The sequence below is a fragment of the Ascaphus truei genome, chromosome 7 (assembly GCF_040206685.1).
Source record: "Ascaphus truei isolate aAscTru1 chromosome 7, aAscTru1.hap1, whole genome shotgun sequence".
NCBI lineage: Eukaryota > Metazoa > Chordata > Amphibia > Anura > Ascaphidae > Ascaphus > Ascaphus truei.
In genome coordinates, this window is record NC_134489.1 from 81,652,823 (window position 1) to 81,797,001 (window position 144,179).

A 144,179-nucleotide genomic window follows, 5' to 3' on the forward strand; every position below is an offset into this window, starting at 1 on the left:
CTACATCATTACTTTAGCGGCTAACCGCTAAGGCAATGAAAGGGTTAAACACCAGTGCCATGCTTATTGTGGGTAGCAAGGGTGGGTGAAGGTGGTATTTGGCCCTTGGTGGTTGTTTAGGCCCTGCGGGGGGCTTGCGGGTGGACTTAGCGGTATTAACCGCTAAGGCAATGAAGGAGTTAACCCCCACCGCTACCCACCTGGTAGGCCTAAAGACCCATCCTTGGGGCTAATACCCCCTTCATCCACCACCGCTACCCACAATACAAAAAAATGCACACAAAAGCCCTACTAGCCACCTCCTAGGCCACCAAAAACCATTACAATATTTAATAAACAATTACCCAACCCACCCACCACCTGTGCCCACACATAAAACCATTATTTATATTTTTAGACACAGAATTAATATCACAGGCTGGCGGGGTCCCCGGGTGGTCCCCGGGTGGTCCCCACGGGTGTCTGCAGGCCCCACAGTGCACCCTGTGGGGGTTCACACAGGTGTTTTGGGGACCTCGGGTGGTCCCTGCTATGATTTGTGGGCCTCCAGGTGGTCTCCGCAGGTGTCCGTGGTCCCCGCGGGTGTCTGGTGGTCCCTGGGTCACCCCCACGGGTGTCTGGGGGCCCTCAGGTGGTCCCCATGGACACCACAGGGGTCCCTGGGTACTCCCTGCAGGTGTCTGTGGGTCCTCAGTTGGTCCTCATGGGTCCTCGGCTGGTCCCCGCTGGCCTGCGGTACCATTCTTGTATTTAAAAAAAAATATGGCTTACATTTCAATAAATACACCTCCCCCCACCAAACACATACAGTACAGTGTTGTGCAAAATAACTATTATTTGCACATTACTAAACACAAAATTAGCCAGGCAGCATAAATTAAGTAACTAAAAACCATTCTACTTACCCCTACCAACATGAACGGCATCATTGTCAGCATACTACAGGGCCATGTCCTCCGATGCCAGCAACAATACATAAAAAATATCTAATGGCCCCTAACCCCCTAGCGGTTAATAACAGCTATAGTTATTAAGGGGTTAATCCACCCTCCCCTACAATCCATCCGGGAGGCCTAACCACACACCCCGGATCCACTATACCCACCCTGTATCAATTGAGTGTCAAAGTAGTACATCATACCCATATAATATGGGCATGATAAGCTACTATAGCAGTCAATTGTCACCATAATACAAAAGCATGAATGTCAAAAATACACAATAATCAAACATACAACAAGCACCTAAACACCCAGAAACAAAAATTAAAAGCACTAGCCAACCAAGCAATTAAATAAATGAAACCACTAACCAATCAATTAAATAAATAAAACCACTAACAAAACAATTTAATAAATAAAACCACTAACAAATCAATTAAATAAATCACACCACTGGGCCCAAAATAAATGTAATAGCTAAAAGCACTAATCAACACAAAAAATAATTAATACAACCACTAGACAACACCAATTTAAACCATTAGCCAATAAAATACATAATGTAATAAAAACGCAAAATAATCTGGAAACAAAAATTCAAGCCATCACAATTCAAAACAATTTAATCTAAACAATAAAAATAAATAGAAAATATAACAGTCAAAGGAAAAAATGCATTTGCCAAAAAATGCATTGGCTATTACTGTATTCATCTGTACCCTAAACAGACACAGATCAATACATTAGCAGTCATTGGGCAATGAAAAATATAAAAAAATAAAAGTACATACATTCAATATTTATCTTACCTTAATTTTTTTTAAAGCGTTAGCCCTCCGAATCTTGGGGAATCAGGAATCTTTCGTCCGGTTATGTCACGAAACACAATCTAACGCCATCACCCGTGAAGATCGGGAACAGCTAACCAAAATCTTCTTTCTTTAATCTTCTATCATCTTCTTGTTTCTTTCATTTCTTTTTCTTCTTTCTTCATCTGTTAATCCAATACACCCCATGTTAAATCCACGATCTTGACCCGACGGCTTCTTGAGCTCAAATGAGCTGCCATGGCCTTAAATAAGGCTTTTAATATCACATTTGGGCGGCAAATGGCTCCCACGCCATCTGATTGGCTGTGAAAACCATGTGCTTTTTTTTTGTTGGGTGACATGTAAAGGGAATTAAGCCAGCCAATCAGAATGGCTGTGCTTCCTTTCCCTTTAACATTACGTCACTAAATCTAAAATGGCTGCCCTCACGTAGTACTTTAGCCAATCAGATTGTGAGAACTATATCTCCAATCTTATTGGTTGTAGTCGACCATATGACTCCCTTTGGATCACGTCTCATCCCTTCCCAAGAATTACTCTATCACGTGGTCTACTATAACCAATCACATTGGGGACATAGTTCTCACAATCTGATTGGCTGAAGTACCATGTGAGGGCAGCCATTTTAAATTTAGTGACGTCATACATATTAAAGGGAAAGGAAGCACAACCATTCTGATTGACTGATTCAGTCCCTTTACATGACATCACCCAATTAAAAAAAAAAAAAAAGCACATGGTTTTCACAGCCAATCAGATGGCATGGGAACCATTTGCCGCCCAAATGTGACATCACAGGCCATATTTAAGGCCATGACGGCTTATTTAAGGTCAAGAAGCCGTCGGGTTAAGATCGTGGATTTAGCATGGGTGTATTGAATTAACAGATGAAGTAAGAAGATAACGAAATGAAAGAAATAATCACAGATGAAGAAACAAGAAGATGATGGAAGATTAAAGAGAAGATTTTGGTTACCTGTTCCTGATTTTCTTCATTGGATTGTGTTTCGTGACATCATCGGACGAGAGATTCCTGAATCCCCGAGATTCTAAATCCCCAACGCTTCTAAAGCTAAGATAAATATTGAATGTATGTACTTTTATTTTTACAGTTTTTTTGATTGGATTTTTATTTGTTTGTTTTTCATTGCCCATTGACTACTAATGTATTAATCTGCGTCTGTTTATGGTACAGATGAATACAATGGGAGCTAATGCATTTTTTGGCAAATGCATTTCTTCTTTTGACTGTTATATTTTCTATTTATTTTTATTGTTTAGATTAAATTGTTTTGAATTGGGATTTTTTTTTTCAGATTGCTTTGTATTTTTATTTAATGACTAGCTGATATAACCGGCGTTGCCAGTGAGTTAAACTTCCTGCTCCCTCCTCTCCCCCTATTTCTGTGCTCCTCCTCTTTCTCCATTCCCCCCCCAGAGGGAGGGTGGGACAGTGGACAGGAGGGGGGGGCAGTGGACAGGAGGGGGGGAACAGTGGACAGGAGGGGGGGGTGGGGACAGTGGACAGGAGGGGGGGTGGGGACAGTGGAAAGGAGGGGGGGTGAGGACAGTGGACAGGAGGGGGGGCAGTGTACAGGAGGGGGGGACACAGTGTCACACACACACAGTGTCACACACACACACACACACAGTCACACACAGAGTGTCACACACTTACAAACAGTGAGACACACACACAAACAGTGAGACACACACACACACACACAAACAGTGAGACACACACACACACAGAGGTCTCAGTCCCGTGCGGCGCTCAGCGTTGGCTCTCAGGCGCAGGCCCCGCCGCAGCGCTCAGCGGCGGCTTTCTCGGCGCAGACCCTGCCCTCCCGCAGTCCCGTGCGGCGCTCAGCGGCGGCTTTCTCGGGCGCAGGCCCCACCCCCCTGCAGTCCCGTGCGGAGCTCAGCGATGGCTTTCTTGGGCGCAGGCCCTGCCCCCCGCGCGGCACTCAGCGGCGGCTTTCTCGGGCGCTGTACCCCCCACCCTCCTCCGCCGCCATCCGCAACGTACACCGGCAAAGGCAGAAGGAGCCGAGAGTGCGGCGGGAACAGCGGCCATGTAGCGGGAGCAGAGCCGGGCAGAGGAACCAGAGGCGGGCTCGAGCTGCTCCATTCTGGCCGACCCTCACCGAGAAGCGGCCGTGTGAAGGAGGAGGCCGCAGGGGGTGAGTGGGACAGACGGGAGCGGCAGAGCCTGGTGGTGCGGGTGATGGGGGGAGCCGGTGGGGAGGTGAGCTGGGGGGTTAGGGTGGGGAGGTGAGCTGGGTGAAGAGGACAGTGGCCGGGTGCTTGTGCGTGTGTGTGTGTGTGTGTGTGGCAGTTGGGTGAGGAGGAGAAGAGAGTGGCAGTTGGGTGACATCAGAGCCATAGAGCCACGCAGGCCAATGAGAGGTGTGCGGGGCGGGGCAGGGATACGGAGCAATCTGATTGGCCACATCTACAACCCCACAACTTTCAGATTTATATATTAAGATGTATTTTGTTGGCTAATGGTTTAAATTGTTGTTGTCTAGTGGTTGTATTAATTCATTGTTGTGTTGGTTAGTGCTTTTAGCTATTACATTTATTTTGGGGCTAGTGGTGTGATTTATTTAATTGATTTGTTTGTGGTTTTATTTAATTGATTGGTTGGCTAGTGCTTTTAATTTTTGTTTCTGGGTGTTTAGGTGCTTGTTGTATATGTTTGATTATTGTGTATTTTTGACAATCATGCTTTTGTATTATGGTGACAATTGACTGCTATAGTAGTTTATCATGCCCATATTATATGGGTATGATGTACTACTATTCCACTCAATGGGTACAGGGTGGGTATAGCGGCTCCGGGGTGGGTGGTTAGGCCTCTTGGGTGGGTAGTGGGGGAGGGTGGATTAACCCCTTAATTACTATAGCTGTTATTAACCGCTAAGGTCATTTTAGGGGTTAGGCGCCATTAGATATTTTTTATGTATTGTTGCTGGCATCAGAGGACATGGCCCTGCATTATGCTGACGAGGACACCCTTCATGTTGGCAGGTGTAAGTAGAATGGTTTTTATTTACTTTATTTATGCTGCCTGGCTAATATTGTGTTTAATAATGGGCAAATAATCTATTATCCATATCTGGATAATAGTGTTATTTTGCACATTACTGTACTGTATGTGTTTGGTGGGGGGAGGCGTATTTATTGAAATGTAGTCCATGATTTATTTTTTTTAAATACAGGAATGGTAACGGAGGCCAGCGGGGACTCACGGGGACCACCCGAGGACCCACGCACACCTGCAGGGAGGAACCAGGGACCCGTGGGGCCCCCAGACACCCGTGGGAACCATCCGAGGGACCCCAGACACCCGTGGGCATGCCCCGGGGACCTCAAGACACCCACAGGGACCACCGGGAGGTCCCCAGACATCCATGGGGACCACCCAAGGGCCCCCAGACACCCATGGGAAACCCCAGGGTGAATTGTGGGGCCTGCGGTCACCCGTGGTGACCCCCACCGGCCTGTGGTATTAATCCTGTGTCTAAAAATATAAATAATGGTTTTATATGGTGGCACAGGGGGTGGGTTGTGTATTGTTTATTAAATATTGTAATGGTTTTTGGTGGCCTAGGAGGTGGCTAGTAAGGCTGTTGTGTGTATTTGTTTGTATTGTGGGTAGCAGTGGTGGGTGAAGGGGGTATTAGCCCCAAGGATGGGTGTTTAGGCCTACTGGGTTGGTAGCGGTTAACCCCTTCATTACCTTAGCGGTATTAACCGCTAAGGTAATGATGGGGTTAAGTACATTCGCAAGCCCCACGCAAGGCCTAAACACTCACCAAGCACCAAATGCCACCTTCACCGACTCCCGCTACCCACAATAAACATGGCACTGGTGTTTAACCCCTTCATTGCCTTAGCGGATATCTGGTAAGGTAATGAAGCTGCTTTAATGTAATTTTTATTAATAGTGTGCAGGAGAAGGGGGTCTCCTGAGCTGAACTGCTTTGATTTCAGTCTCGGGGACACCCCTGCTTCCCGAGTTAGTCCCTGGTATTTAAATCCCCTGGCTACGTCACGCAGACGCTTTAAAAATGGCAGCGATACCAGCACTCAATGCCCCATACCAGGGCCTGTAACTCGGGAAGCAGGGGGTCCCTGAGCTGAACCACTTTGATTTCTTCCTAAGGGACCCCTGCTTCCCGAGTTACAGCCCCTGGTATGGGGCATCGGGTGCCGGTACCGCCGCCATTTTTAAAGCGTCCGCGTGAAGTAACCGGGGGGATTTAAATACCAGGGACTGTATCTCGGGAAGCAAGGGGTCCCCGAGGCTGAAATCAAAGCGGTTCAGCTCAGGAGACGCCCTGCTCCCGCACTCTATAAAATAAAAATTACATTAAAGCAGCTTCATTAACTTAGCGGATATCCGCTAAGTTAACGAATTGAAAAAAAAAATTGGGTTTTAATACAAGTGTAGATGAGCAGGGGGTCTCCGGAGCAGAACCGCATTGATTTCAGGTCTGGGTATCCCCTGCTTCCTGAGATACAGGCCCTGTTATGGGGTGCCGGTATCTGATATGCATTTAAATGTCCCACGACCATGGAAATCAAATGCATAGGAGATACCAGCACCCCATAACGGAGCCTGTATCTCGGGAAGCAGGGATTCCAAAGTTTTAAAAAAAATCCAAAAATGTGAGGGGAGGGGAAATTTTTTTTTTTCTAATTGAGAATATTACAAAATTAAAAAAAAAATCATGATAAAATGGAAATTATCAAAAAAAACTCTGCTTATATTTTGGGCTCTGGAGGAAGCTAACACCACTTTGGGTAAGACAGCATTGTCAGGTTATTTTACACGAGGTAGTGCTAAATTAACCCACCGTTAGCCATATGCCGATTAGATATAAAGTACTTTGTTTTTGCATATAATAAGCTTAGTAGATTTGAGTTAAACTTAGGAAAAATAACGTTCGTTAATATTATTTACCCAGAATTAATGGTGCTTAGTGAATCTGGCCCAGAGAATCTAATTGTCGCCATCACCAATTTTTCTAGTTGGCCCTAATAAAATATTGTAAATCATAAAAATATACAACATGCTTGAAGCTGCAGTTCAAGCAAAATGCTACGTGTTTTTAAAAAAAAAATCAGTTCTGTACTATGAGAAAATACTTGTAGCATTTAAAAAATAAAATAAAAAACAATTTTAAAGACATTTTTAATGTATTCTAATGTAACAGGCATTTTTGTTCCTATAGCAACCATTTACAAAGTCACATCCCCTTCCCCTTCTGAAACAGCATCACCTTTTTGAGCCCTGCCCTCTAGCAGTGAACCAATTGAATCTAGTACCTGCCTGATCACATGATCTTCCTCACTGACATTGGCTGTCAGTGCAGTAGATTACCCAAGATGTCTTTAGTGAACCCCCAGCCGAATTTCATCAATCGATTACAGGAGAACGGATCGATCAGCAATTTAGCTAATCACTTGTCAGTGTATAGATTGTATTGATGCACATATTTAATGAAAACAATTTTTAAACGACAGCTTGAACTGCAGCTTTAAAATTTCTACTATTCTTGATCTAATCACCTATTTCGATGAGAAAACCAGCAACAGCAAAAAAAAAAATGAACAAAATTTACAGTATATGCTCATATCAGTTATTTCAACAAAATAACAATATTTATTTTTTGATCATTGCATTATATGCATCCAGCAGGGATAAGTTTGTTTGCATGTACAGTATACCATTAGGGCCCTTCTTAACACAATCTAACCAAGGCTGAATATAAAAAGGGCAAGGCTTACAATTCCTTGACCCTGTACTTTTCTACTTGTGGTTAAGATCATTTATTAGTAGGATATAGGTTAGAAAGTTCAGAAAAGCAACTTACATAATATAATGGCCCCTTACATATTCCGTATAACACCTGCTTTTCATTTTAATCACCGTTCACAGACATACTTCATTTTCATAAAGAATTGCTATTTTTTTTAATATGTATACTACAATATTGGGATATGGTTATTTTTTTTTTAACATATCGTGGTAGAATACAAAATTACATGCATTTTTTTTAACGCTTGTTCAATCTAATTATATGCACTAGCTTTATATAACAAAATGTAAATGATGTAGTGTGTTAAAACAAATGTTCTATATAAAACTACATTTTCAACTTGTGTACAGGACAGTCCTACATTTTTTAAATCTGTGATTGCATTCTATATACACCAACAATGTTGTAATGTGTATTAATATTCGTATATTTGTTTATTTGTCCAAAGTAAGCTCCTGTGTATTGTATTTACAGATTACCATTGCATCAGGTCAAATACTCATTTTTGACCATTCACATGTATTTGCTATGTTATCAAAGCCTGAAGAATGTAAAGCTGAAGGGAAGAGGAGGGCAGGTGTGTAAACACCAAAAGAAACCTAGAATAACACTAGTTGAATGAAAGAGCAATAGCACCAGATGCAAGCAACAGACTCCATGACACATGTTTTTTTGCATTCCTTCTGTGTTAGTGCCACTACTTTGAAATGAGGTTCTGAACAAGGCATGTGTGTAACAAGCATTGCTATATCACACAGTGGTTTGATTTTTTTTATTTTTTGTCAACATTCCAATTTGCTGCTACCTTGGCGTTTCTTGGCAGCCGTGTATATTCGCTGGTTGGTTTTAACAAGTGACATTCGCCTACCTGCATTCGAGTGTATGCAATACCACTAGCTGCTGCCAACACCACCCATTTGATTTGTGTGATATATATCCCTTCAAATCCACCTTCAAAAAATACATGGAGACACCTGCGCACAAAAAGGAGTAAACCTGAGATACCTGCCAAATACCCTATTTCAGGCCTGCACAACTCCAGTCCTCGAGGGCCTCAAACAGGCCAGGTTTTCAGGATATCCCTACTTCAGCCCTCGAGGACTGGAGTTGTGCAGGCCTGCAGTATTTCCTCGATTCTGAGATGCCATCGATTCTAAGACGCACCCTTGATTTAATTAAAAATGGGGGGGGGGGGGGGGAAACCCCACTATATTAAATGTGCAGAATTTGTTTTTAACTAGCAGACAATAGCATACATGTATCTAAACTAGAGAGGGAGCCACAGAATGGAGAGAGACACAGACAGAATGGGGGGAGACAGACACAGAATGGGGGGAGAGACAGTGACGGATGAGCGGAGAGAGAATGGTTGGATGGATGGGGAGTAGAGAATGGAGGGAAGGGGGAAAGGAGGGAGAGAATTGAGGGAAGGGATGAGGGGGGAAATGGAGGGACACACACAGAACACAGGGGGGGGGCGGGTCCTTCGCTCGTGGTGCCGCCGCCGCACCACTGTGAGTAGCAGAGGGGAAGGGGGGGGGGGGATTGGGCTCATTGTGCTGGCAGCCGCGAGTTGCAATGGGCTCGTGGTGCCTGCAGCCGCACTGCTGAAATCATCTATGTGTCGCAGGGGGGGCAGACCTTCAAACCAACAAGCAACCAACATCAACTGTGAGTCACAGGGGGAGGGCCCATGGTTCAAGCAGCCAGCCACCACGCCTTTTGGTAAAACACTGAAAGCTGCAGCTCCCTCTTTCTTCTGCAGCACCCCCTAGCAGGTTATTATTTTTTTTTTTAAACATCGATTCTAAGACACCTATTTCAGACATGTGAAAACGGGGAAAAAGGTGCGTCTTAGAATCAAGGAAATATGCTATATGCTAATAGGAGTAATTTAAACATACTTTGCATATCATGTTAGCATACATCTCAAGAGAAAAAGGGAGAATGGTGGAGCACTACAACAAATGTCCATAGAGAAATAAACAGGAGAGTGCGTTTCCCATGAAAAAAAATAATTATTTAATGGTCATGAGGACAAGAACAGGGCAAAAAAGCCCCACCAACGTTTCTGGCTATGATTTCTATGACATTTTGGTATTATCTTAGGGTGAATTATATGCTTATGATTCCCGGAGCCAATGTGTGTCAATTTCTCACTATGTGCTGAGATCACTATCCAGGATTTTACACCCAATACCTGTTGTCTTCAATCAAGTATTTATCCTGGGTGTCCTTCTACAAGCATTCTTTATTCAATATTATTTTCTGTTACCGGTCTTTAGCACTACGCATTTACATTCTAGCATACATCTCAGGTGTGCTCCTTTTTGGGTACAAGCATCTGGAACTTCTGGGCGTATTGAATGTGTAAACATTTGAAATAGAATATCTACATTTTTGGCGCACCATGAATAAAATGTTGGTTGAAAACAGTAAACCATTTACAACTCAAATTTTGAAACATCCACCCATCTCAACACAGGATGGATCTGTTAATACTGCGTTCTGAATTTTGTGCCTAAGATTTTGTGTGCTTTAAATTCATTTTGCATCTTGGTTTTTAGTTTAGACATAACTAAATGTTATATGTTTACCTGGGTTTTAAACTATTGGGATATGTATTAATATGTAGGTTTTGTATATGATTTCCAAGCACCTTTTACAATATTTTTGTAACTTAAAACAGGCACAGCAAAAAGGGAGTTCTATGTTGACTTTACAAATAACACCTTCTCCTGCATAGGTGCATACACACTGGACTGACATTTGAGATGACATTTCTCAACTATCTTTTAAGTGGTTGTGGAGTCTCTTAAATGTGCCTTTTAATATGCTGTGAAGCCGCTTGTGCATGCTGGTTTTTGCGATTAGCTTCAACTAAATGAATGGGGCGAAAATATTCTCCAGCACAGGAAAGTAGATTCACAGCATATTGCATAAAGATGACTCAGGTAAGAAGTTCTCTGCTGCAAACCAGGAATGCAATTGTGCTGTAGTCACATTTAAAGCCTGCTTTAAACATCGGACTGTGTTCTCCATTTGTTCACAAAGGGAACATTTTACATACATTTGCCTTCGACAAGCTGCCTTAAACTCCTTTGTGGCAACATGTTGCTTTCAATGCTTATTCAGTAGTACTATATCCCACAGTATGGGGGTTAGTATTTAAACTGCAATAGAATAACCCTATACTGTAACATAGATCAGCATGCAAAATTAGTTTATGTAACAGTGAAATGCTTTTAGTGTGTTTACACACAATTGCCACAGGCATGTTTGACCTTATAATCAGTACAAATAAAATATTGTCCCAACAGTAGCACAAATCTGTTATCAGATACAAAATTACAAAACTTTTTTTTTTTTAGACTCTTGCACGAAAATGATATATAGTCTTGTTCTAAACTTTCCAAAACAATTTAATATTTGTAGCATTATTATATGAACGAGGAAAGTTTATATACTGTAGTGTCATATTAAGCTATCGGGGTCATGTATAAAAATGTTTTTTGATTTTTATTTTTTTAAGTGTTTAAAAAAAAAAAACCACACAAACAAAAAAGTAATTAGCGGCATATATTGCTATGTCCTTATGTTCTTGAATTCGGTGCACAATTTCTTAGTATTTGTATAGTGTGCGTCATGCTCATACATATGAACGCACTAATTATTGTTTGTGTTAACCTGCATTTGTTTTTTATGCCAAGGAAAAATAAGTGACAATTTTGACATTTAAGGCGCACACAAGTTGGGCATTTGTAGTTTAATACAGCATATCATTTACGAGCGTCACAGACATTCGAACTCTACTTCCACTCCCTAGCGTCATTCTTTTGTGAAAAAGACGTTAACGCACAGCACAAACATTGGTTTTATACACTGGGGCAGAGATGCACTAACCTTTTTTTCCTGTGCGTCCGTTTTTAGACAAAATCACTTATACCAACATTTTATACATAGCCCTCACACATTTACTCAGGATAAGATACTCTAATGTGGCTAAGGTCATTTATTAGGAGACAAATTTATAAAATGATACATCATTCTAATGTATTATTAAAGAAAGGCATAGCATGGTATATAGCATGTCTGTATACAGTATAAACACGTGCTTCCGGTTTGATCTTAGGTGTTTTAGCATATACACACAGCCAAGTAGGCTTAAAAGACTTTGGCCAAAGAATTTAACTAAATGACCATTGCTTATGAGAAGATATACAGATAAGTATTTAACTACAGTATATATCAAGTTAGTTAGAACTAGGGCTTTTTGTCTTGTTTTAGTATATCCAGTTTTACCCTATGGAGAAAAAAAAAAAAAAAAACACATGTCCTGCATACAGTATTCTCATTCCATATGGTCTGACTTCCTACATGAAAATAACTTCACATCACATGGCATGATGTCAGCAACAGAAACCAGGGAGGTTTCCCCCCTCTGTGAAAAATGACCTGTGTGAAAAAGCAAACTAGAAAGAAATATCATTTGGTGTATATGGGACACAATTTTTATATTAAAAACTTACAGTAAAAGCAATACAAAAAAAAGGAATAAAAGATGTACTTTCAGCAGAGTAATTTTCAGAAATCACAGCTTTGTTTGTTAAGTAATAAATACTGTACAAATTTTGTATTAAGACTTCTTACTCACAAAATTAGAGCAATCTTAGCACGTTTTACCGAAGGGCCTCATTTACTATACTGCAGAAATGGTTTACCCATGCTGCTGTAACAATTTAATTTAATCAGCACAGTATAGTCCATAAGAATCGTAGTTGTAAATGATTAAGGAAAATGGTATAACCTATACATCACAGCAACAAGTTTCTTAAACTTAATTTCACATGAGCTGCTTATACAAGCTCATCATTTCTCTATACAGAATACTTAATGTATGACCCATGGAAAGCTGTACGAACACCAATTTAGTAATTATTCACAAATTGTCAGCTGTATTATAACTGCACTTAATGCCCCATCACTGCAAACTCTGCAGTTTTAATAATACTCTTCCAAAAATCATGATATACTGCATATTTCCTTATAATACAAACAGTAGTTCAATGTGGTTATTATGCCTTATATATTCCTAATAAAATGAGGCTTGTGTGCCAACATTGCACTACATTCTACCAGATGTTTGGTTCCTATATAATTTATTTATAAGACACCAACATATTCCTCAGCACAGTACAATGGGCTGTGAAACCAAGAACAGCTTATAATCAAAATAAGTGATTTTTCCCTGCTAAATTAGTACACGATTGGCTGAAAAAATATTGTACTATTAAGACAAAATATTTTTCAACTAAAACGGATGTAGACATTAAAGCAGCAGTCCCTGCTGATTGCCGTGTTTTTTTTCTTTTTTATGTTTGTACATACTTTAATAGAGCTTTTCTTGCCTTTAACATAGTTTTGTTATAATCTGATACTCTGTTCAGGAGGTAAACATTTGAAATATTAAGTGTACGGGAAGTTGAAATGAAGCTCTCCCCAGAGTCCAGTGCAGCCTAAAGGTTACCATGGTAACCCTTACAGATGAAAAAAAAAATTCATTACTTTTAAACAAATACATTTATTTTAAAATGTAAAATGCAGGGGAAAGATGCCAACGTTATAGGCTCTTGGGGGATGGCTGCTTTAAGGTTGTTTCAGGAGTTTAACGAACAGAAGAATCATGCAACATTTAATAATCAGACCCCCTGCTGGGGAAAAAAAAAAAAATAATTATATATATATATATATATATATATATATATATATATATATATATATATATATATATATATATATATATATATATATATATTCATAATTTTATGTAATAACTTAGAACAGCTCAGTGTTCCTAATCTTGCTTTCTATTGGTTACTGTTTTAACACATGAAAATGTTATACAAAAAAAAAAAACCTAATTTAGAATATGTTAAAGCTGCAGTTCAGTCAATATCCTGCATGTGTTTTTTTTTAATAAATCAGTTCTGTAGCAAGAAATAATACTGTTAGCATTTTCTGTTTTTAAAAAAACAACTTTGAAAGACCAATTTTCTTGTATTCTATTTTAACAACCATTTGCTAAGGCACTGCCCCTTCATGGCTTTTCACAAGCCCTGGCATACCCCTTTGTCAGCCCTGCCCTCCCTCTAGCACATGTCAGTGCAGGAGTGCTCATGAATATTCATGAGCTTCCACAGAGAGACTGAAGCAGAAGAAAAACAGATCCCTTCACTAATTATGTCACCAAATTTCGCCTATCAATACATGGAGAATGAATTGACTGGCAGCTATACAGTTCTTTAGGTAATTAGAGATTGCCCACATGAAACTATTGAAGTAAAAAAATAAAAAAAATAAAAAAAATGACTGAACTACAGCTTTAAGACTATCGAGATCTTTACTGAGAATAGCAAATCAAAGTTAATCTTAACTGCTTCGGCATATTAAGACATTAACGAGTGGACCACTCACCCAATTTTCTTTAACGGACCAATCGCCTAGTTTTAACATATTAAACACATCACAGCCATTGGTTCAATTAGACCTTTTTAACGCATTAAATGTCTTCTGTGAAGCTGCACCTGCGATTGTAGCAGTTTTTACATCAATATTGTTTTTCAAAGCAAAAAAAAAAAAAAAAACTATTGTAGGTTTTCAGTGTGTGTGATGAAAAAAAAGGCCATCAATTTGAAAAGCTAAATGCATGTTTGGATCAATTCAAGGTGCAATGTGCATGAGACCAAATGAAAATAATTGCAGGAATATAACCAACATGCTAAAACTACACTTGGTGCATAACCCTTAGAAGTACAAGTTTAAACATTCTAAAACTGTTCAGTCTACATGTCTTCCGTGTGTTTATTTGCAACAGGGGCTATAAAGGCTGACTTAATCCAAATCAATCCAACTCCCAATAAAAAGAAAGCTAGGTAGTAATATATAAGACAGTGATAAGGAAAGTAAAAAAAACACAAACCTAGTTTTAATCCATTAAAAATATCAGCCTTTCATTTGTTTTAGGGCCACACATTTGATGGCTACAAAATGGTACTATAATTTTACATTAATGAGTCCAGATTCCTAAATTGAAGGTAGATGCAATACCAACTGTATTCCTAATGCAACAAGTTCAACTCTGGTCTCACATACTTCCCACATGAACTTTGATAAATAGGTTGCAAAGTACAGTATTTGTATTCATGTTATGACAAACATATAGGCCGAGTTATTGAGTATCAATGATAATCAACTGTCCATTTGCCAACTTCTAATTGTCATGCTGCTCTATAATAATGCATGCATGCATCCTTATACATTAGAACAGTCAGATCTTGCAACACCATTATTTCCATATAAAAAAAATACAATAAAAAGACTTGGTGACAATCATGTTGCCAGATTCTATTCACAATGTTTTAGTAATGCATATAAGCTGATGGCTAAACATTCATGAGAAAAATGCTCTTTAAAGGTTTCTGAACTTTCTACGACATTGTCCATGTTGCCTTACAAATGGTGTTAAAAACAATATCAATAGAGTGTTCTGTCATGCTGAGTGGCAGAACCATTTGATATAGGTTATCTTCTCATAGAAGCCTAAATACTTTACCAATCTTTCAGCGACCATGCTGTCCTGAAACACAGCAAAGCTAGATGCATGGATTAAAGTACATTTTTCTCCAGCCTTTAGTGGGGAAACCTTCAAGCATAAAATGTAATCCCACGGATAATTGTTTTATGTAGCATATTTCATATTTACCTCGTTTGAATCTGCTTAGGCAGCTTTAAAAAGATCATGAACTTTAGACAGGGCAACATTTATTAGTCACATTCATGTGCGCTAAAATTGTTGCATTCCTTACCAAGAATTCTAAAATTTAATTTACCTTTTTAAAAATAGTGCCTGATCTGTGTTTTTTTTAATGCTGCACCTCCCCTCCTCCCCCCACCCCAATTGTCCCTTTCTACAGAAAGGAATTGGCAAAAATATTTGCTGAATGGTACAAATCTCAAACAAAATCCAAATTAAAAAAAAAAAAAAAACCTAACATGCATTTCAATGTTTCCAGGGGAAAAAAGTTTGCAAATACATAAACTTTGTAATGTAAGCATGATTAAAAAATATATCAGATTTAAGGAACTTGAATTTATTGTACTTATATTTTGTAAGGTAAACCAACCAACCGGACAAGATCCTGTTTGGGTACCTATAGCATGCACTTGATTTCCCAACTCTATCCTACTACTGTATGTAAATATTGTAAGTACTGTAGCTACTTTTAGTGAATGTACACACTACAAATATTTCAATGTTGGTAAAAGGATTTCTATACTGCCTGCAATAGAAGTTTTGGAATTTTACAAATATGAACTGTAAATATTAAGATTTATTAAACTGCACTGTAAAGAATTGCAAACCGATTTAGTAATTAGACAGAAATGTATATGCATCGATACAGTAATAAAAATGTAGTTTATAAAATATCAAATGTTTTGTATTTCATCACATTTCAGAATGCCTGTCAAAGTATAAACTGTGTACAAATAAACAAGTACATTAACATGTACACATGTGAATGTGTATTTGATCTCACAGGTTCCACAGGTTTGTGTAGTCTCCTACATACAGTATATTCACGGCATGATCCAAGGTTTATGAATATAGGGGCATGAAGACCCTAAAGCTTTAGCCGGGTTCATAAGGTAGTGGGGTCACAGCGATGCCAGGGTAAAAAAAGTGCTGAGCCAACACCCAATTTAAAACTAACCAGATGAACTTTTTTGATGTTTCAATGCGCAGCTGGAAGATTTCTGCAGACATAGCAAACACTATAGAGCTCTAAAATGGTTATTGTAGTGGTATGATTAGTATAATCAAAACTGGTGAACGTCTCTTTACTAGATAACGGGGCAGAGCTTGCAATGCATGTACTGTACAAGACGTTATAAAATATTGATGCTATTGCTTATCCTTTAACCAAATTACATGGAAATAGTATATAATATAACTAAATAAAGATGGTTTCAGCCTCAGCCAAATATATTTTGCACTGAGCCAAACCTCAAATTCACTTGCCACCTACCCTCTGGTGCCTTGAATATAATACAAACCATTAGCAGTGTCATGGATGGAGCAGGTGAACTACAGATTTTCAGTATCTAACAAAAACTTTAAATATCTTGCATCACTATTATTCCATAGACAGTCCAGAGGATCATGGATGTTATTACTCAAAGAAAAACTTTGCCACAATTAACCTTGCCACCCAGTCTTTGAACGTGGAAACATTGATGTCTTCAATAATTGTATTCATTTCTTTATTTGTTGTAGAAAGGAGTGATAACAATGGTTTAAATAATTTCAAGCTTACATTACAGTACTTTGCACAAATTCCCTTTAAAAAAATCTAGCAAGTCTACCACACAATCAAGCTAAATGAGCTGCAAAGTATAAAAATGCTAAAAATTGGGTACACAAAAAAAAAAAAAAAGCATGTAACAGAAACCAAAAAACATTATATTTTACTGTGAAAATGGAATAAAAAAAAGTTACGTCAAATATTTCTCAACAGCAGACAATACACAACGTCCTTGCATAACATTGCCATGAGTTATAATATGCCAATAGATTTATATCAGTACTTCAACAACCACAAATATAAACGACTCCCCAACCCAACTATTTCTGTGTATGCAAGTCATAAGCATAGAAATGTCCCATCTTCACCCATCAAGAAAGCTTACAGCTTTTTTTCTCTCTATTGAGCGGAGAAACTGTTTTTCTTCCCCCAAAATGCACTTACTTCCAAAAATATTTAAAATGCAAATGCAAAATAAAGAAGAAAAAAAAATCTGAAAAATTGTAGAATAAAACTTGAAAGGTCAATTTTTTAGTTCTCCACGGCAAAGGCCTTTTGTATAGTGACATACGCATCCAATTACATAAAATGAGCAATACATGTATGCAAGTTAAATTAGAAACAATATTCAACTTCTATTCCATATAGTCTTCCAGACTCATGAAATGAGTCTCCCACCACTGAGTCAACTGTAAAAAGCTGATTAGATAATGAAGGCGAAAGTTTGATTTCTACACACCTGATTACTAATACTCATCTATGTAGCTTCATTACTTGCCATTTTAGTTTCATTGTGAAAACACTGGTATGTGATTGGCAATGAAATAAGCCACGTGCTAAATTAGCAGTTAAATCAAGATTACTTAAATACAGGTAAAGGTTGAACACGAACTTTAGGTTATGCGGAGGAGAAATAGGGAAGGGAAAGATTGGACATTTACGCCAAATTAATTGCAATGGAGTTTGAGGACCGCTCCATTAGATCATATATTCTAAACGTGTATTTCACTCAAAAATTCCATTAGATTTTATTTTTACATATGCCAACAATGTATTGTGTATTTATGACAATATTAATATAAAATAGGTCAAATATAATGTTTTCTTAAAGAGCTGTTGAATGCAAAAACAATAATTGTTTGAGTAACCTGTGCAGTGAAGTAAGAGGATTTATACCATTGGATGCTTAAACAGAAACATGACATTCTACAATAGCTTCCATTTCACAGCCGGGTCACTTGGTTCCTTCCCAACAGAAGAATTCACATGTTGGATTTCAATGCCATTCTTCATTATTTGATTGGAGTCAGGGAATTCAAATTGCTATGGTGGACTGCAAAAACTAAAACAAAAAGCAGCATTGCATTAACATCTTAGAAACTAAATAGGTATAGGGATAGATAGATCTATATCCCCCAGTGGTCTTCATTATTTAACCACAAATCCAATAATTAAATGACACAAACCACTGACAGATACTTACATCATCATATACAAAGTTCACGAAGCCTTGATGCATGCTATCTCGCCGTCTAAAGACATCTATAAAGAGTTAAAGAAATTGAATATTAGTAATTAAACTAAAGCATTTGCTTAAAATCAAACGCTTTAAAAGACACAAAAAAAAAAACCACCCTTAAGTAGCCAGCCTTTCTTAAACGTTGGCATGTACCAATGCCATTCAGTAAAAGGGCTGGTACACTTGTGGTTCTTAAGAAGTTCATACTGGTTTTGCTCATGTCTAGACATGGATTATGATGGTGGCTGACAGCCTCAATCAGTATAGAAGAGCATTTCCTTCCTTTCATGCGCTTAACACTGGGGACCATGTCAAAGCACCAGTGAATGTAGAATGGTATTTAAACAGCGACATTGTACGCAGCACTTTGCAAAATTACAATACAAAAATGTAAATAAAGTACAAAATTGGGATAAGCGCTACAGGTAAATGGCAACATAATGCAAAGGAACATCCTGCCCCGACGAGTTGACAATTTCAGTATGCAAGTGGTCCGGGTGCCAGAATGCCCATTGCACTATGGTGTTCCAGACATTTCAGTGCTTAAGTTAAACATGAAGTCTCCACTAGGATCAAAGGAAACACACGGAAGTAATCAGTTTAGTAGGTTGAAACCAGGTGACTATACAATCAGACCACTATAAGAGTTTAATAGATTTGGAAGACTGAAAATGTTGCTTGGTTTTGACCTGGGGCTCTGAACGAAGGGTGGTGGGAGAGCCATGGTCTATTTAAAGAGAAGGTCTGTAAAAAGCATACATTAAACTGGTTTAAAATAATTGTCAGGATAAACTTTCATGAGGAATTAAAAATACTTACACTTGTCTAATTTATGTAAAGGCATTAATCACCTAGTTTTACTATTAAAGATATCACTGGCATTAGTTACATTTTGTTGTATGCGAGATTACATTTTAAAGCAGAATGAACCAAGTTAATTTTACAGGGTTCACCAAAAACCAAATCATAAGGAAGCGCCTCAAGCATGGGTACTGAAGTGGAAAGGAACAAATTCAAATCCTAGTAGACATACTGGTTGTGGATAAGTCTAGATTTGTTGCAGATTGTGATACTTTCTACAGACCAACATTGGGGTTCTTCATAATTATAGTGCACATACCATTAAAACCCTGTTTTTCCCTCAAGAGTTATGTCAGCACACCACACACCTCGCTGGCCAGTAGTTCCTACTGACCATGCTTTGTCAATTAAACAGAACAAACTTGTCTGATTTATGACTTGCGAGGAAAATTAAAATATTGTTCTTTTCCAATTATGTGCCAACTTTATTGTCAAGTTGGATTTTGTATCAGCTGGTTGGATTTAAAGCTGCAAACCAAGCAATATCCTACATTATTTTTTTAATTACATCAGTTCTGATATAGATATAGATATAGATATATATATATATATATATATATATATATAATGCTAAAAGTATTTTCTCAAAGTCTGTATGACATTTTTATCTTAATATATAAAATGAAAAGGTTAGTGCCATCTGCGGTGAATCTGATTGGCCAGAGGCTTAGGACCAATCAGATTGGTGGGTCTGACGTCATCCAACTGCCACCGTCTTTCCCCTCGGGGATACACACACACTCTCTCTCTCCTCCCTCCCCCCATCACACTCACTCTTTCCCCCCGCCCCCCAATCACACTCACTCACCTCCCTCCCCGGCGCTCCACTCACCTCCCTCCCCGGCGGGGGAACAGGCACTGGCCAGGCAGGCTGCAGCTGCCTCGCGGCGCCAAAGATGGCGGCGCCCGGAAGGACCCCCTTCCTCCCTCGCGGCGCCGAGTGCTAAGATGGCGGCGCCCGGAAGTAGAGGTAGGTGTCGCTCTCCCACTCCTCCCCCAACCCCCAGAGTACGCTCTCTACGGCTCAACATCCGAGGAGCAGGGCGGCAGGGAGTTAATACCTCCTTTGTGCCACCGGGAGTCGGCGGAGGCCACGAGGGGGGAGAGAACCAGTGGCAGCCCGAGGAGCGCGGCATGCTGGCAGGTAAGGAAATGCAGGGGGAGGAATCCACGCCTTTGACGCCCCCCCCCTGCCTCCGGGCAACGCCGGGTATATCAGCTAGTGTACAATATGATAATGTAACAAACATTTGGTTTCTATGGCAACCATTTACAAAGACATCTTTCTCTTCTGAAACAGGCTCTGGCAACACCTTTTTTGAGCCCTGCATGAATGATCTGCCCCCACAGAACATTGCATCTTTGGTCCTCTTCTGCTGCCCTGACAGCTATTTAGTCAATCCACGAGTCGAATCTTCGCCGATCGATCACAGGAGAACGGATCGATCGGCAACTTTGCCAATTACATATCAATGTGTAAATTGTATTGATGCAAATATTAAAGGGACAAATAAAATGGCAGCTTGGACTACTGCTTGAAGCCTAAAATAAAAATATATTTTAATATTTGGGGCGGTTGATGACCATGTAAAGTCAAACGAAAAGATTAGCAAGTAAAAAAAACTGATGAATGAAACATTGAAGAAAAAAAAACAAAAAAATTCAAAAAAATGAATACACCAATATTCCTAGAGTGTGATACCTGTATAACAAAGTTTGACCAATGTATTGTATTAGTTTATAGAAAATGGCTTGCTAAAGTTCAATATTTAGCTAAACCGTTTTGAACAAGGTCATTAATCTTCGCATCCTTTTAAAATACCCATGTTAAATTACAAACTTTCCTTCACAATTGCATCAGAAAACCAAACATGAGAACAAAGCACAATTATAGTCTGTCAAATATATCGACATTTTACAGTGAAATTGGATAGTGTTCTAAATAATAATAATAATATATATATATAAAGCATTAGCCAAACAGTAAATTAAATGATTTGTGTTTTTGCTTACATTCTATATTGGTGCATATCACCATATCCATTAACAAGGACATGTTAAGTTTGCATTAGAACTCAATTTGTTTTAAAATGATTTAAATGAAACAAAAATACCTGTCAATGCCCTTAGTTTCACACAGCATGCAACATAGTCATCAAAATAGATTCTTCCATTCTTGCTGTAACGTTTTAGAATAGTATTCAGTGTCTGAGGGTTCAACCTGTAACCTTCGAGAGGAAAATAAAAATGAGGTTGAGAGATCTATACATTTTTTTTTACAACCTTCTGTTCTAGAGCTAGCAATGTAAAGTAGTCAAATAAGATAATCAGAATCTATGAGAAGAGCCATAAAGGTTACACAGCATTTTAAAGCTTAGAATATAATTGTAAAAAAAATAAGCAATAATATATTCTTAATGAATGTGTTTGTAGAACATTACAACAATCATGCTTACCCATGGCCATAATGGCTTGGCCCATTTCAAGTGGCTCCACTGTTCCGCTTCTGTCCTGATCAAACGTACAAAAATTTTGTTTCCACGCATTCAGTGCACCAAACAGCTCTTTGAACTCATTGAATCCCATTTTGCCAGTATGGTCCATCTGGGTTTGTTTGGTTAAAGCAAGTTTGTATTAAGGGTTAAAGTAACCAACAGTAGATTCCTTTTAAGGAAGTGTAATTTTGCATTTAAATCTGCTGGTAAATGTAAAATTATTTAAAAAGCTTTAAAATCAGTGCCTTTTGAAAAAGGAAAGTTTAATTATAAATATAGGATTTGGCAATAAAGAATGTTTATTTGCAGTACATTACAGATGACATCCAAAGGAACCGTAAAAAATAATTTGCAACAATAAGGTTGTACATGTATGTATTTGTTGAATAAAATGCATTGCGATGCAAAAATGCCATAGGGCACGAGAGAGCGCCTCTGATGCTGTTAAATTATTTGCAGTTGATTTGACTCGGAAACTAGATATTGCTTTAAAAAAACAAACAAAAAAAAAAAAAAAACACTACTAGACACCTTCTTTCAAAAAAAAAAAAAAAAAAAAAAAGGGGGGCTATTTATTCAACTGAAGTAGTGCTGAACGGGGCACTATCAGAAGGAAAGTTTTAACTGAAGTTAATGGAAGTTTGTGTTAAATTCACACAGTGTATTTAACCCCATGTGTGTAATATATAAATATATTTAACCAACACCAGTGTAATGAAGTGGTGTTAGAACTGGAAATTATTGGCTTGTACACTAGCAGAAACTACTGTTATTAGAGGTCAAATGGTAATTCATCTACAAATATGATGGTATATGTATAGTATATTAGAGACTGAGTAATTGCCGTCTCCCTCTTTCAGTATGGTCTGACCTGTGTTTCTCTGTCCCTTTCACGCCTCTTGCTTTTTGTCTGTTACTGGCTGACCCTTCCCTCCAATTTTTTATGTTCCTTACCTCATCTTTCATCCGCGTCTCGCGTCTCGCGTCTCACTGCCCCCCTCCCACCCGTTTGGGTTTGTAACTTTTTACAACCTAGTCCCACTCCCATCAGCACCTTTCCCTCGTCAAAACAAGATGGCGGCAAGGGAGGGGAAAAAAAAAAAGTGAAATAGATCATTTGCAAGGTCACTCAGATAAAAAAAAAAAAAACTCATGTGCTCATAAGGAAGGAAATACTGCAACATATCCCTCAAGTCAGTCCAAAGCAGAAATGGTGTTTTGCCACCATCCCACGTCAGACACGAGCCAGAGATGCTCAGATTGACCCTCCTGCCCCCGACTTGCTTCCTAAAAAAAAGCCAAAATTTATATACACTGAGATAAAAGGTCTTCAATATTCTCTGAAAGGATACATCCAACATGGCTATCATAATCCGGCAGGTTTCCAAACTAAAAGCTAAAGTAAAAAGGGGGGAGAAAGAGAAAGGGTGCATAGTTATTTGTGTCATTACTACTTGATTCCAACATGAGCATTCAAACAGTTTAAAGACCTGAATAGAAATGTGATCTATAAAACTAGTGATTTTGGCAGAAAAACATACAGGCTCACATTTACTACACTGTGTGACACCTTCAGGGGCTGGAAGACACCTTCCAGCCTGTCAGTCAATGAGCCATAAGGGGCACTGCAGCACTGGAAGGGTCTTGAGGAATAGCACAGCTTTGTAAATATGACTCACAAAGGTTTCATCCCTAGATTGGCCATTGCAACTTTTGAGCTCCAGTTTACCAGCAAGTACATCATAAATCAGGGGAACCATAACCGGTCAAAATGTAGCGTCTCTGCACATTCAGTGTGGTAACATCCTCTGAAAGAGTTCCCTGGGCATAGTGATTCTGCCCTGCTACCTCCTCAATTGGGTATTTAAAGCTTAGTGGGCATTATGGAAGCATTATTGCCAATGTTAAATCATTTTTCTGCTTCTATGTTCTTTGCACGCGGCTGCAAGCTCCCAATCACAAAGTAATCCTTTGTATCTATTTTGAGAGCGTGGGATCGAAATAGTTGGGCATAAAGCATATTAAAATTCACACATTTAACACAGATACAGCACTGGAAAAGTCCAAGTGGAAATTCACATGCTGACAAAAACAGGAGCTGGAACGTTGACAACTTGTTACACTTACGAGTATAGGTCCCATGGATTCCAGACTGTGTTAAACATCTCTGTAGTTCTTCAGCATCTACTTCACCATCCTACCAAATAAAAAAGTGGATTTAATTTCAATTATAAATATAGGAGTTGGCAGTAATAAATAAAGGGGCTAATTCAATATACACCGATCATGCTGATCACACCATGATTGGCCAAAAACCTGCATTCCAGTCCATGGAGTGTTTGACAATAGCAGTACAATTGGTCTCCACGGATTATACTGAATTAAACACCTAAAAAGGAGAACATGATCATTTTGGAAGACCTGTTATTATGGTAGTGCTCAACCACTAATGAATAACTAACTCCCTTTGTCCTACTTTCTGGTTTAAAGCGTTTTATTTCAAAGAGCTGGAGTGGGACACAGAGTAAAAGTGTGTACTGAAACATTTTCTCTGAGAGCCTTAGAAAATTAAAAAAAAATCTTAAAAGAAAAATCAATTGCAAACTTAAGTTAATCTAGGTATGTTAGCCTATATTATACTTGGGCTCAATCCTCCCCTGACAGAGTACCACAGATTACTGGCACATCCAAAAATAAAATCTTTGTGACACTGCAATTGGAGTAGCGGACACATGCCACATGCACAGACACTCTCAACCCTCCCCCTGACAGTCATAACAGAGCAGATGTTAGCAGAGTTCTAAAACGCTCTGCGTGCTCCCACACCTTGCACTCAGTGTAACTCCACCTCCCACCCTCACCACATGCCAGACTATGTGTAACCACATATCCATCCCATCAACCTTCCTCTTCTCCCTTTCTCCTGTGCCCTTTGGAATGCTCACTCCCTTTCCAACATTTCCTCTGTGTGCACGACTTCTCACTCTGCTCCTCTTTGCTTTAAACAGACTTGGCTCACTCAGTCTGACTCTGCACTGGAAGCTGCCCTCTTATGGTGGCCTCTCTCTCACCCACTCCACAGCCTGATGGCAGGGTTTGGGTCGTGGGGTTTCTCCTCTGCCGTTACTGCACCCTTCCAATTCCTTCCTCTTTTGCCTCCTTTGAGGCTCACAATGTCCAGCTTTTTTCTCCTCTCCCCATTCATGTCGGTCAAATATCGCCCACCTACCTCCACTCAACAGCCCCCCCTCACTTTGAATCCTGGCTCTCCTTGGACTCCCCGGTTCTTCTCCTTGGGGACTTCAACTGCCATATTTATGCACCCTCTCTCTCCCTTGAGCTTCCCGCTTTCTCTCTAACCTCTTCTTCTGGCCTTCAACAGAAGACTGCAGCCAGCACCCACAAGGATGGCCACTATCTAGAACTGGTTCTTTAATTAATTAATAAAAAAATTATAATAAAAAATAAAAAAAAACGAACCACACCACTCAGATTTTCACCATTTCCCTCTTTCCTCTCACACTCCTCCCCAGCTCCATTTACCCCTTGTTTCTGCAGAGAGTTGCCCTCTATTAACCTACCAGTTTTTGATTTCATTTTGTGCTCCACCTACGCCTCTGAAAGCTCTGTTAAAGACCCTCACAACCTGGTCAGGAACTATAACTTTGCCATATCCCCGTCTCTTGATCTACATGCTCCGCTTTCTCTCTGCTATTCTCGCCATTCTAACCCAAGACCCTAGCTAAATTGCCACACATGCATGCCGCGTTCCTGCACTCGTTCCTTTGAACACCTCTGGAGGAAATCTCACACACAGACTTCCTTCACTACAAAATGTATGTTATAGTGTTTCAACTCTGCTCTCTTCCAGTCTAAACAAACATACACTAACCAACATGCACAAGTCTAAGGGCTGGGACCGGCGGCGCGGGCGGCCGCGTGAGCGTTCCCCACCAGCAGGGGAATCCTCCCGAGCAGGTCCCAGTCCCCCCTCGTTGCTGACTCACTACGCGCTGTGACGCGTCAGCCACCAGGGGATGCAAGAAAATTGTGATCCGGAGCGGTGACGCGTCACATGGTGCACTGATGAGCCAATCAGCAGCGGGGGCGGGAGCTGTCATCAGGCAGCTTCCTAAACAAGGTAGGTGTGTGTGTCGTTTGTGGCAGAAGGTGGAGGGAGCTGCTTACCTTACAGCAGCCCGCAGCAGCTCCCTCCTGCAGCCCGAGCCCGTGGAGGGAGGGAGGAGTAGCGGGTTCCTCCGCTCAAACCACGCGCTCTCCCACTCCTGCCCCCCTCCCTACAGACCGCATATCGCGGAATGTGTGTCAGCGCCCCGCCTGTCTGCAGTGCGGGCGCACTGACTGAGGGAGTGGGGCCTTAGCCTAATCCATGCCTACTCTTCTGTCTCCCTAATCAGACCATCCTCTGCAGCCTGTTTTTCCTTGAAATAGTCAGCAAAGTCATAAGGTGAGACAGGAAGAAAAAGGTGGAATCCATACGTCAGGACATCCCCTCTGTATCCTCCGCCCATCCTCCATCTCAACTCTCCTCCTACCTTCCGACTCTTTTCCCACTGTCACAGAAGATGCATCGTTGTTGATCTCACCTCTACCATTTGCACCCATTCCCCCCCCCGCCTTCAAAAACCTCTTGCTGCTACACTCACATTTTTAACCCCTCCCTACCTTTCCTTCCTTCAAAAATGCAAGTTCTACAATTATTCAAAAACAGGAAGCTTTACTCTACCTGTCTTTCTAACTATCGTCCTGTCTCCCTCCTGCCTTTTGCCTCTAAACTCCTTGAACGTCTTGTATTCTTTCGCTTGCTCCATTTTCTCACTACCTATTCTCTCCTAGACCCGCTACAATCGGGCTTCCGTACTGCTCACGCCACTGAAACAGCCCTCACAAAAAACTAATGATCTCCCATATTACTCCTCTCTGCAGAATTTGATACTATGGACCACCCTTTTCACATTCTTCTCTTTGTTCTTGGTATCCCTAACAAAGTTCTATCCTGGATATCCTTACTTTCCCATTGTACTTTGTTGTCCTCTGACCTCTTCTCTTTCCACACTCTCTAGGTGACCTAAGCCCATCTCTTGGGTTCAAATATCACCTCTATGCTGAGGACACAAATGTTCTTTTCAATCCCTGACCTTACACCTGCTGTTCAGACCAAAGTTTCTGAATGTGTCTCCGCTATATCATCCTGGATGGCCCTCCACCGACTTAAACATGCCCTACTACCTCCTTCTACATTGTGCTTCCAACAGTAATTATACACCCAGTAACACAAGCACACTGCCTAGGGGGTCACTAGTCTTCTCTCACATTCAAAAAGGTAGCTAAAAGCGGTCGTTTTTTCCTCTACAAATAGATATGCCCTTTCCTCTATTGCTAGACTGCTAAAACTCTGACACAGGCCCTCATTCTTTCCCGTCTGGACTACTGTAACATCCTGCTGTCCGTTCTTCCTGCCTCTCACTTGTCTCCCCTACAAATTTATCCTAAACGCTGCTGCCAGAATCACTACTATTTCCTAAATCTGCCTGTCTTCCCTGCTGAAATCCCTCTCCTGGTTCCCCATCAAATCCAATAATCACACGCTTGATTCTCCTCCTCACTTTTAAGGCTTTACACTCTTCTGCCCCTCCTTACATCTCAGCCCTAATTTCTTGCTATACACCCTCCAGACTCTTGCGTTCCGCTCAAGGATGTCTTTTCTCTACCCCTTGTGTGTCTAAAGTCCTCTCCCACCTTAAACCTCTCACCGACTGCCCCACACTTCTTGAATGCACTTCCCTCAATAACCGACTAGCACCCTCTCTATCCACCTTTAAGACCCACCTCAAAACACATCTGCTTAAGGAAGCATGAGTAGCTCCGTGACTCATACTTTACATCTCATTTCTTCGAGCTTAGCCCCTTGCAGATGCACTTACCAGAAAACATTCCTACCGTCTCTGTACGTTCTTCCTACTTGCCAATTAAATTGTAAGCTTTTTGGGGCAGGTACTCCTTTTCCTAAATGACACTTATGTCTGAAGTACTTCTTCCCAGTATGTGTTATTTATATGATTGGGTGTAGCGCTATGTACATTAATGGTGCTATATAAATAAAGATACACACAAAGCATGAAGCTCCAATGCCATTCGATCTACCTCAATAAATCTTCCAAGAATGAGTGCCCAGGGTAATTGGGAGGAGCATTTTTGGTCAACATTTCGATGTGACAGGGATTTTTGCCATTCAACCTTTGATGGAGCTCCTGCTTTTTAGTAGAGATATAATTGGCTTTGCAAGACCAGTTTATCTTTGGCAAAAGGTAGGGAGATATTTCCTTCCCTCATGAAGTCATGTGGGTTTTGTTTCTTATTGTTCAAAAGGTATATGCAATTCATTTTATTATATTTAGTAATAAAATAGATTTTTTAAACTATTTCACTTCCAATCAGCTTGATGTCTTTCCCCCCATGTACAGCACTGTATTCGTCTCTACCATCAATATTGCCACACTAGGTTGAGATATGGTTATGGTCTATATCCATCCGATGTATTTAAAAAGCAGCACTACATGCTGCATTGGTTTTTATAAATGTTATTACAGGTTTGAAGCAGGGTGTCTCCGGAGCAGAACTGTTCATTTCAGCTCCGGGGACTCCAATAATTCCAGAGATACATGCCTCCGTAGGGGTGCCGGAATCTCTGCAGCCCCTTGAGTGACTAACGAAATGGCGGATTTAAACATCCCGTGATGTCATCCGTTGCCGCTTTCTATTGGCTAGCATGACCCGGACATTTAAACTGAACAGAGACACCGACAGCAACTACCAAGGTAAGTATCTCTGCAAGCAGAGGGTCCCTCAGAGCCTAAATTAAACAATTCAGCTCCGGAGATCCCATGCGTTAATCCTGTAAATATTTATTTTTTAAACGCCATGCAGCATATAGTGCTGCTTTAACTATTAAGTAGTAGTGTACCAACCAAGGGACACTTCTACCCCTATGGGATTTCTAGATTGTGTGCAGACTGTGCTACTCTAATATTTACCCGCATCTACCCAAGAAGCCCCATAGCAGCATTAGATGCGCATAAAGTAACAATCAACTAATTTATTCTTAATAACTTTTGGATGTTCAAATGAGTGCAAGAACTTTATATTTAATTTTTAAACCAGTATATAAGCATATTTATATGGGTATAAAAACCGAAAATCGCTCAGATTAGGTTTTACCTGCCCAGCAACAGCTGTGAAATAACCCCACATAGGATCAGCTGTAGCGTACTGAGGTTGTCCAAAGTATCCACCATGGGGCAGCCCATGTACAGCTCCTGCCATGGCTTGTCCCATCATGGACATCTGCGAATTTAAGGCACCAAACTGAAAAAGTAAATAAAAAATAGGTGTTATATTTAGATGAGGACACGCCAGACGTATAAATCTATAACCAAGATTTCTCAGATTAAGAATATCCCACCAAAAATACATGCATCAATGCATTTAAATTTACAAATCATAGTTTGGTTATAACAAAACAACCAGAGTATGGTGGCCCACAATGAGTGGGAATCCATGTAGTACTTAAACAGAATTTTTTTTATTGTTTTTCCAATAGTACCATTGCTATTTGGTTTAACAATTAATATTACATTTATAGCTTAAAAATAAATTGATTTAAACTGATCTTAAAGCTTTGATCTCATAAAAAACAAGTTTACACACGTTTTCAGATTTACAAGGTTCATTTCCACCACAGAATGCTCAGTTAAGGTGACTTCCCACATCAGGATAAAAGAAAAATGCAACCAGTACTGAAAGACTGAAGAAAATATAATCATGCAACGAAAGTTCAGGGGCCTCCCATTAAAAATAATAAAACAAAAAGCACATGTGAAAAAAAAAAGACCACCCCTTTGTCACTAGCACGTTCTTGTAGATACCTGGAAAGCAGCTCACTTCAATAGTTTTACCAGTAAATATAGTAAACATAAAGCAGAAGTTGCAAGATCAAGGCTCTTACACACAAAAAATAAATATTTCCTTTTTTACTAAACCGTTAGAACTTATTAGCCAACATAGAACAAGCATGGAATCCAGCAGGGAGTGGAAATACATCTGTTCTGGCCAGCCTGGAAATAAAACCATAAGTTCAAATATTAGATAGAATGCTCACAAACACAGCCAGTCAAGGAAAGTATAAAGGTGCACCCAACTAAGCCAAGAATGGAAACATAATAAAGCCAGAAGATCACAAGCCAGCAACTTTCTATGAAAGATAATTCTGCTTAAATCAAGCCTGCTTTTAACAGGATCTATAGTGCAGCAGTAGTGTTGGGGAGCGCAGATATCACAATACATAATGACACAATATAGTGTAGATTGTCAACAGTTAATAACCCCTGCTGAAAGACAATCTATGAGATGGGGACTCACAATTGTTTAGCAGAATATAGGCATTTACAAAAACTCTGTTTGTGGGCTGAAGTATATTCAAGGTGAATACAGGTGAGATGGATCTCAGTAAGGCTGCGTCCATAGACGGACAAGCAGCGCTGAGGCGTGAGGACGCTCCGCGCTGAGCCCCTGCATCCTCAATGAGGATGCCTTGAGAGGGGGCTCACGCGAGCGTCCGCATGCGTGCTCAGGCTTTGGAGTTTTCAGCCGAGCGCCAAGCTGTTTTTCAGCGCGCTGTCGGCTGAAAACATCCAATCAGCCTTAAGCAGCGTCAATGTCACGTCGGCGCCGTGACATTGACGTCAGTGCGTCGCGGGCGATTGGCCCAGCGACGTCACTGCCCCGCCTGCAAGTCCGTGCAATCGCGCTGACTGAAGCAGGCAAGCCTCAGCATTAGCACGCCTCCGCTCTCCCCATCCCTCTATGGCCCGGGCCTAAGGAGGTGTTTGATGTTAGTTGCAACAAAACACTCAAAAAAGCGACATGATTTCTAAATGTAAACATATGCAACTGTTGCTAATTAATTGCTATGAACAGGCTACAAACATAAGTATATTAGGGTGAGGATAATAAAACAGACAAGGTTGCAATCATTCCTAATAATTTTGTCCCCAGATGGTCTGCATAAACATCACCCTGCATAACCAACCATATGACATGTTACAATCTTCTTGCAAACTCAAAATTATTTCTTCATTAACTGTGCACTACTAAACCTAAAACCAACAATATCCAGGAAGCCTGTAGAAACAAGTACAGCTCAACCCAGTTATAGCGCAATTCGCTACAACGCAAAACCGCTTATACATTACCTCTACACCACAGGCTTAGTATTACAAGTCAATGCCATAGGGATTGTGTGATGTCCCAGACACTTAAACTTAACATATACATAGTACAGTCCATTGCAATGTGCTGTTAAGGTTAAGTATATTTAGAGCAGTGGTAAGGGAGCAATGAATGGTACCTGTATATGAAAGGTTCTGGGTTCAATTCCTGTATGATATTTATCATTTCTAAAATGATAGAATAAGTAAAACAATTTATAAATTACATAATATAATTAAAAAAAAAAAAAAAAAAAGATATATTTGTAATCATTTATAAATTATATAAATGCATCGAACCCAGGACCTTTCATATACTGGTATCATTCTCTACTTCTACACCACAGGGACTGTGTGATGTCAGACACCAGAAACAAAACATTTACATAAAGTAGTACACTGTACATAAGGTGAGTCTTGTAACACCAAGCCTGTGGTGTAGTGGTAATGTATTGGTACCAGTATATGGAAGGTCCTGAGTTCGATCCATGCATGTGTATTTTATAAAATGTACTAATGTTCAATTCCCACATGGGAAAAAAGTAGGTGTCAATCCCCTTTTTGCAGCTGAAGGGTCTGAAACAGACTCGAGCAGATTCACAGAGCCAGGAAGCAGCTATTGCAACCCAATCCAGTGTTGACTGCCTTTGACTTGAATTCTTCCAAATTAAAAGGCATGTGCTGCCCAGTGGACATCCACAAAGGAAAGAGAAAAAAAAAAAATATATAGAAGATACTGTAGTATGTAATAATTGTACGAGGTGAAAATGTTGCACTCAGATATATTGTATATCAGGCTATTGAGGGAATAGCCCTCATCTTCCTCATCCAAAGTGACACAAGGCTATAATTTCCACCCCTCTAGCTAATTGCAGGCATGCTCCTGTTCAGCATACTCATAAGGTGCCTCTCAGAGCGGATAGGATGAGATATTCCCTGATGAAGCCAGAACTTGATTGATGAAACGCATTGGAAGATAACACACCACAGCATACACTTTCATTATTGGACAGCAGTATCAGTGACTAAAAGAGGCTTTCAGTGCATACCCCCGAAACGCAGAGCAGAAACACACAACCACGTGTGAGAGGCATCAGACGTGAGGAACGAGAGCATGTCAGAAAGCAAATAAGGCTGCATCCAAGTTTCCAACTGACACGGACTGCAATACTGAAAAAGAAAAAGTTTATGCTTGTTGCATGCGGATATTCGGAGAGAGGCACCTCTAAGAGGATGCCTGCAAAATAGCTAGAGTGTCGAAAATAGCCTCCAGGTCAGTGGACAAGACTGCTGAGGGCTATTCACTCCACATGCTGATATGCAATATATCCGAGTCCATTTTTTTTTTATTGATCTCAAAATTATTATTACATACAACATTGTAATTGCATGCCTTTGATTCGGAACAGGTTGATGCCTGTATTGGAAGACTGGAAAAACTGATGTTTTCGATATTTTAAATATACTCATTTCCAGTTATGAATTCACTGATAAAAATAAATATATATTCACTTATAGTCAGGATTAGTAAATAATACCGAAACCCTTTCCACGTATTTAAAAATGCACCAAAAAAAGAAATCTATGTATATCACAGCCCTACCTTTATGTATCCAGGACCAAAAAAATTTAAATAAAAAAAATCTACACTGAACAAACTCATTAAAAATTTAATCAAGGTTAGAAAACATGTTAGATTTTACATGGGTAGTATTAAAACCCAATGAATATACACATTTACTTGATATAAAAATAAAGATACTGTATCTTGTATAATATCACTAAGAGTAGCACTAGAGGAATTTTCTGTTTTTCCCCTTTTTACTTGAATGGCAGTTAACACTATCAAGGTGCAATACCCATAATCGTTTAGATAATCTCCTCCATTGGTGTGAAAAAATACTGCAGACATATCCAGAAGCAAAGCATTTGTCTGTCAACATAAAAAGCAAATTGACTAGACTTTTTTTTTTTAAATTTAAATCATGTATTTCATGGTTATATCTTTATATCTGTTTCAAATAATAATAGTGTATTGTCTGTGAAATCAATAAAAAAAACAGAATTTCACCCAATTGATATATTTTATTTTTTTGCCACAATTGAAACCTGGGGTTCTCTGGAGCAGATCCAGGCTTTTCTTAGCACTGGGAACTTTTATTTCTGTATGCACTGGGCGTTTTTTTGGGTGGGAAATCTGAATTGTCAGTGGGTTAGCCTCGATCCTGAAGGCCAATTGGTAGCCCCATCACTTTAAAACATATCCACAGCAACTTTGGAATTGCTGCAACATTCTTTTCAGCCAAGTAGTGTTCCAAACTAGCCTGCAACAAAACCTGTGTGTATTGTATTTTCTGTTGTATGTGTAATTACACATACTGTAGGTGCTTACAATTGAAAATCAAATAGTGTAAAAACCTTTGCCCATCAACTAAAAAATATGGCAGCACAGACCAATCCCTTGGCCCAAAACAGAGTAAACCATTCAAAGAAAAAAAGTATACGCTGTTTATAAATCACCCCGTAAGGAGAACGGGAGACAAAATGGAGGGAAAAATAAAAGAAACAATATAGCAAAGTATATCAAAAACTCTAAAAATGAAAACAAATACAGCTAAACCCCGTTATAACGCGCCTCGTTATACCGTGATTCGGTTATAACGCGGTTTTCCCGTGGCTCCCGTTTTTAAAAAAAAAAAAACATTTTAAATTTTTTTTTTGCACACTGCACACACTGCACACACTCACTGCACACACACTGCCACACTGCACACACACTGACACACTGCACACACACTGACACACTGCACACTGCACACACACTGCACACTGCACACACACTGCACACTGCACACACACTGCACACTGCACACTGCACACTGCACACACACACTGCACACACACACTGCACACACACACTGCACACACACACTGCACACACACACTGCACACACACACTGCACACACACACTGCACACACACACTGCACACACACACTGCACACACACACTGCACACACACACTGCACACACACACTGCACACACACACTGCTCATTGCTCACACTGCACACACACTGCTCATTGCTGACACTGCACACTGACACACTGCACACACACTGCACACACACACACACACACACACACACACACAGCGGGATCTGAGGTAAGCGGCGACCTGAGGGACATCCCCGCTCCCATCTCCTGCCCCGCGGGCTGTCCCGCGGTGACACGGGGAAGCGGGGACAGGAGGGACATCCCTGCTCCCATCTCCTGCCCCGCGGGCTGTCCCGCGGTGACAGGGGGAAGCGGGGAGCGGAGGGACATGCCCGCTCCCATCTCCTGTCCCGCGGGATGAATATGCGCTAAAGCGCGGCGGCCATTTTTTTCTCGCGACCCCGTTAGTAACGCGGTGGTCTCGGGGTGGACCCCGAGACCCGCGTTATAACGGGGTTTAGCTGTACTAAGAAATACCCTCACATGGTGTGCCTTAAAAAAGAGACACAAAGACTAAGATTCCAGGTGGATGATAGATCATGGTTTCCATGTCCACTCAGTTTTGGAATGCCTTGAAAAAAAGGCACAAAGATATGATTCCCAAGTGGATAGTGGTTTTGAGATCTCGGTGGGCGCCAAGGAAGTATATGAAAAGATAAATAGTACAATAGGTATATGAAGTGTATTTAAAACCAGCAATAGTAAGATGCACTCAAACACAGGTAGAGAGCTGGGACAAGAGATTGGAAGCCACTGGACGTGATTTCAGATACCTGGAATAAGAGGCCGGTGAGTCCCTGTGCATTCTAGCGGAGGCAAAAGCCCTTTCTCCCAAGCCCCTCCATATCTGATAAGCTTTGTTCTACCGTCATCTGCGAGTATTTTACCATTGCTGGTTTAAAAGCTGCAGGCCAAGCAATATCCTACGTGATAGGTAAGATTATATATAGACAGATATAAATCAGTTTTGTACTATGAGAAAATACTTGTAGCATATATTTTTTTTTTTTTAACAATTCTGAATTACATTATGTATTATAATGTAACACGCATTTTTTTGTTTCTATAGCAACCATTTACAAAGTCACATCCTCTTCCTCTTCTGAAACAGGCTCTGGCACACCTGTTTTTGAGACCTGCCCTCTCTAGCAGTGCACCAATTTTATCTAGCGACTGCCTGGTTACATGATCTTCCCCACATAACTTTGCATCTTTGGTCCTCTTCTGCTGCACTGACAGCCATTTAATGAACCCTAAACCAAATCTTCGCCAATCGCTCACAAGAGAACAGATCATTCTGCAACATAGCAAATTACTTATTGTGACAGTACAGGTAGCTGGAGGACCTAGTAGAGAAATCACAGCTATTTACCACTAAAAAAACTACATGTAACTTGGCTGTCCCAATAATATTTCATCAAGCCAAATGTCTTTAATATTTGGGGAAGAACAGGGACAGATCAGGGAGTAAGAGCATTGTACAGTCCAGACTCTGAGGCCCCTACCCGGTGAGAGGTCTTGAGTGCCTTAGTACGCCCCTCTGGCTTTTGCGGCACCAACTTAATCAATGCACTGATTGGCCATCAGCCTCCCTCCCGTGTAAAAGGATAGCCACAGAGGGCTATATAAGGAGAGACCATCTGGGAAGGAGTGTGGAGACCATCTGAGAGAAATTCTGGGAAAGTTTGGAGTTGGACTTTGGCCAGCTGGAGATATATGTCAGAGTGGCTGCTGTGTTTTCAGCACTCGGATATCCTGAAGCAGAGAAGCACAGTGGAAACCCATTTGAAGTGGGCCCCTGCACCTAGGAAAGGTTAATCTAATTCCCCAGACCTCCGTGTGTATATTTTTGTATTTTGTATTCTTGTGCGTTTCCGAGGTCTTATTCAAAATGAACCCCATTTTATTTCACCGTCATGTTTTGCCCGGTGACTGATCCCGTAAATATAAAAATTTGTTTAAAGACCTGGTCTACCGTGACACTTATAGTGTCGATTGTATTGAGGCACATTAAAAAGGGGGTGAGGAGGAAAAGGCAGCTTGAACTGCTGCTTTAAATATGCAAGTATTTCCTATGATCTAATTTTGAAGTGAAACTTCTTTGCTGGCACCTACAGAGTTTTGATAGAAAAAAGCCCCTGTGTAGTAACAAATTTCCATGACGGAAGTGACATCACTGCTGGCAGAAGAGGCCATCAACTACGTCGGGGGAGGAAAAACACACACCACTGTGTCCCCGCAGAAGGGTTGCCAGCTTGCACCAGTGAGGATGAAGGCAACGCTGGATCCATGGGGGAGAGAGGAGACAAATAACCCCCCTCCCCACCCAGTGTGCCGCAAACACCCCTCCCCCCAAACACCCACGATCACCGGTCCTGTACCCTAGCTCCCCGAAATCTCTTCGGCCATGAGATGCGACAGGGCTGGGAGATCCGCCGGCAGGGACATGGCGGACGGGAGAGGGGTAATTAAGTACTGCCCCCATTCTGGCCTTGTTGAATTGATATATAAGTTAGTATGTTTGAATGTAAAAAGTATTTTTTTTTTCCTTTCCTCTTAACTCTGTGCTGTTAATTGACCAAATGGAACAAGGTGACTGATTGGGGAGGGGGAGGGTCATGTGACCTTTTTTGTGTATAATACTAACAGCTCAGCTGCATTGGGCAGGAACTGCATTAGGCAGTGAGGCATTTAAAGTGAGGTTTTTAAGTGATACAGTTAGACTACAGTTTGACTGGGGACTGCTTCTTTCTGCAAACTCTTTTACTCAAGACAACAAATGGTAAGCTATTCAGATCACACTATGATCCCAAGCTTGTTAGCCTGCATAGTTTAACCCCCCACCCCTATACAACTTCTTTCACTGCAGCCTCTCCCAAAACTGACTGCACAAAACACTGAAACCCTGAATTGACCCTAGCATTGCAATGCAGCAAAACACTTGACAAGGTACAGGCCCACCCCTGCTGTTTAGTCTGCACACACTCACTCTGCTCATAACAGCTCCATGCAACACTGCCTACCTCTGGCATCATGAACCTGCTATGTCTTCTAACTTTTTTCTTTCTCCTGGCCTCATGGAGATGTTACTCCCTCTATCCACTACAAACTCCTCCATCCTTGCCCACACCCAACATCACTATACACCCTGGACTACTCAAAAGCCTTGCACTATCTACTGAATGTTGGTGGAGAACTCTAAAAACCAGCACACCAACCACTGCTCACTCTAATGGAAAACACCACAAGTTTACAACTTGTAAACAACTACCCAAATTTCTTCTCATACTATTACTCTCTCTAGCAGGTGATATTGAACCTAACCCAGGTCCTCCCATTTCAGCTCTGTCCCATGCCCCTGAGAATTCCACCTTTAAATTCCAAAAAGGGCTATCTGTCGCCCATATAAACATCCGGAGCCTGCTGCCCAAACTGGACGAACTAAGGGCATGGTGCCTTATGCATAAACCCAAAGCCATCGTTCTTACAGAAACATGGCTATCCTCTAAAACCCCTGATGCAAATATCGCCATTCAGGGATACTCCATTTTTAGGAGAGATAGGTCAAAGAGAGGAGGAGGGGTGTTATTTTATATTGCAGACACCTTACAATTTACACTGTTACATTGCCCACCAAGTCCACCCTCTTTTGAAACTCTAGTTGGCAAAATCTGCCTCCCCTTTTCTAAGCCCATCTTGCTTGCTGCCATCTACCGCCCCCCTAAAGCCCCTCTACAATCCTTGACTGATATCACCCAATTTCTTGGCTCCATTTCCTCTCTGAATGAGAAGAGTGAGCTGCTAGTTCTTGGGGATTTCAACTTCAATTGGCTTGACCCTAAAAACCACAAAATCCAGATACAACTCAAGTCACTTAACCTATCGCAACTCATTTCCCAACCCACACGAATAAACCTGAAGTCGCATAACCATTCCTTGCTAGACTGGATTCTCTCCTCAAACCCCAGCAGAATCCAATCCTCTGGCATCCTTCCTGACATTTTCAGTGACCATGCAATAGTGTACTGTGTAAGGAAAATTAAACCGCCCCAATCAAGCCCTAAAGTTCTCCTCACTAGAACATTCAAAAACTTTAACCCACAACAGTTTCTGGATGACCTTACCAACTGCCCATGGCACAGAATCGATTTAATTCCCGACCCTGATTCTGCGCTTGACTATTTCCAATCCGAGTTCTTAAAACTCTGCGATACCCATGCTCCACTACGCAAAATAAGGGTACGGGGGGCCCACCTTCCATGGGTTACACCTGACCTTATAGCACTCTACCAGTTCAGGGATGCCTTGTGGAAAAGCTACAAAGTAACTGGCACTACCAAGGATCTCAATCACTACAGATGCCTGCGGAACGTGTGCACAAGGCAAACAAGGTATGCAAAAGCACAATATTACTCTGACAATCTCCACCAGAATACATCAAACCCAGCTAACTTCTGGAAGGTCATCAACAATATATTCCAGCCTCCTAACCATCAACAACCAAGTAATATCACTAAGGGGGATATTACTCTGACAAACCCCACTGACATTGCAAATGCATTCAATGATTACTTTGTGGGGTGTGCCACTAACTTATTAGCGAAACGCAGCACAAACCCCAAACCTGAATCTCATCCTGGGAGTACCCCTATAGTCCCACCCCCTCCCAACACTGCCCACAATTTTCAATTTAGCCCAGTATCTGAAGAGGAGATTACACAAGCGCTCCTCAAACTAAAACTAAGCAGCCAATGTGGACCCGACTTACTACAATCTAGGTTCCTACGACTTGGTGCCCCAGCCATTGCCAAACCAATTGCGTCCATAGTCAACTCTATCCTGTCTGCAGGCCATATCCCTAAGACCTGGAAAACTGCCAGAGTTGTCCCAATCTTCAAAAGTGGGGACAAAAACACTGTCTCAAACTACAGGCCAATCTCACTTCTCCCAATTCTATCCAAAGTTATGGAAAAATGTGTCCACTCCCAATTAAGCGATTTCTACACCAAGACAAATTTCCCTAGCCAATTCCAGTCTGGGTTTCGTCCCAAACACTCCACCGTAACTACCCTGCTAAAAGTTTGCAATGAAATCCAGTGTGGAATGGAACGGGGACAACTCACTGGTGCAGTATTCCTAGATTTTGCAAAGGCTTTTGACACAGTTGATCATGCTATCCTGCTTAACAAACTCCAGAGCTCTGGAATAGGGAAACATGCTTTAAACTGGTTTCAGTCCTACCTATCAGGAAGATCCCAACATGTGTCCATCTCAGGCTCTAACTCCAACCCCCTGGATATCACCTGTGGTGTCCCGCAAGGCTCTGTTCTGGGGCCCCTACTCTTCTCAGTGTTCATTAATGATCTTCCCACAGCTTGTAAGGAAGCCTCAATACACATGTATGCAGATGACACAATCCTGTATGCACACAGCCATAGCCTCTCTGACCTTCAACACATACTTCAGTCTGACTTTTTGAGACTCGAAAACTGGATTTCCCAAAACAAACTGTTTTTAAACACTGACAAGACTGTAACAATGGTATTTGGGACCAAGACTAAATTTGTAAAGCTTCCAGTGACTGAGCTCCTGATTAGAACCAACGATAAAACCACCCTAACACCTGTCACTAGTTTTAAATACCTGGGCTTATGGTTTGACTCCCACTTAACATTCGGGATGCACATTGATACCCTGACAACCAAGACCTATGCCAAACTAGGGGTACTTTACAGGAACAAATCCTCCCTAAGTCTCCTGGTCAGAAAGCGTATTGCACAGCAGATGCTAATGCCAATTATTGACTATGGAGACATAGTATATGGCTCGGCTCCTCAAACCCACCTTAGCAAACTTGACACCCTCTACAATTCAATTTGTCGTTTTGTTCTCCAATGCAACTACAACACACATCACTGCGAAATGCTCAAAGAACTAGATTGGTCATCACTAGAGTCTAGGCGCAAAGTTCACCTTTCCTGTCTCACCCTCAAATACTTTCTGGGCAAGCTACCCAGCTACCTGAACAAGCTCCTCACCCCTACCACATGCAGTACCTATCACCTGAGATCAGACTCCAAAAGACTATTCATGGTCCCAAGACGCAACAAAGTATCCGGACGTTCCTCCTCCTTCCGTGCACCCCAAAACTGGAACAACCTACCAGAGACTCTCATATCCACCACCAGATTAAGTTCTTTCAAATCTAAGGCTGTCTCACACTTTAATCTGGTCTGTAACTGTTTCATACGCTCATAATATATATTTTCTTTAACTGTGCATGCAATGTCTTGTATATAAATGTATACCTTGTTCATTTATGTAACTGTATTTGTAACCATGTATTATTTTGCTTTACTCTGTGCCCAGGACATACTTGAAAACGAGAGGTAACTCTCAATGTATTACTTCCTGGTAAAATATTTTATAAATAAATAAATTCTCGCGCATGCGCAGTAGCCTTTACCATCTGCTCCCAAGGCTAATGGTGGTCTGGCTAGTGGATGAACACCCCCCCCCCATACCTCCGCTGGGGGGGCCCATGCGCCTGCACAGAAGGCACCAGCACACCAGCAGCAGGACAGACACCATAAACGAAATTCACAGTCGCTATAAATATAGAAGTGCAAATAGCTAAAACACGCGTTCCAAGTTAAACTTCTTTGCGTTTTGGTACCGAAATTGTGTTTTGATTTTTAATTAAAATCCATCATCACAAATACAATTTCTGTGACAGTGACAAAGGACAAAGAAGTTTCACTTAAAATTTCACAATGTTATTTTTTTCTTCCTCCCCTTTCTCTTTGTAGAGCGACTTGCAAATAGCGCCAACTTTTCTATGGATTGTTTACTCTGCTACCGGTATATTGGAGTCTGTTTTTGCAGTGAGGCTTTCAGAATAACATTTGCTATGCTATTAAGTATATATTAAAGAACAGCTTAAAAATATATAAGGTGGTGTTGAATGGCTCTGCACTTTCACTATATTATAACTCCAATACTATAGCCAAGCAGAAGTGTACCTAGATATAACAGACGTTTGTTATTGCCCTCATTAGCGTGAGTGAACACACAAAATCATGTGTTAAATAATACACATTATCCTCTTAAGTATTGTTTTCAATAGCACTAATGTTAAACACGCCAGCGTCAACAGGTGCAATAATGTCAGCTACAGTACATCTGTATAAATAAATGTTATTCTTATTGGCGAATTGCAACACAATGGTCAACTAGCCTCAAAGAACCAAAGGCTTGTTTTGAATGGGGGGGGGGGGGGGGGGGTAAAGGTAAACAGCCACTTTCCAACATGTCATGAATTGCCTCTAGTGTTGCGATTCATATTAGCAATCGCAAAAAGAAGACAAAATGAAGGAATGAGGAACAACGAAGGGACAAAGAAAGTATAAGGCACGTTCTATAGTGCCGGGCGCGCGCAGATTTTTAGTTGGCTGACGTTAGTCAGCCTTTCTATAGAAGTTCTGCGCGCGCACGGTAGGGAGAGGGGAGCCGACATACAGCGGCGAAAATGAAGAAATTCATCTTTTCGCGCCGCTGCCGGCGCTCAAATGCATGTATTGGTGTGTATGTATTAAATAAATGGCGCACACACAAAAAAAAAATTAAACCTTTTTTTTAATTTAAAAAAAAAAAAAAAAAAAAAAATCTTACACTCCCCTTACACAACATATACACACACATACACTTACCTGCAGCTCCCGGCTGTATATACACAGAAAGCATGCGGCATGTGCACGCCCGCTCGCATAGGAACAGTGTATAGAACAGCCCTAAGAGTGCTTGATTTCATTAAATTTCGGGCCTTTCAATTGATGTACTGAACAGCAATAAATTACCAAGTCCACATGAATAATATGTCACGTCTGATGAATGGTTTCTTTTACAAGGCAGTTCAACTACCCCTATGCAATTTGTACACACTTCCAGGTGTGTGTAGTGATGTTAGTGTCAACAGGGGGCGTTTGTTTCTTTAGTGTTGGGATGCATATAGTACAAGTATAGGGAATTATAGTTTCCCTGGGCAGAAATTGAACTACAAGTGCTGGAACATCTAGTACTGCCAGGTTGAACCCTTAGATTGCGCTTACAGTGCCAGCGATGTCGCGTCAAAACAAATGTATTGACGCCGACACGTTCACTTATAGTAGGAGCGACACCTTGGTTGCAATCACTGGAAGTCACTTCAATTTGATTTTTACAGCGACTGCAGCGTGACGTCAACGGTGCCGGCACTATAAGCGCAGCCTTACACTGCTAGAGGGGCCTAATACATCCAATTGCATGCACTCCAGCAGCGAACGGGTTAAATGGACAAACAGCTCTTCCCTGTACAGACTCTTGGCTGTCAAAATTCTAGGATTTATGAAGTGACAGTTACAATTATTGTAATGCACGAATGTTTTTGGAAGCACGAGACTGCACTTAAGTCATATGGGCCAAGGCTACTAATGTCAGATTTCCACACAATTATTCGCCACTGGCACAGGAAAAAAACCAAACTACTCAGTAAGCCTATAATATTTTTAGCCACAGTAGTTGTGAGTAACCTTGCATGGCTCCAACATGAGGCTGCCTCCAGCCTATGGTAACAATAGGATTACAAACTTTGAATGCTTTTCCTTTAGAAAGTTCAAGTCATACTATCAGGCTGCACGTTTCCAAAAGTTTCCTTATTCAAAATATAGCAGTCATAAAAATTTAAAAAAAATAAAATATGGCGGTAAAAGGATATATTTGATAAACCTGGCGTCACGTTTTGTACCCGGGGAATATTTGACAAACGGGCCCTCCCCTCCTTTACAGCTCGTTTTCATTTTCCCCAATGTGGAAATGTGGAAATGCGGCTTGTAATTCCAGAGAAAACCCAATTTCAGAGCCCACAGGATGTGGCCCTAGTACTAGTTTGAACCGCCCTGGACCGCCTGGCTGAATGGACAGAAATCAATGTCGTCTAAAACAAGGCGGGCGAGGGCTCGGTTGTTCCCTAAAACCGCCACCCGGGCAGCGCCCTGTTATACTCACGCCTCCGAATCCGGGGTACGCCATAACCACGGCTGTAAAATGGAAGCCTTCGCTGTGGGGAAACGCTGCACACCGCGGAGAGGGCGGGACCAAGGCTCCCGCGGGGATGCTGTCTACCGACGTTTAAAGGCGCGATCTCTTCCCCCTCACTTCCTCTCACGCACTAACTCAAATCTCAGAAGTGTAACGGACCCAAAGACGGCCTCGTGCCCGTCACTGCTCCCTTCCCATTGGTCGACACACTTCTCCCATGAGTGCCGCGCCTTCCACGAACTCCGCCTACCGTAGTGACGTAATTGACATTTCCAGCCACCGCAGCGTTTACTTTGCGCCTAAACCCTGCTAGTTTTTCCCTTTTCGCATTGGTCAACAGACTGCTCACGTGGGTTGCCCCGCCCATTGTTTGTACTAACGGCGCGCTGGTTGAGTGACGTGTTACGGGGTTGCTAGGTTACACGCAGCTACAGACTTGTCAGATGACACTGATTTGGACTAATGCTCAATTTGTAGGGGTATATGTATCAGGGCAATAGTAAAGCAGTTCTGGGGCAAAAACATTATTATTATTATTATTATAAAGGAAAAATCTTATTGATATAAATGGGATTTTGTTTTCTGTAATACATACGGTTCCTTTCTTTTGCAGCAGAATTGCGCCTCTTTTTCCACCTCCACTCAACTCATTAAAGACTTCAGCTGTCTCCCTTGTCTGTAAGGCTGCGCTTATAGTCCTGGCTACAGCGGCGGCGTGCAGACGCAAATCAACTCAATGTAGTCCGTAGTGACTGTCCATAGTGGGCTGACGGCGAGGTGTGACGTCACAGCGACCAAAATCGCTGTAGTCAAAAGATTTTGAGGTTTACAGAGACAGCTGCACCACGTGACTGGCAGCAGCCAATCACATAGCTCCTTGCCATCAGCAACATCGCACACCAGAGTGCAACTTTCACTATAGCGACGTCGCCGTGTGACGCCACGGGTTGCGTCACCGTCGCTGTAGCCAGTACTATAAGCGTAGCCAAAAGGCTACACTTATAGTGATTGCGACAGGCACATGACCGCGTGATGTCACACGTCGCGGTCGCTATAGCGATAGTTGCACTTTGGTGCAAGAGGGCGACGGCATGGTGGAGGCGTGGCGTCACGCGAGCGGTGCGCCATTATTGGCTAAACCACTTTACGTGATGCTGGCGTCACGCAGCGGCCGCACACCAACACAAAATCCACTGACAAGCGATTTTGGTCGCCATGTCGCGCAGCGCTGTCGCGGTCGCGCCCTTATGGGCACCCGTGAGGGACTTCATGCATTTCTTTTCTCGCTGCTACTATAAGCGCGGCCTAACTGTTATATACACCCATAACATATACAGTATTATATTTTGCTGATCATGAAATGTCTTTAAATATAATGTATAACCTCTGTTCATTTACTATAATGTGTTGTCATCCCAACTATGTGCTCAGGACACAAGAGGAAACTCTCAATGTATTACTTCCTGGTAAAACTAATTAATTGATGCATATGCCCTTAAATCTCAGAGCAATTGATGAGTCCCACTCCTAGGCCCCTTGAATAAGTTATATAACTAGGGTGACCAGGCGTCTCGGTTTTGTCGGGACAGTACCGTTTTTTTCTGTGCTGTCCCGGCTGCCGGTCCGTCCCAGCAATGTCCCGGTTTTCTCCCTGGTCCCGTTTGTTTTGTAGATGTGGTGGCGGTGCGCGGCGGCGGCGAGGATGCAGCAGCCCGGCCGGTGAGTATTTTTTGAATTTCAGGGGGTTGGGCTACTAGTAGAATATGCTGCGCCGCAGGTGATTGGCTGGAGGATGCCAGGGGCGGGGCTTTCTCCGCTTCCTCCCCTGATCCCTGTGGCCCGCGCGGACAGGGAGGTGGGAGCGGGGACAGCCGTTGGCTGTTTGGCGCTTTTCCCCCCTCTGCCTCCGTTCCCTGTGGCTGCCGCTGCCCGGGCGGGAGGTAGGCGCGGGGGGAGCAGGGTTGGCAGGAGCGCGGATGGCTAGAGACGTGCGCACTTTCCCTCCCTCGCGTGCGCATGGGGACAGTGCGGGGTTGCTGTTGGGGAACTCCCTACTTCTGCCCAGGCGCGCGGCCTTATCCCTGATAGGTGGGAGAGAGCGGAGCCAGGTCTGTCGGGCGGGTTTTCCTCCCCTGTCCACGGGCTCGGCGAGCAGTGACTTCCCCACGCCCCATGTGTTGATCGTCCCCCTCGGGTGCCCGCGTGGGAGCGGGAAAGCAGAAAAATTCTGGTGGTGCGCGGGGAAGGGGGGGAGGGTGCGAAGGGGGCAAGTGTGCCCAATCTGTGGGGCAAGTGTGCCATGAATTGGCTAGCAGATTCCCCCCCCCCCCCATCATCAATGTTGGTCTTGCGGCAATAAACTCTTACGTACTTTATTCTCTCCCTCCTCTCCCTCTCCTCTCCCTCCTCTCCTCCTCTCCCTCCTCTCCTCCTCTCCCTCATCTCCTCCTCCTCCTCCTCGACCTCCTCTCCCTCTTCTCCTCGCCCTCTCATTCTCCTCCTCGCCCCCTCTCCCTTCCCTTTCTCCTCTTCGCCCTCTCTCTCTCTTCCGCCCTCTCCCCCTCGCCTTCTCCTCCTCGATCTCTCCTCCTTGCCCTCTCCCTCTCCTCCTTGCCCCATCTCCCTCTCCTCCTGTCCCCCTCTCCCTCTCCTCCTTGCCCCTTCTCCCTCTCCTCCTTGCCCCCTCTCACTTCCCTTTTTCCTCCTCTCCCTCTCCTCCTCACCCTCGCCCTCTCCCAGTCCTCGCCCTCTCCCAATCCTCGCCCTCTCCTCCTCGCCCTCTCCCTCTCTCCCTCTCCTCATTGCCCTCTCCCTCTCCTCGCCCTCGCCCTCTCCTCCTCGCCCTCTCCTCCTCGCCCTCTCCCTCTTCTCCTCGCCCTCTCCTCCTCGCCCTCTCCCTCTCCTCCTCGCCCTCACCCTCTCCTCCTCGCCCTCACCCTCTCCTCCTCGCCCTCTCCCTTCCCTTTCTTCCTCGCCCCCTCTCTCTTCCCTTTCTCCCCCTCTCTCCCTCTCCTCCTCGCCTCCTCTCTCCTTCTTCTATCCCCCTCTCTCCTTCTCCTCCTCTCCCTTCCCTTTCTCCCCCTCGCCCCCTCTCCCTTCCCTCTTCTTTCTCTCCCTCTCTCTCCCTCTTCTTTTTCTTCTCTTCTTTGTCTCATCTTCTCTCTCTTTGTCTCCTCTTCTCTCTCTTTGTCTCCTCTTCTCTCTTTCTCATCTCTCATACCTGTATGATGGGTATGTTACATAGTAGAGGTTGAAAAAAGACGTACGTCCATCAACTTCAACCTATGCTAAATTTAGATGTTAATGTTCTAACTCTATTTTTTGCTCTTATTTTGCGTTTGAGAGGAGGGAGTCCCTCACCTCTTCAGCCACACACCAGGAACGCTGGATTGCTTACAAACGCTCGTAGAGGCGGATATAGTCCTGGATTGCAGCCACTGATTTATCTGGTAAGTACCACAAACATGCTTGAACAAGGGCCTTAAACATTTTATTTGATGGTTTAGATAATCATTGGCTGTGGTTGTTAGTTATTGGTATTACATTTTTTTGTGTTATCTTAAGAATTGGAAATAAATACATTTTGAAGTAGTAATCATCCCCTCTGAACTGGGCATTCCTGGCCAATAATTCCCTGGCTGTGAGAGTTGAAGGGCCCAAGCAAAGGCCCGCCTCTATACACACAACCACTGCAGGGGCATCACGTGATGCCACATTGTCATGGCAACATGTCAGTGTCGCGTTGTCATGGCAATGGGGGCGTCACATGATGTAATTTGTTTAATACATTTTTTTTTAATGTGTCCCGGTTTTTCATTTTCAAAATCTGGTCACCCTAATGGAAACTCATATCCATGAGATTGCCGGTATCTCTCCGCTATGGCTCTATCTGCTCTACTTAACTTAGTAAGATTCCGGTTCCCAGCCTTTCCTGGCAGTACCCAGAACTTTGGCTCCTCAGGCGCAATATCATCATACAGAATAGATGAGCCCTTGGGGGTGATCACTTTCTGCATAATGTCTCCCCACCTGTTATCTAACTCATCGGCAACCTCCTGTGGAGAATAGGTGCCTGCGTCCCACCAGTGATCTACAATATCTTTCTTTATTAACACAAATCTGGTGCGGTCCATCCCCTCATGATACCCTGTGAATAACGGTGCCCACCATTTATCTCGGTGCTCATATGAGGATGACACACTCATACCTTCCTCAAACTCTGCTCTAGAGGATACACCAGATGTCGCTGCCTCTGTAGAGTGCAAGCCGTTACGCCTCCCTAAGGACATTCTTGTAAACCGTGGGATTCATCTTAGGTGGTTTGGGACTTACGGGACCCGCTTTTGCAGTAGACTTCCAGCCCAGCTCTCCTTATTGAAGCAAGCAAAGCTTCCGGGCCTCTGCGCCAGTCTGACCCGGAAGTGACGTCATCATTGGTTATCGCGGAATCTCCATCCGCTCCTTGGTCCCGCACTGGAAGTGCGTCGAGGACCGGAAGGGGCGGCGGTGGACCATCAGGGTCGCGGACGGGCAGGTAGGCCTCAAGCCTCTCTCTCCACAGGTTCTTCCTTCACCTGGCGGGAATAAGGGGGTGGTGGTGTCCTCTTACAACTCCGCTGTCTTGCGATGCTCGATGGGTCCTCCGGAGCCATCTCGGGTCCCATCTACGCCGCATTGGGAGTCGCCACGGCCGTGGGACTTCTACGGGGTTCAGGCCGCACCAGCGCTCGCCGTCGGGGGGTCTCCGGACTCGTCTGCTCCATCTCAGGGGTAAGTGGAACTTCTTCTTTACAGCTGGGGTGGTCCGCCGGCCGGCGCATCACCACAGATGACAGGCTGTCTCTCTCATCCTTCTTCTTTACAGCTGGGGTGGTCCGCCGGCCGGCGCATCACCACCGATGACAGGCTGTCTCTCTCATCATCCGACGAGGACTGCAACGGCTCCTCCCCTGGGGAAACACCTCGAGTCCTTGTGGTACCGCCAGTGGGTATGGGTACGAAACGGGCCCGCTCTGGTACCTCCACTGCGGTCGCGCTCTCCTCCGTCGGGACATCTCTTGGTGGCTGGGCCTGGGTCTCTACCGTAGGGGTGACATATGGGACCAGGGCAGCCTTCGCATCCGCCTCCTCCACCTCGATCAGCGTCGCTGAAGAGGCATTTCGCAGGGTCACTATTGTAGGGCATGGCTCGATAGGCCAGAGGTAGAACATGCCACACTGTTGGCACTGTGCCGTAGTACTTGAGGCCGGTCCGGGTGACCTGAATTGGACGCACAGGCACTGCAGATATTCTCGGCCATCAACCTCTACAACTAGGAGGCCTCCTGGAAGCTAATAAGTTGTTACGCGTAAGTCAGCCATCTTTTGCGCAGGGGTTGAGTCGCTCAGCTTACTGGTCTCACACTTAGCTCCTTCTCCTTCACCAGTCAAGCAGAAGTGAAGTTCCTCAGCCTCACTTCCTGTCCCTGCACAGGTGGGTGCGGCTACAGGTTTCGCGCCGCTCCCTTCTTTTAGCTGGTGTTCTGGTTTTCGCGCCAAACCCTTGCACATCTCTCGCCACATTTCTCGTGCAGCCTGCTTGCACGCAGCACGTGCGCGATCTAGGCTTGTCGGGAGTCGCCATTTTGGATTGGCTGCAACTCGCGTTGCAGTGAATGGCGCAGCAGTCGCCATTTTAACCTCCTTCATGCCCCGCAGAGCACATGTATCTCTCGCCGCCATCTTTAGAGAGCCCTCTAAGCCCACGATAGCGCTACTCTCAGTGCCTATGGGGCAATTCGTTCCTAGACACTTACTACTCTAAATGGTGCTCTAACCAATGAATATAATGCATGGCATACCACAGGCTAGGCAGAACTCTCTCCTTGTACACCGCACTCGCTGACGGTTCATTACAAGCACTCTGGTGTGTTTTCTGGATACTGGCTAGTGTTCTTGGCATTCCTAAGTACTTGGCGTCAACCTACTTTTGGCCACTCATAGTGCAGACCCTATCCTGAAGTCCCTGACCTCTGTTAACAGGCTACCCTCACAGGAATCCTACACTATCTGCCTCAAGATGACTAGAACAGCTATAGCCTAGTGTATCCAAATTTACATCACCCTCTTAGGGCACCTAGAGTGTACTGTGTGAGAGGACTGTCTCTCCTGACTACCCCTAGTCTTCAAAAATGCCCATCCTTCTGCAGCACTTGCTTTGAAAGTGTACATACTACTTTCAGCTCTGCTTCGCTGAAAACCTGTCCTGTTTATCTCAGCAGCGCCTCCAACTATAACCCATCTATCCCCACCCAATCGCAGATCAGGTCGCCTAAGGTGTTCTGGGGTCTGGCTATATGTCTCTGTGTGGTGCATACCTGCTGGCAACAGGAGGGCCCGAGTCTCCCGCGATGACATGGGGGACAACAGAAACAGGTTACTGGGGTGAATGCCTTCGTTCTCGTTCAATGGTGCAGCGCCTCCATCTGTAGTAAGCCCCAGGAATGCGGGGTGGAATCCCTACCACAGAAATTCCCCTCCCAGGGGTGAGAGATTCCAGTCTCACACAAGGTTCTCTTTAAAGCAGCAGTCTCTTTATTCTCTTTGGCAGCAGCAGCAGCTGACCGATACAGTTGATGCACAGTCCACTAACTGTTCTCCCTGGCGATGGTCCCTGCCGCCACTCTGGACCAAAGGGCATCCAGAGTGGGGCTAGCTCTTCCCTCACCACCTAAGCAGGGTGAGAGGTATTTGGTCCACCTATAACTCACTAGCTATATCAGCTCTATTCATGAGCTGATCACTCCTCTCCTCCCTATCATTAACTCACTCTTAACTCTGACTCACACAGACTACTGTCAGAACTCACTAAATAGGAAATGCACTGCTCTTTATGATCTCAGCAGGCACCGCCCCTGTTTCTCTTGATTGGACACAGGGTCAGGTGACCTACCTCCACCATTCAGGGCAAGTACTTGAAGTGGGGGAAATCCATGATAACTCCTGGCAACTTGCCCTTATCAGGAATTATACCAGGAGGAGGATATAAATATAGCCCAATTTCTTACCAGGGCTTCAGTTATAAAGCCCTTTTCCCTCTGTTAGTGACGAGAGGGAGTGGCTCAGTGAGCAACAACACTGACTGACAGTTTGGAGCAGGGGAGCTTGATTCAATTCCTGGAGTCAGCTCCTTGTGACCCTGGGCAAGTCACTTTATCAAACATAGATTGTAAGCTCCACAGGGCAGGGACCTATCTGTGACTGCAAAATGTCTCTGTAAAGCACTACATAAAAAACTAGCAGCACTATACAAGAACATGCTATTATTATTACAGGTAAACCCCGTTATAGCGCGGTCCTCGGGGGCCACCCGATCCGACCGCGCTAGACCCGGGGTCGCGCTAATTTAAAAAAAATATGGCCGCCGCATGCCTGATCGGGAGGGAGTGAGGAGGGAAGGAAGGAAGGAAGAGGTGGCCGGAAGCCCTATACGTCCCCTAGCAACAGCGAGTCTAGCCGCAACCTGCTCCTTACCTCCCACCACCGGCATCCATTTCCTCCCCCCCCAGGACCCCACACCTACTGGCCCTCCGCGGCATAGCCCACGCGGCCCTCCGAGTCCCAGCCTGCTCCTCATTCACCCCCCCTCCTCCCGACACCCCCCCCTCCTCCAGACACCCCCCCCCCTCCTCCTGATGCCAGCTCTGCTCCGATCTCAGCAGCCGACACCAAAGGTAGGGAGGGGGAGTGGGAGGTGTGGTGTAGTGTGCTGTGAGAGTGTGCTGTGAGAGAGTGCTGTGTGCTGTGAGAGTGTGCTGTGAGTGCTGTGAGAGCTGTGAGAGTGTGCTGTGAGTGCTGTGTGCTGTGAGAGCTGTGTGCTGTGAGAGTGTGCTGTGAGTGCTGTGTGCTGTGAGAGCTGAGTGCTGTGAGAGTGTGCTGTGAGAGCTGAGTGCTGTGTGTGCTGTGAGAGCTGTGTGCTGTGAGAGTGTGCTGTGAGTGCTGTGTGCTGTGAGAGTGTGCTGTGAGTGCTGTGTACTGTGAGAGCTGAGTGCTGTGAGAGTATGCTGTGAGTGTTGTGAGAGTGTGCTGTGTGCTGTGAGAGTGTGCTGTGAGAGTGTGCAGTGTGTGCAGTGTGTGCAGTGAGTGTGTGTGCAGTGAGTGTGTGTGCAGTGAGAGTGTGTGCAGTGAGAGTGTGTGCAGTGAGTGTGTGCAGTGGTGCAGTGAGAGTGTGTTCAGTGAGAGTGTGTTCAGTGAGAGTGTGTGCAGTGAGAGTGTGTGCAGTGAGTGTGTGTGCAGTGAGTGTGTGTGCAGTGAGAGTGTGTGCAGTGAGAGTGTGTGCAGTGAGAGTGTGTGCTGTGAGCAGTGTGCTGTGAGCAGTGTGCAGTGAGAGTGTGTGCAGTGAGAGTGTGTGCAGTGAGTGTGTGTGCAGGGAGAGTGTGTGCAGGGAGAGTGTGTGCTGGGAGTGTGTGCAGTGTGCTGTAAGCAGTGTGCAGTGAGAGTGTGTGGAGTGAGAGTGTGTGCAGTGAGAGTGTGTGCTGTGAGCAGTGTGCAGTGTGCAGTGAGAGTGTGTGCAGTGAGAGTGTGTGCAGTGAGAGTGTGTGCTGGGAGTGTGTGCAGTGTGCTGTGAGCAGTGTGCAGTGAGAGTGTGTTCAGTGAGAGTGTTTGCAGTGAGAGTGTGTGCTGGGAGTGTGTTCAGTGTGCTGAGAGTGTGTGCAGTGAGAGTGTGTGCAGTGAGAGTGTGTGCAGTGAGTGTGTGCAGTGGTGCAGTGAGAGTGTGTTCAGTGAGAGTGTGTGCAGGGAGAGTGTGTGCTGGCAGAGTGTGTGCTGGGAGTGTGTGCAGTGTGCTGTGAGCAGTGTGCAGTGAGAGTGTGCGCAGTGAGAGTGTGCGCAGTGAGAGTGTGCGCAGTGAGAGTGTGTGCAGTGAGAGTGTGTGCAGGGAGAGTGTGTGCTGGGAGTGTGTGCAGTGTGCTGTGAGCAGTGTGCAGTGAGAGTGTGTGCAGTGTGCAGTGAGTGTGTGTGCAGTGAGTGTGTGTGCAGTGAGTGTGTGTGCAGTGAGAGTGTGTGCAGTGAGAGTGTGTGCAGTGAGAGTGTGTGCAGTGTGCTGTGAGCAGTGTGCAGTGAGAGTGTGTGCAGTGAGTGTGTGTGCAGTGAGAGTGTGTGCAGTGAGAGTGTGCGCAGTAAGAGTGTGTGTGTTAAAAACGGGAGCCAAAACATTAAAAACATTATTCCTTGCTTTTCCATTTCTGGTGTTGCGTTTTGCCTGCAGGAATACAACTGGCAGACAAAATAAAACAGCGGATCACCATTTTTGTTAGTTTATTATATTTACTTTAAGAGATCACTTTTTGCCCTTTCCAACACTGTTTCTATTCATTTTTTTTAAATGATGTTCCGTTTTGCAGACTTAAGTGTTTGAAATTTGATGTGACCAGAAGGTTACTATGAAGCGTTCCCCAGAGCCCAGTTCAGTCTAACGATGGTGTTAGGTCCAGTCTACCTGACCAGACCTTAGAGCAGGCAACTTCTTCTACTCGACCCGGGGAGATTCATCACGCAGCTGCTATATGCTTCTGGTCTCAGATATGATAGTCGAGCTCGGAGAAGCAAAGACTCAATGCACACAAGGTAGCCGAGTCATCACCTCTGTTTAATATGTCATCAAGGCAGTTCTTTTATACCCAAGACAAGGACAATACATCGTGTGTCAATTTCATACATCTGTTACAAATTCAGTTCCCATGTATAGATCATACATCTAAAATGACATATATCATCTGGCCTAAATTAGTAGAAATAGGGATCAAAGGTCAATAACTACTAATGGGGTCAGAAACAAGACTAGTGATCTTGTTTCTTATGTAATAGATATCCTGGGACATCTGGTCCACAGCTAGAATACTTTTACCATTTGGTCTCTGAGAGAACAAAGCTTGACACATATTTATTTTAACCTGTTCAGTCCCTGAAAAGAACAGAGCTGGCAGATACAGTTTTTAACCTTACAATCCCTCCTTTTGTTCTGGAAGAACAATCCAATCGACCAGTCCCATTTATTCTTCTACACACCACTCAGGAGAGGAAAAACTCCAAGGGAGAAACCTCTAAGAGACCATGGGGATGCAGAAACCTATCTCTTTTAGGTACCTCGTTTGATAATCAGAGATGAACATATGGGTGGTTGACGAGTACCAAGACTATTGGTATTTCTCGCTCTCATTGTGGGAAACATATACATAACTGTAGAGCTAGAAGCAGAAGCAGCTTTCTTTTGGCAAAAATAGAGCTGATTACACTTTTAGCCATCTGAATTAACATATACACACAAAGTAATAAACTTGCGATTGCCATGATTCCATAAAGAATTTTCAATCCCAACGCACCTAGCCAATTTCCAAGACCAAATGTCCAATCGAACCCTTTTGGTTCCTCTTGCATTCTAGATTGAATTTCTGGTAGAGTGTCCATGTCATGATGTATACTTTTTGATTGGTCATCAATATAAACACAACATTCTTTACCTACTAACTTACAAACCCCTCCTTGTGCTGCCAACAGATAATCTAGTGCCATACAATTTTGCAATACTGTTGCTCTAATTTGTTGCTATTTGCTACTGAGTCTTAAAATAGCATCTTTAGTATCGTTAAAAACGGCATCTATATTGACTACTAAAAAATCCCCTTTTGCATATAAATCATACATTCCTAAAAAGGTATTAGACCTCCCGCAACTCTCTTAACTGAGCTACTTTTAATAATTAATGCCTTTCAATTTCGTATCCTTTGCTTAGGTAGGGGGAACATTATTTAAATTCTATTTCTGAGCATAAGTGGGGGTTGGTGTGGGTTAATATTTCCTAGGAGCGACTGCCCAACACATACATCTTACATACTACATTTACTCAGAATATCGGAACAGACAAAATGGATACCATGGTCAAAATGGATGACTTGTGATCCTTTCCTTGTGGTTGACACACACCCTTCCCACCTTCCTCATATCCAATCTTCTCAGCCCCCTCGTATCCTTTAGAGACAGTCTTTTTAAAGAACAGTTAACCATATCATAGTCCTGCTGGACCAAAAAAATAGTCCCATAGTGCATAACTTGATTCCTATCTGGCCATTGTATCGGCCCAGTTGATTTCTTTTTTGGTCTCTTCTTCTGGGGGACTGCTGACATTTTCATCACCAAAAAGAGACATAGCATCGGTGGGGGGGTTGCAACACACTTCTGGACCAAAGTATTGCTGTTCATAACACAGAGAGTAATGAGTAGGACAAACATACATACAAAAACATCCACTAGCTTCGCTCCCAGCGAAATAATCTAACCACCAAGTCCCAACAAATCCCAACCCTCATCTCTACCTTTAAACACTAAAATCACTTTCCCAAATAACATAACCTGGTCTAGTTGCAGGATAATACTTTATCTATCCTTCTATCACAGAGTCAATAACTTCCCTAGGGCAAAGTCGTATTTCTACTCCCTTCGTAACCAGTTTCTTTTATATATATATAGTTCTACAAATATCTTATAGCATTCTTGTCTTTTTCCAAGGGGTTAAATATAACTCTCGTGTTCCTGGGGTGCAACTTATTGGGTATGGATAGTACATTGGGTTACATTGCACATAAGATGTGGGCTTTGTTTACCAGGATTCCATTATATAACAAGAAGGTGTGCATATATGCTATACACAGGACAATAAAACAAAAGACATATTATTAAACAAAATATTCCTGTTACTACCCTATCATCTTAATGTGAACACCACTTATATAAACCTAACAGCATAAACATTGTAATTAAAATAATAAAACCTGTAAAAAAGGTTATTAAAAAGTTCAAAGTTCATATATTGAGGTCCGGATTTCTGGTACGAACTTTTCTCCTTCTTTGGTTAGTGCTGGGTTTTATTGTGACCCAATACACCAACTGAAAATAACTGTGTCTTTAGGCCTTCCCTTCTGTATTGAGGTTTAATTTTGAAGCGACTGTGGGTGCACTTATGTAACATGGATCCAGGAAAATACTCTGACGGGGTAGCATCTGGAATGGGCCTCTCCACTTTAGATGAAAAGCGCTTTTGCGTCACCTTTATCTTCATCTAATTAGAAGGACTGCACCTGAACATGAGACACTCAAACAATTGCATTAGTTTCACACAATAGACGCTGATTAAAATCGTTTGTTTAGAGCATAATCATACAACATTAAATCTAAAATGTACCTGGGGTGACCATTGGTTTTCCCATGAGAAAAATTCTTTCTGATTGTCACGGTAGGCCAGGCCAAATACACCTTTATATTTAAGGGATCAGTCACAAGGCAAAACAGGCAGAAAAATACATTGCGGTTTATTCGGATAGGACCTTGGAAACACACAGAAACACAAGAAACAGAGAATATACTTTGGGGGACCTTATACTTATTAGGGAAATAACTTGGGGGGATTTGGGCTCAAAATCAAGGAGTTTGGGGGACACAGGGAAGCCCTAGTGTAATTCACCCTGCGCACTGTCAAATCATGCCTGCTTGCTGGGGAAAATTAAGTGACTATCAGCACTTTGGACCCCCCAACTCCTGCAACCAAAATAATTATATTTCCACCCAAATATCCCCCTAAAACTGACACACAAGAAATTTCACAGTTCAAGGGCTAATGGAACATGACATAGGATATAACAGGGTCAGTTCACTTTCAAGCACTCCATATCTGAGCTGGGGCATTGGAATGCTTATTCACATGCTAATTCACCAACCTGGGTTTAAATCACAGGACAAGCACAATGCATTGTATGTTTAAAACACATACAACCAACATGTAGACACAAGAGCTTGCACTCCACCATTTGCACCTATCATGTGGGGTTCTAAAACCTTCTCTTCTCTTAAGACACCAGCTAAGAATACCTTGCTGACAGGCCAAAATATCCCCTCCGTTTTCTATCATGTGCCAGGAGACTGCTCTGCAGCTATTTCTCATAAGGGGCCACCCATACAAGGCAATCCACTTATAAACTCGCACAGACAGCTGCAGTCCCATGAGGCAAAAGGAATACACAGAGAATGCATTAACTAGCCCACTGGTCTTACACAGTTAATCCCACATACACAATTCCTATCTTATACCCCTATGGGGGACAGTATCAAAGGGAAAAATTATAGGCAACACAGTAAGGTACAATATTAGACCCAAGAGCTGACAATCTCAGCCCTTGCCATTCGGTTTCAGGGGCAGCCAGCAATAATAACAGCAATAACACCCTCCTTTTGTTCACTTTTATTACATGTGAACAATATTACACAAAGGATAACAGCATTTAAAGCATAACCTTAGTGGAATTGCTTGACGTATAGCAAAACTAACCTGAAACCTTTGGGTATAAAATTTACATTAAAAATCTCAAAAAAAAAAAAAAACCCCTACTGAATATAAATATAATCTGCTATAGTCTTCTGACAGAAACTTTTAGAACACCAAATAACATCGGGTTTGCTGAAAGAACAACCTGTAGCATAAAAAAACTCATAGACACAGATTTAAAGGTGGGACACATTTGAGAGAAAAAGATGGTTAAAAAATGATAAAATATTAAATATTTGATCAACTTTGCAGAAAAATAATTCCACATAGAACCCTCTAGTATACTGGCAGACCTCGCTAGGGTCAGTTTTCCTTGTCCATTGCTTTACTGCTATTTCAGGGTCTGCACACTTATACGTACATCAGCACTAGAGTATTTTGTGCTGATTACATTGGACTAGTGGTTACTTTATCCACTTCACTGTTCGCACTGCAAGACACTAGTTTAATGATTCTATGCAGTTAATCAGTGATCCAGAACATTACATTGTGCTCATACTATAGGTTCTGAGCATTTAATATCTGTTTTAATTCCCATCATTTTACACGGATATTAAAGATTTAAGTTTTAACCACTTCATAACCCACCCACCAGGTGTTTAGAGTGCTCATTCTAGGTTACTGTCCTTTGTTCATTTGAACTCTATATTAATCAATTTACAACTGTTTCCATTTCAAGCCATATACCAAGCTCAAAATAACTCTCTGGGCTTCCTGCCAGAACCTCGTAACAAAAAAAAAAGGTTAATTACTGGTTACTGCAATACAATTTAGGACAGCTTGAAATATGCAGCTCGTCACAGAGCCCGATAATGTTACTGGTATTCAAAAATTAAAACTGGATCTTTGTTAAACAGAAAATTATAGGCTTAATATATACTTTAGACAGTTTTAGTTACTGGTTATACACAAAAAGAGCACAGAGTGCAGACACAAAACAAACAGAATTTTACGCTTCTTTCACACATTCAACCAGTTTTTACAAAAATAACAGACACATATTTTCTCACCTATTCTAATAAATAGGAAAACAAAACAATTTGATCCTGCAGACTAAATTTATAAAGATATCCTTTTTTTTTATATCATAATTAACTTTTTTAACTAATTTTAAAATGCTGAGCTTCTAGTTAGCTTTGTGTCTAGAATATATTTCGCCTGTTATTTCTATATAACATATTCACCTGATTTTATCTGTGGAGATTTAGAGAAAAAGAATTGTAATTCTGTTTAAGGAAATAAATCGCCTGGCCAGTACGATAAACATCCTTATTATTCCAGTGACAGAACTGTATACAAAAATAATTAATCCTTTCTTTATTCTTTTTTTCTCCACAGATACCCAAAACTTTCCCCTTTCCAGTATTAATTAGTTTATATTATAATGGGGGTGTACTCCTTTTAAAAATTAAATTTCAACATGAGCAATTAATTATATTCTTATTTTAGAAGCACTTGCCCTGAATAGTAATTTTGTATACATACAATAAACCGTTTTTCTTATTATTCAATGCAAATAACACTTTCATATGGATAGAATTCACTCAGATTCTTACAAGCACACACACAGGGATTACATACAATCAACCTTTTTATCATATTCATGCCTGAAAATGTAATAAAAACATTCTAATGGAAAAAGAAACCTATACCTGTTATACTCTTGTTTTCCACTTTTCAATTCAGACGGGAAAATATTATTAATTCAACTTAATATACACTCATACTTGGTTAATGTGGCACAAATAATTTGGGTTTGCATGTCTTAAAATTAAATTGGAAAAATTATATGTTTCTGTCTTTCTCTCTCCTAAGAGCTCTGCTGACTTGCTAACAACATTTCAACAAAAAGAAAACCATCTCTGTAACTTGTCCTATAAAACAAAATTCTTATTATTTCAACTTTCTAATTCTTGTCTCTCTCTTTTTTTTTTCTTCTCTGTCTGTCTTCAACATTCCTGTTCCTTTCCTGTGTAACAAATCACTGGGGGAAAAAAAGGTGGGGGCTAGAGCGGTTTATACATGCAGGCAACTTGAGAGGGAGACAGACAAAAAAAAAAAATCTTTTATCTTCCCAGCTTTGTTGCTGTGCTTGAGAGTTAATTGAGGCACCTATGCCACACTGCATTCATCCATAAGGGTTATTTTAACTCATCCTACAGTACATTTCTTCATACAGTATACCTATAATCCCATAAACAATTTATAAAGGAATTTTATCTTAACAAGCATACAATAAGGTTAGTCTTATCATTCTTAATATCTTAACCTAAACAATTATTAGCTTATCCTAAATTACCATCATATCTGAGACACCATATCAGTACAGCCCGTTTCAATTAAACAAATGGGACTCCAACCCTTTGTTATATAAATCGGGGACTCAAACCCTCGATTCTCAATTAAACAATTGGGACTCCAACCCTTTGTTATATAAATAAGGGACTTAAACCCTTGATTCTTCTGCCCTATAAAATTTAGGTTCTTTAGATTCGCAGAGAAACGGTGAGAAACAATAAAATAAGTTTTTCTCACCTTTTTTCTGTGCAAATCCCACTTCTGACACCATTTGTTAGGTCCAGTCTACCTGACCAGACCTTAGAGCAGGCAACTTCTTCTACTCGACCCGGGGAGATTCATCACGCAGCTGCTATATGCTTCTGGTCTCAGATATGATAGTCGAGCTCGGAGAAGCAAAGACTCAATGCACACAAGGTAGCCGAGTCATCACCTCTGTTTAATATGTCATCAAGGCAGTTCTTTTATACCCAAGACAAGGACAATACATCGTGTGTCAATTTCATACATCTGTTACAAATTCAGTTCCCATGTATAGATCATACATCTAAAATGACATATATCATCTGGCCTAAATTAGTAGAAATAGGGATCAAAGGTCAATAACTACTAATGGGGTCAGAAACAAGACTAGTGATCTTGTTTCTTATGTAATAGATATCCTGGGACATCTGGTCCACAGCTAGAATACTTTTACCATTTGGTCTCTGAGAGAACAAAGCTTGACACATATTTATTTTAACCTGTTCAGTCCCTGAAAAGAACAGAGCTGGCAGATACAGTTTTTAACCTTACAGATGGTAACATCAGAAACTTGAGATGAAAAGGTCCTGATTTCGAACACTAAAAAAAATAGTTCTTTACAAAGAAAGAGCAAGACATGTTCAGGGGGCAAGATGCTAACATTATATGAGTTACATTTTTTAACAGCTGATGCCAGCGGGAAAAAACCCTAGCGGAAAACGCCGCAAAAACTTCAATCAGTTTGTAGTGAATGTGCTATCTTGATCGGGTGTCTTACTCCTTTGGGTGTGCCATGATGTTGCCACCACGTCATAGGGTCTGGCACTACAGGGCCCCAAGATGTAGTAGCTACATCAATGGCTTTCTGTTCTATTTTAAGGGGGAGTGTGTCACTGAACGCGATCTGTCCGGAAGAAAAACGGAAGAGGACACCTCACTGGTGACGTCGCCATCATGTGATCGCGCTACGACATGATCGCATTGTGCTGGAGGAGCTCAGGCACTTTTGTGCAGTTCCCCCTCCAGTAGTCAGGGTTAAGCAGAGGTGAGTCACCAGTGATTGAAGTATGACTGTATTAAGTGCTACAAAGTATCACCACTATTTTTATATACAAAGCTACCACTCCTTTTCATTTTTTTTGTATAAACATAATTATTTTTGGTACTAAAGATTTCTAAAAGGAGATTCATGGAGGTGTGCCCCCCAACAAGTTAATAATTTCTTGAAATCAGACCACTTCAGCCATTGCCTGTAATTTCCACAAACCCCATTACTCCCACCCATAAAGTGAATATTCATATATAAAGAGGTATTTAAGTTGTGATCTTTCTCTGAACTCATTGGTAAAAGTTACCCACTCCCGCTTTTCTGGTACCTCCTTTTTATATCTTCTAATCACAGAGATCTCAACGTCCTAGGGACGAATTTAGCGAGATTTGACTCAAATCTCAATGCACATTCAACATTGATTGATTTTATCAGTGAGACTATTAAACTATATGAGAGCACTGATATAAAAAAAACAAGGACTGGCCCCAAATCAGTGAAACGCAAGGAAAAACAGTGAGATTGGACAGGTTTGTTGCTTGTATGAAAGACGGTTGCAAATGACCTAGCTACACCTTGTCTCTGCTTCTAAGTACATAAGAGCTGCAAGTTTGTGGTTTGGTTGAACAGACAGGTCCAGTGGTGAAAGAGAGGCTTGAAAACCAGACCGGTATCAGTACACTTCATGGTTATTTAAACATGGCGGTGATGGTACACTTACTGGGTATTTAAACATGACAGCCACGTCATCCTTCCTTTTGGGGGGGGGTTCCGCAGAGCTGAACATAGCGTGGTTCAGCCCTGGAGGGCCCACTGGTTGGAGTACTGTAAAAGGATCAATTTAAAAATAAAAACCGGGGATTGCTGCTTTAATGTTACATAGGGTACTTTTAGGGTGAAATTACATATATAATACATTAAACTGTGCACAAAATGTTTACCTTTTGGCTGAATATCCACAAATTTCCCTCATAACAAGGAAAATGAATGACATCCATTACATCCATCTCAGTGTAAATTGCGTGTCTAGTTTCCAACAGAGCTCTTCCTTTACTAGTTGCCTCCGCTGTATATAGAATGACTATTAGTCTATGAGTGGTGTCCCAAATTCATTATGAATACCGAAAATAAGTAAATACATAATCAGTTTACCCTTATGGTGAATGGGTGAATTTTTAATATTTTAGGTGCCTACCATCCCATGTATTCAAGTGTACATTCTGTACTGTAGTAAATACAGGCTATTAAGAATCACAATTATTGCTCATAGTTAATGGCTCACAGTTAATCAGTAACTCCCATCTTTTGTAACCTGTACATAAAATTGATGTTTATACTACATATACATAATCCTCCAGTTAACCACCACACTTTTGGATTAGAGGCACATTTTTGAACAGGGATAAAGTCCCCTGTTACATGTACCATAATGAGTGTTCCGTGTTTCCAGTATTTACCGATTGTTACAGAAAAATTGCCTTTTTTTTTTAATAAAAGGATGTCAGTATTGATTTACACTTGTTTTTTTTTTGTGCAGCTCCCCTTTTGGAACTATTGAATTAAGGGGTTAATGGCCCTAATGGGCTAACTATGTGGGCTCACGCAGCGGGGTCACACATGGTAAATAGTGACCTGGCAGGAAATAAGCCACACCCAGTTTAAGTCTGGTGATCAGTGACATCACCATCATGGTATATAAGGGGCTTCACTGTTGATGATGTAAATATGTTTAAATGTATAGTTTAGGCTAAGTCCCCGCTAGCGCTGATCGGGCTGAGCGGGCGGCGCTTGCGGAGGAGACTTACATATATAGATATATGTAAGTCCCTCGCTCGCTTGGTGCTCGTGCGGGTGCACACACACTCAGCCGCGATCGGCACTTAGGTAAATAAAAAATCTATACTTACCCGCAAGCTCAACTCCCCGCAATGCTCTCCCCCGCGCTCGCGTACAACAGGACACCCGGTGCTCATGCTTGGAGGGCTCTCCAAGCATGTGCGCACTCAGCGCCAGCGGGGACTTAGTTAATAGTGATACTGTCCTGTCCCTGTTTATTATTTTATAGTTAGGGAAAGTGTCCCATCCAGTTAGCATCCGTAGCCATGGTATTACATGTAACCCCCCTCCAAAAGGGTTGCTAGCATTGTTAGCATGTGTAAGGCCCCACCCTGTGTTGCCATGGGATCATGACATCACAGAGAGTATGTAAGGGAAGGGGAAGGTTCGAGAAAGTATGTTCCCGGAGGTTAAGAGGAGAGGAGCCTCAGGGAGAGTAGATAAGTATGTTTATAAAGTAAAGCATAGACCAGGATGTGACGGTAGTGGTAAATGTGAATGCTTTTAATAAAGGTCAAGCCCGCCATTACCCCTACCTGTCAATAATACATTTGTATTATGTGTATAGATATGTATATATTATGTAGCCTGGTTCCAGCACTCCAGGGACCAGGGGTTGATTTTGTGTTCAGCTGGAATGTTGGTGTGTGTTATGTGACCTTTCTGTAACGGTGCTCACCACAAACAGGACTTAGACTGCGAGGCTAAGGTAGGGATACAGATAACGAAGAGAGCAAGACAGGAAACGGCACAGCACAGCAACGAGCAGCTTGTAGCAGGCACGGTACATAAACAGTAGTTTATGCTCAGCAATGTAGCAGAGAGATTACTGGGTATTTAAGGGCAAGCAGCCAATGAGAGGAAGGCACAAAGCTGCAGAGTAAGGAATGTGGAGCAGCCCACAGCTTCAAGGTAAAGAACACACAGACATAGACTGCACTGATAGGCAGGGGCGGGGTGCACAGTTTGCTTGTGTCTGCGCGTAGGCAGCATGCGCTGTATGTTGCCCGTGTCATCACGGGGGCAGAGCCTGGGGACGGTTCCTGCTGTGTTTCCATTCCTGGCAGCGTGGTTCCTTCGCGCAGTGACCACGTCGCCCGCAAATCTGTCACCCGCGGTTTGCGTCACGGGAGCGAGGCCCCGAAATATCCCTATTAGGGATACGCTTGTTAGTAACGTGGCATGAGCGTGCATACGGAGGTCCGTGCGCCTCTATCATGGAGGCGTGTGACGCGTCCGGGGGGCGGGGCCTAGCCTTGATCCTGACACTTTCCATGTAACAATTTGTATGTAACCAAAGTTATGTTGCATCTTAACCCACCAATCAGGGGCTGGGTCATATTGAAGACACCTGGCCTAATCTTTCTATTATTGTAACCTTGCCGTGGCATGGGGTATAAAAAGGTGGGAAGGGAGGCCGTTAACTAGCTCTAGCTCCAGTTCTATGTTTCTGGCTGTTGCAGATGAAGAGCTCCAGTGTCAGTCCCAGGCCTGAAAACCAGTCCCTGTAGGCACTGTGTGAGGAAAAGAACTGGGAAAATATCTTTAGGGAGGACCCTGCGCCTAGGTCTATAGGGTAACCCCAGTTTCCCCAGTTGGGAGTGTGTGTTGTCTGTTTATGCACAGTTGTGGCTACTTCTTTTTTCCAATACATTTATTTTATCAGCTCTGCTGTTCTGTCTGTCGAATTGATCCCTGTTGTGATAGTCCTAATCTGTCCATCAAGGCAGGGAGTAGTGCCTACAGGAACCCCTTCCAGTAATTCACACGCAGGCAAGGCACAGTTCACCATTTATTGGCAGGCCAGACCTGATCCTTTCTTCTCTTGCAAGAGAGGTACTTTACACACCACAGGCATGGAACACTACCCTTGCATCTTGCATGGCCATTCTCCCTGACAAGGCCCCCCCAAGGGCTTGACGCCCCTGGGGCTAGTCACAAGCCCCTTACCCCCAGATGGGGCTAGGCAGAACACTGCCCAACTCCCTAAGGAGCAGGCTGTGACAATGGGGAGGATTTGGCCCGGGATTTAAGGGGTTACAACCCCATTTGGCCACCCTCTACTCTCATCAGGGAAGCAAGGGGTTAACTGGACTGAGGTCCAGTAATGTTTTTTTGCCTTGCTTCAATATTCAAATGTGTATAAATGTATTGTATCTGGGCTTCAAAAGGCTTGATTGAAGTTGGGTGTGAAAAGTAGCACCAGGTGACAAATGTTCACTACACAGGGGTAGAGGGGATTTGGTGTATGTTAACATATATTGCTAGAGACAGCTAGACCCAGGCTGGGGCATTGGGTGTGAAATCTAACACCAGGTGACAAATGTCCACTACCCAGGGGTCCCTGCTTCAAAGGATTTATTGATGGGGGCCAGGGGTGCGGTTACGCAAGGAGATATTGGAATGAGTGACCTTATTAAATATAAGAATATTATGAGATGTCTTCGGCTGAACATGCTAAAAGTTACATATGTGTATTCGTGGGACTGATTGGCACATAAGGAATACAAACACCTGATGTTTAGCCGGTTCGAAGAGACAGATATTAATATCTCTCTTAATTTTAATATTACACTGTAATATTTAGTCTCGTTGGGAGCGTCATGCGTGACGGAATGTATTAATATGACTCGCTTGCCGGTAGGTACTACTGAACTGAAGTTATTTAGATAGGAAAAGCAGTTTGTAAACGTCCTTGGGTGGGAGGAGTTTTACTCTGAGGAAAACTGTCAACCTCACCGCTGATTTATGAGAGGGGCTGGGTTTAGGTTGTGTTCAATGGGAAATAATGGTATAAGAACCAGGCTCAGCCTATGGCTATTGTCTTTCATGTCTTTCGTGTCTTGGGATTATGAAGATTGCTGTATGAACTGCCAGTCTAGATTTGACTGTTTCATCATTTCCATCTTTAGTGAGTGTCTATATTTTGCCTGTTATTTGTATATCTTGTGTGTTCACCTTTATCAAGGAATAAATTATATTTGATCATATCTAAGTCTCGTACCAGTTCAACCCAGTTATATATATTTTTGTGTATTATTAATAGCCTGTCACAAAGCTCCCGTCACACAGGCTACACACTGGAACTCTCTAAATTTGGGTAGGGAGCTATCTTTTATCCCTGGGGAGGGGTTAGCAACTTTGCTCCAAAACTGGGCAGGTTTAGATGACTGACCGGCATCACACCATACTACTGTACATGTGACCCAATTAGTACCCTCCCCAAGGCATGATGCTCCTAACTGCCATTAAGATTATATCTCCTAACATGAAAGGAAAGGGAGAAAAAACTGGGGCTCCAAAAATGTGGGATTCACTTCAAAATGAAAGAAAAACTGGTGTATAGTTTATCCAGTATACTTTCTATGAGAATTGATAGCAATAATGCAGAAACCCTTTAGCAAGCATATAATCAGATGAGATATATGTGTGAGTAGTCTTCTGGAGGTGTTCGCATTGGACTATGGTCCCACCCTAATTGGAGTATGTTTTGGACCTTTTAAACTGTCCCAACGCATAGATATAACCTCCTATATTACTAAGACAGTCCAGTACTCCTGGAATGATTCTCGCAATTATATGACAATCCTGTTACTCCTTGGTGGAATCAACAGCAGTAGGAGTTTTTCACTTGCAGGGTAGTTTCTTCTGTGAGCAAAGCATCAGTTTAAAGAGCAAATAGAAAAATCTGGCATGATGCGAAGAAGACTGCGGCACCACATACATATAATGAAGCAAAGAGGATGACAAAAAACGATTTATTGTAAAAAAAAAAAAAAATGGAGAGACTACACTGACATGTTTCACCCAAAAGGGTTTTTATCAAAGTGTATATAACTGCCATTAGACCTGCACCTGGATATGGCAACAACCCCTTGGCAGCGGTGCGCAAAGTGGGGGGGGGGGGTTTGGGGGGCGAGGGCGGTTGCAGAGGCACCGCGCTTTTCCCTGAGGCATTTAAACTAAATGCCGGGAGATCGCGTGAGGCCTCTGCAACTCACTTACCGTGGTTCAGACGCATTGCTGTGACGCGTCGCCATGGCGGTGTCATGCGGAGTGACGTCACACGTCCATCTCCATGGCAACGGGGTAACGTGACCCCGCAGCGTCATTTGAATCCGCCAAACCAGGTAGGGGGTGCGAGAGCGAGGAGGAGCAGGCAGGGGGGCACAGCTCCAAAAGTTTGCGTTCCCCTGGCCTATGCGAGAGGGATTTAACCCTAAAACTGCCTGCACCTTACCAGGACTTACATGTTAGACCCAGAAAACACCTAGCATGGGGCACTAGGCTACATATGTCTTTATTTCTAGGGGATCACAATTCTGGTGGTTGACAGCTTTTTTGGTATCACTAATAAGCTCAAAAGTCAAAATGCAAAGGTTTTGTTTGCAATAATATTAATTTTTTTGAAACAGAGTGTTCAAACCTGTATCACTGCAAGAAAGGAAGCAATGCATTCGTTTTCGCCTTAGGCATTGAAGGGCCTACAGTAAAAACGTTGATGGATTACTACAAAAGGTGCAAAGATCACAATATTGCACATTGAGAAGGTTACAAGTTTTGGGAAACAATTTTGGTAAAAACTCCACCAGAAATAAAGCGATTAACAAAAGTCTTGTGTTGAAAGGAATAAAAACCCTTCCAGCTTACAAACCATCACCAAACATCAAACAACTTATTTTTTTAGGCAAAAATGTTACATATCTGGCAAACTACAGTACAGCATCGCAGCATCTACTACTGTAGCACTTAAGTGATTTACAAGATCCTATCAGAATAGGATTCCTTACACTGAAACAATAGCAAAATATATTTGTGTACGTAATCTTTCAAAACCAGTTTCTAAGGACAGGAATAACAGCAACTGCAAATTTCAGCTGAGGGGAAGGGCTTGGTTTCTGTGTAAATGCTTCTTGCTCTAGTGTGAAAGAATCAAAACTGAAACCAGAAAGCTAGACTGCCTGTGTCTATATAAAGAACAGAGCTCACAGATCCTGCATAACACGGAAGAGCAGTGCACACAGGCTCCCAGTTCTGCATCATTGCATTCTTCTTATATAGCGCTGGCAGTGTATCAACCTCTTTAAAATATATGCACTGTAATTCAAGTGACAGCAGCAGGTTTTAGGATCAGCAAATTTGCTGTTCACTCAGTATCAGGCTGTACAATGTCTCAGGACAGCACAGTAGATGAGAACATTTATATGTTAAAATGCTTTCGACCCCGGCTCATCCAGACCATCCAGATAGCACCGGTTTTGGATTACCTGTACTCCTTAGACAACGAGATTAAAATGAAGTTGAAAAACACAGCGTCTACGTCTGGAAACCAGGAGGCAGTAAGGCTGCTTTTAAATTACATAGAGGATGGCCCCCGGCAAGCTGGCTGGTTTGACGAATTTGCCATGGCTCTAAGAGAAGGAGAATGTACCCAAGCTGAATTGTATGTGAATCCTGAAACTCTTCCCTCACCTTCTCTGGAGGCCAAATACGATATTTGTGAGAAACTCCTTAATGTTCTTTACCCAGAGCTGGTAAAGACGATAGATCCTCTGGAGGTATCCGAGAGGTGCTTCAAAAAGAAGATATGCAGCCAAGAAGACAAGGATATGGTGAGTTTACATCTTGCAATTATTTTTCTAGTCTTTGTTTCCCATAGAAACAAAGGTCTTATAAAGTCATTTTTTTTGTCTTTCTGCCCCCCTAGGTGTTAGACCATTGGTGGGCAACAGGCGGCCCCGGACACTTCACTCGCCTCAGATATTACTGGTGGGGATTCGTACCTTCTCCCCACTCCCACCATTGCTTAAAGGCAGTGCATTAATAGATACTGGCCCACTCAACTCCTGTGCTAATCGCTAGTTCCCAGTGTAATAAGATGAGGGGGGCAGTATTCACCAATGCGCCAGCATTAAGCCGCTGACAGGAAGGGGTGGGGAGAAGCTCTACGCATGGCTGCCATGTCCCTTCTGCCTGTGCACCATATATATTGGGGTAATGAGCACTCCTTTGGATAGGCTGACCATATTTCCTTGAGACAAAAACGGGAGATTCGGATGGCAGAAACAAGACGGGGTTATGTAATATTCCGTATTCATGAAAAAGTGAGACAATAACAAAAGTTTTATTTATCCCCACACCCCACTACAGTGCATTTACTTTGAGTCAGAAGCACAATGGATTTTTAGTAGGTTCAGTGGTGGGGGATCAGTTTGTCAGCCGCCAACGCTAAGGAAACAACGATATGAGTACAATGTGGGACTCCCATCGTCATAAGCAGCGTGAACGCATTCACTCTGTCTCTTACTAGCGCTGTTCTCTCTCTGGGCAAGAAGCCTGGCCCTGATTGGATAAAGTAAATGGAACTTCCTCTTTCGTCACACTAGTGGTTTTACTGTACGCATTGATTAGCATAGAGCCTTATGAGAAATAAACAACCCACGTTCAGTTTTTTTACAAAAAATTTAAAACTATATATAGTTTATTAAAAACGGGCCAAAATTGACATTTATATTAAAACGAGTTGACGGTCGGGAAATATGAAAAAAATGGTACTGTCCAGTTTAAAACGGTACGTATGGTCAGCCTACCTTTGGAGGGCTCTACTGCGGCCCTTAAAGTATATCATGTTGCTTACCACTGTGTTAGAGTAAGGAGCACTACACATTAGGACATGAGATTTCAGGAGTCTAGCTAATGAGGCTCAGACATACACTGCATCAAACTATTGAGGTTAGCAGCACTTTCCACATGCCTTCTAGTGGTATTTCCCCAATATGTCTTCTCCGTTTACCTTGTAATTGTAAGAGAACTTGACAGCCGCAGTTTTAGTGATTTTGTATAGTGCAGGGCCGTGGCCAACTCCTGTTCAAGGGCCACCAACGACTGAGTCACTGATTGAGCCACCTGTGCTGAAGCAGGGATATCCTGAAAACCTGATGTGTTGGTGGCCCTTGAGGACTGGAGTTGGCCACCACTGGTAAAGTGTCAACTTTTGTAATTTACTTCCTCACGGTAATAAACAGGGACCTCTCCAGATTAGAGAAGTTAGCAGAAGTTATATCAGTGAGCCACTGCAGCAGATACAGTACCTCTTCAAGTAGTATGCTGTTAAAACCATGCTGTCAGACTATTCAAATATATGAGTGAGACTCTGATATAAAATGGAAAACAATGCAAGCAAGTGAAAGTGGTTTCATACAGTATGTCGGACAGTAAGAACTTACAATTTATTATGGTGACTGAGACCCAGAAATATAGTGAGAGCTGACAATGACACTAAGGGGCTAAGGCTTTGGTCCCGCTGCGTCCGGCGGCCCGTTCGGCCGCGTGGCAGCAGACCACCAGCCCCTTTCCTCTAGTGTGGAGTCCCCGCTGGCTCCTTACTACTTGGCTGACTGCGTGCTGTGACACGTCAGCCGGCCGATGCTGCAAGATCCTAGTGATTTGCAGCTCTGACGCGTCACGTTGTGCAGCAGTCAGCCAATGAGGGAAGGAGGGGAGGGAAAGAGCTACGGATGGGAGGCGGCTTGGGAGGGGAGCAGGGAAGGAGCTGCGGGGAAAAATGTGTGAGTGTATATGTATGTGTGTGTATGTGTTGTGTGTATGTGTGGTGGTGGGGGGGTGGACGGCACCAAGGCACAACGATCTGGCAAAGTTTTACCACGCCCCTCCCCCGCCCTACTCCCGCCCCCTCCCGCTCCCCTCCCGCTCCCTACAGACCGGTTATCGCGGTCAATTGCCTGTCAGTGCCCCGCCTGTCTGCAATGCGGGCGCGCTGACTGAGGGAGTGGGGCCTTAGCCTTATTCTGTAAGCATCGATAGCACTGAACTGTGTGATCTGCACAGAAAGCTCCATTGACTTGAATGGAGCTTTCAGTGCAGATCGCACAGTTCCGAGCTATTGGAGCTTACAGAATAAGCCCCTAAGATTTGAACAAGGTTCATCTACTTCACTTGTTCTACTAAGCTACCTCTTCAGCCATTAAAATGTATGATCATGTACAGAAAAGCAGCATATGCGGTGAAAAAGAACGGCGTAGGTACATTTTTATGAAAACCACAACGCACAAATAGTTATAAAGCAACTATTTTGTTTTTCTTAGATTTCTGCTGAAGTCAAGGGGCGTGGTCCAATACCAGGAGCCAGAGAACTGCTCAGTAGAATAACACAAAAAAAAGATTGGTTTTTAATATTTGTTGGTATTTTACGTGAAATGGGCTATCAGAAACTTGTCGAAAATTTAACAGGAGGCACGTGTGAAGAAAGTACAGGTGATTACAAATATACTTTTCCATCATATTTAATATTAATAGACTATGCTAATTGTTGCTTGATGGTTCCCTCATTTACTAGTATGTTTAGGGGCTTTAAGTACTGTATGTATAACCCAAGCGTGATCTCACCAGAATTGCCAGGGCATAATAGATGCTTTGAATACTGTTTGCCGTTTCATAGTCATTCTGTGCACACATACTGAGGCACTCATCAAGGGCTGGGACTGCTCAAAGTAATGACTAATGTACACGTTGTATTATTTCAGCACATCCCAGTAGATGTGCAAACATTTGCGTTCATGGCAAAAAAAATAAAAGTTGCATAGGTATTCAGCTTGGCCCCAAAAATCTATTCTTATCACCTGTGACATCCAACTTTTGCAAATGTTCTGGTGATTTTCTTGTGAACGTTGTAAATAATGAGCATAAATGGCATAAAATTTAGAAGTTTCGTACATATATGCATAAGAATAAATAAGAATCAATAATTAGCATCAGTGATTAGTAGAGATGGGCTGAATCCGTTCCGCTGATTTTTTGGGGCTTTTCCTGCTCAATCCAATCTGAGGAATGAAATCCGCCGTCGGATTGTTTCAATTCTTCAAAATCCGTTGTTGGGTCTGGGCCTCATGGATTTTGAAGACTCCGTTAATGGATTCAACTGAAATCCGAATCCGTGGACATCTTTACATTGATATTTATATACTCCTCCCATAATATTTCAGTTTGCATGTTTGGAATCCGTCGGAAGGATTTTAACTAATAGGATAAAAAATCTGGATCTGCCATTTTGAGACAATTGGCGAAAATGTTTCCCATCTCTAGCGCTGAGCCAAAAATGTATATGTGAATACAACGACTGCACTTCTATATTTCTAACAATTACCTTTTTATAACAACAGAAAACAATGGAACAAGTCAGCCACTGGAAGCTGTTGATGATTCAGAAAACAGTAATCTGACAAGTGACAATAGTGCAGTAGAAGCATCTATTGGGGAAAGCTGTATTGAATCAGGTAAAGTGGACCTCCTAACTCAGGCTTAGATGTCACCCTCTTTCACTTTAGTTTGGGGTGATTTAGCAGCAAACAGGATTTGCTAAATCTCCCCCATCTCTACGGGAGGGGAGAGAGACTTTCAATTTAGTAGTGTCTCCAGTTGTATATATCCCCTCAAACATCCCTCCAAATAAATTAGGGAGACATACCTATGCTGAAAAAGGAGCACACCAGAGGTACCCTGGGAGATATGCTAATAGCTATGCAAAGTATATTTAAATGAGTCCCATCCCACATGCCCTAAATGTCCTTCCATTCCAACTATACAGAGTTAATAATAAGCCTAAGGCACCAACCTAATGACTAGGAATGGTGTCAAACCCAACAGAACTTGATCCCACAACCACTGATTTTCTAAGCCTCAGCTCTAGCAGTGTGAGCTAAACCAGCTGATTGTTAGCAGTGCTCAATGTCTACTAACAGCATACCACTAAGGAATATCTATTTTGTTGATTATAACCTTGAAAGCACTTCAAGCACAAAGTAATGATAGGTACTGAGGGCTATGAGTTACTGAGGCCAGGTGAGATTAAATAAAAGATGAACAGAACATGGGCTACCTCACTATACTGCTCTACTCGCTTAGAAGAAAATGGGTGCCACACCGATTGCTGCTCTAGTTATTACAAGGTTATAACTACGGTTCAACAAGCAAGCACTATTATTATTTGTAGACGATTTTTCTTGATACTATTTGGATGTTATTCATTTAAATCTTATTAGACCAGATCTGTGCAATTTCTTTTATATAGATTTTACAGGGGGCCTCATGGATTTTAAAGAATCCGTCAATGGATTCAACTTAAATACGAATCTGCGGGACATCTTTACATTGATATTTATATACTCCCATAATAATTCAGTTTGCAGGTGCGGATTCAGAATCCGTCGGACGGATTTTAAGTAGTAGGAAAAAAAACATTTTTTTCTACCATTTTGAGACAATTTGAGAAAATGTTGCCCATCTCTAGTGCTGAGCCTAAAATATATATATGTGAATACAACGACTGCACTTCTATATTTCTTATTACCTTTTTATAACAACAGAAAACAATGGAACAAGTCAGCCACTGGAAGCTGTTGAAGATTCTAAAAATAAAACCAACATGGACAAACCTTCCTCTGATGTGCACAAAACAAAGCAGGAGCCAGAAAACAGTAATCTGACAAGTGACAATAGTGCACTAGAAGCATCTTTTGGGGAAAGCTGTATTGAATCAGGTAAAGTGGACCTCCTAACTCATGCTTAGTTGTCACCTTCTTTTTCACCACTCGCACCTTATCATACTGCAAGTGCTTACAAAGAGAAATATCTCCCATAAGTGACTCAGTAAGCCGAGACTTATGGTAACGAATGAAACAGAAGTTCTGCGTTCCTACTTTTATATACCACATGTAACACCCCTTCTCTCCTCCTCAGGGAGATTTGGCTGATATGGGTTTTATGGTGCTAACCTGTTAGGCTTACAAGAGGCCTAAGCCTTCGCACTTGGGGAGCCTGGGGTGGCTGGTGCAGCGCCTCCACCCATGACGATCCATGCGTTGGCAGGATAGCCAATCACGGGAACCGGTATACCTATATGGTATGCCTCCAATAACCACCATCCACACAAAGTATATGCAACCTATTTACTATGGTCCCATAGTCTCAGCAATACAGTACAGTATATACACACAATCACAGTATCTGTCCCCCAAAGTACTTAGAGTGCCCTGGGCACTGGAAACCCATTGTCCATCAGAACAGTCCGTCCCAGAAATATATGTGAGGGCAGCGCAACCCTCCCTGTGTGGTGGTCCACATGGGTACCTTCCTGGGTACTTGTGTACACCAGGGTGTATTCAGACAGGCGGCATCCGTGATCCCACGATGCAGGGCCTCCGACACAATCCCCATCTCGCCTTACGTGTGGTAGCACCGCGCAGCCGTTCCACCAGGCCTGGGGAATCCTCTGTCGCGGTTCCGTCTGCTCCACTGAATTGTCCGCACACTAAGGGGCAAGTTCCTTACTATTTGCCAGCCCTACAACACTCCACTATGGTGTAGGGGAACTAGCTGGGGCCTACAGGGAAATGTGTCTGGCCTAGTCCAGGGGGCTTGACTAGCTCCCTGGACACTACCTCTCCCTTCGCCGGTTTCGTCAGGACTGAGCACGCCGCCTCCAGTCCACGGAGAAAATCCTGAACGACAGGACCTCCTCTTCCTGCAGTGCCAACCTCAAGATGGCCGCTGCCTTACACACAGTCCCTATGTATGTGGCTGCGCCAACCACAACATGGCAGACACAGCTCGCTAAACCCTTCCACGCGACGGGACCACTGCCAGGAAGGAGGCAAAGGAGGGTACCCTGCTACACACACATAAGTTATGGTGAGTAAAAAAGTGACAAAAACCCTCCACTATACAGTGTACAGTAAATACAAATAACCCTTGTTAGCACATTTACATGTCTCAGACAATTATACTTTATATAATGATGTAGTTAGTGTTTCCCTGCAGTGCTATGCATAAAACACCTTAAAGCCTAGTCATATAAATGTTTTTTTTGGCATAGTACGGCTTAGTAAATATGGCCTAGCGCTCACATTTGTCATATATTTCTATGAGATTGTTATTACTCAACCAGGACTTCAATATGCTGTGAAACGTTCTTCACTTTAGTTGGGGATGATTTTGCAGCGAACAGGATTTGAAAAATCTCCCCCATCTCTAGGGGAGGGGAGAGATACTTTCAATTTAGTAGTGACTCCAGTTGTGTATATATATATACCCTCAAACATCCCTCCAGTTGTGTATATATATCCCTCAAACATCCCTCCAAATAAATTAGGGAGACAAGCCTATGCTGAAAAAGGAGCACACCTGAGGTACCCTGGGAGATATGCTAATGGCTATGCAAAGTATATTTAAATGAGCCCCGTCCCACACATCCTAAAAGTATTTCAATTCCAACTATACAGAGTTAATAATAAGCCTAAGGCACCAATCTAATGACTAGGAATGGTGTCAAACCCAACAGAACTTGAACCCACAACCAATTATTTTTTATGCCGCAGCTCTAGCAATGTGAGCTAAATCAGCTGATTGCAAGCAGTGCACACTGACTACTAACAGCATACCACTACAGGATATCTATTTTGTTGATTTTAGATGTAGCCAGGTCTCCCTCTTACCTTTAGGCTGCAGACTACATGTTGCCAGGCAACCAAGAGGGCTGCTAGAATCTCCTGAGGGGAGATTGGAACGTTCGTTGAGCTGACAGTTAGGACAGTTAGGACTGTTGGGGGAGTTAGTGAGTGGGAAGCTGGACACTGAAGGGGTAGGATATGAGTGTGCAGGTGCCCCTGATAGGCCCCAGTTAGGCCCAACTCCCCTCAGTTTGTGACTGCTACAGGGACAGGCCCATAGATAAGGATACTGTCCCTGTAGCTTGTAGTGAGGGACTCAGCCAGGACACCGCAGCATCCTGGACCTTGGTGATCTGGGACCAGACCATCCCACAGAAGAGACTATCCTTGAGGTGGACACCCCATGTGGAGTCCACCCCACACGGAGGCGGAAGCGCCGGAGTCGCGGATCATCATTGGGTCTGTGTACCCCACCGCAGGACGCAGCGCACCCGGGTGTGGACACACCCGGCAGGTACCCCACGCACAAGTGCACCAACACACACTATAGTGGCAGCGCTGACCACATATAACGTATTGTTTAGAAGCAAAGTTCCAAAAGCAATGCTCAGTGTGAGGGACACAAATAGTCAAGATAAGCATTAAGGTTGCACACACTGAAAGTGTGTAAAGGAAGTCAAATATTGCTGTGTGAAGTAATGGACCCAGTGCTATATGAATAGTGGAGACATATATACCTTGAAAGTCCACAAGGTGGAGACAAAGACTGATGTACATTGATCACAATAAAATGCAGTCCTCCACCGGACAGAAAATCTCCTCGATTGGCACTGTTACTGGTCAGCAACTCCTCCTGTTGTGGGGGGGGGGGAGAAACAATACTCACGGCCAGCGGCTCCTTGTCTATGCGTGCATCACGCTGATGAGTCTAAGCAGAGGAGAAATCCAAATGTTGGAAGCGGTGCACAGCTGCAAAAACGGGGCCAGCACCAATGCTAATGAGGTTAAAAATAGTTTATTTATAACATGGTAACGGGGACAGAGACACACTCTAATGCGTTTCAGGCAAACGCCCTTTCTCAAAGAGTCTTTATTTATAACATGGTAACGGGGACAGAGACACACTCTAACGCATTTCAGGCAAATGCCCTTTCTCAAAGACTCTTTGAGAAAGGGCGTTTGCCTGAAACGCATTAGAGTGTGTCTCTGTCCCCGTTACCATGTTATAAATAAACTATTTTTAACCTCATTAGCATTGGTGCTGGCCCCGTTTTTGCAGCTGTGCACCGCTTCCAACATTTGGATTTCTCCTCTGACCACATATAAGGTGAAGGGTTATATCCTTGTGGGCACCAGGGTGGTTGGGTGCCCGAGGGCCCCATCAGGTACTGTGGGGACTGTGGACAGGAGTGTGTGACACTTGGCGGGTGGTTACGGCCGTGCGAGGCCTGGCAGGTAGGCTGTAACCAGTAGCCATACTTTCGGCCTGCAGTAAAGCTGTTATTTTATGTTTTACCCAGTGTGTGTGGTTATTGTATAAGTATATATTTATATTGTGTGACAGATATGAGGGAACAGTAGTGAAAAGAGGATATTACGGCCCTAAATTAGTGCAGGGTTTCTGCTCCACTCCACGGTTTGGAGATTTACCAAGGGAAATCCAGACCGGGACTTCTAGCTCTCCCGGCTTTCACAGGACTGGAGCAGCTGATTGAGCAGGGAGATGATTAAAAGGTTGCTCTGAACAGAGCAAGACAGAGCTGTTTGACTCTCAAGAGGAGGGTGTACTGAAAAGGCTGTGTTATGCTGAGAAAAAGACTTTTGTTTTGTTTGTTTGATTTACTCCTGTTATCTGCTGTAGCATTTGTATGGCAAAATAAACAGGCCAAGCTTTTCACCTCTATGTCAGAAGACTGTCTCCTCTACATGGAAGGCTGTGTGAAAGTGCTGATCCTTGGACAAAAGGTACAGAGCAAGAAGGTACTTTGTCATATATGGTGGAGTTTTATGCGGGCATCACACTGACAAGCCTGTAAGATGCAAAAGGGAATAGAGGAAGTAGTCACAGCCCTGATCCAAGCCACATCTACACAGCAAGAAACCAACAGCAGGCTGGCTGAGGGTTATGCCACACAGCAAGAAACACACAACAGACTGGCTGAGAGTAATGCCTTACAGCAAGAAACTAATGCCACACAGCAGGAAAACATGGCAATATTGGAGAGACTGGTGCTGGCCCAGGCTGAAGCTCATCAACTGCTCAGAGAGGAGCAGCAAAATATCGCCCATGCTTTACATCAGGAGATCCAGGGCCTATCTGAGAGGCTTACCGGGGATGCCGCAGAAGCACATCCTAAGGTGGTTAGAGTGAGTAACTACCTGCAAAAGATGGTGGCTGCAGATGATGTAGAGGCCTAACTGATTGTGTTTTAGAGGACGGCGGAGATAGAAAAATGGCCTATGGCTGAATGGGCAAGTCTGCTAGCACCGTTCCTGTGTGGGGAGGCCCAGAAAGCATACTATGATCTGGAACCAGCTCAAGCCAGTGATTACAGCGAGCTGAAAAAGGAGATCCTGGCGCAACAAGGGGTGACAACGGCGGTCCGTGCCCAGAGGTTTCACTCCTGGACCTACAACCTGGATAAAGCCATAAGATCACAGATGTTTGACTTAATACATCTTGCCAGAAAGTGGTTACAACCAGAAATCAACACATCCAGCCACATTGTGGAGCAACTAGTGATGGACCGATTTCTGAGAGGCTTACCTTGTTGCCCTTCGTCGCTGGGTCAGTCAGAGTGATCCCCAAACGGTTGACCAGTTAGTCGCATTGGTAGAACAGTACATTGCAGCTGGAGAATGGCTTCAACCCCCTATACAAGGGCAGCCTCAGAACCGGAAGGTCCAAAGCCCCAGCAAAATTGGTAAGACTGTTCCAGGGAAAAGGGGGAATTTGATGAACGGGTTGGGGTCTATAACCCCAGGGACATAACCACAAGAGAAAGAAACTTTGTTAAGCGGGAAGAACCTACTGTATAAGGGACTATGCTGTAAAATGTTTTAAATGTCGAGAGTTTGGACATATGGCAAAGGACTGTCCCAGAATGGTTGAACCCATGGAATGGAATGTGTAATGTGGGCAGTAATAATGAGGATGATTACTCACTGTATGCCCAAACTGTGTGTTCTGCAAACAAAAATGGTTGTCTGAATAGTTACCCTTGGTGTTCCGTGCAGGTAGAGGGAAAAAGGGTTCAGGAATTACTAGACTCAGGGAGTATGGTTACCCTCATAGACCCAGATTTGGTAAATGGTATTCAGGTAGATGACTCCCAACAGATTGATATTTCCTGTATACATGGGGATGTACATAACTACTCCACTGCTGAAGTACAGGTTGAGTCACAGTGTGGCTCTGTAAATTGGCGAGTTGGTCTTGTACCAAAATTAGCCCATGATATGATTATTGGTGGAGATTTTCCCCATTTTATAAATTTATGGCCAGCTGCTGAAAAACTTGCCACTAGTTCGTCAGATGAATGTAATGATGATTTCCCATTTGCTGACATTTTGGGAGACGAACTAGACAGCACAAATAAGTCTGGGAGTAAACAGCCATACCCTGTAAAAGCACTAGTGGGTGACAACCCAGAACAAAATAGTGCCGGGCCATCTAATAGACCGGAACCAGACATTGACCTTATTGATTTAGAGGTTAGCCCAGGTAACTTTAAGAGTGCCCAGTGGTCTGATCCCACTTTGTCAGTAGCCCGAAATTCCATTTCAGTAAGGAATGGAACCCCTACTAATCCAGACAGACCCTTGTCTTGTCTTTACTTTGAGGTGGATAACGATCTGTTGTATCGCCTTAAGGAAAAACAGTCTGTTAGAGTAAAACAGTTGTTAGTGCCAAAAGCGTATCAGCGCACTGTGTTAAGCCTCACGCATAGCCATGTACTAGGTGGTCACCTAGGGGTTGAAAAGACTAAAGAGCGTATTCTCAGGAGCTTTTATTGGCCGGGGGTGATGGCAGCAATAATAGATTATTGTTCATCGTGTCCTGAATGTCAGCTCACTGCCCCTTTGCCAGTGTACCGTAGTCCGTTGGTACCCCTACCAATAATTGAAGTCCCATTTGAACGCATTGCTATGGATTTTGTTGGCCCTTTAGTGAAGTCAGCCAGGGGGCATCAGTACATTCTGGTGATATTAGACTATGCGACCCGATATCCTGAGGCAATCCCTCTACGCACGGCCTCAGCAAAATCTATTGCTAAAGAGTTAATGATGATGTGTAGTCGAGTGGGGAATCCCAAGGAGATCCTATCAGATCAGGGTGCTCCATTCATGTCTCGGGTAACCAAGAAGTTATGCAAACTTCTCCACATAAAACAGTTAAAAACCTCTGTGTACCACCCACAAACTGATGGTTTGGTGGAGCGGTTCAATAAAACCCTAAAGGCAATGCTGCGGAAAGTAATTGATAAGGATGGAAAGAACTGGGATTTTCTGTTACCTTATTTAATGTTTGCTGTTGGAGAAGTGCCCCAAGCATCTACTGGGTTTTCACCATTTGAATTGTTGTATGGTAGACACCTTAGGGGGTTACTTGACATAGCCAAGGAGACATGGGAACAGGAGACTACACCCCATCGCAGTGTAATTGAGCATATAACCCAAATGCAGGAACGCATGGCAGCCATTATGCCTATAGTGCGGGAACATATGGAAAAGGCCCAATGTAACCAGCGGAATAGCTATAATAGGAATGCTAGGGTCCGTAGGTTTCAATCTGGAGACTGAGTCCTAGTGTTAATCCCCACAGTAGAAAGTAAATTTCTGGCAAAATGGCATGGGCCATATGAGGTTATTGAAAAAATGGGTGAGGTAAATTATAAAGTGAGGCAGCCAGGCAGACGAAAGCCTGAACAAATATACCATGTGAACTTACTCAAGCCCTGGAAAGAAAGGGAGGTTCTAATTACTGTGGAAACCACTGCCTTCCCCGCTAGGAAAAACCCAGATCCAGAAGTGAACATATCAAAGGCCCTGTCTATACACCAAGCACGGGAAGTCAAGGAATTTGTTAAATTAAATAAAAGGGTATTCTCCACAGTTCCAGGAAGGACTAGGGTTATTAGGCATGACATTATAACCGAACCAGGAAAAAGGGTCAATCTTAAGCCTTATAGAATACCTGCAGCTCGTAGAGAGGCCATTAGAGCAGAGTGACACGCTGGTTTCTCAGTCTGCAACCCTAAAAATTCTCAGTGGAACACAGGGCAGGCAGTAGACAGGGGAATGCAGATGGCTTGTCAAGAATGCATTCACTGGTTTGCATGGTTGCTCACCCCACTAGGTCTGAGCTGGAGGGGAGGATATGTGACAGATATGAGGGAACAGTAGTGAAAAGAGAATATTACAGCCCTAAATTAGTGCAGGGTTTCTGCTCCACTCCACGGTTTGGAGATTTACCAAGGGGAATCCAGACCGGGACTTCTAGCTCTCCCAGCTTTCACAGGACTGGAGCAGCTGATTGAGCAGGGAGATGATTAAAAGGTTGCTCTGAACAGAGCAAGACAGAGCTGTTTGAGCTCAAGAGGAGGGTGTGCTGAAATGGCTTTGTTATGCTGAGAAAAAGACTTTTGTTTTGTTTGTTTGATTTACTCCTGTTATCTGCTGTAGCATTTGTATGGCAAAATAAACAGGCCAAGCTTTTCACCTCTGTGTCAGACTGTCTCTTCTACCTGAGATAGTAGGGGAACCCCTGCTGCAGCCGCAGTGGAATAATGATGTGAACGGTGCTTTGGGTGTAAACACTGTAGTAGATATGGGAGAGAAAGAACCCAATGTAGCACTCAGGTTCACACTCAGCTCCTAGCATACACGTGCACGCGCAGATCAGTTACTGCCTCCGCATGATTCTCTGAGACCGTGAGTTGATGCGGTAGTCTGCTAGTGCAGTTCTATATAGGATATAAGTGCCCCGACGGTCACTCTTAGCCTCGTTCAAAGGTGTTTACAGGGATAGTGCTCCGTTATATACAAGTACTGAGAAACCTTGCCTGCAGCAACACAATAGCTGCCTTGCCGTATTTGGTATTCTGCACAGCATCTGTGAGGTTCTATCTTTCAGCTTTTACCACCACCTAGCCCTCTGATTTATGTGTGAAATACCAGCCTGCCCCCTAGTATCAGTGACTCCCTCATTGGGATACTGACCTCCCCCACGACCTATAGTCAGGATACTTACCTCTGATTTTAGCCACGCAGGTTAATATAGGTCACCACACCCCTGGAGTACAGCACCCAGGGGGTTACCTCAGGTCATCCTGACACTGATATGGGCATACAGATCCCTACAGAGGAGCATAGCTGATTGCACATTACCACTACTGATATACATAGTGTATTTGTTTTATATGTCTATCAGTTGCTACAGGTCACACCTACTATTAAGTACTAGGATATAATTTATCCCTGTGATCTGTAATCTCAGTACTTATCCGGACACACCTGGAGTAATCACCCACCACACAGGTCCGCATCAGGAACGCTGTGTTGACATATTACCAGTAGTTTATTAAAATTATCTGGCACACATTATCAATTTGATCCGGAGCCAATATGGCTATCTTTATTTAGGATCAACTCACCTTCAGTGCGTCGTTCGATCAATATTTTATATATGTTGTTATTAATAATGATTATGTTTTTAATTCATTCACTCATCCCCAGAGTGTGAACCTGAGTGCTACATTGGGTTCTTTCTCTCCCATATCTACTACAGTGTCTCTTCTACCTGGAAGGCTGTGTGAAAGTGCTGATCCTTGGACAAAAGGTACAGAGCAAGAAGGTACTTTGTCACAATTGGTCCTGTAACGGGTAATTCCACACAGTAGAATCAGTTACAGGTGGAGGCGCTGAAGAGCACCGTACCAGTATACACCCCAGGCTCCCTAGAGCGGAGGCTCAGACCTCCTGTGAGCCACAGGTATTGCACCACACACACCGTAGCCACATTTCCTCCAAGGGGCTGGGGGAAAGTGCGCTACATAACCTTGAAAGCACTTCAAGCCCAAAGTAATAATATGTGCTGATGGCTATGAGTTACTGAGGCCAGGTGACATTAAATAAAGATGAACAGAACATGGGCTACCTGACTATACTGCTCTACACGCTTAGAAGAAAATGGGTGCCACATCTGCTGCTCTAGTTATTACACAATTATAACTACGGTTCAACAGGCACGCACTATTATTATTTGTAGACGAATATTCTTGATACTATCTGGATGTAATACATTTTCATCTTATGGTGTACCAGATCTGTGCAATTTCTTTTATGTAGATTGTACGGGAGGCATTAAATCTCTTCGGTGTACCTATTGATTTAAGCTGATCGGGTTTCTTACAGGGTGACTACACTTCTGAAGAAGCCAATGTGTGATTTAATGTATTTTGACTTTTCAATCTGCATTATCAAACAAGCTCTTAATTTGGAGGTTTTTTGTTGTTCTCCAAATATAAATATACAGGCTCCGTTCATTGCTTATTATTTTGCTTAAACTACCACTAAGTACTAGGTCTCACTACTAGGCCAGGGCCGGCTTTAGGGCAAGGCAAGCAGCCACGCCTTGGACCCCGTGCCATTGTAGACCCCGCACTCCCTCCTCTCATTGGTGCCAGGATTTAACTTTCACCCGACCGGGTGCGAGTGTGAGCTCCTCATCCAGCTCCCCCCTCCGGTTGGGAAGATCCCGGCGCCAACACAAGGAGGGAGACGAGGGAGCACGGGGCTTCCGAACCAGCAGAGAGAAAGTACTATAAGAAAGGGACGTTACTTGATTTAGAACTTCTAATCTTATAAAGGATGAAGACTGTGGGCCATATTCACTAAGCAGTGTTCTGCCATTATTTATTTAGTTATAAAAATGTTTTACCGGGAAGTAATATATTGAGAGTTATCTCTCGTTTTCAAGTATGTCCTTGGCACAGTTATGATGACAGATACATTAGGCACCTTCGGTGCTTGAATACATTACTGCCTATTTCAGTCTCTATCCCTTAAGAGGGTAAAGTGTGTTGTACAAGTATGAGCACTCAATGAGCAGTAGAGCTCAACACTAAGTATATTGTGATAGTGTTGCTACCCATCAGCTGGTTTAGCTCACATTGTCGTTTTGATTAACAGATCCTGTGTGGGTTTACTTCTGATCCTGTTGGGTCTGACACCATACCCCATTCCACATAAGGTGCCTTAGACTTGTCAACCCAATAACACTTTGTGTGCCATGCGAAGCCAGCAAAATCACTTCCTGCAGTTTGTAGAGTTTTATTTATTTTAAAATAAAGTATTTCAATTCAGTACATTATGTGTCTGACACTGACAGATGGCACAGTGAATATTTTTGTCCCAGTTCTGTCTATTGTAGCCACTTTTGTGCATAACCTTCATGTAGCACCAAACTGAGTACATATACCTGTGTAGCTCCCTCCACTTGCTTCCTTTGAAAGCAGACCATTTCCACTTCCTGGATGACAGTTTAATGTTGTCCTTGTTGAGTACACCTGAGATACCTGTGAGATATGCTAAAAGCTAGATTAGCTACATGTGTGAGCAGTGAGCAGCTCAATAGTAGGATGCGTCAGCAATACTACCCATCAGCTTGTTTAGCTCACACTGCTAGAGCTGTGGTGTAGTAAAGCAGTGGTCGTGGGTTTTGGTCCTGTTGGTCTGACACCATTCCAGTCATTAGGTTGGTACCTTAGACTTATAAACTCTACATAGTTAGTATGAAAATCCTTTTAGGAAGTGTGAGATGGGACTCATTTAAATATAGTTTGAAAGGTCTTTCTCTCTCTTTCATTTTATCCGTGTTCGGATTATTAAAAATCTGTCCAGAAACGGATTGCTCTCTTGTCTACGAAGAAAAAAAAATCCAAAATTGTGGATTGGTCTGTTTGAGAGTTATCCGCGGACCAAAGGAAGAGCTGGATCTTCAGTATCTATGATTTGTTTTTGTAGTAAAGTTTTAACTGATTTACTCAGAAAACCCAGCAGATGGTGCTGTTGCAGCAATTTTACTCAATTGTATACAGGCATACCCCACATTAACGTACGCAATGGGACCGGAGCGTGTATGTAAAGCGAAAATGTACTTAAAGTGAAGCACTACCTTTTTCCCACTTATCGATGCATGTACCTTACTGCAATCATCTACGTGCATAACTGATGTAAATAACGCATGTGTAACAGGCTCTATAGTCTCCCCACTTGCGCACAGATTCGGTACAGGTAGGGAGCCGGTATTGCTGTTCAGGACGTGCTGACAGGCTCATGCGTGAGCTGCCGTTTGCTTATTGAGCGAGATGTACTTACTCGCGAGTGTACTTAAAGTGAGTGTCCTTAAACCGGGGTATGCCTGTATAACACTGTCTTGGGCTTTTGCAGAGTACAATCACAAATTAAAGATCAAGGAGAAATGACTTGATAAACCTTGTTACATTTTAAATAATCCTGTCTTCATGTAAATATTAACCATGACATAGAAAACAGTCCAGAGCCCAGCCAAGAAAAACGTACCAAAAATAAGAAAGAATGTTACACATCAATCCATTGTTTCTCAACCATGGTGCCGGGGATACCGTAGTGTGCCGCAATTCTCTGCCAAAGGTGCTGCAGCACTTTGACAGCTGCTCGGCGGACACATCCGTGCCGCCTGGAGACAGAGAAGCTACAATTCGCCTGTCCTCTCCAAGCCCAGTTTAGAGGAGAGGTGGATCGCAGCCTCCCTTTCTCCGGACAGTGCAGAACGCACCAGCTATGCAGCTGACAAGTGTTAGGTGTGGGCAATTGTGCTACGTGTGAACGAGAGGAGGTAAGTGAGGCCTGATGAGCAGGGGTGCCCAGAGATTTTAAAAATCCTGCAGGTTCACACCTACTCAAAATAGGGTTTAGAACCACTGTATTAATCAGTTGAAAGCTCTACTTAATCCCAATGAAGGCCGGTGCCGCTCTTATTTTTGATTCACCTGACAGAATCTACAGTAGCTGTGCAGGTGAATGGGCATAAACGGTCTTCTGATACTGGGACGAGTCTTAGGGATAACATTACTTTGTAAATATGGCCCTGTGTGTCTTGTCATACAAATTTGCAGCTATTTACTCTGTCCTCTTTTTCTCTAATATACCCAACACTCGCCCTAACCCAACACCTTGGCAATAATCAATGCTTTCCTCAGTTATTCCTGAAGAACTAAAACAATGAATGTCAGGGAATTTGCAGTGGTGGCAGATAAGGAACTACCATATATTCAGAATGGTGTGATAGCTATTATTGCTCATTAAATAACAACCTTTACAGGGAGTACAGGCTAACACCCAATGATAGTACAAGAAACGAAGAACAGAAACCCAACTTAAAGCACTCTTCCTCCCAGAGCTGTATGATTAGTTTGTTAAAATTATACTTTATTGATCATAATTACTAAACTAATGGTGATTAAAATGTATACAGGCAACGGACACTAACTACAGATCCTATGTTGAGTGTAGTTGTCACTCTGGAGCCACAGTTCTTGTACTCTAATTGCCTATCCAACAGCACCCCTTCCTCATCACTATCCAATCCTACAATCACTTAGCTGTAGCGGGGTACCCCTATATGTTACTAACACCCAATGACAGCTATGCTACTTTTGTGAATATAGCCTATTGACTGTATTGTTTGTAAATTTGTAATGTAGAAGAACGAAACACAATAAATGAGGGTCAGAGTAGGTAAGTAAGGTAAAAAAAAATAACAAGAGATTGCATTTTGAATGTTTCAATGCAGCATGTGATTTAAAGACACATACTCCCTCTGCTGGAGAACACCCGCATTTCATGTATAGTATTACTTTTCTGTTGGATTAATTCACTGGATCATACTGTATCTGTAGGATTTATCTTACATCACTATATGCGTCTTTTATTTACTATACACCAAGTTTAAATAGCAATATGGTAATACAACTCTGGGCAATTACAGGGGCAATGCCAGTGTAATTGACTTCCTTTACATATATTCATTAACCCTGAAAGAGAAAGTTTTAGTAATTTGCATCTTATGGAAAATTAGAGGTTTTGCTTTTTTCTGGTTTTGCTAAAGTCAAGCATATTAGCTACTTATGTATACGTTATATATGATGGCATCATAATTACTTTGCAAATTACAAAGAACAGAACAAAACCTAGCAATTTATCTGTGGTTTAGAGGACTTGCACATTGTCTTAGCACCAAATGACATTTTGTAAAGATTGTAAAAACCATCCACGACGTGTGTTACCACAGAGATGTTAAACGTGTAAACAATCATTTTTAAAATACTTATATTTGACCATTTAATTTTTATTTATTTTTTAGAAAAATTTATCAGACAGCAACATTTTAGATAACTTTTCTCCTAGCCAGGACTGACTCTTTAAGTCCCCAAATTATTTATACAGTTCAATGTAATCAAATACCTTTTTGTAACGTCAAGTCAAAGAAACACCTTGTGTGGATAGACGGCACACATTGGCAGTAAGACCCACCCATCCACGTTTGCTCTTTAGTTTTTCTTTATTCCATGTACCTACTTATCTGACATTTGAAAGAGCTATGCCCTTAGGTGCCAATATGTCTACTGGCCAACAGACTGTTTGGCTTCCCAGTTGTGTGACTGTTATTGCAGCAGTCACATGGACCTCATGCTGATCTGAGTGGAAGAGGAAGTCCTCCTCTGTAATTACGATTATGGTCGTGGCTATTGGAGAATCACGGGCAAAATCAGTCTGAAAAAGGCACATGCTCACTTGCACTTCCAGATGCACCAGAAGCAACCACAATGAACCATTCTTGTGCAGTGCCTGGAATGGCATTAGGGAAACTCGCAAGATTTCAATTACATCATTTTGGTGCTTAAAAACATTATAGTAAACTTAGGGACACAAAGGATTAACCTTTATAGTTCAGGTGTCATCTTGGGGAAAAAGTTGAGCAAAGACCATTTTAATTTGTATCATTTGCGCATACAAACAGATACTGAATCTCCATCCTTTGGTAGAAAACACCTGTTGACGCAGTAAGTGCCATGTGAAATCAGTACTGTGTATTATCCTGCTGTCGTAAGAATTTATTCACCGCAGGCATTCTTGCAAGAGACGTTGTACAGCAAATACATGGGTGAACAACCTGACAGTTTAAAAAGGTCATTTCTCATTTAGAGAAGAAAGTGAAGTAGACATTTTACACTGTCTAGTTATTTAGCAAGAAATATTGTTGTATGCATTCTTTAATGTACTGTAGATAAGTTGTCAGCTTTTGTATTGGAATGATCAAGTTTCATGTACAAAACACAGTTACAAGTGTTTGTTTGTTTGTTTGCAGATTTGGACACAAGCGTTTCTGAATTAAGTGTCAACAGATCATTTGAAACCAGTGACATGAGCAATGAATCAGGTACCATTTAATATTACAGTAAAATGTGTACATACCCTAATATCTTATTTCCATGCTGGAGAACAAACACAGTACAGTCATCGGTCTCAGACTTTTGGTGGCCGCGACCAAATCGTCACCGGCATTTAGCCGCCACTAACTTCGCCGCCGGGACATCTCTCCACTGGCCGCTTCACCGCCAACGTTAGCCCCTAACCTTAGTCACCCTAAAACCGCTTAATCGTAACCCATAATACTAAAGCTGCCCCTTACCCAAAAAACCTTAACCCTTTACCCTAAAATCCTCACCCCTCACCCCAAAATCCATATACTTAATGCACTACCCGAACCACTAAAACCCATTAAATGAACTTGCATTATTGCCGAAACAGCCGGCGGATGAATGCCCTGCGACGGGGCGGCTGTGGTGAAGTGTTCCTCCGCAGCCAAATGCTGGCACCGACGTGGTTGCGGCAAAACGCTCTATACATACTTCACATAGTAAATCAAGAGCAACTTTCAAAAAAGGGAAAAACAGAGTCTTCTTTCAAAAAAGCATGAATAAATATCACCCAAAGGCTGAGAATGATGAATGAATACATCAACTGGACAAAAGTTGTAGGCTTTCAAATATACCATTGAAATTGTTTAAGAATCCTACACCTCTTCCAAACTTCTTATTATACATTATAGACTAGGCATATATTTTAGCCACATGTAGGATGAACATGAACCAATCTGCCTCTTGATATCTGAACAGCTGGTGAATGGATGATTTTAGTAAAGCTTTGTTCCATTGTTGAATTCACTTAAAGCAGCAGTTCAAGCAATATCCTACATGTGTGTGTGTTTTTTTTTTTAATAAATCAGTTCTGTACTATGAGAAAATACTTGTAGTATTTAATTTTTTTTTAAAAAGAATGTTTTAAAGACATTTTTAATGTTTCTAATGTAGGAAGCATTTCCAAAGTGACAACCCCTTTCCCCTTCTGATAGGCTCTGGCTCTTGAGCCCCGCCCTCTCTCTAGCAGTGCACCAATTGCATTTATTATCTGCCCAGTCAATCATATTCTAGGAACTACATTGCCCAAAATGCTGTGCAAGAACTGAATTAAATAACCCTGAGCAAGCAATCTATTACAGTGTATTACATGAGAACGGGTCGATTTGCAGCTTAGCTAATCACTTGTCAGTGTGCAGATTGTATTGATGCACATATTGAATGGGAAAAAATAAATATATATATATATATATATATATATATATATATATATATATATATATTTTAAATGGCAGCTTGAACTGCAGCTTTACAGTTTTGCACAAATATTTTCCCTTTAAATATAAGGAATTTAAAATAATAAATAAATCACACAGGAGATTATAATAAGGCGGTCATAATAAAATGATAATTTTGAAAAGGTCAAAAAACTATTGCTTTAAACATCTAAAAAGTACAATAGTGATGTACTTGGCAGAGAATGTTTTAGTTAGATTAGTTCAGCTACAATGAATTACAGTGTAACCAACATATAACGATTAATGCAGAAACCTTTGCAAATACCTTAAAAGACTGATGTTAAAACCGAAAGGAACTTCTGAGTGATGGAAAATGTGAAACTAATCAAAAAATCATTAATTGCCAGCTAATGGCCTTATTTTACTTTTTAGTACACACAGCGACATCCTCCATTTATTGACTATACACACTTAACACGAGAGAAAGCAGCAGTAAATAAATCCACAATAAACCCACAGAAAATAAACTGTTTTACAGCGGAATTAGAAGACACTTCAGGTTGATACAATGTTTATGTCTTCCACGCAGAAAGCCGTTTTAGGAACTCTAAAGCATCCAATACCTTTTCTGTTACGAGCGAGCGTAAACCATTGTTAAATGGAGAAATTCAGATTCCCAATGCAGATTAGGCATAGAAAAAGGATAAACAAGGTCCATGGACAGAGTAACTGGGTGGAGTTAGTTGATTTAAATAGGTTGGGATGTCCCGCTGCATTAATCCTCGAGTCTGTAACCGCGGGTGGCAGCGATACCGAAGCTTAGCTTAGCTACATCTGTAATATTATAAATAAAGGCGGTTAGTGAAAATTATATGCAAATCAAATGAGCCAGAATAGGTGATAAACATTTTTACAATAAACTTCTATCAACTTCCCCAACCCCCCCCCCCCCCCCCATGACTAGCTGGCCAGTGGCCATTTGGGCTACTATGGAATTAGTATTTTTTTTAAAAAGTATGAAAGTTTATTTAATGAGCTTTTATCATGTCGTCTTGGTATTCTCACGTCTCTGAGACCTATTTCAGGGTCTGAATGGGTGTAGCAACAATACTTTAGTGACGTCATATTATATGAAGATAAATTAGAGTAATCCTGAAATAAAGTGATATTAATTATTCTCTAATTTAGTTCCCCTGATATATCGGAGCTTAGTGAATCTGGGCCTTAGTTTTAATAATAGGCCATAAGTGCCAATGTTTTTGTTCCAAACGGCACCTTCATTTGGGCTTGACAATATTGATAAAACACACAAACAGTGGTACCTATTGCATAATATGAAAGCTTTATCTTTTGCGATCGGGACTGTGCTGCCGGATGCATTCTTCTCTCTTACTCTTACTCTCTCTCCTACTCTTACTCTCTCTCCTACTCTTACTCTCTCTCTCTATCTCTTACTCTTAGGCTGCGCTTATAGTGCCGGCGACAGCGACGCGACGTTGCTTCAAAACAAATGCATTTAATCTGTAGCATGCGCTTATAGTAGGGGCGACGGCGACGGAGCGACGAAGAGACATGAATCTCTGTAGTCAGTAGAATTTGATTTTTACAGAGACGGTCTCATCATGTAATCAGATAGCTTCTGATCTGATGCAGGGAGTGGGGAAATGTGTCTGTGTGTGAGTGCAGGGAGAGGGGGGGTGGGATTGTGTGTGTGGCATTGTGTGATTGTGTGATTGTGTGTGTGGGATTGTGTGTGTGTATTTGTGTGGGATTGTGAGTGTATGTGATTGATTGTGTGGGAGTGTGTGGGAGGGGGATTGTGTGTGTGTGTGTGTGTGGGGGGGGATTGCGAATGTGGGAGTGTGTGTGTGATTGTGTGTGTGTCTGTGAGTGATTGTGTGTGTGTGATTGAGTGATTGTGTGTGTGGGGGGGATTATGTGAGATTGCGTGTGTGTGTGTGTGTGTGTGTGTGTGTGTGTGTGTGTGTGTGATTGTGTGATTGTGTGTGTGGGGGGATTGTGTGTGTGTGGGTTTGTGTGTGTGTGTGTGTGTGTGTGTATGTGATTGTGTGTGTATGTGTGTGTGTGTGTGTGTGTGTGTGTGTGTGATTGTGTGTGTGGGGGGGAATGTGTGTGTGGGATTATGTGTGTGTGGAATTGTGTGTGTGTGAGGGGGGGAGGATTGAGTGTGTGTGTGTGTGTGTGTGTGTGTGGGATTGTGTGTGTGTGGGATTGTGTGTGTGTGGGATTGTGTGTGTGTGTGGGATTGTGTGTGTGGGATTTTGTGTGTGGGATTTTGTGTGTGTGTATGTGTGTGTGGGAGTGTGATTGTCTGTGTGAGATCAGGGCCGCCAACAGAAATCATGGGGCCCAGGACAAATGAAAGGAGCAGACCGTCCCCCCCCCCCCGCCAACCCATAGCGCACCTACCACGGAAATATTTTTTTAGCGCGTAACTTTTACTTAACCCCCCAATACATACAAAAACACACCCCACTCCCCCCCCAATACATCTACAAATATACCCCACTCCACCCAATACATCTACAAATATACCCTACTCCCCCCCAATACATCTACAAATATACCACACTCCCCCCAATACATCTACAAATATACCCCACTCCCCCCCCAATACATCTACAAATATACCCCACTCCCCCCCAATACATCTACAAATATACCCCACTCCCCCCCAATACATATATAAAATACACCCCCAATACATACAAATCAGGCTTGCTTTGGGGATTATCACAGGTTGGGCCGGTGGCTGCAGGGGGAGGGCTGTATGGTGGTGGAGGGCGACGGTGGCTGGCGATGGGGGGGGAGGGGGGTGGCGGGTGCCCAGCGGCTGGCAAAAGTGCGGGGGGGGGCGGTGGGTGGCGGGACTGCGGGGGGCCGGTGGGTGGCGGTAGCCCGGTGGCTGGAGGGACTGCGGGGGGCTGGCGGTGGCAGGGCCCCGGCTGCTGGTCACCACTTAGTCCCACAATGGCTGCTCGTGTGTGCGCCGGGCCTCCCTCTCACGCCGGCGAGGCAGAAGCTTAGCCCAGCTGAGTTCCGCCGCTGCCGAGAGACCCGGCACCGGGTGCAGTGTTTTATTATTGGGGTTGTATTTTTATATGTATTGGGGGGGGTTGGGGGTGTATTTTTATATGTATTGGGGGGGGGTTGGGGGTGTATTTTTATATGTATTGGGGGGTTAAGTAAAAGTTGTACGCTAAAATTTGTTTTTCTGTGGTAGGGACGCTATGGGTTGGGGGGGGGGGCTGCTCCTTTCATTTGTCCTGGGCCCCATGATTTCTGTTGGCGGCGCTGATTGTGTGTGTGTGTGTCTGTGTGTCTGTGTGTCTGTGTGTCTGTGTGTGTGTGTGTGTCTGTCAAGTGAAACACACTATATGAACAACTTTAAAATAGTAAATTCTCCCGTAATTTAAAGTAAAAGTAAAGTAAATTCAGCATACAAACAGAAATTACAGTACAACTCCCCTCCATTTTAGCCTTTCCCCTTGCTCTTGTCCCCACCCCTCTGCCTTCTGTCACTCCCCTTGTAGCTAGAGACGTCTCCCAAACTCAAATTACTACTTTCGCTTGGGCTACGGAGACGTCATCCGTAGCCGTAGCTGTAGCCGGCACTATAAGCGCATGCCTTACTCTCTCCCTCTCCCCTATTCTTACTCTCTCTCTTACTCTTAATCTCGCCTACTTTTACTCTCTCACTCTTACTCTCTCCCACTCTTACGCACTCTCCTACTCGTTCTGTCTCTAATACTTGTATTCTCTCTCCTACTCTTACTCTCTCTCACTCCTACTCTTACTTTCTCTCCTACTCATACTGTCTCGCACTTCATGCTATGATGCATGTTGGTTTGTAACATCTTCAGAACCTCCTTGTGTTATAGGACTCAGGGCCTGATTCACTAGTCTTCAAAGCAGATGGTCACACCTAAAATTGACTTTAGGATTAGGGTTGCACAACCTTCCCTGGGATTTGTTTGATGAAAATCACAAAGCCACACATATAAAATACCCCTTTTTTAAGTTAAATTTCTTTGCTGGCGCCTACAGGGTTTTCATGGCCAAAAAATCCATTGCATTGTAACGAAAAACCGTAACAAAGTGAAACACGCTACTAATGGGCGTGCGCATACTCTCGTTGCGCATGCGCATAACAGCTCGCACAAAGTTGTAGCCAGCACATGCGCAGAAGAGGAGCTTGCAGGCCCACCACGCATGCGCAGTACTGCTATTGTCCACCTCCAAGTACATTCGCATACCCCCCTCTTCCAGTACGTATGCGCACTAACGGCCGCGCGCCTCTGCACATGCACGCCACCAAAGAGAGGATTGACCGAGGGGGAGGAGAGGAGCAGGGAACACCGGGCAGGGAGAGAGTGACAGAGCTGCGTCCCCGAGACCCCGGTGCTGAAACAGACACAAAGTCACACACAGACTCACACACACAGTCACACACTCACTCAGGCACACCCACAGTCACAAACACACACAGTCACACACACACACACACACACACACACACACACACAGTCACACACACACGCTGTCACACAAACACACACGCAGTCACACATACACACACGCAGTCACACACACGCAGAGTCACATACACACTCAGTCACACACGCACAGTCACACACACGCACAGTCACACACACACGCATAGTCACACACACCCACGCAGAGTCGCACGCGCACAGAGTCACAGACACACACAGAGTCACACACACACAGTCACACACACGCAGTCACACACACGCAGTCACACACACATGCAGAGACACAACACGCAGAGTCACACACGCACAGACACACACAGGCGTCCCCCAAGATCCTGGTGCTGAAACAGAGACAAAGTCACACACAAACACACACACATACAGAGTCACACACACACACGCAGTCACACACACACACACGCAGAGTCACACACACATGTAGAGTCGCACACAAATACACACACACACGCAGTCACACATACACACACAAAGTAACACACGCTCAGAGTCACGCGTGCACAGTCACAGACACGCGCCGTCAAACACACGAGGAATTCACATTTAGTATAAATATATTAGTGCAGTGCACGTGCGTTCTAAGTCACCCTTCTTTGTGTTTTGTCACTGAACTTGTGTTTTGATTTTTAATGACAATATCACCATCATAAATACAATTTGTGTGACAAAAGACAAAGAAGTTTCACTTAAAATGTGTGTGCTCGCCACACACACCTTTTTTTTCTTTGCAAGTGATTGCTGATGGCAAATAATCGTGCAAAAATGTGCTTTTTACAGCAAATAAATTCCATATTTTTTACACCAAAGCAGAACTACCTAAGGCATAGAGCTGTTTATAAAATCAAATGGTAAACTAGTGCTAGAGAAAACAGAGGAATTTGCTAGTGACACCAGTGCTGAGGTTAAAACAAACAGTGTTGATTATTTCAGGGGTGGGCAATCCTAGTGCTCAAGGGCCACCAACAGGTCAGGTTTTCAGGATATTCCTGCTTCAGCACAGGTTGCTTCAACTGTGGCTTCGACTGTGCCACTGATTGAGCCACCAGTGCTGAAGGAGGCATATCCTGAAAACCTGACCTGTTGGTGGCCCTTGAGGACTGGAGTTACCCACACCTGGATTAATTTGCACATGCTTGCTGTTTTTCTAACTAACCTTTTCTGCAGTAGAGGGGTTAAACCACTTGCCATTCAAGGATGTAAAACCAGGAACATGCTGATCTACCTACATCTTCATGTGGTTACTTATTAAGCATTGAGGTTGTACATAAAAAAAAGAAAGAACATTTTTATATCCTTGCATTGTGAAAACAAAAAGACCTTGATTCATCAGTTTTTAACAGAGCTCTGTGTGTCAATGAGTTTGCTTTTTCGCAATCCTCACAATAATGGGTTTGCTGTGTATATACTTTTGGGGGAAATTTCTGTTGACATTTTGAAATGTTCCACCAAAACTGTAGCAGAAAAGGTAGGAAAACGGCGGTGCACAGCAAGAAAAGGGCTAGACTGCTTTGAAGATCAAATCGATTTATTGGCACATATCGAACCTCTGATAGGGAAAGAGATGAGCTCCAACGTGTTTTACGCCCTCTCCTGGCACTTTATCAAAACTACTTCTCATTGGAACGTGGAGCGGCTCAGTGAGTAAAGACACTGACTGGCACTGAGTGTTTGAAGCAGGGGAACCTGGTTCAATTCCCGGTGTCGGCTCGTTGTGACCATGGGCAAGTTACTTTATCTCCCTGTGCCTCATGCACCAAAAACATAGATTGCAAGCTCCACGGGGCAGGGACCTGTGCCTGCAAAATGTCTCTATAAAGCGCTACGTAAAAACAAGCAGCGCTATACAAGAACATGCTATTGTTATTATTATTATTACAGACTCACCCGATGACAGACAATTAGTGTCAGATGTACAGCTTATAAAATACACCACAATCTGGCGTTTGTTTTCACTAAACTTTACATTTGTGATTTAACGTACATTGAGGTCACTGCACAAATGCTAATGTTGCAACCACAGTAATATTACAAGGAAAGGGGGCTTATTTCTGTAAAATATTAGATTGGTACTGTTCAGTGTGTTTTGAGAAGCCAAAGAGCCACCGGGACAGTGTGGCTGAACATGTTGGTGCGGTTTTATAACCAGAAACTGGTGCAGAGGATACAGAATGGGGCCAGCATGCCTCTGTTCAGTTGTTCCCGGCAGCACACTGCAAAGCACTGTGTTTCTCGGTCAGGGACATTTGGTTGTGGCCGTTTTGCCTCAACCAAATCTCCGGCTGCGTTTAAGCCTCTACTCACCTCGCCACAGGGACCTTTCTCCCCTGGCTGCTTCGCCACCAAGGTAAGTCCTTAAGCTTACCCCTTACCCAAAAAGCCCTAATGTTAACACCTAATACTAAGGCTACCCCCTACCCTAAAAACCTGAACCCCTTACCCTAAATCCCTGTACCCTAAAAAGCTTAACCCGTTACCGTAAGCTCCTACCGTTAGCCCCTACCCATGAAACCAAACCCCTTAGCTTAAAACTCCTATCCTTAGCCCCCTACCCTAACTGCTAAATTAACCCTTAAATTAACTTACCTTGGCAAAGTGGCCGGCGGTAAAGGGTCCATCTGCGGCCGAACACCAGCGGAGACTGAAACCAAATGTTCCAGTCTGGCGTTTCTGGCCCCTGCAGCTCTGAAGGGGTTAAAGCTTAATGTTGAGCAGCAATGCTTTTCCGTCCCAGCGGATAACAAGAAATACAAACGTGTCAAGTCCCAAACAAACTTGTTTTTTTGTATAGTATTTTTTATTGCATTTCATATATTTCTCACCATTTGTTCAAATCATAAATGATCAATATTTCTTTGGTCATAACAGGTTATTTTCCATTTACAGGTTTTGTACGACTTGCGTCTTTTGATTTTATACAGAGCTAAGCTATTAAACTTTGGTCAATACATTGTTTCAATTTAACAATGCTTAATCTGCAATACATTCCTTTCCTAGAATTTATATACCAAATGAAAGGTAAACTCAATGTACACTTAGTAATTAACTCCTGTGACCGTGGTGCCATTGCCCCACCACCTTAACTCCTAGTCTGTCGACTTTCTCTCATCTCCCCCATCCCCTGTTTCTTGTCTTTATATGTTTGTATTGTTTATTACTGTCCTTGTTTCCTATATGGTTCTCCACTCTCTGGGTCATGTTTACTAGTCTGGATCTTTTTGCCTCTAGTTTGTGTATATTGCCCCTTCATCTACTCTGTTACTGCTCTTGTCTTTCGGGTGTTATAATCGAGGAAATACGGTATTAGTGAGAACCTATGTTTTGTAAGCAGAATCATTTCATAGCATAACAAACAGCATAATAAGTTCTCCTTTTTTTCTGTTTAGACCCAGATGAAGGCATGCGCACAAACAGAGCTTCACCAGTGCCTGATATAACCCTCCGAGATTATCAGATGGAAGTGGCAAAGCCAGCATTGGAGGGGAAGAATATTATAATATGCCTCCCTACAGGCAGTGGGAAAACAAGAGTGGCTGTATACATTACCAAGAATCACCTGGATAAGCAAAGAAAAGAGGGGCTTGTGGCAAAAGTTATTGTCCTTGTCAACAAGGTATCTGTCAAATCCAGTGCAATAAAACTCTGGCTTGTATGTTGGGGTTAGCAGGCTAAATATGGTTGTATGAAAATCGTAAGATAGCTGTTTAAACATGAAAGATCTGTCCAGAGTCCTTGTGTTGGGATAAAAACACCCTGACCCTCAAAGCTATATTAAAATCTGCTTGAACATTATGTACCTTTTCAGATTTTGTATTCATCATACATGAAGGATGTACCTATAGGGTTATTTATCTATGGGTTTACCAATTTGGAGTGGTCAACAGCTGCAACAAGGGTACTATTCTTTATGATGAATTAAAATATTTAAAAAGTTTAATCCACCTTACCGTGTACCTCACAACTGGAACAATCTACCGGAGACTCTCACAGCCACCACCGGTATAAGTTCTTTCGAAACTAAAGCTGTCTGACATTTTAATCTGATCTGTAACTGTTACATGTATGCCAATAACATATATTATATCTTACTGTGCATGGAATGTCTTGTATATAATGTATAACTCTGCTCACTTAATGTAACTATGTATTTGTAACCATGTATCTGTCATCATAACTCTGCCCAGGATATACTTGAAAACGAGAGGTAACTCTCAATTTACAGTATTTCTTCCTGGTAAAACATTTTATAAATAAATATCCGTGTTTTGAGAGTTTGGCACAAAGTGTGCTTTTTGGACTTGTGGTGAGGTTTCTTACATTTCTATTGCCTTAAGAGAGAATTTGGGGAGATGGACGGGAACAGTGCCATAATCACTTTACAATTTACTATGTCCATTTTCACGAGGAGGGAGGTAGCCCTCCAAACACGACGTTTTGCTTTAGTTGTTATATTTCGAAATCCCAACCTGATATTGAGTTTCTTTATTCAGGTGCCATTAGCAGAACAGCATTTCCGCGCGGAGTTCCAGCCTTATCTGAAAGATTGCTATCGCATCAGTCAAGTAAGTGGGGATTGCCAACAGAAGATCACATTTCCTGATGTAGTTAAAAAGAATGACATCATTATCTGTACAGCGCAGATCCTGGAGAATTTTCTGATCAAAGCAACTAAAGACATTAAAGAAGGTGTCCAGCTGTCAGGTATGTTACTCAGCTGCAGAGGCTTGCACTATAATTACCATCCCTAGTACTGTATAACATATGCTAAAATCCCTTATAACCTACATTCACAAGATTTACAGAATGTTAAATGTACATAACATGTACTAATACTATATTTGAGGAAGTCTGCTCATATTTTTAACTTTTATTCTTTTTTTAAGTTCCCTCTGCTATTGATTAGGTTTATCATCAGGGTGCTAAATTGAAGGAGCATGAGAAGGCTATACTGATTCTTAGAACAACTAACGCCTACTGGTAAAAGAAGTTCAAACTTCTATGTTAACAAGTAAAAAACTTGCCTCAGTGGTAATGCCTTTGACGCAGGGGAACTTGGTTGAAATCAGTGTCAGCTCTTCTGATTTTGGGCAAGTCAGAATGGCAAAGAAGGGCTTTCTCTTTCATTGCTGAAGTAGGGGGACTGATCACAGCTAGGTATGCGCTAAAACTTATGCACAAGTAGACAAACGTACTTAAAATCAATTTTTAAGTAAGCAACTTTAGTGAAAATTGCACGCCCAAAAATTTGACGTTTCACCAATATTCGGGGGGGGGGGGGAGGGCAGGGTTATCAAGAATGCATTTTTGATAATACAAATTAACAAACAACCTTCACTTCAACGTTTTGTCGATTTGACATTTTGTTTCCCCAAAGTTCACAGAAACTTTTACAAAGCAAACAGGGACAGACTTAGGCCTCGGACACGCTTACCGCTGGCGTGCTGAGGCGCGCTGAGGCTCAGGGAAAGCGGGTGCATTCCGTGGCCTTGCGGTTGCTTACCGCAAGCGCTCTCAGCAGGCGGTCCGGGGGCGGGCGCGTCACTGGCCGGGGGCGGGCCGGTGACGTCACGGAGCTGGTTCGCCCTCATTGGGCGAACCGCTCACGTGACCGGCCTGTCTCGCCGGCAAGCAGGGGAATTTTAAATTCCCCTAAGACCTGCGTTTCCGCAAGCACGCGGAAGCGCAGGTGAGCCTCTACTAAAGCCGCTCTAATTGCGGCTGTAGGGGCTCAGTGCTGAGCGGGAGCGCGCTTTAGCGCGCTTCCGCCAGCAAGCACCAAACATGGCCAAGGCCTTACACATCTCTGGGCACTACCAAGTGATCGCTACAGAATTAATCATGTAGTGCAGGGGAGGGCAACTCCAGTCCTCAAGTAGACTGCACCATTAAAGGAGAAAGCGCTAGGAAGGTACTGTGATGCCTGTGTGTTCCCCAGACTGGTGCAGGCAGCAGAGAAATGGCTATATCAGTCACACAAGCATGGTGATCATTTATAGCTATTGTAGCTTTCTTGCTGGAACACTACAGTTATTATTTTATGATTTTATATATGTAGCCATGCTATCTGTGGCTACTAGTTTGCTTCCATCCTGGCAGTAAGCCCTGGTACGATCAAGCTGCCTGTAGTTAATATGGGGTTTTCCCCCCTCTTTGGTGCTGCACTTGAGTGACTGCGGGAGGCGGTGACATCAGGCTTGAGCATGACCAATCATGAGACAGACCTGGTGCCCTCTTCCTGGCTGTACTTAAGGGCAGTGCCACCCCAAATTCAGTAGTGACTCTACTCCCTTGAGAGAGGCAGGTCACACAACCCAGAGCCTGAATATTGGGCCTTCTCTGATCCTCTTCCCTATGGGGGAGAGTGAGTGTGTACAATACCTCTGCCTCTGCTAGAGGGGCAGGGAAAATCTGGGACTGCTGCAGGTGCCATTGGCCTGTAGTGAAGGTCCAGGGACCATCATTCTGTGGGTAGCTGAGAGTGACTGTTGTGGGCAGGATCTGCCATGTTCTGTGCTGCACAGAGAGAGACAATAAACCGTTCCTGTTAATATACCACCTGCCTGGTGTGTGATCTTACTGGGGGGAGAGGTAACCGGTTCTACCATGGGAGATCACCTTCAGTTCCCTGGAGCCTATGGCAGATGGAGGCACTGCACTGCTAAAGAATATGTAGGGTATGAACCCCAGAAGGCTGTTCCTGTGTCCCCACTACCACCGGCGGACGACTCAGCCCTCCTGTTACCAGCAGGTATCATGCACTACTCAACCGGTAACGGCCAAATCTCCCACCGGGTGGGGAAAACATGTTACATATATTACTACAGCTGAACCCCATTATAACTAGGTCCTTGGGGTCCACGGAATGAGACAACGTTATAACTGGGATCGCGTAAATTTCGCTGTGCGAGTACTTACCAGCATCTGCATTTTTCTCCTCTCTGCGGCTCTCGGCTCTCTCCGCTCCCTGCCGTAGACTTCTTGAGTGCAGAGAAGGATCATATGACACAGACACATCTCCCTACACCACGTGGAATTAAAAAAAATTCCTTTAAACATTCAATACTTTATTGCTAATAGACACATACACACACCCCTACACCATGTGGGAGTTGAACATGAATACGGCAGGGAGAGGAGAGAAATGCAGAGGGGGAGAAATGCAGATGCCGGTAAGTCCTTGCGTGGTGAAAGGAGGTGTTTTTAAATCGAGAGCCACATTTAGACCGCGTTATATGCGGATCTGCGTTGTAGCGGATCGCGCTATAATGGGGTTGAGCTGTACTATTATTATTATTATGCTATTTATTTGGGGCATTATAATGACTTTTCCTTGCTAGCCATTTTGACATTTTTAACCTCTGATTTTTGCGTTCCATTTGCAGACTTTTCCCTTATCATCATTGGTGTATGTCACCACACACAGAAGGAAGCTGTCTACAATAATATCATGACACGGTATATACGACAAAGATTTAGAAACAGGAAAAATCTGAAAGCACAAGAGCCGGAAGTCCTGCTGCCTCAGATCCTAGGCCTGACTGCTTCTCCAGGGGTGGGAGGAGCCAGAGTCAAGGAAAAAGCTGAACTGCATATTCTGAAGGTATTCATTCTTTATTGAAATATGAATTTGTAATATAATATTGTGTATTATGTTTATGCAATAAAAATGGACAACTTGCACATGTATTCATGTGGCAGTGATCATTGTCAGAAAGCAGAACCTTGTTCTGTCTCTTTGCAGGTTCCCCATGGCTAGGGGTGACCAGATTTGTAAAAACCGGGACACATTAAAAAATTGTTTATAAAACAAATTACATCACCAACTGCAACCCCTCCCCTTTGTCTCTTTCTCCCCCCACTCCTTCCATTCTATATCCCCCTCCTCCATTCTCTATACCCCTCCTCCATTCTCTATACCCCTCCTCCATTCTCTATACCCCTCCATTATCTAGCCCCCTCCCTCTATTCTCCCCCTCTCACCATTGTCTCTCCCCCTCCACTCTCCCCCCACACCCTCTCTTCCATTCTCTCCCTATCCCTCCTCTATTCTCTCTCCCCTCCCTGTCATCCCTCCATTCTCTCCCCCTCCCTTCTCTCTTCCCCCTCCCTTTTTTCTTTCCCCCTCCCCCTCCCTTCTTTCTTCCCCCTCCCTTCTTCCCCCTCCCTTCTTTCTTCCCCCCTCCCTTCTTTCTTCCCCCCTCCCTTCTTTCTTCCCCCCTCCCTTCTTTCTTCCCCCTCCCTTCTTTCTTCCCCCCTCCCTTCTTTCTTCCCCCTCCCTTCTTTTTTCCCCCCTTCCCCTTCCTTCTTTCTTCCCCCCTCCATTCTTTCTTCCCACCTCCCTTCTTTCTTCCTTCCCCCTCCTCCCCCCTTCCTTCTCTCTCCCCTCCTCCCCCCTTCCTTCTCCCCTCCTCCCCCTGCCTTCTCTCTCCCCTCCTCCCCCTTCCTTCTCTCTTCCCCCTCCCTCTCCTTCACATTTCCCCTCTCCCTCCCTATCCCTCTTCCTCCCTATCCCTCTCCCCTCCTCCCCCCTTCCTTCTCTCTTTCCACTCCCTCTCCTTCACATTTCCCCTCCCCCTCCCTATCCCTCTCTTCCCTATCCCTCTCCTTTCTCATTCTCCCTCTCCCTCCCATTCCCTCTCCCTCCCATTCTCTCCCCTCTCCCTCCCATTCCCTCTCCCCCCTCTCCCTCCCCTCTCCCTCCCATTCCCTCCCCCATTCCCCCTCCCCTCCCTTCTCTCTCCCCTTTCTTCCCTTCTCTCTCTCTCTCTTCCCTCCCTTCTCTCTCCCCTTTCTTCCCTTCTCTCTCTCTCTCTCTCTCTCTCTCCCCTCCCTTCTCTCTCCCCTCCCTTCTCTCTCCCCTCCTCCCCCTCCTTCTCTCTCCCATCCTCCCTTCTCTCCCTCCCCTCCTTCACATTCCCTCCCCTCCTTCACATTTCCTCTCACTCTCCTTCACATTTCCTCTCCCTCTCCTTCACATTTCCTCTCCCTCTTCTTCACATTTCCTCTCCCTCTCCTTCACATTTCCTCTCCCTCTCCTTCACATTTCCTCTCCCTCTCCTTCACATTCCCCCTGTCCCTCTCCTTCACATTCCCCCTCTCCCTCTCCTTCACATTCCCCCTCTCCCTCTCCTTCACATTCCCCCTCTCCCTCTTCGTCTCCTTCACATCCCCCCTCTCCCTCACATTTCCCCTCTCCCTCTCACTCACATTCCCCCTCTCCCTCTCCTTCACATTCCCCCTCTCCCTCTCCCTCTCTCCCTCACATTCCCTTCTCTCTCCCCTCCTTCTCTCTCCCCTCCTCCCTTCTCTCCCTCCCCTCCTTCACATTCCCTCCCCTCCTTCACATTTCCTCTCACTCTCCTTCACATTTCCTCTCCCTCTCCTTCACATTTCCTCTCCCTCTTCTTCACATTTCCTCTCCCTCTCCTTCACATTTCCTCTCCCTCTCCTTCACATTTCCTCTCCCTCTCCTTCACATTCCCCCTCTCCCTCTCCCTCTCTTTCACATTCCCCCTCTCCTTCACATTTCCCCTCTCCCTCTCCTTCACATTCCCCCTCTCCCTCTCCTTCACATTCCCCCTGTCCCTCTCCTTCACATTCCCCCTCTCCCTCTCCTTCACATTCCCCCTCTCCCTCTCCTTCACATTCCCCCTCTCCCTCTTCCTCTCCTTCACATCCCCCCTCTCCCTCACATTCCCCCTCTCCCTCTCACTCACATTCCCCCTCTCCCTCTCCTTCACATTCCCCCTCTCCCTCTCCCTCTCTCCCTCACATTCCCTCTCTCCTATATATACTGTATATATATATATATATATATATATATATATATATATATATATATATATATATTTATATTTATATTTATATATATATATACATTTGAAAAAAGAAAAGAAAAGAAACATGCGCACACCTAGTGCATTAACGTATAACAAAATGTTTATAGAACATTAAAATCAGTCAAATGCCCACTCACAAAGGTACAAAGTGTAAAAGCAGGTATGAGATAGGCTCTCATTAGCCAGTACTGCCGTCCGATTTTAGCAATGGCGTCCTCTCCTGTCTGTCCTCCGTGTAGTCAGATAACCGGAAGTGACGTCCCTCTGGCTGGGCGCCCTGCACAGGAAGTCCCTCCGGAAACCAGCAACTCTGATTCTTCAGTGCTGGCCAATGACACACCGGGGGAATTGGATCCAGCGTCTCTCACACAGCAATTGCAGAGTTCGTGGGAAAGTGACAGCCTCAATCTAGCCATGCCCTACGCGTTTCGTCATCTATGATGACTTCATCAGGGGATACCCATTGGATGCCCCTCCACAGTATTTATAGGGAGATAATTTGCATAATTCAATCAATTAAAAAATTATATAATTAAACAATTTACAACCTTAAAACATAGTTCAATGACAATCGTAATATAGTGATTATGAGGACCACACTGAATCATTCCGAGAATGAATCCAAATCATGACATAAATAGCTAATACATTTAATAAAATTAAAGATATAAATAGCTAATACATGACCATATATATAGTTATATATATATATATACACATACACACATACACCAGCCATCATATATACATACCAGCCATTATAGCAAATGGAAATATTACTGTATGTTCATTTGCATGTCTTAGACAGGTCTGCAACCGTGTCTTTCACCATTATCGCACAGCACTTCCACTGCAGCAAGGGATTCTGGGAAATGACATACAAATGAGCACACAGTGCCACCTTTTGTCTCAAGCTCATATTACATGAGCAACCCTTAAGCAAATGCATGATGCTTTAAACACAGCTTTTAAGCATAGGCTGGGGTGAGATGCAAAGCCAATAAACCCACTCACAGACATGTTTCAACCTTGATGGGTATCATCAGTGTGAGGTTGGTTGTGCTGGCTATGCTGGTTTGAGACTAAGAGTAGGTATTCACCACACATTATTAAGGTTATGGTGGGTAAAAAAAAGTGACAAACGTTGAAACAAATAACCACCAAGGAGTTAATAGTGACCAAGTCCCCCCCCCCCCCCGTCACACTACTCCCTCCATAGAATCCTCTAAACAGCGACAATTATACTGAGAAATGCCCCACACCCCTCTCACCCCTCAAAACAATAAATCCAGGCGGGTGAGTTGGAACCTCACTGGGGATGGATCTGCAGAGAGAGGGAGCTAGGATCCCTTCCCCCTCCTTAAATACTCTTCTAATCCCCCACCCCCAATTCTAAATTCATAGGAGAGGGGCCCTTCAGCCCTTCAATCATGCCACCCCTCCCCCTACTGGTCCAGGGCTCTCTATATGTTAGTATCCCTTATGTCAATATCCTATCTGTTACTATCTGTATGTATATACCTATTGCTGATGGTGAGCTGATCATACTTATTTTCTAATTCTACTTAGTATACTGTATGTTTCCTATTGGAATGTGTTAATGCTTCATTTCTCTGTAGTTTAGAATCCTAAAATCATGACAATGTGTGAGCACTGCATGTTTGGGCCACACTCATTGAGAAAACATTGTACTGAGTAACATCCAGAGTCATATTAACTAAGCATTGCTAAGTAATAAGACACTCTATGGTGCTCTAAGGCACCTTATGGTCTAGTCATTTTTAGACCAAACAAACTATTGTTTTTTTCTATTTTAGATATGCGCTAATCTTGATGCAGAGAAGATCATGACTGTTCAAGATCATGCCGCTCAGCTAAAACATCAAGTAAAGGAACCATGCAAGAAAGTTGAAATTGCAGAAGAGAAAAAGAAGGTATAGAATCTAGATGTATTGTTCATTTAATTATAGACTGATATGACTCATGTATCTGTACCCAAGAGTAAACCTGTTTACTAAAAGATAAACATATTGGTAATTAAAAAGCAGTGGGACATACATGGGGTTGCAATCAATAATTTAAAGCCTAGAAAAACGTCTTTGAGAAGAAGCTTAGGGCAAAATCAAGTTTGGCTCCCAGGCCATATTATTGGGGTGTTGTGTTTCCTCCTGACACCTACTATGACTTTCCTATATTCCATCACAACATTCACACTACATAGTTGGCATTCAGGACCATAGCAGATGTCCCTTCAATGTATGTGTATAAAATGACAATATTGTGACTTACTCATAGATGAGGTGTTGAACAAGAGGATTTAAGCTTTGTAAAGTACACTATTTCTATGATATGTTACAGAATATTTATGAAGCAGATATACAGTATACAGTATGCATGGTTTCAACGAATGTTTCTACTGCTTCACCATGTTCTTGGCACTTCTACTGTTAATCTATTTATGGAAGATATGCAAGACAATAGAAAAGACAAGTATTGCCTTCCCATGAGAAAATAGCATTTCTTAAAGCAGCAATCCTGCTTTTCTTTTCTTCTTTTTTTTAGCATTATAGGATTGAAGTAGGTGGTTTCCGGAGCTGAACTGAGGTCATTTCAGCCCTGAGACCCCCTGTTTCCTGAGATACTTACCTCCATAGTGGGTGCCGGCAGCAGCACCGGCTGGGCTACAGTATGTAGGTTTATCGAAATGGCAGATTTAAAGCTCCTGCATAGCATGGAACAATAGGAAGCCGTTAACGCCATCCCTTGCATTTAAACATGTGGAGCTGCTACTGGCAGTATCTCGGCAAGCAGGGGGTCCCCAGAGCTGAAATATATGCGGTTCAGCTCTGAAGACCCCCTGCTTCTCATCTATTACGAATAAACCCTGTATGTTCTGCTTTAAATGGCTGTAAGTAACCTCTGGGATCTGTATATATGTAATGCAATATGACACATATACTGTATGCTCTTTGTGTCACATGTTATCAAAGAATAATGCTTAACTACTGGATTTGTTTATATTGTCCACTCCTCGATCTACTGTACGTGTTTATAATATACTGTATTCACAGAATCCATTTGGAGACAAAATTAAAGAGATAATGTTGGAGATTCAAACCTACAGCATGCTTTGCCCGACATCTGAATTCGGAACGCAATCTTATGAGCAGTGGGTAGTTCAAAAAGAAAAATCAGGTACAGTATGTGCTATTGAAATAGGACACTGCCCAATCAGGCCGCAGTTAAGTGTTTGAGTTACTGCTTTAGAGGCAGTCCACTTCCAAAAAAAGTATTTAATAACTTGCCAATACATTCACACTGCTGCTTTAATTTCCATTTTCTACATTGCTTGTCTAAGGCCTGCTTGTCTATATCGTTATGTATTATTATATACAGCGGCTAAAGAAGAAAATCGTGTAGAACACGTTTGCGCAGAACACCTGAAGAAGTACAACGATGCTCTGCTGATCAGTGATACGATTCGCATGGTTGATGCATTAACTCACCTCTCAAAATTTTACAATGAAGAAAAGAAAAAAACATTTCTTGTGAATGAGGGCAAGGATGGTGCAGTGACTGTAATCACTGATGAAACAGATACATTTCTTATCAATTTATTTTACGGTAAGTTCAAACACCTATTCAAGCAAACACATCTCATATACTGTAGCTGATATCAAATACAGTAATTCATATCATTGTTTTTTTCTTGAATGTAACATTGAATATATTATTGTAAGCCCTTGGTATTCCTGCAAAAAAAGAAATTAAAATGAACAGGAATATGAAGAGACCCTGTCCAAGGTCACAATTGTGAGCATACAGTATAGTAGTCTGCTGATATTGGAAACATACCGCACAAGCTTGTAAACACACGAAGAGAATGACAAAGTCACTGTAAATTGTAACCACGTCTTCTTTATTTTAAGCAGCAGTCCCCCGATATGGTGTCTTTTTCTGTTTTAAATAAACCAAAGGGTTCAACAGAGTAGAAAAGAGGAGATAATCACTAAAATTGCAAAATATATTCAATTTATAAAGACATAAAATATCAAGTACAAGACTTACAATAAAAACGGATCATGTAGATCCAAGTACACCAAACAGGTAATAACACAACCGGAACGTCCGCAGTCTAGGCAAGTTCCCCTCTCCGGATCGCAGTTGACTTTTGCTGAATGGAAGTTCTAAACCGGCATCTCTGTGTGGTAGTTCCTGCACTGGTGTAAATGCTGCTGGGCGTATTGCGTTGTCACGTAATGCCCAGCATGCAATGGCTCTCCTGCAGGTTTCGTGTCACATAAGACACTACGCCCCCTGACATATGTGAGTGTTCTCTAGCCCCGCTGTTCACGGGGACGGGGAGCAGCACCGAAGAGAGATTAAATCGTGGCGGCCAGCGCGCACTTAACTTTCTACTTCACCAGAGTAGAACAACATTGCTGTTACTACCAGAACACCTAAGTTTCTTAGCCAATGCATCAGCAAAACATGGACATTGACCAGGACAGGGAATCATGTATTGGCTCGACAGCAAGGATGCTGATACTTTTTTTAAATCACAACGCATTTAGCTGGTTCATACTTGGTGAACCAAGGGATTCCCAAAAGTAAGAGCAAATCGTTTTGCCTTCTTCTGAAAAAATATTTGTTTTTAAAAGTGTTGCCTTTAAAGAGCAGTTAAAGCAATATCCTACATTTGTGTTTTTTTTTTAAAATAAATCAGTTCTGTAATACAGTATGAAAAAATATTTGTAGCATTTAAAAATATAAAAAAAAAACATGTTTTAAAGACATTTTTAATGTTTCTAATTTAGGAAGCATTTCCAAAGTAATAGCCCCCTTCCCCTTCTGATAGGCTCTGGCTCTTGAGCCCCGCCCTATCTCTAGCAGTGAACCAATTGTATCTAGTAACTGCCTAGTCAATCAAATTCCAAGAACTATATTGCCCAAAATGCTGTGCAAGAACTGAATTAAATAGCCTAGAACAAGCAATTGATTACAGAAGAACAGATTGATCTGCAGCTTAGCTAATCACTTGTCACTGTGCAGATTGTATTGATGCACATAATGAATGGGAAAAAATATATATACACAGTATATTTTAAAAAAAACGTCAGCTTGAATTGCAGCTTTAATTCATATAAATCATATGTGAACTATCCAAAACAGCTAGTGGCAATACAACTTGCACATACCAAAGGAGGAAGTGTAGATCTTGAATTACTTATCAGTAATTAATAAAGGGAATTACGTATTCCAGATGATTGCAGCATGGCCAATTTTTCTTAATCGCTTCAAGTTGTGAAATGAAATTGCAAAGCTTTTTTTAAATATAATGGAAAAGCAATAGAAAACTAGAAAGTGATGAATATCTCTTGATTGTACATACAGAACACGAGAAGGAACTGAAGCGGCTGGCTGGGGAACCAGAATATGAGAATGAAAAGCTGGTGAAACTAAGAAGGGCCATATTCGAGGAGTTCACCAGGAATGGAAAAGCCAGAGGGATTATTTTCACGAAGACTCGGCAGAGTGCTGTCGCCCTAAGTCAGTGGATCAAAGATAATGAGAAATTTAAAGATGTGGGCATTCGTGCTCATTACCTTATCGGGGCAGGGCATAACAGTGATTTTAAACACATGACTCAGGTATGAATTATTGTTGATATCTATCCATGGTAGAAACATAGAAAAATGTAATTTGATGGCAGATAAGAACCACTTGGCCCACTCTCCCATTTTGCTATCTGCTATAAAACTTCAGACCCTATTTGATCCTTGGCTTTCTTTTGTATTTAACATACAGTAGCCATATGTCTATCCCAAGCATGTTTGAATTCCCTTACTGTATTAGCCCCTACAGCCTCTGTTGGGAGGCTATTCCATGTACAGTATCCACCACCCTTTCCATGAAGAAGTACTGTACTTCCTCACTTAGCCTACCACCTTCCAACTTCAAATCATGATCTCTTGTCCTAGCACTTCTCTATCTCTGAAATATGCTTTCTTCCTGTACCTTATTGAAATAATGTATACATTTTAAAGTGTCTGTCATATTCTCCCTCTTCAACCTATACATATTAATGCCCATTAGTCTTTCCAGATATATCTTATGCTGTAGATCATATACCATTTTAGTAGACCCCTTTTTTCCAACAATCTCCAATTTATTTACCGTACATCCTTCCGGAGATATGATCTCCAGAATTGAACAGAATTCTAGGTGAGGTCTCACCAATGATCTATAGAGTGGCATAACCACCCATCTCTTTCTGCTGCTAATGACTCCATATACAACCTAACAACCTGCTGGCTTTCTGCACTGCTTTGTTACATTGTTCACCTACTTTTAAAGCTGCTGAAATAATAACGTCCAGGTCCCTTTCCTCTATAGTAGTTGACATTATAGTACTATTAATCGTACATTTGCCCTTAGTACTTTTCGGATCTAAGTGCATTATTTTGAACTTTTGGGCATTAAATTGTAATTGCCAAACTCTTAACATTCCTCCAATTTACCTAAATCATTTTGTTTTGGCTAAGTGAGTGTCAACTCTGAGTGTCAATCCTATTGCAGATCTTTGTGTCATCTGCAAAAAGGCATACTTCCCCCCCAACCATATATAATGTCACTAATAAAGATATTAAAGAGCACAAGTCCCAGTACAGATCCATGAGGTACTGCACTGGTCACTGGTCACATTTCTCTCCTGAATGTCCTAAGTGCTCTTTCTCAGTCTCTTTTTCACACACTCACTCCACCAAAACCCATATTTCAGGGTCTGGATGGAAGTAACGCCACCTGTCATGTTATTTGAAGTAACATGCCAATGCTAATGAGATAACTAACAGTCCTTGTTTTGCACATAATTAGCTTTGTGGAGCATAATGCCTGTTAGCGATTTTGATAACAGTACAATATGAGCCCCAAATTAACGGAGCACCTAGAGTCCAATCCCAAGCATTGCACCTTGTTTATCAGTCTGTTACAGTATGTGGGACAGTGTAAAATGCCTCACTAATCTAGGTAAGCTACATCTACTGTTCCATCTTGAGTCACCTAGTCAAGAAAATCACTTTCAGTAGGTGTGTTTGGTATTGTAGTCTAAACATGAGACATTGTTTATGAAGATATGGGTTTGTGCTTATATATTTTATATAGTTCTTGTTGACTTATTCACCATTCATTACTTGCAGCTCTGGTTCCCAAGATATTATGCAGGAGGATCACAAAAGCCAATTCACGTTAACTGCCATTAATTTGTATGTGCTAATATGCAATATAGCCACTATCGCTATTTTGTGAATCTCCCCCACCAAAGATTTTAATATCCTGAACAAGAATACTTGTCCACACCGTTGTAAAAATCAGAGTGCTAGAAAAATTTTTTTTGAAAGGGTTCCAAAAACGATGTCCTCCTCCCCTGTTCTAGTCACTTTTATAGATACTGCCCAGGGACGGGGGGCACATCTTCATTTTAGCTGATTACATCGAAGGGAAGAAAGGAGTGCCCGAGGTGCAAAAAAAAAAAAAACTATGGTGTCTTTAGATACACACCATTTAAATTCATGGATCTTCAGGAGGGCATTACAAGTGAAGTTACAGGAAGACTTGGGACTCAATCATTACCTTCTTTTTTTATTGTATATGAATTTTGGCAACTTACATTGTTTTGTTTTATTTTAGAATGAGCAAAAGGAAGTGATTAATAAATTTAGTACTGGAAAGCTTAACCTACTAGTTGCAACTACTGTGGCTGAAGAAGGATTGGATATCAAGGAGTGCAACATTGTTATTCGATATGGTCTTGTCACCAATGAAATAGCCATGGTACAGGTATGTATAAGCACTACAGACTACATGAGGACCCTCTCTGTTAAGGTGCCCGCAAATGTGGAGTATTGAATGTATGATTGTGGCAAATAGCGGTTGTTGCAATGTTAAAGCAGGAATCACCTCAGAAGCCTAAATGACTCATATATTGCTAGTATCTTCCCCCTGAGCATTTCCTGCTCTTTAAAACAACAATAATAATAATAATAATAAACATTTAGGGTGGGATACATCCACTTTGACACTTAATATTTCAACTAATCATATCTTGTGAACAAAGTATCCGATTTTTTTTTGTAAAAAAAAATAAGAAAGCTTTTAAAGTAAATATAAAACTAACATGCCAAAAAAAGGCGATCAGCGCAGACTGATGCTTTGATGCAAGAAAAAGCTTATCTACCATTTTTATTGCATCATCTAATAAATTGTGGGTGTTTTTGTACTGCATATAAGTTGTTTTAGGCATCTATCATTTTATAATAATAATAATTAGGTTATTTTGCTTTGGATTGATAATATAATTTTTTTTTCTCTGTGTGTTTTATTTTGAGCCTTTGGGAAACAAGATTTCTTTTTTCTGTGTGCTGCATCCTTTATGGTTTATTATTTTGTACTGGATTCTTTCATCGTCGGACATAGTGACAGCTTGACATGTGAAAATACTGTTAATGTCCCCCATAATGTTGCTGCCAGAATCAACACACATTCTCAGCTAGCTCAAACTCCTACACCCACCACATCATGAATATATGTTTATGTCAAAAAAAAGTGCTACTGGGCGTGGCAAATGTATACAACAAAAGACAGAGGTGCCCAATGCTACATCAAATTGACAAAACATATATATATGGTAATAAGTACAAAGTTCAAATACTTCAATAATAATAATAATTACTTGGTTATTTAGTTAAACCCTTTAGCCAAAGCGTTATAAGCCTGCATACCAAACGTCAAGGTATAACCAATAATGCAGGTCCTACACTACACTGTGAACCCTTCCTTTTACCTCTGTATGAGGGGAAAGAACCATACTAGGTCCTGTTCTTGCAGCAAAGTGAAAAGACCTCCCAAGTCCCTGTTTGCTGCAAGAACAGGACCTATTATGGTTTAATGCACTACATCTAATGCACTAGCCAGGGTTTTTGTCAAAGCCACATCAACACTTTACACTTTGAGAACCGACAAAACATTAGAGCTCATTTTTATAGTATCATTTAATGCATTATCCATACATCACCAGGCCCGTGGACGTGCCCGAGCTGATGATAGCACCTACGTATTAGTGGCTTCTAGCTCATCAGGAGCTGTTGAACATGAAGACGTCAATGAATATAAAGAAAAGATGATGAACGAAGCCATTCTGACAGTGCGGGGAATGGACACCAAACTCTATGCAAAAAAGGTATTTCAATCATTTTCATCTTTTTTTTTTTTTTTTTTTTTTTAAATGTGACAATTTTTAATACACTTTATATATTGCAGCATTTTACTGTTTCGTGTTCCACTAACATAAGAACAGAGGTATAATGTCATCTACGCAACAGAAGTCGCTATTCTAGTGGTTTTTAACCTATTTTTTTGTGAAATCCTGGGTTTCTTTTGCCTTAAACATCATAATTCTAATTTTAGAACCACCCTGTGGTCCTGCTAAGGTGCAATATTTTTTTTGTATAGCATTCTGCAGTTCTTCGAAGGTTGAAACCCCACTGTTCTATACTACAGATGTAGCAAGACTTAGGGCTCAATTATAGCAAATGCTGCAAGGTGGCAGCCTTTATAAGTGACGTCACCCAGCACTGCCGCTGACCAGCATAGTGATTATACCAGGGTGCCGATGGAGAGCAGGCAAGGAGGCGTGGCGGAGGCGTGGCCATGAGCGGTTCGCCCCAATTGGTTGGAACCGCTCACATGACGCGGCCGTCGCCAGCCAAGAACAAATTTGCAGATCGCGCCAGGAGACAGCCGCCCTGCAGCTCCACGTGGGCGCATGCCACAACAGGTATATGTGCTGCTATTTTTTTTTAAGTTGTTTTTCAGGCGCGTGGCTCTGCTACACACAGCGGTGCTGTGCGTTTTCCTGTATAATCACGGCCTTACACTTCCTGTGACCACGAGAAGGTGAAAGACGACAACTCTGTGAACACGTTGTTGTCTGCGGGTCGGCTATAGTCACACGGAATTAATATAATTATGTTAGTGCCATTCTGTATGTGTGGCCGGCACTTGGCGCACTGAATATCTTCGCTATGATACTCTGTAGCCGTAAGGTGGCTGCAAGGAAACCGCATATTGCATATAAATGGTGGGGATTTACAGTTGGTGTTTTGCGGTACTGAGAATAGTAAGTCTTGCTAAATCTGTATACCATTTTTTTTTTCAATTCCCCTTTAATATATGCATCAATACAATCCACACAATAAGTAATTGGCTAAGTTGCCAACCGATCCGTTCTCCTGTGATCGATCACCGAAGATTCGGCTCAGGAGTTCACTAAATGGCCATCAGTGCAGCAGAAGAGGACCAAGGATGCAAAGTTCTGTGGGGAACATGATTTGACCAGGCAGTGACTAGATACAATTGGTGCACTGCTAGAGAGAGGACAGGGCTCAAAAAAGGGGTATGCCAGAGCCTGTTTCAGAAGAGGAAGGAGATGTGACTTTGTTAATGGTTGCTATAGAAACCAAAAATGCTTGTTACATTATAATACATTAAAAATGTCATTCCAAGTTGCTTAAAAAGAAATGCTACAAATATTTTCTCTTAGTACAGAACTGATTTATTTAAACAAACACACATGTAGGGTATTGCTTGGTCTGCAGCTTTAATACATCAATAACAACTCTTAAGGATTTGTACGGCCAAGTTATTGTATTACTAAATAGTAAAGTCATCACCTACACAGCATTGTTTTTATTTTTAGATTGAAGACATTCAAATGCAGAGTATAATGGAGAAAAAAATGAAGAAACAGAAAGCTAAGTGCAAAATCTATCAGAATGATCGATCAAAGATTACATTCCTCTGCAGGAAATGCAGCAAATTAGTGTGCTCTGGAAATGACATTCAGGTGATAGATAACATGCATCATGTGAATGTGGCAGAAAACTTCAAGTAAGTGTTTCGGGTTTATAAAACCGTGGAATAGCATATACTGTAGCATCATTTGTATCTTGCCCTTCTAGGCCTTAATGTATTAAGCATTTTGCTCCACTTTTTGACCCAAATACATCAGCTTGCAATTTGGAGAATGTCAAAAGGAAGACTTAGGGACGAGGTACATGATGCACACTATATAATAATGTGTACGAAAGTGTGCTCCTGTGTGTGTCACTTATTCTCCATTTAATCTGCATCACAAAACATAATTTAAGGTGATAAATACTCCTAATACTGTGCTCCTAAACATTGTGCAATGTGTCAAAACACACGTTGTCTTGCTACATACTGTAGACCCCTATGCAGCTGAAAATGACACTTTGCAACCTTTACAGTTATGCGTTGAGTTTGGTGCGTTGACTCATCTCCAGTCCTGAAATGACTCTGAGTATTTCTAATTGAATAAAACCCTTGTTGAGGTATATTGAAAGGGACAAGAGAAATAAAAGTGCGTAAGAGCACATCTTTACAAAAAAACGTGACGCCATGTGATGTCACGTTGGTGACATCTGGGGCATCATTTGACGGTCATCAGAGGCAGAAGGGAGGGCGGGAGCAAGGAGGAGGCTGCCACAGCTTAATGCCTAAAATTGCACACAGTAATACACTTTAATAAAAAATATATGTTCCACTTGCCTTACAGTTATATTTTTATATGTGTGTGCTTGGGGGGTTACACATAGGCTGCACACCAAAAATCTGGGTGCTGGCTCACTCCGTTCCCAAGTTAGTAGTCTTAATGGAACGGCTCCTGTTATGCAGCACTGCAGGCAGAGACAAGCCTGCAAAAAGGGGACAACAATGCATAGAAGGGAAAATACTACATGTGTGGTGCACATAAAGTTAACCCCTTCAGTCCCAATGCGAATTAGGATTAATCAGCCGAGCATACTGCCTTTATTAATGCGCTGATTAATCCTATTTTCACCACGGTGAGCCTTTTAAAGACTATCCTTGGCTGTTCCATTATAATATTATTTCAAAAAAGGCACTATTTTAAGGAGTCTCCAATGTTTCTTTATAATTTGTTTATTCTTTAAATCCTGCTTACTAAAATCAGTAATAAATATAGGGATCCTAACTGATCCTTAATGTTCCTTTGTATCTCAAAAGTGTCAAAAGTGTTTCATCAGGTACATTTTTACTCCTATTTAAAGATGTGTTGACTACCTCAGGAGCATATTCTTTCTCCAAAAAATCTTTGGACTAGGACATTCGATTTTTTCTCAAAATCCTCAATTTTAGAACAATTCCTCTTAAAGCTGCAGTTCGAGCTGCCGTTTTGAAAAAGTATATATATTTTTTTCACATTCAATATGTGCATCAATACAATCTGCACACTGACAAGTGATTAGCTAAGCTGCAGATCGATCCGTTCTCCTGTAATTGATCGCTTGCTCAGGGTTATTTAATTCAGTTCTTGCACAGCATTCTGGGCAATGTAGTCCTGGAATATGACTGACTGGGCAGTTACTGTAGATGCAATTGGTTTACTGCTAGAAAGAGGGCGGGACTCAAGAGCCAGAGCCTATCAGAAGGGGAAGGGGGCTGTCACTTTGGAAATGCTTTCTAGATTAGAAAATTAAAAATGTCTTTAAAACAGTCTTTTTTTAAATTTTCTTTTTTTAAATGCTACAAGTATTTTCTCATAGTACAGAACTGATTTATTAAAAAAAAAACACACATGTAGGATATTGCTTGAACTGCAGCTTTAAATCTTAAAAAGTGCCCATACGGAATGTTGTTGAGCCAATTTTTTGAATGGTTACTTTTATATTCTAGATAAGAATTGATATCTACCTGTTTGAAAAGTAAGATTCAGATCCAAAAAATGTTGTTCCTGAAGGCTATTGTCTTCTGAAAGTACTATATTTTTGTCATTGGAGTTCCGATCCCGACCAAACAATTCAAATATCGTCAATATACCTGTTATAACCCTTGACATGCTCTCAAAATTGATTAGTCTTCCAGATATAACTTATCTCTCAAAACCCCATAAAGAGCCTAATGTAATTAGGAGCAGAACGACTCTCCATGGCTGTCCCATTGATTTGTATATAAAACGGATTAAACAAAAAATAATTGTGATTTAAAATAACAGGAATACTATCCAAAATAAACTGCTGTTGTCTCTTAGGTAAGACATTATTAGATTCCAAGTTTTTTCCGGACCACTCATATATAATCTGAATGACAAATACAGGTAAAAGTGAGGCCACATCTAGTGTGACCCACCTGTATCCCTTATTCCAATCAAAAGATTGCAACAAGTTAAGAATGTCCATACTATCCCGCAACTAGGAAGGAAGTGAACTCACCAATGATGAAAGAAAACAAATCTACATACAGTACTCAGATAAATTTGCAGTGATCGAATCTATCCATATTGAAATTTGACCATTGGGTTGTAGTCCTACAGTATATTGCAAGCCTGTCACCTGATTTCAGATCATTCCGTATTAGAGTAGAGACAAAATAGATTAGTTAAAGTAGTAAGCAGATGTTCCCAATATTTGCTTTTGTCAGTACAACATCCCTATTCATACTGTATTAGTTTCCCATCAGCAAGCGTACATCTTTATTTTAATGTTTTCAATTGTCGCCTCTTTCATTGGATAACATCTTGTTACAGATTGTTATCAACCAGACAGTGTTAAGATGTTTATAGTATGTCATTCTCTCTCACTAACAAAGATAAAATATGTCTGAACGTTTCTAAAATATCCTTTATTTCTTTTTTAGAAAATTGTACATTAAATCGGAAAATAAAACATTGCAAGAAAAATTTGCAGATTACCAAACAAATGGGGAGATCATTTGCAAGGACTGTGGAAAAGTAAGTGTAACATGCATTGTAATACAGAAAGGACCGCGGAAACTGCAATAAAGATATAGGGATTACTGGTCTTGTACAACAAAAAGTGAAGTAAGCATAGTCGCTAAATTTGAACAATTGGTAGTAAAGCAAGCATGCTTTTGTGGTCCTAAGTGTTGTAAAACAAATGGTAAAGCAAGGGCAGACTCTAGTGTTCTAGGTCAAGTTTTAAAGTTATGATAGTCATCTGCATTTTACAACAAGAAGTAAAACCGGAATAGTAACTGTATAATGCATTGAACTACACGTCTAATGGCAGCATAATGACTAATATTGTACTAGAGGAAGACAAGTTCTCATTTGTAGAGTATTACATTAAATGTGTCAAGCATGGCCTCTTGTATTATACTTTACTATAAGAAGCAACTCAAAACTTCTTACATACATAGGTGTTTCCCAATGAAGAATATCCAAATATTATTATTGAATATGTATTTATTTATAACATGTTTTACCAGGAAGTAATACATTGAGAGTTACCTCTCGTTTTCAAGTATGCCCTTGGCACAGAGTTATGAGGACAGATACATGGATACAAATACATGGGTACATTAGATGAACAGGGTTATACATTATATATAAAGACATTGCATTACATTAGGTGAACAGAGTTATTCATGAAATTGCATGAACAGTTAAAGCTAAAATAAATGCTAGGCATATGTAACCGTTACAGACCACATTCAAATGTGAGACAGCTTTAGTTTTGAAAGAACTTAGGCTGTTGGCAGTTTAGAGAGTCTCGGGTAGATTGTTCCAGTTGTGGCGTGCACAGTAAGAGAAAGAGGAGCGACCGGATACTTTGTTGAACCTTGGAACCATGAAAAGTCCCTCGGAGTAAGATCTCAGTGATAAGTGCTGCGTGTGGTAGGGGCGGGAGCTTGTTTAGATAAGGGGGTAGCTTGCCCAAGAAGTATTTGAAGGCAAGACAGGAGAGATTAACTTTGCACCTACACTAAAGTGATAGCCAATCTAGTTATTTTAGCATTTTGCAGTGATATGTGTTGTAGTTACATTGGAGGACAAATCAGCATACTGAATTGTAGAGAGTATCTAGTTTGCTAAGGTGAGTTTGGGGTGCTGTGCCATATACTATGTCCCCATAGTCTATACAGTAATTGGTATTAGCATCTGCTCCATAGTAGCTAATGTTGTAATACAGGTGTTACAGAAAGTATTTACAGTACGAAACACAGAAAGAACAGTCACTGGTATTTGCTTGAAGGACATTCATTACACATCGTGTGATTTTTTCCCCCCCATCAAACAACAAATTGTAAAAGGAATAAGCAAGTTTTCAAGTACTAATATTTTTCTGTTCATTGTGATTATTGTCACTGTCACTTGAAAACATTTTCAGAACAATTTTTTTTTTTTTGCAGACATGGGGAACAATGATGGTACACAGATGCATTGATCTACCTTGCCTAAAAATTTGTAATTTTGTTGTTAAATACAAGGATAAGAACTCTACCAAGGACAACGGCATGTATGAACAGTGGAGTGAACTGAGAATCAAGTTTCCAGAGATTGATATGGCTGATCACTTTAATGATGATGATGATGATGATGACTGATAACACATGTAATGCGTGCCTCTTATCCAATACAGCATGTGTTTCATATACACCCATATTTTCTAAACAAAACAACTTTATTTTTAACTATTTTTTTAGGAAGTAGTGCATTTTTAACAAGAGTTTCAGTTATAATCAGAGAATTGTAAAATACAGCATATCCATTTAAACTTTCCTCCAGAAATGCGATATAAAATATGATTTCACACTTTAAGTAGACTTTAAGCATATTAATAAATTCTACTATGACTCTAATAGTTTGCACAATAGGAATCTTAAATTTGCTGTACAAACATGCAGAACAATTATATTCTATGTTCTGAAGGTGTTATCTTGCTCCTTTTTATGCATATAGCCTGTTTTAATTTGTGTGCATTGAACACATACATTTGACATTCATTACAAATGATTCACATGTATATATTCAATGTGTACAGTACTTTGTTTTAAAGGTAATATAGTTCACTACAAAAATAAATGTTCCTTCACACATGATGTATAATAATAAAACAGAAGCTTAGGTCAGAAATAGTAAGCCCAAATGACCAAATAAAGAACATTTTGTCAGTACCACTATACACAAAGTGAATGTATTAGCAATCAATAATAAAATAAGTATAACGTATGCATCGTTTTTATAATAATAATTAAGTGGGTTCACAATTTAATTACATTTAAGTGTATTCTTTTAATTTGTAGTTCTGTTTCCAATGATATGTGGGATTTCATTATATTATATCTTGCACTGATCATATGATAAATGAAGAAGTCTGTTTTTAAAGTATTAAGGGTGTAATTCTACTGTATATAGTCCGAAAGGCCGTTCAAGACTTTTTCAGCCCCAATTTAAAATAATGATTGATTAAATTGTCCAAAAATGTCTTGAATGTCCACTTCGGACAATCTATATCTATAAGTCTTAAATAATGTTTGTGTGTGTATGTCTGTGGACAGCTCATTGGTCTGCGGGCCAGGCAGAGAGGAGCCAGGCAGGGAGAAGAGACACACATGCACACACTCCTCACACCGTGACTGTCAGGTCGAGCTCACCACAAACGAGGCGGGACCGCGGGGCTGAGGTGGGAAAGGATATAACGCCACCCACAGCCACGAGGGCACGTCTTGAGAGTAGAATGGTCTGGGAGTCTGAGTCGGGGCAGGAGAGGTATGGATGGTAGTGGGTGCTGTTAGCCAAGCCCGGGGTTAGAGAGAGAGACGTAATCGTTTTACCGTTTGCCGAGTTCGGGGTGCCAGAGGTGCGGAGAGTCGTTTTGCCGTATGCCAAGTTCGGGTGCCAGAGGTGCAGAGAGTCGTATTGCCGTATGCCAAGTTCGAGGTGCGGAGAGTCGTAGAGGAAGCCGGTTCGGTACACGAGGAAGACTGCAAAACAAGACAAGACAGGACTAGGGAGGCAGAGAGTAATGAGAACAACTGGTTCTATGCTCAGCCGACGAGTTAGTGAAACTGCAGGGTATATGTAGGAGAGAGGGTCCAATGGCAGGGTAGCAAGGTGGGGGGGGTGTGGAAGGGGCAGGCTGCGGCAGGGATAGGTCCAGAATGACTCCCAGGGGAGGAGCAATAAAGCCCAGTAATTCGGCTGCATTTGATTGCAGCAATGGTTTGAGGTGCTGTGCCTTTAAGAGGCTGGTGCGCCTCCGTGTGGCCGAGCCTCTGTGTAGCTGCGCGTGACCGGGCTTACCCCTAGTTACGGCTCTTGAAGAAGGAGACCGGCTTGCGAGCGCGCCCCCGTGGAGCAGGAAGCGCCGTCCTGGAGGGAGGCAGTTTGTGAGCCTCGGGAGGACCCGGCGGGGCTGCAGTTGAGTGAGGAGCACGCCGAGGGCGGCGTGACTCCCAGGTTGTTACAGTGACTACGTGCGCCTCTGACCAACACCACACACACACACACCACCACCACCACCACCCTCCCGGTGGCCGTCACTCTCCCCCATCAGCCGGACCGCAGCTCACCTTCCCCCCTCCTGGTGACCGTCACTCTCACCCGTCAGCCGGACAGGCCCCGCACCATCCCCCCTCCCGGAGGTCGTCACTCCCCCGTCAGCCAGACAGGCCCCGCACCTTCCCCCCTCCCGGTGTCCGTCACTCTCCCCCCTCAGCCGGACAGGCCCCGCACTTTCCCCCCTCCCGATGGCCATCACTCTCCCCCCTCAGCCGGACAGGCCCCGCATCTTCCCTGCTGTACGTTTCCCGGCGGCTCGTGCTCACAGGTGCAGAGAGGGGGCGCGTGCGCAGCGCTCCCCGGACGGGAGGGGGAGAGCAGAGAAGGGCTAGGCGCGCGACAATTGGAGGAGCGCGGGAGAGAGGAGCGTTGCTGTGAGTCCTGTAACACGGGAGGGGGCTTTGTGTGGGGGGGAGGGGGCTTTGTGTGTGTGGGGGGAGGGGGGACAGTGTGTGTGGGACACAGTGTGTGTGGGGGAGGGGGGGACAGTGTGTGTGGGACACAGTTTGTGTGTGTGGGGGGGAGAGGGGGACAGTGTGTGTGGGACACAGTGTGTGTGTGTGGGGGATGGGGGGGGGACAGTGTGTGTGGGACACTGTGTGTGTGGAGGGGGGGAAACAGTGTGTGTGGGGGGGGACAGTGTGTGTGGGGGGGACAGTGTGTGGGGGGGAGGGGCACAGTGTGTGGGGGGGAGGGGCACAGTGTGAGGGGGGGACCAGTGTGTGTGGGAGGGGGCAGTATGTGTGTGGAGGGGGGGCAGTGTGTGTGGGGGGGGCAGTGTGTGGGGGTGGGGCAGTGTGGGGGTGGGGCAGTGTGTGTGTGTGGGGGGGCAGTGTGTGTGTGGGGGGATGGGACAGTGTGTGTGTTGGGGTAGAGGGGGGACAGTGTGTGGGGGAGAGGGGGGACAGTGTGTGTGTGGGGGGACGGACAGTGTGTGGGGGGGGAACTGTGTGTGTGTGTGTGTGTGTGTGTGTGTGTGTGTGTGTGTGTGTGTGTGTGTGTGTGTGTGTGTGTGTGTGTGTGTGTGTGTGTAACACTGTAGGGGGGGGGAACGGAGCTGCGCAGAGGAGGGGGAACACAAACATAGAGGGGGGAGCGGAGAAACAGACAGGGGGAGTGTAGAGAGAGGGGGGAGTGGGAAATTGTACTCCCTGGCAACGCCGGGTCTCTCAGCTAGTATAGAATAAGGCCGAAAGTGTGGTTGAGGTTGATTTTCTGACACTGAGACAGACTGAGAAGAGAAATACATGTAGAGATTAGTGCCTGATAGGCGACGCACCAAACCCTTATCCTGAGAGCTGCTTTTGTGATTGTCAATGCAAACCACCACCTCCTTGGAACTAAAGGGTCATAAAGACAGTGACACAAAGGGGTCAATTCATTAGACACTGCAGTCTGAATGGCCCGCTCCAGCCTATATTAAAAAATCCCCTATGGGCTGGCTCATGGAAAGATATATTGGACATTTTATTTCTATGGTCTGTGTATAAGTCACACCATATTGTTGCCTCTAATCTGATATCGTACCTACAGCCCATATTATTGTACCAATACTTTATAGGGTCGTGTGGGATTGTGACAATACTGAGGAAGGTTAGTGGACAGAACTCACAATAAAAATAAACAATTACCACCTTACCACAAGCAAATAAGACAAAAACATTTGCTTAATAAGTATTTTGGATAGAGTTTGTGAAGCTTAATTAATGGTCTTCAGGTGCCTCACTAACCAGACATTCTTTATAAAATGAAGAACCTCAGCTTAAAGTTGTCATATTTAATAAAGATTTGGTTGTTGTCAAACATTAGTTATTCATAAATTAAATGATACTGTACAAAGCTACTGTGCAGACTTGAAGAAGAAACCTAAGAGGTTTTAGAGAGATCTGTACACTATAATTTAATCTACGAAAAACTCTAATGTTGATCCACTAGAAGGTATCACAACCTATTGGAATCTGCTTTTCTCCAGGACAAGAACGGCTCTAGAACTTTGAACCACATCATATTTAATATAGAAGTCTCATCCCTACACCAATATCTAGAAAAAGCTTCTCAATGTGTGCCCTTGTACGAGCAATAAGCCATGCTTAATGAAATGGTATACAAAAGACTCCCGTTCAGCAACCTTTAATTAGAGGAATCCAACCTTTATTTAATCCCTTCCATGCCAAAGGAGTCAACTGCACTTTTCTGACAAAAAGGCTAAAGCATCAAATTGATCTATGTTCTCCTGCGTTATGGGGCACATTCCTTAATTCTTCTTCTGCACTATTTATTACTACCTACTGTACAAGGCTTATTTCACTTATGTCTTTATTTTTTTACCATGTATCTGTGTATCTGTAAGAAGGTACTATTGTAGTTTGTCCTTCAACACAGAGTTTCTTATGTATATTTCAGAATAAAACATGATGTAATGTAATTGTGTTCTTTCCACAAATCTGAATATGATTTGTCCCTGTGCTCTATGTATATATGATAAAGAATAAGTTTAGGAATAAGTTGAAACACAAACAATGGAGTAATTCTTCAGCTCGTTTACTAATTAGCAGATGCGAGCCATACCTAGGGGTATGCTCACATAAAACGAGACAAAGGGAATTCAAAACATTTATAGTCTCCAAATACAAGGGAGTGGCATACATTTAGTAACTTGTGATTGGATAGAGTGATACATCTATGACTCATGCTAGTATCTCATAAGACAGAATTTTGCATTTCCTAATTTAGTATAGTATTGTGCAAAGAATGTATATATTAATATAGTGGGATGTCTTAGAAAAGAAGGTTAATGGCATAATTTGCCCACGACCAGTGTCCGTGTTCAAAAACAAAAGTACCATCCAGAGACAGACACCAAACAAAAGCTTTGCAGGAAAAGTTCCTTAAAAAGACAGTCACCCAAATCCTTTCATATACAGTACAGTTAAGAGTACTTCATTTTCCCTTAAGCACTATGAGGGTTGGATTACTATGAGATATCATTCTCATGTCATACAACAGACTTTACTAAGAAATGTTGAGTTTCAAATATTTATGCGAAGGACACACACACTTTAATAAGGAATGTTGATGGGAAGGACACACAGACTTTACTAAGAAATGTTGAGTTTCAAATATTTATGGGAAGGAATGTAAAGGTGTGTAAAACAATTTCATTCAGTTGTGCTTGGATTTAAATACTAATATGTTAATAGGATGAGTGTGCAAAGTGAAGACTTCACAACTAGACTTTGTGGCCACTTTGGGTGGGTGTTTGTCTGTTTTTTTGTTTGTGTTCTCTCTTCACAGGCCACACGCTTTAAACAGTTCTGATGACATTTTTAAGGTACTTTTCTGCCATCCTAACTTAGATCAGCAAGACGTTTCAAACAAATCGGGGCACCTTCCATCTTGGATTTTTTTTTTTTAGTGATAAAATAAATTAAACAATACTGTACATCTCATCGACCTGATTCTTGATACAAAACATTAAATGTATTATTTTGCAACTTGTGCAACATTTTCAGACAATATGCTTGAACCATTTCAGAGAAATTAAATATTTAAAATGAAAATAAATTAGTAACCACGGTAACAAACAACACTGTACTACAAGAACCAGTAGCTTTACTTTGTCATCTAGGTCTTTGATTGTTTTTCCACGGTGTCCATGATGTCAGATCGTATCTTGCATTAAATGAGGTATGGATACAATGGAAGAAAGCATAATTATGCCACTGTTTAAAGCAGGGGTGCGCAAACTGGAGGGGAGTTTGACGGTAGTGGTAAATATGGCTGCTGTTAATAAAGGTTAAGTCTGCCATTTGCCCTATCTGTCAGTAATGCATTGGTATTGTATTATATGTTATGTATAGGTGTATGTCTTTGCTTGGTTCTAGCACCTCAGGAATCAGGGGTCAATATGTTTGCAGGAGAATTGTTGCAACTTGGTCTGTGACCTTTCCCTGTATCCTTGTTATGTTGCAAATGTTATGTTGCAGTTCTACCCACCAATAAGTGTCTGGGCATGTAGGCAGCACCTGGACCTGTGTGTTGCAATATTATGTTATAAGTGTATAAAAAGTGGGGGGGGGAGACCCCTAGCAGACAGAGCCTGCAGAGAGTTACAGAGGTGTTGCTGTGACAGGGATAAACTGCAGTGTCCACTCCAGTGATGGTCTCAGGCCTGAAAACCAGTCCTGTAGGCACTGGGCAAGAAGAAAGAACAGGGGAAATCTCTGCAAGGTGGTCCCTGCAACTAGATATGCAGAGTATCCCCCAGTTTCCCCAGTTGGGTATGTGGGATATGTGTGTGTTTTGTATAGTTGTGGATACGTTTTTCCAATAAATTAGTTTTATAAACTCTCGGGTTCTGTCTGGCGATATTGATCCCTGGTATTAGTCCTGGTCTCCCGTGAAAGGGAGCATGTAAAACATTTTTTGGGGGGTGCGGCATTACAGAGGTCCCGCGCTCTTCCCCAAAGCATTTAAATTAAATGCCGGGGAGCGCAAGGCCTCTATAACAACTCACTTACCTTCTCTCTGATGGCTTCGGTGACGTGTCGCCATGACAGCGCTGCGTCAAATGACCCCACGGCATCAAATGACGCTGAGTTGCCATAGTGACGCAGCGTCAATTGACTCCGCGCCACTTGATGCCAGATACCAGATAGGGGGAGCGCGCGATCACTGGAGCTGAGAAGGCAGGGGGGCGCAGGGCCAAAAGTTTGCGCACTCCTGGTTTAAAGCATTAGTACGACCACACCTTGAATATGGAGTGCAGTTTTGGGCTCCAGAAAAAATACATTATGGTACTAGAAAAAAAAGCTGTGTGTGCTGTGCACGCGCATAGTAAGTGAAACTTCTTTGACTTTTGTCACAGAAATTGTATTTGTATTGGTGATGTTTTAATTAAAAATCAAAATACAATTTCACTGACAAAATGCAAATAAATTTGACTTAGAATGCCCGTGCTCGGCACACATCCCCTGTATTAGTGCAAATAGCTAAGTGTGAATTCCTCGTGTGTGCGTGTGACTGAGAGTGTGCGTGTGACTGAGTGTGTGCGTGTGACTGAGTGTGTGCGTGTGACAGAGTATGCGTGTGACTGAGGGTGTTCGTGTGACTGAGAGTGTGCGTGTGACTGTGCGTGTGACTGAGAGTGTGCATGTGACTGAGTGTGCATGTGACTGTGTGCGTGTGACTGTGAGTGTGCAAGCGTGTGAGTGTGCGTGTGTGCGACTGTGAGTGTGCGTGACTGAGTGTGCGCGTGTCTGTGTGTGACACAGGGTGTGTTCGTGTGACAGTGTGTGTCTGAGTGCGCGTGTGTGAAACAGGGTGTGTTTGACTGTGTGTGACACAGGAGGTGAGTACGAGTATATATGAATGATGGATGGCAACGCTGGGCCCCTCCTCCATCTTGATCAGGTGCTCGGTGTAGCAGGAAGAACTCTCCCTGTGAAGTTGTCCTAGGATGACTCGGGCCCCCCCACTTCCCCAGGGTGGGGCGGCTCCTCGTCTTCCACCTCGGCCCCCCTCAGCTCCTAGGTCTCCTCCGCCTGCTCACCTCCCCTGCACGGGGGGTCCAGGGGGAGAAGCAGGATCCTGGGACTTGGGACGGGCAGGATCCCTGCACATCCGCCTCCCCCCAGATATCCAGCAGGGCGCGGGTCTCCATGTCAGACAGACATCCCGCCGGACAGGGGGTCGGTGACCGGCCCGGAGATCAGCTACAAGCAGGAGGCAGGCATGTGAAGCAGCGGCAGCGCAGGGAGGTCTCCAAGACGTGGCGTCCGTGAGCGTCACCATGACTACCGCATGCGCGGCATGTCAGCGGGCGCGGAGAACAGCGCATGCGTGACATGGCAGCGGACGTGTGGGGGGGAATGGCGCCGCTGCCCGCCGCTTCTGCGCATGCGTGGCGTCCGGCAGCATCGCCATGACTACTACGCATGCGCGGCGCGGGCAGCGCAGAGCTTGGCGGTGGCTGAATTGGTCCCCTTGCTGCCTGTACCCGAGTGAGATCAGCAGCGCATGCGCAGGGGGGCTCTGTGGAGTCTCCAGCCCGGCAGAGCGTGCGGCTGGGACAGAGCGGGTCTGGTCCCAGGAGCCGGTGCGGGTTGCCCCGGATGCCGCCTGTGCCCATCTCCACCTGAGGGAAATTGCGGCCGTTAGGAGCGGCGCCGGCGGCGATGTCGCGGCTGGGACAGAGAGCCCGGGGAGCCGCTGTACATTAGCAATGCACGTGGGGGGAATTGCGGCCATTAGGAGCGCATCTGATTTTTTGAGCGGGTGTGATGTCAGTGTTGGGGTCGGGCTGAGCCAGAACACAGCCCGGCCTCAACTGCCAGCACTGACGTCACATCCGTTTCATTTCTGTCTCCACAATCCATTTTTGCCCCAGTTCGAATGAGGTGCCACTAAGGAAGTTTCACTTCAAAAGTGAAGAGAAGAGACACCAAATTATTAAAGGGGATGGATAATCTGATTTATGAGGAGAGGCCAGCTATATTAGAGGCATCTAAGAGGGGATATGATAACTATACAAATATATTCAGGGTCAATACAAAGAGCTTCCAAAATAACTATTCACCCCAAGGGCAGTACAAATGTAACGTGGTCATACTTGTAGGTGGGAGGAAATTAGATTTCACCAGGAACAAAGAAAAAGGTTCTTTACATTAAGGGCAGTTCAAATGTGGAATTAATTACCCATGGAGACTGTGATGGCTGATATAATAGATATCTTCAAACAAAGGCAGGATATCATTTTAGAAAGGAAAGGTATACAGGGATATTCTAAATAAGTAAACATGGGAAGAATATTGATCAAGGGAAATATCTGATTGCCATTATTGGCCATTCATTTTTCCCCCTTATGAAACATTGAATAATGTTTCACTGGGGTTTTGTTTTTGCCTTCCTCTGGATAAATATACTGTATATACAGTAAATACTTATACTTATCCTATATTTGTATCTGTCATCTAAATTTAATAAAGGTTGAACTCGATGGATATCCATATTTTTTCAACTTCATCTACTATGTCAGGGGTGTGCAAACTGGGGGGCACAAGTTTATCTGGGGGGAGCACAGGGTTCACAGGGGCCCCGTGTACTTCCCGAAGGCACTTAAATTAAATGCCGGGGAAGCGGCGAAGGCCTTTGTAAATCTCACTTACCTTGGTTCAGCCGGCTTCTGGTGACGCGTCGCCATGGCAACGCGGCAAATTATGCGACGGGGTCATGTGATGTCGCGTTGCTATGGCAACGTGACATCATGATGCGCAGATGCCGGGAACCAAGGCAAGGGGGTGCGCGCAGAGAGGAGGACAGCTGGCAGGGGGGTACAGGGAAAAGATTGTGCTCCCTTGAACTATGTAACTATGTTCATACATCATGGCCTTCTTGAGAATAATACGTTTTGTGTGTTATTTTTCAACTTTCAGACACTTTGGTAATGAGATTGTTACATAGACGTGTGTTTTTCAGTTTGTGATATTATATTAAACATCGCAATAATGTGAGAGTTGAAGTGTAATTCAGTATTTACATTTTTGTTTGACTGCAAGACAGTGCTTGATCATTGTCAGACAATAACCCGCCTTTCTTGACAACTTTGTTGCCAATGTCTTGCCTGTCAATTGAAATTAGGCTTATTTAAAGATTATAGAGCAGGTCCCAGCACTCAATAAGAACAGTGTAGTCTAGAGATAAGCCAAATAGAGTTTAACGTGAAAACATATATCAAACATACTCACACAGCAACCAGTGAATGATGTTGTCTCTCAAACACATGGCAACACCTAAACTGTGATGTCTATCAACTAAGAGACAATAATCTGGAAGAGAATGTGACAGGAGGAAACAGGGTAAATGAAGGTGGGGTGGGGGGAAGACAACGGGAAACAGTGAAGTGAGGGGGCAAAGTTTCGGAGGGTGAACCCCTTCTTTAGGCCCTTTCCCAATGATCTGAAGTATCAATGGTACTTTCCTAAAACCTGAAATAAATCCGGGTTTTTTGTATTGATACAATATCAATTAAAGCAACGTCATTTATGCTCCTATATACAGGGTATGCTGTATATTGAATGTGCTGGGGATGTCAGAGATACCCATGTGAGTGGGGACTCAGACCCCCTTGAACCGCTAACAGTAATATGTTCCTGGAGCTAGACTAGCAAAGATGATGTATATACATATTAATGTCCATCAAGGTAGTAGAATTTTTAGATTACTCATGACCTCCTGGGAGGTAACCCGAACTGGCGTGCTCTCAGCCCAATGGTGATGCAGAAAGTGGTATCCCAAGGGGGAGTGATGAGGCGATGCACTGCGTTCCAAAATGGAAAAAACTGACGGATGCTGGATTGCTAAAAATAACTTTATTGAGACACTAATGCAACATAGAACAAAACAGGAGTCCTGAGAAGAACCTCTGGTGCATTTAGCGCATGCGTGCGCTTTGTCAAAGAGGCTTTGACACCCCCTTGGGATACCACTTCCTATGTTTTCACATTAAACTCTATTTGGCTTATCTCTAGACTACACTGTTCTAATTGAGTGCTGGGAACTGTTCTATAATCTATTATATTTGTGGAGGGTCTAGGGTCCCTTCCTGTTCCCGTTGCAGCATGTTTCACTGTATTAGATTCTTATACTATCTTTATTGAGTGCTGTCTATTATATATACTTGTAGGCTTATTTAAAGGCTCGTATAAAACCACATAATAGTATGAGAATTAAATTGGCAAGAGATTATTGTTTTTAACTGGTTTGACAATTTGATGACAATACTAGGGCAATTTCATCCCAACCGTCAAGTATAGTGGTGGTAGTGTGATGGTTTGGCACTGCTTTACTGCCTTAGGACCTGGACAGCTTGCCATCATTGATACAACCATGTATTCTGCATTGTATCAGAAGATTCTAGAGGAGAATGACAGGCCATGTGTCCATGATCTGAAGTTGAATCGACAGTGGGTCATGCAGCAAGACAATGATCCTAAACATATATGCAGATCTACAAAGAATGGCTGCAAAAGAAGAAATTCTGCATTTTAGAATGGCCGAGTCAAAGTCCAGACCTAAACCCCATGGAAGTTTTACAGTGAGAGAGAGGAGAGAGACTGCGTTTGAATCAGAGGTACCTGGTTCAATTCCCTTCCCAGTGTCAGCTCCTTGTGACCTTAGGCAAGTCACTTTATCTCCCTGTGCCTCGGGCACCAAAATCATAGATTGTAAGTCCCATTGGGAGAAAAGCGCTATATGAAATAATGTTATTATTATTATTATTATATTTCAGAATAAATCAACATGTGTTTTAATAATGATAAGTCTGCAGCAAATAAAAATACCACATTAGATTTCTGTACAAAGTACATTAAAGATATACACAGTAATTTGAAGCACATTTTTTTTGCTTTATTTTTTTCGTTAAAGCTTGTAAAATATACTTTTATTAACAGAAAACCTTTACTTCTTGTGAGAGAAAACACGGAGAATATTATTTTATCTACAGTGAAAAATACACCAATGTGTATTGGCGAAACTAGGGTTACCAGACGTCGGGGTTCACCCCAATGTACCGTAAATTCCGGACTATAAGCCGCACCCATTGAATTTTAGAATTTTTTTTATTTTAACCATATATAAGCCGCACCTGAATATAAGCCGCACCTGATTATAAGCCGCACATCACATTAACCCCCCTGCACCTCACATCAAGCCCCCAGCACCTCACATTAACCCCCCCTGCACCACACATCAACCCCCCTGCACCACACATCAAGCCCCCCAGCACCTCACATCAACCCCCCCTGCACCACACATCAACCACCCCTGCACCACACATCAAGCCCCCAGCACCTAACATTAACCCCCCAGCACCTCACATTACACAGTAAATACCTGCCATCCAAGCAGGAGTGCACTCGCTCGCTCTAGCAAGCAGCAGGCAGGAAGTGCCTCAATGCTAGAGCGTGCTGCTACTAGGGAGGGAGGGAGGGAGGGGGAGAGCAGAAAGCGGGAAAAATTCACATATAAGCCGCACCTGAATATAAGCCGCGGGGTTCAATGCGTGGGGAAAAAGTAGCGGCTTATAGACCGGAAATTACGGTAGTCTTTTTAAGGTCCTGTGAAATCGTCCAGATGGATTTTGAATACAAACAAGTTGTTTGTTCAGGAATCCACTGGGCACTGTCAGCAGGACCTTGAAGAGATCCTATAAGCTGCAGAACCCAGTCTCATAGCCCAGCAAGATCCCCCTAACCTCCCCCTTAGAGTACACCATCTTGATTAGCTGGAAAAGGAGAGGAAGGGCCTGCTGTCAATCATCACTGAAGTGGAAATTCATGTCCCATACATGCATTGCATGGCCTGTAAAAGTAGCAGCACGAATTTCCCTATTTCACAGTGGTGGTGATTGGCAGCCCCCCTCCTTCCACCCTCCGTTGACTTACTCAATTCCCCTTCCACATCCTGCGTATAGTCCTTCACACCCTTTACTGCCACCCTCCATTCACACCCACTGCAGCTTCCCTCCTTTCACCCTCTGCAGCCACTATCCAGTCCTGTTCCACTGTCATACCATATTGGGTAGCCATTATTCTCTTCTGCAACATCAGACTACATGGTGATCAAAGTAAAACCGCAGCAAGAGATTCAAAGCACCAACGTAGAATCCAAAATTACAGAAACAGGGAATCCAGGTGATAAAAAAAATGTGAGTAATACAGTCCACCCAGTACTTTGTAATCATGTGACCGCTCCTCAGAATGTTCACCTGGTCGTGGTGCCACTGGTGGCAGAACCGGAAGAGGAGGATTTCTCCTCCCAGAAAAACATCTGAAAACCTATTACGTAGCCACTACATCATGGGGTCTCTGGAATGTCAGATGTCCCATGATGTGGGGGCCATGTCATGGGATATTGAAAAGGTTAAAAGTCAATGGGGGTTATGCACTAAGCAGTGATAAGTGGGTTTTCTCGGTGCTATGCACAAAGCAGTGATAAGTGCTTTTAAGTGAGATAACTGCCTTTATAGCGTAATATTGTCTGCTGAGGGATTCACAAAGCAGTGATAACAGTGCAGTATCGTGCTATAATGGCTATTTAAAAGCACTTATCACTGCTTTGTGAATCTCACAGAAGGCAGTATCGGGCTAGAATGGCTTTTTATCTCACTTAAAAGCACTTATCACCGCTTAATGCATAACCCCCAATGTGTGCAGGTCACATGACCCTAAATTCAGGACACTTGATCTATTCTGGAAGCCAGAGGGTCACGTGTAGGATGACTTAACTCAGATAGTGTCAACTCGGCCCTCTTTTCCAAGCACGACAAGGTCTGTTTCTTTTCTTACTTTATTTTGGAGAAAGTAGGTAAATACAGTTTCTTGTGTAGAGGTGTAGGTATCTCTCTGTGTGCTTAGTAGTAAAGGGAGGTGAAAATATAATCCTGCATCACCATTACAGGGGTTACAGCCAGGTACTCACGAGTCCAGAGGAATGGTGGAAAGGAAATGACAATGTATGCTGGGTAGTAAGATAGTCTGGGGACAGAACATCTGTGGGCAGAGCAGAGGGGGAGAGAGCAGACTAGCCCATTTGAGAGAATGGCTGGGGCTGCTATGGCAACTCACAGGAGTGTCTGGGGGAGCTACAACATGTAGCAATAATGTTGCATCTCTAATACAGCAAGCTGCTGGGAGAGGGGAAATGGCACTGTATTTATCACACAAGCACTGTGTTTGTGTGCAGAACCAAACACATACAGCTGGCACTAATAAGCTGGCAAGCAGGGCTGCGAGGAAAGGGGGGGGTGAAACAGAAGTGCAGACAGGGGTATTCCTGTTCCATGACACTCCCCGTCTGGTATCTGTAGATACCACTATATAACAGGCTATGTGGAACATATGTGCAATGCAAACATAACATAACAATGCAAAGGTCCATATTCCCATAGCAAGGTGATACCGGCCGGTACCACTGGCGTCAATGTCCTTTGGCCAACCTTCCAGTAAGGGAAGCCAGGTGGATGCACAGCTCTTGGTTAGCTTGATGCACCACAATGTCTTTTGTAAGAGTCTCTGGCACTGTTTCCTTTTAGCCTTGTGAGAAAACAGTCCTTTTGTCTCTGTAGTTTTATCCACAGAATACATCCCCTTTTAAGTGTGCCAGTCGTGGTAGCTTGTCGCCCTATCACCTGGCGTTTGGCAGAAGGAGATGGCTTTTGGTTCCTTGCGGAAGCGGAACAACACTTCTGGAAGACTGGTTGTCGAATCTAGTCCAGTAAAGAGGGCGTCTCTCAGAGAGACTCCCTGAAGCTGAGTGCTGGGGTTGAACATTACCCGGATTTGATCGGGTTCCTGAGGGTGGTAGGCCCTAGGTGATTGGAGGTACCGACATTCTTCACCTTCCTCCATTAGAGGTGCTGGCTTTGCGTGGCCGGTAAGGAATATCTTTTGGATGAAGGCCACAAAGTTGGTTTTGGTCTCTGGTTCCCTTTTTAGGTCGCAGAGGTGGGAAGTGAACCTAGAGATAGCATGTTCTCCATTGTTTGGGAAGCGCTTTCTTGGTGAACGGAATGGTAGCGGAGTCACCCAACTGCTTAGTCCGTCTTTAGAGAGCTCCTTGACTGTTAACTTCGGGAATCCTCTATCTCCCCTTGATGGTGTTTGCTTGTCATCGTTCCTTGTTGTCTGGAACGCTGTGCACCATAGTTCATCGGTACATTTCTCTTGCACTGAACATCTCCGCGTAGTTTGGTGAGACGCTTTTGTGTCTCTTTGTTGACTGCCATCGGGAGGTTATTGTCTCCCCGGACGTGACGAAGAACAGTCTCTTTTGCCCTAGTAAAACCCTTTATGAAATGTCTCTGTGGCTGTCTCTTTTTAGATGTGTGAGAGGACAGTCCTTTTGACACTGTGGCTTCACCTGTGGAGCGCAGTCTTTTGCGGCTATGCCAGCCGTGGCAGTTGGTTGCTTTGTCGCTTCATACTCTGTGGAGAGGAACAACTGTACATCTTAGTCGTGCCACTGCTCGCGAGAGGACTGATTGATCGTTCATTGCCTTTTGGACGATCCCTTTTTCGGTCACCTTTGGGAGGTTACTTTCTTCCTTCGATGGAGTCGACTCGTCAGCCTTAGCTGTCTGGACTGCTGAGCATCCTAGGCCATTGTCGCATCCCCTCGACGTGAGGATGTCTTTGTTGATCTCAGGGGTATGGCCTTGTCTTTTCTCTTCACTTGGCCCTTCGGTCACTTGGAGATGGCCAAGACATGGTTCAGAGAGAGATGTGTGTCCACATTCTGTCACCACCATTCTGCGGGCATCAACGTAGTCTTGCCCGTGCTCTTTGTTGGTGCACGAGTTGCCCACTATCACCCTTCCTAGGTCAAGTCTTTGGGCGTATGGCACGTTGTGGGGTCCGTTATACTGTTTACTGACTTTATGTACCCTCATGATGTCCCTACCGAGCAGCAGCAGGATCTTGGCGCCTTGTTCTACCGGCCGGATGTGGTTGGCTATTCCTTTGAGGTGGGGGTAATGGAATGCCACGTCTGGTGTGGGAATCTCGTCCCTGTTTGTGGCCATGTGGTTGCACTCGATGAGTGTGGGAAGGGGCATGTTCACTTTGCCGTCTATTGAGCATATGGTGTAGCCATTCACTCTTCTCCCTGTGGTCTCCATTCGCCCTGCACATGTTCTGAGAGTGTAAGGAGAAGCACCGTCTTGTATGTTAAACATGTCGAAGAACTCTGACCTGACCAGCGATCGATTGCTCTGGTCGTCGAGGATTGCGTACATCCGAATAGCCTTCTCAGGTTGTCCCTGGGGGTGCACTGCGACGAGGCATATTTTGGAGCAGGACATTTTGTCACCTTCTTTTCCGCAAACCTCAGTGCGCTGAGATGTGACGGATGTTGACTCTCCTTCTTTCTCCCCGCCGTGCTCCGCTACGGAGGATGGGTTCTTGAGTTGGTGGAGTGTCAGCGCCTCTGGGTGTAACGCTGTCACGTGCTTGTCACTTTCGCACACTGTGCATTTGATCTCTTCTTTACAGTCCCTGGCTAGGTGAGTCGTGGAACTGCAGCACTTGAAGCAAACTCCGAATTCTCCAAGTAACCTCTTGCGTTCCTCTAGGGACTTCATCCTGAACCCAAAGCACTTGTTGAGTGGGTGTGGTTTCTTGTGTATGGGACATTCCCTGTTTGGGTCCCTTGGTTCCTTGTCTCCGGCGACCGACTGATCGGGAGTAGTTTGGGTCGTGGGAGGCACGTCCGTCCTGCGGGTCGAGATGGGTGTTTGGGGGTTACCATATCTCGTCGCTGATCTCTCGTTCCTCGGGCTGCTTGCACTGTATGTGGTTTGTGCACCTAAGAAGAAGCTGGGGTCGTTCCTCGTCCATGCTGCTTCGCGAATGAAGCTCAAGAAAACTGAGAATGGGGGGTAGACGACTTGCTTCTCCCTTTTGTATTTGGAGCCTTGTGAGATCCAATTTTCTTGGAGGTTGAAGGGTAGCTTCTCCAGGATGGGTCTTACTCCACGAGCTGAGTCTAGGACGTTGAGACCTATTAAGGAATGGTCTTTCCTTGCGAACTCCAATTCTTGCAGCAGGTCCCCGAGCTCTCGTAACTTCGAGTAGTCTTTGGTTGTGATCTTGGGGAAGCTTTCGACTCTTTTGAAGAGTGAATCCTCGACTGCTTCGGGGCTGCCGTAGGACTCTTCTAGCCTTTCCCACACTAGGTCAAGACCTACTTGGGGTTGGTGCGCGTTTGCTGCCCGCAGTTTATTCGCGTACTCTCTGGATTCGTTCCCCAGGAACTTGAAAAGCAGGTTGAGCTCTTCCCTTGCTGAGAAGTCCAAGCTGTTGATTGCGTCCTTGAACGTGAACTTCCACGTCCGGTAGTTCTCAGGGCGGTCGTCGAAGCAGATGAGTCCTGCGTACACCAGGTCGCGCCGGATCATGTACTTGGCTATGTCTGTCAGACCTGAGGCATCGGCGTGTTTGTCCCGTTCTGAGGTAGTTGCTGGGACGGTCTGTGCGGTCGCCTCTTCCTTGGCGTGGACGCATGATGGCTGCTGGCTAGTGTGAGGGGCTGTTTTCTCCCGCGTGGGTGTACCTGGATTGCGAGCCTGTTGTGGTGCATCCGTGTGCGCGCTAGCGTGTGGATCACTATTGTGGCTGTGGCTATCCCAGGCAGCATGTACCATTGCAGGAACAGCATCTTCTCCTCGTGGGCCTAGCAAGTCTTCGGTGTCTGTGGAGTCGCTTCATCCGTGTTGAGATGGTTTGCTGGTGTTCACACTGAAGAGGCTCCTTACGTAGTCTTCAGTGCATTGGACTGGATCCTCTGAGGCAATCCGTCTGTACGGTTGCTCCCCACCGTCCTGTCGCGCGGCTGCTTCCAGGACTTCAGCTTGGGCTATGGCGGCGGCGGCTTCCTTCTCTTGGTTAAGTGCCTCTAGATCCGCGTCTAATTCGGCCTTTCTGCGTGCAGTGGCGGCATTGGCAGCGGCGGCAGTAGCAGCGGCGGCGGCATTGGCAGTGGCGGCAGTAGCATTGGCGGCGGCATTGGCAGCGGCATTGGCAGCGGCATTGGCAGCGGCGGCGTTCTGCTCCTCCTCTTCTATGCGCGCTCTTTCTGCCCTTACGGCTGCCTCTCTTCGACCATATTCGGCACTGGCACGTGCGGCCTCTGCGGTGGCTCGCGCCTTGGTAGCGCTTACGCTTGCGCTGGACGCATTGGATTGTGCTGATCTTGCTGACCTTGATGAGTGTCTGGATGCGCTGGAGCGCTGCGATGCAGTCTCCAGGAGGAGCTCTTTTCTCTCGCTTTGGGTGTCTACGATGGCGGTTCGCACGCGGCTGTCTCGTGTCAAGTCAATATTGTGCTGTAGGTCCCTTTCTTGCAGGCTTTCACCGGTGTTAGCCCTGGCCAGGTAAGTGACGTATGCCTCTGACAGTCTTTGGTAGCGTGCGTGATCTATCTTTAATTGAGTTATTGCCTGCTCGAGCTGTTGTACAGAATTGCCAGCGCCGGCGACATTGCATACCCCAAGTGCGGTTGTTTCCCAGGCCAACTCTAATTTTGCGCGGTGCGCTTCAATGTCAGTCTCATATTTTTCGCGGGCCTTTTGTGTCAGTGTGACTGTCCGTTTGGGCCTTGCGCCTGCCTGCGCCTGTTGCAGTTGCGCAGCGGTCTCTGTGTCTGAGTGATCGCTCTTCTGCGTGATGTCTGGTGAGGCTCTGAGTTCTGCCATGCTGTATGTGTGTGTAGGCCTTTTGCCAGTGTGTGTGGCGTGCGGTCTTTTACCTTGTCAGCGATGGGCGTCTGTCTCAGATGATGCCAAGCGGTGTCCTGCAGCGTGCAGCGTTGGGGTAGCTGTACTCACAGGTGTCTGGTGGCTCTGACCCGTGTCCTGGCGGGTGTCCGGTAGCGTGGCCCTTGATGGCGTTAGCCGTGGGGACGTGCACAGGAGTAGGTGAGATGGTGGCTCCTCACTATGGGGCTGTGCAGAGGGTGAACTCAGACAGAGAAAGGCAGTTAGGTTTTGTGTAAGAAGCACTGTTTGTTGCAAAGCTGCTGTGCAGTGTAGGCTGCTGCTTGTCTGTTAAGGCTGCAGGCTGTGTGCAGTTTGAGCTACTTGGTGCTTCCTTTGTCTGCAGAGGCTACCCTATTTTATCATGGAGTCTGGAGTAGCAGCTCCTGTAAGTGTCTGTAAGGCACACGATATCTTTTCACTATTCTGGAAGCCAGAGGGTTACGTGTAGGATGACTTAGCTCAGATAGTGTCAACTCGGCCCTCTTTTCCAAGCACGACAAGGGGCCTCATGCAGTAAGTGTTGATAAGGGAATTATCACCATTTTATAGCCAAAATTGGGTTTGAGATTCAGTAAGCGCCGATAAGTGCTTGATTTCGCCAGGTTTCGGAGCCGATTATTTTGTTATGGCCAGTCGGCTGCCGATAAGCCTGTTTTCGCCACTGATCGCCACTTTTTTAAATCGGCTGGATTCAACAAAAAAAAACAGCTTATCGGGGCTGATCGGCACTACGAAATTGAGATGTTATGGACGATTTCTCCCGCCAACTAAAGTTGGCAGTTTGGACGGGAGAACGATCGCTAAGGCTGCCGGAACGGCACTTAGAAAAAAAAAATCTTCTGTACATCAATGGAGTCAATGGAGCGGGGACGTATAACAGTATAGTACTGTTTACGTTTCATTGCTCACAATACAAACGTCATTTGCATTACAGTGTGGGGGGCATTCCCTGCATTGTGTCAAGGCTGACGTGTATTATTTGCATAACATTATACTTTTACATGTTTGCAGCATTTGCGGGTCACATTACTCATCATGTGATGATGTGGCAAGGGAAAATACTATACTCAACTCTTAAAGGAGAACCTCACATCATAGCACACATTTTACTGCATTGATCGACAATTGTTTACATGATGTTACACATGTCACACATGTCACACATACACCGTATATTCATGTTCCTTTACATTACACAATGCTTGTAATGTGTCACGCATCTTTAAACGTTCATGTACATCTAAATTCTCATGTTTACATCTACGTTTGGTCCTCCCTATTTTCATGACGTCACTTATTGGACGCGCAATCACATTGCATATTTACATTATAACCGTTGCATTACAAGCACTTCAACCTAACTTATACGCACATGTACAGTAATTCATCATTGGGACACCTTGTAAACTCATTCTATAGCAACTATCCTCATTACACAAATGCATGCATATGCACACGACTATTCATTGTTGGCAACATGTCACAATAACATGGATAATTACACATGTTACACAAAACTTTTCCCACATCAATCTCAGCCTTTTTGTCTCATTACATGACTGACTCTTGCGTTCACAAGTTTTACATGCATTGCACATGCAACTATTTATTTGCAAGCAATGTTTCTACAAAGCATCACGTCACATCATTGGCAAATATCATCATTCCCTGCAGAATACACACAACAACTGCACACAGCTTGCCACACAAGTACTTTATTATGTTCATGTAAAACCTTGCATTTTACTATGTCACCTGACATCATTATACCTATTTAAAGGACGCCCATTACCTGCTCATTCACAGCTACTCATTTCAAAATGTTGAGATTGTTTAGGAGACGGAGGAACATTCTTTTCTATGACATGCTTGATGATGAAGACAATCATATAGGGCAAGGGAGGGACACACCGAGGGACAGTGACAGGGACAGTGACGCGGATACGACAGGGACAGGGAGAGGGACAGGCCGAGGGACAGGGAGAGGGACAGGAGATCAGAGGAGAAGACAGAGGAGACAAGTTGTGCCTCGTCCGCGTCTGTACAGGGAGAGAACCCTGTTAGATGGGATAAGTGAGGAGGAGATTGTAAGTCGCTATCGTTTGAGTTCAGCAGCAATCTTAGCTCTTTATCAGGAGTTAAGGGGAGATTTAGATTTTTTCACAGCCAGAGGTCGTGCAGTCCCTGGGCTTGTTAAAATGCTGTGCTCATTACATTATCTTGCTTCCGCGTCATACCAGACAACTGTGGGCATAGTGGGCGGGGTCTCGCAATCTACATTCTCGCGGGCCTTGACCCAGTTTCTCTATGCACTCAATAGACGCGCTAGGAATTATATTCATTTTCCTACAGAGGCGACAGAGTGGCTGGAAGTCAGGACTGGCTTTTATAATATAGCAGGGATACCATGTGTGCTGGGTGCAATCGATTGCACACATGTTGCTTTGATTGCACCTAGTCAGAGTGAGCATGTGTACCGCAATCGGAAGCACTACCATTCACTCAATGTACAGGTGGTATGTGATGCCACGATGAGGATAATGCATGTGGTACCCAAATTCCCTGGTTCCAGTCACGATTCCTCTATCCTGAGGAACTCTTCAGTCTTCCATGCGTTCGAAGAGGGACATTTTGAATATGGTTGGCTGCTGGGTGAGTACACATTTACATGTTATAACACAAAACACATTTTTATTTAGGAATGTTGGCATTGTAGAATTTGATCACTAATGTAAGCTTATGTGTGCTCCATTCATTATAGGTGACTCAGGATACGGAATTAGGCCGTGGCTCTTGACTCCGGTGCTAAACCCTCAAACTGAAGCAGAGGAGAGGTACAATGCAGCCCATATATCTACAAGATCTGTTATAGAGAGGACATTTGGCCTACTCAAGACCAGATTTAGGTGTCTGGACAGAACTGGTGGGGCTCTTCTATACAAGCCTCAAAAAGTCTCTGATATTATCCTTGCCTGTTGCATTTTGCACAATGTTGCACTCAGGCACAATGTACAATCAGACCTAGCTGAGCCTTTGGTAGACGAGCATCCCACCCATGTAGCTGCTGAAAATGAACAAACAGCCAGTGGTGGCCAGACACGCCAGAATCTCATCAATTCATTTTTTTCTTGTAAGTAAAAACAGATATGTTCCAAGTTCTACTTTTATACTTACATTATGTTATCTTAACAATAATTTTTTTTATATAACCTTCTGTTAGGACACAGATGAATATGGGTTGCACACCTTTCTTTTCTCTGCTGTGTGCACAAAGGGATGTGGCACCGGTATGTTATTGTTGCACAGGTTATATAATCCCTCTTCAATTGTACTTTAGTTGTGTGTATGTGAATACAACTGGGGTAACAAAGCACTAATATTTTAGCATTGTGTTGTTCCTTATGCTAACACAATACACATATTATGCCCATACTCATTCATGCTTCTAGTATGCTTACATACAATGTTATTGGTGCAGTGTAACATGTACATCCATATGATGTGTACACCAGGCTCATTTACATTTTGAATGTCATTAAATATACATGGTGTTGCACATTTAACACCAAATACACACTTTGATGTGTTGTTTACGGTACTGAAGATGGCATGTCAATGTTTGCAATTTATATATTGTTCCTTTGCATTATAGGTATATTTGCAGTATGACTGATCATGGTATGTATATTTGCTGACATCTCTCATAAGATGTGGCTACCTCAATCTTCCTATAATTATTTGAACTAAAAACCCAACATATTGGTTTAAACACAAATGTTACATATATGTACTTTCTGTATCATGTATATGCATTTAGCTACTCTTGAGGTTTCATGTGCATTGTATTACAAAATGATTACTCACATTTCATCACATTTTATGTATGTTTCCTTATAATTTCCATTAATGTAATATAGAGGTGTTTGGAGAAAAGGGGATAACTGTACTTATTTGTTTACTTACGGGAGCACATTCATCACTAGCATAGACACACTTTTTAAGACAACTGTTTGTGTCTCTATCAATTGGTGTAGGATCCATGTATAACACCGACAAATGATAACACCAGCTTTATTATGGTAGCTTATATCATCATATTGACTATACTATGTATTTTTAAACGATTAATAAACACCGTAAACTATAGTTAGTTAGGTTAATGAAATATACACAGAAACGTACTTCATAACATGATGGTGATGTCATATTCAGAACATCATGCATTGGAGGGGACCATAACATCTGGCCAGTAACATTATTTGCTACAGTCCCAAACCATTTTATCTACATACCCATGTAACAAGAGATTTTAAATATAAATGGCTACTTGGTTGTAAGTGTCCTTTACATTGGGAGAAGGAGTGGCTCAGTGAGTAAAGACACACACTGGCACTGATAGTTTGAAGCAGGGGAGTCTGGTTCAATTCCCGGTGTGGGCTCCTTGTGACCTTGGCCAAGTCACTTTATCTCCCTGTGCCTCATGCGGCAAAAAAACATTTGTACGTTCCACGGGCCAGGGACCTCAGGCTGAAACATGTGTCTGTAAATCGCTGCGTACAACTAGCAGCCCTATACATGAACATGCTCATATTATTATTATTATTATTGTTACATAGTTTCGACAGTCATACGTTCCATTACACAATAGAATACACAAATGTGTTAGCAGAGTGGGAATGGTTGTTATATAAAAAACACACCATGTCATAAAATGTTAGTAGTCATTAAAGAACACTCAAGAAAAATTCAAGAGGCACTATTTTGCAACATCATTATGTTAATTAAGTGCTTATGCAATATAGGCATAAGGGTATCACTTTTTTAATTGTTTGTTAATAAGCGCTGCAAGCAATATAAAATTAGTTCCATATGTAGTATAGTAGTCGGTGGCTCCTCCTCACAATCATCTCATATAAAGGTAGACTCTTCTGAAATCATACATTGATCCGATTGTATCTTCCCCGACATCTCTGAAATACAGCAAACACATGATGGTCAAATATGGCACCTTACTATATATGTATCCGTGACAACGCGTTACACAGCTCTATATGATTGTGTACATACACACGTCACTCATTTATATGTTACAACTACAAGTGTACATCAGTATGTAATTTTTATTATCATTTGTAGCAGGCATAACTATGTATATGAAGTGAACGTTGCCTGTATACTGAAAAATGTGCGCGCACATCTTAGTGTGCGCACGCACTTCACGCTTGGCTCCACTAACTGTTAGCGCATGCGCAAAACAAAGCGAACGTTGTGCGTTCAATACATGTAGAAAATACCAGTAAACATCACATCTTTATTTCAAATACAATGAAGATGAAACTAAAATCATTCTAAACGAGTACATCTGTATTCTTTTAAACCAGACGTGTTTGGACAGAAAGGACGGCCGATAACACAATGCGCAAATGCAATACGTGTGACGTCATGTTAAGCCAGCGAGAAACGCACGCTAACACTCCTCCCACTCAATTAACATTCGGCTAACGCCCAGGGTACGCCTACAAACACTGAGCCGCACGCATCACACACTGCAGTTACCGTTACTATAACAAAACATGACAGCCAATAGGCTTTGAGGCGCGCACGTCGCTTGGGGGCGGGACTTACATCCGTAATCCTTTTTAAGGACGCCTTGGCCCATGACAAGGGTCCCACGTCATACGTGGTGGACCCGGTTTTCAATGTTGTAGATGTTGCATGATAACAAAACAGGTATGTGTTAGAGTTATGGAAAAATGTTGCTAATATGTTTAAAGGGATAGGAAAGTACGTATATGTATACCGTCAGCAATGTGTACTACTCTTTCAGGTTCTACTATATTGTATTAGGAAACAATTTGTTTGTGATCGCTACATGTTATGCAGTCTGCAATGTTACGCTGTATCGACGCATTGAAAGTGAAAATGGTGGATAAAAAAAAAAAAAAAATTTAAACGCAGAGTCAACGCATAACGATTGTTATATTTACCATTCTTCTAGAATTAACTCTTCGCCTGGCTGCAACTGGTCGCTCCAGAAATGCAAGGCATTTTCATCCACGCTTGACCCAACCGCTGAATCCAGTATGACACATATCTCCTCCAGGAAGCGCTCATAGGAATCGCCACTGCTTTCTTCAAATAATTGGTCGGGAGGTAGGTTCATTTCTTCGGGTTCCCATTCCAATGCATTTTCAGCTGAAAGGCTTGGTACATAATCATAGTACTTTTGTTCTTGTACAATGTGGGTTTCAGGAATGGAGGCTGCAGATATTGCAGCACGTATCGATTCAAACGGATCAGTAGTAGCGGATACATTGCTATTGCCATTAGGAATAAATATGCCTTTCACGACAATATAAGTGCCGTCTTTCAGGAGAAATTGTTTTTCCTGGGCAATCTTCCAGAAACCATAGGTGTGTTGTAGCTTATCCTGGTCACGTTCAAAAAAGTCATTACTTGATAAAGTGAATCTTATTGAGGAATTAAAATTCCGTGCATGCTTACGGTCTTGGTAATAAGGATATTTTGCTCGAATGAAATCATCGATTTGGCGTGTGCTTGCTTTCTGTCCGCGACTGTTCAAGATGGCTTCACAGATCATGTACTTATACCCTAAAAGGGGATTAATATTGGTAACGAATTCATCAGCCATGTCTGAGTAGCACAAAAGCTGTGTGCAGGTCTGTGTTATTTGCTCATCAAAATGAATGTGCTGAATGGCTAACAAACTCCTGTTTTTCCTTGTCAAGGTCATCAAAACTAACTACTTTGACTCCTTATTTCAAACGCCAATTGGCTTTGTAAATCTAATTGGGTTAACAGTTGTGGTTAGTGATATGGGACTGTGGGAGAAACATTTCTCCTTCTTTTATCTCGTTTCTGAAAAACATCCCTAGACTTTGAAATCGTTCACATAGTGTTTTTTTGAAAACTAACAAAGACCACTGTGTGAAAATAGTTCTTAGCCAGGCATATCAGTACAAACACACACCTGCAAAAAGAAATGTTTTTTCCCCGCTTACATTTCTGTGTGTATGTGAAAGTCTGGTTAACTCCCTGTCTGCATGAGTTTAAATACGTGTGTATATATATATATCTAAATATATCTCTCTTATAAAAATATATATATATTTATATATTATATTTTATTTTTTTTAATATTGCAGGAGTACACACAACATTGATGGCAGTAAGTATACCTTGTATGAAACCTATTTAAATGGTGAGAAACATGATTGAATGAAGTAATAAACATTTGTTTAAGCACAATACTGTTAGAGTCTCATACTTAGGATATTTCTCAAACATTATGCCTGTATTATTAAAATAGTGTGCTTTCACAAGGAAGCATGAAGTGTATTAGTTTGTAAAATACATGTATACCAGTTTATATAGTACTATATATATATATATATATATATATATATATATATATACACACACACACACACACACACACACACACACACACACACACACACACACACACACACACACACACACACACACACACACACACACACACACTCAGTGTGTGTGTGTGTGTGTGTATATATATTTTTATACATTCTGAGATGTTATTGAAACAAGAACACACAAATGATTAAAGGACAAAATTAGAATGCCCAAGCAAGGCAAAGGTAAGTAATAATTTACACATAATCCTGCTGTACACGTACAAGAAAGATGTTTGCAGTTACTTAGGTGTTTTTATAAATGCATGTGACTAATATGCATATGCAATTCTTACATCAATTAACACACCCAAATGCAATGTTTTGCTGCAAAGTCAATGGCAGCTTCTCTAAACTTTGCAACTGGTTCCAGGTGGACCATTACTGAACAGACGATTAATACATAAATATTTATAACACTATTCATTAATTGAGTGTTAACATTTCCAAAACTTCACGTGTACAAGAACATACTTGAAAGTTTGGAAACAACACAGTCT

The 144,179-nt window shown here is 43.0% G+C and overlaps 4 protein-coding genes across 10 annotated transcripts in view; 2 read left to right on the forward strand and 2 right to left on the reverse strand.

Annotated features, from left to right (window-relative positions):
* KCNH7 (potassium voltage-gated channel subfamily H member 7) overlaps positions 1-8,974 on the forward strand; it is a 398,373-nt gene extending 389,399 nt beyond the window's left edge. For all 5 annotated transcript variants that reach the window (XM_075609207.1, XM_075609205.1, XM_075609209.1 and 2 more), the window contains one exon: positions 8,077-8,974. The gene's annotated coding sequence lies outside the window, so the exon portion shown is untranslated. The remainder of the gene's footprint in view (positions 1-8,076) is intronic.
* A 7,935-nt stretch (positions 8,975-16,909) lies between these two features.
* On the reverse strand, positions 16,910-43,423 carry GCA (grancalcin). Its single transcript, XM_075609214.1, has 8 exons — positions 43,164-43,423; positions 29,079-29,225; positions 23,967-24,036; positions 23,192-23,235; positions 21,801-21,948; positions 21,459-21,572; positions 18,448-18,506; positions 16,910-18,306 (listed from the first exon to the last, which is right to left on the reverse strand). Exons 1-8 carry the CDS (start codon positions 43,185-43,187, stop codon positions 18,280-18,282), a joined length of 633 nt encoding a protein of 210 aa, XP_075465329.1. The 5' UTR covers positions 43,188-43,423; the 3' UTR covers positions 16,910-18,279.
* Positions 43,424-44,841: 1,418 nt separating this feature from the next.
* Positions 44,842-118,580, forward strand: IFIH1 (interferon induced with helicase C domain 1). 3 transcript variants are annotated; one of them, XM_075609213.1, is made up of 19 exons: positions 44,844-44,915; positions 46,540-46,645; positions 59,969-60,133; positions 70,078-70,246; positions 71,152-71,265; positions 72,355-72,528; positions 86,849-86,920; positions 96,057-96,283; positions 97,161-97,371; positions 100,053-100,270; positions 104,327-104,443; positions 105,581-105,704; positions 105,906-106,133; positions 107,904-108,160; positions 110,199-110,348; positions 111,586-111,747; positions 113,266-113,456; positions 116,244-116,337; positions 117,759-118,580. In XM_075609213.1, exons 4-19 carry the CDS (start codon positions 70,189-70,191, stop codon positions 117,951-117,953), a joined length of 2,592 nt encoding a protein of 863 aa, XP_075465328.1. In that variant the 5' UTR covers positions 44,844-44,915; positions 46,540-46,645; positions 59,969-60,133; positions 70,078-70,188; the 3' UTR covers positions 117,954-118,580. The 3 variants fall into 3 exon arrangements, with proteins under 3 accessions (XP_075465327.1, XP_075465328.1, XP_075465326.1); XM_075609212.1 differs by lacking the exon at positions 59,969-60,133 and having other exon boundaries at positions 44,842-44,915; XM_075609211.1 differs by lacking the exons at positions 44,844-44,915; positions 46,540-46,645; positions 59,969-60,133 and adding an exon at positions 66,955-67,584.
* Positions 118,581-130,440: 11,860 nt separating this feature from the next.
* The window catches only part of LOC142500003 (uncharacterized), a 15,305-nt gene continuing 1,566 nt past the window's right edge, over positions 130,441-144,179 (reverse strand). Inside the window, exon 3 of the mRNA XM_075610059.1 lies at positions 130,441-130,521. Coding sequence (XP_075466174.1) covers positions 130,441-130,521 — 81 coding nt within the window. The remainder of the gene's footprint in view (positions 130,522-144,179) is intronic.

Excerpts from the sequence above, each read along its gene's own strand:
- IFIH1 (XM_075609211.1), top strand. The coding sequence starts at position 67,141 with ATGTCTCAGGACAGCACAGTAGATGAGAACATTTATATGTTAAAATGC. Across the intron at positions 72,529-86,848 it reads GGAAAGCTGTATTGAATCAG|ATTTGGACACAAGCGTTTCT; the intron begins GTAAAGTGGACC and ends GTTTGTTTGCAG. Across the intron at positions 108,161-110,198 it reads ATTTTAAACACATGACTCAG|AATGAGCAAAAGGAAGTGAT; the intron begins GTATGAATTATT and ends GTTTTATTTTAG.
- GCA (XM_075609214.1), bottom strand. The coding sequence starts at position 43,187 with ATGGCGTACCCCGGATTCGGAGGC. Across the intron at positions 29,226-43,163 it reads CGTACCCCGGATTCGGAGGC|TTTGGTGCCTTAAATTCGCA; the intron begins GTGAGTATAACA and ends TTACTTTTTCAG. Across the intron at positions 18,507-21,458 it reads GAAACTAAGGGCATTGACAG|ATGTCTTTAGACGGCGAGAT; the intron begins GTATTTTTGTTT and ends AACTCTTTATAG.